Genomic DNA, 144179 nt, shown 5'->3' with positions numbered 1-144179 from the left:
AGAAAGCCTACAAGTTGACCATGTCAAGATTTTTTTTTAACCTTCTCTACCGAGAAATTGAAAAGGTCCGACTTTTTCCCCACAATGTCAATCGGGTTACCTAAATGTGTTCCCATAACCTAGACACTAGGAATTCTAAAAATGTTTTTGTATTCCGTAACAAGGTTTTGCGGGACAGAGGGATTGAACTTGATGTATGATTTTTGAAAATTTATTTTTTGTCCCGAAACCGTCCCAAATCTTGTTAAATTGTCACGAATGTGTGCACAAGATGAGTGATCAATTTTAAAGAAAAACATGGCATCATCCGCAAAGAACAGATGTGAAATTTTAAAATTTTTAGTGGCATTAAAATTTTTCTATTTTCAACACACATTTTTTATCATGGTATATATATATATATGTGTATACACACACATATATATATATCATGGCATAATTATTTACAAGTTAATAAAACGGGAAATGTTATATATAACCCTTAGAACGGGAAATGTTATATATAACTCTCAGAGCTACATATAAGCATTAAATACACTTTTGAAAATTGTATAAAATTAGAAATTCATGACAAAACACGCGTAAATCAGTGTATTTAGTGTTTATATTTTTATGATTTCCTAAATTTATACGATTTTTTAGTGTATATCTAATGTTTATATGTAGTCCTAAGGGCTAAATATAGCATTTTCCCGATATTTGATATTTTAATAACATATCCCAAATCCAATTGAATAACAACATCTTATATGATATGATTTGAGAATTGAATTCCTACAATTTTATTATTAAATGCATCATTTGTTTACACGGAGTTTTCATAGAGTTTATTTGTTTCAAAATAATATTGTGCACGCGGGTAAGTGGATATTTAATACTCCTCCATCCTTTAATTTTTGAGTTATTAGTTTTTAGCTGGAGAAATTGATGTAGGGAAAAGAAGTGGGGGTTATTTTTTTTTTTTTTTTTTTTTTATTTTGACAAAGGGTATAAACAGATTACAAACTAATTACTAAAGCAAATAAAATCAACCGCCGCTTCCCCCACAATTTGATGAGCTCGATGAACACGCTGACGATCCGCCTTGTGTGTACAACAGTATTGAAAGGTTGAGCCAACTTGTTGAATCTTGCGGATGAGCCAAAGGTAAGCCACGTTACCTTGCCCATCCCCCCGAAGAAGGGTAACAAGATTATATGAATCAGTAAAAATCGTGATAGAATGAAACCGTCGATAGAAAGCCCATTGTAGCCCATACAAGCAAGCCAAAGCCTCCGCATGTAAAGGTGAAGTACAAACCCCAAAGTTACTTCCTCCAGTGATTTGATCATCCACCGGGTCATCATTATCGAAGTGATAGGCCGTCGTTGAGCCTACCTAAGAATAAGTCCTATCTTGGTCTCACTAGCTAATAGCAAGGGTAAGAAAGGGTCGAACCCAAGAGAGGTGTTGAATCAACCACCGAAATACTACCGCATAAATAAGCTAAGTGAAGTCAAAGTTGGTTTGGTTTGGTGTAACAAGTACTAGTTCCAGTTAACTAAAGCTAGGGGAAATTAACAATAATTAGAGGATTCTAGGGCTCGGGTTATACCATTCAACTTCATCACAAATCACGATTAGCATGCATAAACAAGATAAATAAGGGGTATAATAGGGGAAATCATCTAAAGCACCCAACTACTCTCTCAAGCTAGAGGGATTACTTGAATCATGAATACAACCTACTCTCGTGGTTACAAAGCATAAAACAAGTGTTAAAGCATAATCACGATGACATAAACATTCCCTTGACTAGAAATTCCTATTCTCATGGAATTTCAAGTCAATCAAGCATAAGGGAGCTAACTCAAGTTCATCTCTCGATCCTTCATTGAGAAAGCTTGGATAATAATTCTAGCAATGGCCATATACAAGAACTAAGCAATTAAACCACTTAAGCTCAACTAATTAACACCCAACAAGTACCAAATTAGCACATGCAACAAGTAATTAGTGACTACATTGAGGGTTTTACCCAAACCCTAGAAAATTAGACTACTCACAATCCATGGAGATTAAAGCAATTAAGGATTTCAAAGAACTCATGAGCATAATCAAACTAAGAATTAAGCTAATTAACAATCTAAACATACAAGAATCAAGCAAATAATTAACAACAAGCAAGAAGAAATAGGGGAAAAGAGTAAGAAAAATATTACTAGAAGCTTGAACTTGAATAACAATGGAGGAGCTTGTCTTCTACAATGATTGAGATTGAAAATTCCAAGCTAATAATTTAAATCTAACTAATGATTTGAGAGTATTTGTGTTTCTACAATTACAAACTAAGAGGAAGCACTAAAAACTTGGATGTCGTACAATTGAGCCCAAGGGGTATTTATCAAATAAAAAGGACGGAGAAAACAAGAGTCGGGAATTTCTGCAGGTGCGCACGGACGTGCCAGAGGTGGCACGGACGTGCAGCCTAAGTGGAACGGACGTGCCACCCTAAGCACGGCCGTGAAGATTTGGGCAGTAGCTCAAACTTGGGCCAGGCTAACTGCACGGGCGTGCAGCTTATGGCACGGACGTGCTGGCTGAGCTGCACGGACGTGCTGAAGCCTTGCACGTCCGTGCCAAATCGGGCAGTAGCTTGGTTTGGCTGGGACTGTCCTGCACGGCCGTGCAGGGTCTTCTAGGCCCTTCTCTTCACATTTTCTTCGGCTTTGCTCCATTGTCACGGCTTCTATCCTTGGTTTATCATCCATATGCCTCAAATGATCGTTTTTGGACCTAAAATCTCAACAAAAACACTAACAACCCGTGAAGTAAGGGATACACAAAAATAGAACAAAAATAGGATAGAAGTGAACCAAAATGCCAATATATCGAGTAAACAAGGCTCAAAATCACCCTAAAATCATATCAAATAATAAGTTATCACCAAGCACTAACCCATCCCAGCATGTTGATAGTCTTTGAACCAAGAGCCATCAATTTGTAGTGAAACTAAGGAACCCCAATACCAAGCGGAATAGAGGCTCCTGCGTCACCTCCCGCAACATTAGGGGAAGATGCGGCAATAGTTGAGGATACAAAGACTGAATGAGTATCCATGACCTCCGCAAACTAAGAATTGAAGGGTCTGGAAGCAGAAGAATCCCTAAAGATCCTGGTATTCCGGCATAACCACAAACTCCAAAGTATACCGACGAAGGTACCTAGGTGAACACTGGAAGGCCCATCCTGACTAATAAAAAGTGGGGCTTAATGGGGGTTGTGAGAGTAAAGGTATAGTCTCATATGTCCAAAAATAGATGGGACAAAATTAAAGAGACGACTAAAATGAAAATTGAGGGAAAAATTTAAGGAGCAAGTTAAGGGACTCATGGATTATTATTTCTAGTACAAAAACAGACACCATGAATTTCTTCGCATATTATAAAAAATTATTGTACATTGTATGTCATATCTTTTAATATGACAAATTTTTTTTTTTATCCCTTCAAATTATCAATATATTTTGAACAAGGTAATTTTGTCACATTATTTTAAAAAAATTATGAATCTATTTAATACTTAATAGATTTATACTACACAAATTATTATCATTATTATGTCAATTTTTTATTCCAAAATTTTCCATTGAAAAATATGAATATGTTATTCTTATCAGGAATCTTCTTGCTATTCTAATTTTTTTTTTTTAAAAAAAAAATCTAGCTACATATTATGTATTATTTATTGTTTTTCACTATAAAACAATGCTTATAAAATGAAACTTTTGGGTTTTTTTTTAATGTTTTAATTGGTTTATTGCCTAAATGTTGATTAATAAAAAGAAAAATGATTCCAATTTATCATTGAATTTTTTTTAATACTCGTATGGTTTAAGATGTAGTTTTATACTCCTTGTCCTAATCGACTCTTTTATTTTATTTCATGTATCATTTCATTATATATGCAAAATAAGAAAAAAAAATAAATACATTATAGTTGTATTTTGTCCTTTCTAATTTAAAATAGTGATATCCGTTTAAAAAAATTTAAAAATAGTGATATTACTGTGCATGGCACTAGACTTAACCTAGTTCGGATTATGAAAGAGGTAAAATGTTAGAAAATAATGTCAAAAATAATAAACATAAATATGGGGCAGTAGTAGTATTTATTGTAAATCAAATAAATAATTAAGTAGTAGTATTTATTATATTAAAATGCTTATAATTAACAAACAAGTAGCGCAAAGGTAAAGCCGCCCCTTTTTTCTTTTCCTCTCTCCTCTCTCTTCTATATAGGGTTTTAGTTTTCTTAACCGTTTAGGCCGGAAATTAAATAGTCTAATTTCTTCGGAAATTAGACTGTCTCCGACCCTTTTTTAATTTAATTTAGTTTTTTTGTTTTGTTTTACGTTTTGGTTTGTTTGTTTTGTTTTGTTCTATCCATCTGTGAGAATCTGTCCCAATTTTCTGGAATTTTGATTCTCATCTATGGATGAAAATTATTATTAGGGTTGTTATAATAATTGGGAAGGTGATTTGGATTCCTTTGGGTCTGGGATTTGTCATCAACTGGTCGATCAAAATACCGCCTCTGATTGCAAAGGTCTCAACTTGAAAAGATGCAAAGACATCGAAAATCATTGCTCGCGTCAAGCTTGAAGCGGTGGAGTATGAGCTATGCCAAATATGCAAATTAGTTATGATTTTGATTGTAAAAGATATTTTCTCTAAATATTTGGTTTACAGATTTTTATTATTGTAGATTGTATGGCTATTATTTAATGATATTATTTCTTTATAGAACAAAAATCGCTTTGGAAAAACCTCTTTTTGCAACTCATTCATAACGCCACTACTCCAATCCTACTAAGAAGAACATGTCCTAAATTCAAGAGCATGAACTCCTTAATGTGCAAGACCATGATATGGAAAAGATCATGGGGAGTAGGCCGCAAGTTTTGGAAAACTAAAGTCAGATTTTATTTGTAAAAAGATATTTCGAAAATAAAATAAAATAAATTCCTTTTTATAAAATAAAAATATAAGACTTTAAAATCAACTATTTTCCTAAAAACAAGCATGCACAATTCTATCTTCTTAGACCAATTCCACACAGCTAATTCAAGTGTATATTATTTTTATACTTCCATAAAATCCTAAAATATAAAAATATATTAGTCTTCATGTTTCTTTGATGAAGCTTCTACTCCGAGGCTTATGTTCCTTGAGGGGGAACTTCTCTTCTCTGGTGAAGCTTCTACTCTGAAAATTCTATTCCCTGAGGGGAACCTTCCCTTGGATCTCAAGTCTTCGTTTTAGAAGTACCATGAAGTCTTCTTTTTTTGGATTGCTTTGTTCCTAGCTCTCTTGTTCCTCATGGAATCTTCGCAAGATAGTCAATTCTCCTAGTCATTGCAACTGATCACACACTCAAACAGTCAAGTTCAAGTTAAGTTGTGTCATCATCGAAATCTTAAGGTAAATTAGAAGCCTTGAAGTCATAAAGACGCTAAGAAGTAAGAAAGAAAGAGCACGCAGCGCCGCGGCGGGCTGCACCATGGCACGGAAGCCCTTGCCGTGGTGGGGCAGGCCACGATGTGTTACGGCAGCCCGCGCCGTGGCGCGGTAAACCTCCCTTTGCGCGGCAGATCAATTTTATCACCCGCGGGCGCAACCCTGCACGTTTCCAGCTTTGGCCAGCACCTGTAGAAGGCTCGGAGAAGCTACTGCCGCGAGCGCGGCTGTGGCCGCCGCGGACGCGGGTTTCCGGGTGTTTTTAGATCCTAATTTTCAGATTCCCTTATTTCTCTTCTTGTATTATAAATAGGACGATACCTTATACTTCCTTAACCAAAATAAAGTTTTTACATTTTCTTTCTCCTCTATTTAGGATTAGGGTTAGATTAAGATTTTCTCTCTAGTTTAGGAGTAGTTTCAGAGAGAGAAAGCTTTGGATTCCAATGGAGATTTGATAGCTTGAAGAAGTAATTTTGTGGATTCTCTTCTGAATTATTCAATGAGTTTTTCCAACTTTCTCTCATCTTTATTGCTTTATTCTTGTTTTTGCTTATTTCTTTGTTGATTTGAGTAGTTAACTAGTTTACTTGTTTGATTCTTTCTTTAATTCTTGTTTTACCTTGTTTTTCATGTTCTTATTCATTATGATTGCTTAGATTTTGTTCTTGAAAAATGGATGAAGGTTATTTTGATGAATTGAATGGTTAATTGTGATTAGTATGCAATTTATTCTTGATTATTGTGTATGGATGATGCTTACATTGATTAGTATCTTTTTAGCTAATTGATTCTAGGTTTTTAATTGTGCTTCCAATCAATTGTGCGAAAGTGAGTTGTTTGAGAGTCTAGATTCTTCCATGCCTTTGCTAGGCTAGTTGTGAAGGAGTTAATTAGCTTAGTAGGATAATTAGCATGCTTAATTGTGCAAGAGAGAGTTGAGTGTGTTGATTGTTCCTAATTGAGAGCATGATCATCTAATTTGCAATTTGTTGTTGAATGCATTAATGTAATTGGATTTCTCTTTCCCTAGCATTTTGTTGATTGTTTTAAGTAGTGTTTTAGTTCTTCCTCTCTCTCAGTCTCACAACCATCCTACTAGTTTAATTAGCTCAAATTGACACACTTTTTCCTCGTGGTTTGACTCCGAACTTGCCTCTATACTTGCTTAGTGGTTAGTTAGAATTTATGAATATTGTTTGATACTAGGAGGTTAGTCAACGACCTAACTCTCACCTACTTATCATTGGCATATCATGCAATTTATGGTGATACAAAAGATAAAGAGGAGGCTTCTTCTTCGAGTCCTACTGCAACCTGGAAACACGTCTGGCATGCTAACACTCTCCCACGAATCAAATTGTTCTTTTGGAGAGCTTGTGGATCTCTACCTACTTTTCAGGGATTAAGTAAGCACTTGCCAGATAAGGAACCAACCTGTACTTTGTGTGGTTCCAAGAGTGAGTGTTTCAGCTCGTGTGCGACAAAAATCCCCTAAGAAATCTGTCCTGAAGCTCTTGATTGGGGAGTATTGAAGGGTCTGGGATCTTCAGTGGGAGATGTTGTGAGGAATTCAAATGGGATTTCTTTATAAGTGAGGGTGTGGAGTCTAAAAGCAGATGGCAGCTGCACATTGCTAAAGCTATGGCCTTGTTTATTGGGCTTCAAAATGCTCTAGAGTATGGTTTTCAGCGTGTAGTAGTAGAAAGTGATTGTCTTAATTTGATCAATGATGTTAAATCACATGAGAGGGGGGGGGGGGGGGGGAGGAAGTAACTTTCACTTAATTCTAGATGATACTTATCATGTTAGTAGTAATCTTGAGTGGGTGTCATGGAGTTTTGTCCGTAGAGAGGGTAATAAAATTGTCTACGAGCTTGCTCATTGTTTGCCATGGGTGATAGGTAGGCGTGTTTGGATGTCGAATTTTCCGGCTTGTATTGTTCCTCTCTTGGATTATTGATATGTCTATTTTATATAGTGATTTATCCCCGTCCCTTGGTCATAATTAGTAGTGTTTTTGGCTGTAATATCCCGTATTTTTAATGTATTTTATAAATTATTTACTTATTTATTAAATATATTTTGGGTAAAACTATTTTAATTATCAGATTTAAATTAAGTAATAAAATTTAATCTTTGGGTCAATACCTAGCTTACTCCAATATAGCCAATTTCATAACAAGCCCATCTATCCTATTTTCATAATTGGGCTAATAATTCTTTCATCACATTACAATTTCATGGGGCCCAAAACTTACCCTAACCTACTCTACTCTATAAATACTCTTTCAATCCCCAAAATTTCCCACACAAAAAGTCAATTGGTCAAGGTAATTATTTCTCGTCTTATTTCTCTTTTCTTATTCTTTTTCCTTTTTCCTTTTCTCTTCTTTCTTTTCTTATTTTTCCCCTTTCTTTTGCTTGTTCTTTCACGTGGGATTTCATGGACTCCAAGTTGCTACTACTTCCAACCACCGGCTGCCACCGCTGCCGCCACCTGCCACGCCGCCGCCGGCCAGCCGCCGCCCAGCTGGCCGGCCACCACCCACGGTGGTTCTCCCCTTCTCTCTCTCCTCTTGTTTTAATTTATTTTTAAGTAGTATATTTTGGGATTTTGATTTTAATTATTAGTATATGATTAATATGTTTTATAATTGTGTTTTAATGATTAAAGAGGTTTAATTTCAGATTTTACAAGGTATTATGAGTTAGGGTTTTTAAATTATTAAAGACTTGATTTTTAGGGTTTTCATGAACAATTGATTTAGGGCTTTTATAGTAATGATGTTTTGAAATTTTGGTGATTATAGCTACTAATTAGTTTAACTTAATTCTAGATTATTTTGAACACATAAATTCGTGTTTTAATTTATAGATTCTCGTTCGTTAATATTAATCCCATTTTAATCCCGATCAGGTTCTAAACTCATCCGATTTTGACAAAAAAGTAGTGTTTTCCATGTGGAAACAACGTTTTAAGAAAGAGTCACTACCTTTGGTAGTGAGTACCACCCTCTCGTGGCCAAATTCAGCCTCTAAGTATGATTTTCGGGCAGTTTTTGATTTTTAACGAAGTTTTTTTTAATTTTTATCCTTGAGTTTAAAGGGTAAGAGATAATTTAATTTTTCTATGGATAATTTAAGTATGAAGATGTATTTTGATGAGGTTTTGAAGTGGTTTTTGATTAGTTTAAAATGCTGGAATTTTATTTAAAGTAGTATAATTGTGATTTTAATAAAAGGGTGTGATAACCTATTAAAAAGGAGTTTAATTAGGGGTTTTTAAATAATTTTCAGATTATTCTAAATAGTTTAAAGTGAATTTAAGTTGCTGGAAATTGTGTATACAAGGGTAATTAATTTAGTATTATTGTCCCTTTATGTAGGAGACTTGATTCGGAAATTGTTGTAGTATTTTCGGCCACTTTATGGGCTTAATTGAGGTACGTTCGCGTACTTAGCTTATTTGATGATGTAGATCATGCTAGGTTTGGTTTCAATCAATTACAAGTAGTATCATGCTAAGGTTCATGTATTAAATTGTGAATTATTAGTATTGGTGATTGAATTATGAAGCATGAATTTATTTGTGATGATCTATGGATTGGAAATTATATTTTTGGCATGAGTATATGGACTACATATTTATTTATGACATGTTAGAGAGCATGTTTAATTAAACTAAATGTTTAATCGTGTTTAGAATATTGAAAAGGAATTTTATTATAGTCCATATAATTCTTATTGATGCATTAAGCATGAGGAAGGAGCTATATAAGTGTCTATGTACACAAGGAATAAATAGTATGTTGGTGCCTTTGTACACTTAAGGTGTTTTTAACACCTAGGGATAGGATTGTTGGTGCTTTATGCGTTTAAGGTGTCTTTGACACTAAGGTAGATTTAAAAAGGGTTCAACATTAAATTATATGTGGTCACTAATTATTCAAGAATTAAATTGGTATGTTTGTTTGATTGAATAATTATTGTTGATTGAATTATCATGCTTTGGGAGTCATCACCAAGTTTAATAATCTGTAAATAACGTAAAGTGAAAGAGATTACGCACCAAAACTCTTGGAACGTATATACCTTGAGTATGAACATATGGGGGGAGTTATGTGACTTTATATTTGATCATAACTTCTAATGGAGTACAGGACGCTGTATATTCCTTTTTATTATTATTATGCGCTGGAATTCCGCCACCAATGTGTGACATAGGTGATGCTGGCACGGTTAGCTCCCGTGTCAGTGGGCCTCAATTTATTGAGGTAGGTTTAGTTGGAAACCCGTTCGATGCGTAATCAACGCTAAATGAATTATTTAGTGTCCAGTTAAAGAGTCTTGTTGTTTGTTGTGTGTGCTTGTAAACAGGTGCAATGAGGTAAGTATGTGTGATGCTAGGAGTTGCATGTTAGTGTGTTTAAATACGCTTATATACTCAGCTTTGCTGATTGTGTGTGTTGTTTGTGTCTGGCTATGTCTTTATCTTGGCCCTACGATGATCCATTTTAATGGAGAGTAGTGGGGGAAAGTGGAGATAACCTTTTCAGGTGTTGAAACATATTCATGACGGGGCATGAGTGAAGAGCGAATCATGCTAGTTTCTATTAGTTGAGATGTGGTTTATTGCTTTCAAATATTATATTATGTTATGCTTAGGAGACTAACGCAAAGGTTTTCGTAATTTAATTGGTTTTGATAAGGGCCTTCAATGGTTCCAAGTTGTAGGTTGATTTTATTTGATTTCGTTTGACTTTGGTTTTAATCTTTACTTTCGTTTGGTTGACTTTTAAGTTGACTCGTTTTGAATGGTTTTGAGTTAAGTCTTCCGCTGTGTGTCTTTGATAATTGCCTTCGCCGTTTTCACGGTGGCGGTAATGTCTTAGATATTCCTAAATCGTATTTTTTTAAAAGAGTAAAGTGTGTATTTAAAGGAAAGGAATTTCTAGGGTGTTACATTGGCTCTTTTGAGCCACTTTTATTACTAATTGGTGTTTTCTTGTGTTTTCGTAGTTTTGGTTGAGTTTTGTAGGAAATTGCGCTTTTGGAGCATTTTCCCGGATTTTTGAGGAGCGACTACGAGCATTGGAGGAACACGACCACTCATTGAAGCCCAAGGACGGTTAGAAGAAGCAAATCGGTGATTAAGGGCTCGGTATTGAACCCAAGGAGGGAAATTAGAGGCCCAATCGAAGTCCAAGCATATAGCCCAAGAGAGCCTCGCCCGGGCCATGAGGCCTCGCCCGAGTTCGCGCCCGGCCGGGCTGAGCGAGAAGAACTTCGCGCCCGGAGCACGCGCCCGACCGAGCGCGAGAGATGGTTCCAGCAACGAAATGGCGGGCCCGGCCGGGCGGTGTGGCGCCCGACCGGGCGCGTGTTTGTAAGGGGATTATTTAGTTCCGGATTAGTTTCCTTAAGCGTAGAATTCCTTGCTTAGTATTTATGTAATTTAATTAAGCAAGTTTAGGATCTTTTACATACTCTTACTACTTTTCTCTCTCTACTTAGATTTTCTCTCTCTAAACTTTTACTCTTTCTCTTGTTCTTAAACTCTGTTTGTAATTCCGTCGATTCGGTACAATTTCTATTTTATTAATTTCAGTATTTTTATTCCTTCAATTCCTTGTGACTTGTTTAATTGCTTTGTTTAGTTTATTTTTAATCATGTCTGAGTAGTTTTCTTTCTAGGGTTTATGGGGATCTAATAAATAGTATGAAGGGGTAATTTATGGTTGTTGATTGTCAATACTTAATTAATTTCCTATTGATTAATTTAATGCTATGCATTTAGATTAGGCCTGGTTTAATTGTATGAGTTTGACAATATTGATTCGAGAGATGAGAATTGATGTTTAGGCTTAGTTTCAATAGGCAGACTAATTTATAAATGGTTAGGTCGAGATTCGAGAGATGAGAATTAATACCGGTAAATTAACTCTGTGATTGTAATACGTAGCGAAAGCCCTTTATGATCTTATTAATTGATGCATTGATGATTGATTATTATGTTTTACCCTGGAATATTGTTTATTAGTGAACCTATACCCTAGGATTTTATTATTATTCGATCTCTCCCTAATTTATTCCCTTACTCATATTCTTCGTAGTATAGACTTTAATCACAACAATATTGGTTACATTGATAATTTAGATTATAATAATTAATTAAGAGTAGATTGACTAGTTTCCCTGTGGATTCGACCCTACTTCCCTATCTACATTAGTTAGAGAACTTAGGTAATTACTTTTGATTAGGGGATACGACTTTACCCTGTCAATTCTGATATTGTGATGCTATGAATGAGAACTAGTCACCCAGGTTGGGTAGAAAAAACGAAGATAGTAGTTTTTGACAATCAATTTTTGTAAAATAATTTTAAAAATTGATCATAAAAGTCAAAATGTAATAAATAAAAACAAACACGGGGAGTAGGATATGTCTCAATCTCAACTAGTATAGGTATACTTTGAAAGTACGTAGATACTTTATATTTCCTTATTTATTTTTTCTATACATCCTCAATTGTGAGTGAACTTTTAAATTTCGACTACAAATTATCATTATCTATGAAAATTAATACGAATAATATGATCTTGTTTATCTACTTTAGAAATGTAACATTTTTATAAACAATTTTGGGATATTTACATTTTAGGGCGTCTTGTAGATCGTAAAAAGATTAAATAGAGAAAATAAACAGGAATAGAAGGAGCACTTGCTCATCCTATCCTCCACTTTCAAGAGGGCCTTATTGTTAACTCGAATAATAAAGTTAACCTATGCGAGGTACTAGCTAGGTCATTATGGTCGGTTGTCTTCTAGTATGCTCGCATAATCACAGAAGTATAAAATAGAGAAGGTACTCCTAGTAGTGTAAACTATAAAGAGATAGGTTTTAAGTAACATGTTTTTGGTTTTGTTGACAAGTTCGATTCATCTTATTTTAAGTTTCATAAATCTAGATAAATTCAAATAAGTTAAGGAAAAATAAGTTCCGATAAAAGTTATCCAAGTTCGAATTACAACAAATTGGTAATTATTACCAGGTTAAAATTTTAAAATATCAATCAATAATTATAACTAAAGTAATCATCGATGACACCATTACTATCCATATGTCAATCTCTCATACAAAAATTTTCCCGCCAAAACTATTAACAACATCATTATTTTTGGGCATGGATACACCTACCCACTATGTAGTTTACCCGGATGAGGTGGCAATGACGTGGCATTGAAGTTTTTTTTTAATATAAAAATATCTGTTTATTTGACCCACTTAACACCATAAATCATTATTGCAATCCAAATTTTCGTTAAGAATAATACGAAGTACTAGACAACATAATTAATGTATTCCAATTTTCTAAATCTAAATCATTAAAACTAAGGTTTTAATTTATTGTACAATACAAATTTATTTTAATTTTTTATTTTTGTAAAAAAAAAGGGCCATTTGCATTCTTCATGGGTACAACAAGAAGGTGCTAACCTATGTTGCACGGAAACGGGAAACGGAAACGGAAACAGGGAAACGGGGAATCGGGGAAACGGAAATTTTAAAATCATGGGAAACGGGGACACGGAAAATAATTAAAAAGACATTTAATTAGAATAAAATAACTAATTGCAAGAAATAAAAACAAACTAATACTTAGTCTTTTAAGTCTGAAAAAAGCTTATGAGAAAGATAAAAGTACTAAAATCTAATTAGTCTAATTAGTGTCGTTCGAACAAAACTCAGATTCCAATTCTGGTTCATCAAGAGAAAGCTCGGCAAACTCAAGAAATCCCCCTTCTTCCATGTTATCAAATTGATCACCACCTATATCCCACATCCGTGTTTTCTCATCTTTGTATTCATTTGTGTTTCTTGATGGAAGACGAAGATTGTTATGAATATAAACCAAAGCCTCAGCTCGTTGTGGAGTTAACTTATTTCTTCTTAGTGAATGAATAAAATTGTATGTGCTCCAATTGCGTTCACAACATGATGATGAAGTAGGTTGTCCAAGAAATCTTAAAGCCAATGCATGTATAATAGGAGTAGATGAACCAAAACTTGCCCACCAGAGTATAGGATCCATGGTGCTTCTACAATATAAGTTCTCTCCACCCGTATATGGTCCTGACTTGAAAGAAAACATCCAAAATTCTTCCATAGCCTGTTTAAAATCTTGAGGATCTGGAAAAAGCTTTCTGAAACACTTAATTCTCCCTTCAGATATTTCTGCATCTCTATGAGGTGATACTCTATTAGGATCCTCATGAAGCCACGCATCACTATAAAACCTTGAAAATAAAATCGATTTCATAGTGTTATGAATGCAATACAAAATATTTAAAGATGAAAAAATAATTAAAGTAATAAATGGAGTAAAAATACCTAGGGTTTAATGAGTGAGCTAAACAATGAAGAGGGGTGTTGCTTTTTGCCCAATGTGATACCAAAATTTTAAGAACTACTTCATAGAAGGCAGATTGTTGATCATGTTGCAAGCCTTCATAAGTATAAATTTCAAGCTTCACCTTTTCAATCATAGTATCCCACATCTCATACACTAAATGCAAAGTTGGTTTGTCAGTATCACAAATCCTAATCATGTCATATATATATAGGTCCAGTGAAGGCAACAATGTAATCTACTTTCTCCCACCATGCATCACTTGTTACCTTTTCTTTCACAAACCTAGCCTTACCTTGATCATCTTCTCTATAACTCGTCCATTCCTCACTTACTACCATTGTTTCAAGAGCACGACGAATAAGCTTAAATCTCTTAAGCATAACAACCACTGAAGCAAAACGAGTATCAGCCACAGCAAGTAACTTCAAAGAACAATATTTGTTAAATATGGCCAATCTCATACTATGAGTCATAATGAAGTTTTTCACCTGAATAGCGTCCTCATGAACTTCAGTAATCCAGTGACTCTCATCATATGTTTCTTGATTAGAATCTAAATTTTTTGGAGCACAAATGTTTTTCAAAGCAAGGTTTAAAGTATGGACAACACAAGGTGTCCAATAGATCCATGGATATCTGCTCTCAATGATTTCTCCAGCACCTTTGCAGTTTGGAGCATTATCAGTAATTATTTGAACAACATTCATAGCTCCAACCTCATCAATTACTTATTTCATAAGATCGGCAATAAAATGTTTGTCTTTAACCTCACCAAAACAATTAACAGATTTAATAAATATTGGACCACATCCAGAAGTAGCCATAAAATTAATTAAGGGTCTTCTTTGTGGGTCACTCCAACCATCAGAAACAATAGTGACTCCTTTCTCCCTCCATGTATTTTTAATGGGTTGCATAAGTGTCTCTATATTCTCCTTCTCTTGTTGAATTTGTACAGTTCTCAACTTATTGTAGCCTAGTGGGATATAACCAGTCAAATTATGATTAGCAGCATAGGTAAAGGCACTCATGTAATACGGATTTCTTGCTAAATTAAAAGGCAAACCAGCAGTAAAGAACATTCTAGCAATCAGAGAATCTAAAGTATTTCTTGCAGGAACGTCATATAATTTGGAGATTGGGTTTTCCTTTCTTTTTTTTGATGTAGTAGGAACAATAGAATCTGAGCCTCCTGGTGGTAAAGGAACATTATTAGGTGCTTGACTATCTTTTTTTCTTTGAACTTCTTCCTCCAACTTTTCCATCTCACGCAATCGATTGTAATTAACATTAGGACATTTTGCAATTCCTTTTCCCTTAATACCAAGCAAATGACTCCTAACTCTAGTGTATGTTCCTTGATAATTACCACCACATAAATCACAAATCCACAAAGTATTTCCACCTTTCCCCCCAACCTTCTCAACCTTAGTTACATATTTCCAAAGGGGACTATTTTCATCAATGATTTTTTCAGAGGGATTATTTGTTGTTTGACTTGTTTCAGACTCAAGATTAGCCATAATAATCAACGACAATAAGCTTAAATAAACTTCTCCTGCTTGACATAAAAAAAATATATATAATTGCTCAATTAATTATATTCTCAATAATCAATAAAGCACATAAAATTGCAAAACACATGTAATACTACTCCACTACTCTAGTATATACAATTATATAAAATTGAATTGCTTGAAAAGATACATTAAAAATTTAAATAAAAAAGTAGTACTAAGCATTCTATAAAACACGTGTAATACTACTCCTGTAATCCACTACTCCATTATATAAAATCAATGTACTCAGACTACTCACTACCAAACAAAAAAGCATACTATTTTTATCAAGGCAATCATGGAGCAGTGGAGAGCACCGATCAAGATCAAAGATTGAAAACCAAAACCAGAAATATAAAAATCGAACGGATCACAATCAAAATTGACACTAAAATACAGAAATCGGCCGGTGGTAATTGGTAATTACCTCGATGTTGTTCCGGCATGACGGTGACGGCGGCAAACAAGGGTCGGCAACTATGGAAACGGCAAGTCGGCAAAGGAGAACTATGAAATTGCTGCTTTACTGCTCGTAATAGGTAAAATCAAGGGTCTAATTGGTTTTTTTTAAAGGGAATCACTTATTTATAGTGAGAATTGAGTTTCCTAAGGGTTTCCAAACTTCCAAATTATGAGACGTGTATCCAAAATTTAGGAAACTCAGTAAACCGTTTCGAAACGCGTTTCGAAACGTGATACGTTTCCGAAACGTTTCGGAGACGGTACGTCAGTTAAATTAGCCGTTTCCGTGCATCACAGGTGCTAACTATTCTTCGTTATTGACAAAGTCTTTTCCTTACCAAAAAAGTATACTCCACAATTATTCAAGCTTCAATCAAAACAATTATTCTACAATTTGGCTTCAAGTGATGATGTCCTTCCGATAACAATTTTAAATGAGTTTATCTCAGGTTAGTGAAGTGCATGCAAATTATTTTTTATGTCATATTCTATCAAAATGTTGTGTTATGAAATATTTTTTTTGAAAGCACGTATAGTTTATATTAAATCATATACTTATGTGATAACTTAAAATAATATTAAGAACGATTTTTTATAGTTAACATTTAGTAATAATCAAAATAATACTAATTTAAAAAATTGATTGTTGGATAATTATTCTAAAACGCTTTTTTTATTATTACTATTTTTGAAGGCATTCTAAATCGATTTTTTTATGTCAAATAATTTTTTTTAAAAATACATCTAACGTTCAAAAAAGATTTACAAAATTAGCTTTTTTAAAAAAAAAATAAAATATGTAGCTACAATAATGAACAAGATAATGGAAAACAATTTCTTAAAATATCTACATGATAAAAGCAAATAATAGGAGAAAAGCATTATCATAAAAACTAAATATTATAAGAATAACGTTTCGCTTAAAAGATAATATTAAGAGAATAATATTTCTTCAAAAAAAAGGGAAAAAAAAGTAGAAGAATAGCCTTACACTATACGTTAATTATGTAAACAAAGTAAAAAGTAGAAGAATAAAGTTATGCTACAATATTATTGTTAGGCAAAGATATATTTATTTGCTATATTGTTAATCTCATTTTAGGATGGATAATTGGATAGTATGATAGCTTTCCTAATAAGATCTCTGCCTTGTAGTACAAGGAGCAACAGAGGACTAGTATAAATATTTGACTACTATGAAATCAGTGATAGAATCAAGCATTTATGCGTGTATTTTAGATTTTTTTACCAAAATGAAAAGCCTTTGATCGTTGAAATATTATTCAAGTAAATAGATTTATTATTTCAAAAAAAAAAGATTTATCAATTCTCCCTTTAACAATGATTGACTAATTATAATATATATTATATGCAGAAATTTGAAAATGGATGAGAGTCGTATTGCTAAAATAGTACTAACGAATAATATTAAGAGAGTCGTGACGAAGTGAATGAAAATGTGGATTTGTTGAGAGATGATGATGATACTAATGGAACTAATGAAAGTCATCCTATCCTAGAGAAACTTGCTCCTCCAAGTGTAGGGATGACTTTTGCGTCTTATGAAGATGTCATTGGGTATTATCATGAATTTGGAAAACAAAATGGGTTCCAAATAAAAATTAGAAGTAAAGAAAATGTTAAAGGTGCTGAATGTGGTAATAAGTATGATTTTTTCTTTAAAGAGATGTATGTACGTCTTTGTAGGGTCGACAATTATGCATACTTAAATAAAATAATCAAGATTGATATTTGTACATCTTTGTAGTTTTTCTTCATATAAAATAATCAAGATTTTAAAAAACAAAAATTTTGATTTAAAAACTCAAGATATAAAATCAAGTTTGAACAAATCGAACAAAAAAAATTGTAATTCAACTTATAAATTTTAATCCCTAAACAACAATCAATTCAACATGTAAATTTAATTCAACTCAAGATTAAAAAAATACCTTATTTAGATAACACATTTTACAATTCTATTGCAATTCACTAATTATCATATATCTTGTATTTTTGTTATCTTGTTTTATTAATATTTTTTATATAACTTCATGGAATAAACTCAGTAAAATAATACTCAGTAAATTCTTCATTATAGGACAAGTGGAACGATTTTGCATATAAGTGGACAAGTTGTGTGAAAAATATATAATATTTTATTAAATCTTTTAGCTTTTAGGGAACAAAATACGAAAAACATGTCAATATGAAAATATAGGGGCAAAGCTAGCATAATAGAATTCTTGACCTACCCCACGACAATGATGAAAAGAAAACAGAAGAATAAAAGCATAAATAGAAACAAAAACCATTTTAATTAAATAAGAGCATAATTCTCCATTAATCTCAAAACAGATGAAAATAGATAGTAAAAGACTTAGTATGACATGACATTGAAATAAAACATATAAGTAAAAACATAAAAAGAAATAAAAACCATCTTAAAGAAGAACATAATTCTCTACAGTCATCTTAAACAAGCTAAATACCAAATCAGTCTAGATAGACAATCTCATGAATTTTGGTGGGTTGTGTAACTTCCTCAGTAGTCATTGTAGTCTTCCCTCCCGACAACACTATCACACCGGTAACAAATTCTCCAATTTGTTTAGTTTTTTTGGCAAAAGGAGGGGTCTTTGAAAATAGCTTCTTCCTTAGGGGAAAATACAAGTTAATCTGCCAGATAAACGAATTCTTGTTAATCTGATGGCATTTTTGTAAATATATTGAAAAAGCAGGGTCATTTATTAAGTACTGTTCAAGCTAAGTACTGTTCAACTACTGTTTGCTTTTTGCTTTTAGTGTTTGGTGAGGAAATTACACATGTACCCCTCAACTAGTACATGGAAAGACGCATACACCCCTCCACTGCTACTTAAAAAGACAATTATACCCCCAGATAAACAAATTTTGTTTATCCAGGGAATTGACGTGGTATCCCTCCTTTTATAGTTTGGTAGGAGTTTTAGAATCATTTTTTATACCACACTTAGGAGAAAAACAATCTTTTTCCACAAAAATTTCAAGTAGCATACCAAGTGGTTCATCCTCCGATCCATGTATAACATATCTTCTAGAAATTGAGGACCCATGACCTTAGTCATGCGCTTGAAAAGATTTTTTACCTCATTTGTTTGTTGGGTAAGGCTAGCAGTGGATCCATCGTACAAAGACTTCAAAGCAATTGGTGAAAGGGAATCAGATTTTGAGTTCTCCATACCTCACCAAGGCCTTTAGAGTAAAAGAATGATTTTGTATGTAAAGTTAGTATTGGTATGAAACTTATTGGAAGGTAGTGTAATTTATACGAAATTATCAAAGACTGGATTCAATGTAGGAGTGGAATATGAAGTGTTTCCTCTTGTTTCAATATTTGATTTCATCTGGGAATTGTATAGAGGTGGATACCAAAGAGTTATTTCATGTGTTCCACAAAACTCCAATATTGCTTAGGCCTTGGGAAGGGGTACACCCGTTTGTATGTTTTTAGATTTTTAGATGAAATGACTATAACCGTTTTACTCTTAAAAAAAAATACTCCGTAGTGTAATTTTTTTTATAAGGGAAGGAGTATACAGTTTTGACATAATTAAATTAAATGATTTTGTTTTTTAATCTTTTCTTTTTAGGAAATGAAACTAAATACAAAATATTAGCATATACAGGTCGTTAAAAAAAATCTAATATATATATATATATATATATATATATATATATATATATATATATATATATATATATATATATATATAAAGGGGAGTTTTTTCCCTAGTTTATATAGAGCCACGTAGGATTTAATTTTTTCAGCGCGCCATGTAGGATAATAAATTTTAGTGGTATCCAATTAAATACGAGATTATTAATTTCTTTCAGAATGACACGTAAGCAAAATTGACGAATGAGATTTCCACGTTTAATTAATTAAATATAAAATACTATCTTTTGATATTAGGAAATTTATCTATATATATAACAAATTTTAGCACATAAATATATATATAAAAAACTATTTTATAAAATTTAAACAAACCATGCATCGCACGGGGTTCATCTAGTAGCATATGAAATGGGAAGCTAAAATTTTATCGTTATATATTTGTAAAGTGGTTATTTTATAAATAATGAAAGAGAGTGCGTTTAAATTTGTTCAAACTGGAAGATGAAACTAACAAAAATGGGAAAAAAAAAATAATTTAGCATATGAAGTGGGGAAAAAGAAAAATTAAGGGTGTGTTCTATTCACCAGATTTTCACTGATCTGAACTTATCTTAACTAATCTTAACTTATCTGAACTTACCTGAACTAATCTGAACTTATTAGACCTTATTAAAACTTATTTTAGTTGTAATTTGTACTTTGGTAACCCTTATCAGAACTTATTAAACCTTATCTGAACTTATTCCACCGGAAATAAGTGAAAATAAGGTGAACATAATAGACCCTAACATTATACGTAGTATAATTTTCTTTTTTGTTAACATTATATAGATTAAGTGATTATTAATTGCTTTAAAAAATGATTATTTTTTAAATAATGAAAAAAAATGCGTGTAGACTTGTTCTAACTTTTTTTTTTTGACTCGTAGATTTGTTCTAACTGAAAAATGAAATAAAATAAAATTTAGCATATGCACTGGGAATTTAAAAGTTTATCGACAAGTGTGTAAGATAAAGTGATTATTTTAAAAAAGCGTAACATTAGAATATATAATCTAGACAACAGTACGAGATATATCATGCGTTGGTTTGATCTGAAATCGTTCAGTTTTTATTTAGACCAATTCCAATTTTACTATTAATTCGATTTGGAAAAGTCGAGTCCAATCAGATCCTAATTTTGAAAACATTTCATCTGACTGACTTCGAATTATAATTCGATATGGATCTACTAATCTACATTACTAATTAGATTCGTATTTGGTTTAGATTTGTATCATACTTTTGAAATTTGGTCTTTAATTACCAATTCAATCATATAATTGCATCCCATCACATAATTTAGATTGACATCTAGCCAAGCACAGGTTAAGTTCTTTGACCTAGGTTTGATTAAGATTATTCGAGCTCAAGTCAAACTTAACTGAAGCTTCAATTTTTGCATCATCTAAAATGTTGATGCTATTGAAAGTCAGATCATATATAGGTGTCATGGATTCATAAGAACCTTCGATAGAAATGGATTGTAAGAATATTCAAATTTGGATTCTAACAAGCATGATAAATTCGGATCATATATAGCCGAACTGAACTGTTTGGAGCTGAACTAAACTGAATAGAGCTGAAATGAGTAATTTATGAGAGAATGAAATTAGGAGCTGAAATGAACTGAACTAAATTGAAATGAACTGATTGGAACTGAACTGAACTGAACTGAAATTAAGCTGAAGTAACAGGCCCTAAGTTCAAAAAGGTTCGCATGAAATAATTCAGTTCAAATAAGTTCACTAAAGTTCAAATAAAATCAGATAAGTGAAGTTAAGGTAAATAAAACACACCCTAAATCTTGGTTAAGTTAATTGCTTGTTATATTGTACTCCATTTGTTAAACTTCATCATCACGACCCCTTTTAATTCAATTTTGTTAGATTGTACTCCCTCTGTTAAACCTAAATGTTGGTATATTAAATGTACCTAATAAAATTATGTTTTAATAATTATGCATGAAACAACTTTATGTATGATGAAGTATAAACCATTTTTCATATTGATAACATAAGCAACGATGGAATAAAGCTTTCTACATTTGCCATTTTGCTAAAGGTTCACCCTTTTTTTCTTAAATAAAGTACGGAGTAGTAGTATACTCCGTATTTTATAATCGTACGTTATTGGATGTTATGCCTAAAGGATTTATGTCTTCGTCGTGTGCAATTACTAGATATATAAATGGATCAAATTATGGAGATAATTAAATTCGTACATTTGGGTCGTCGTTTTATCATAGTTAGAGTTACTAACGATATTTGGGCTAGTAAAATAGCCTAAAGCCCAATTGAACGGATCCTATAAGGTCACACAAAGGGTCTAGATCGGGCATGAGAGGACAAGGCCCATGATGGGCCTCATCCTCTAGTATGGCCAGCCATATGGAGTAGGATAAGAGAGTTTTGGGCTTCCGAACCCTAGTATAATTATAATGTGATTATAAATAGACTAGGTGCCTAGGGTTTGATGTATGCAATTAACTGATCAGTGAGATCAAACACTAATTAGCAAAAACAAGACCAACCCCTCTCAAACTCTCCTCTCTCTCACGGCTCTCTCCTTTCCGGCGCCTCTCTGTGGTGGTTCGTGGTGGTCGATTAGTCCATTAAAGGTGGTGATTGCGGTTATCCTCAATCACTCGACCAATCTAGTATTGGTGGATGACTCGTTCGAATCTCGTGTACTAAGTAGAGGAGAAACACTTGGGGCTCTATTCTCTCCCTGATTTGCCTCTCGAATAGCTACGTGGAATTCACGCTTCAAAGGTATGATTATGTGTCTTGTATGTTTTGCATGCGATCTAATGATTGGGTGCTTGATTGAATATGATTCATGTTTTCTGCAATATAGTACCTATAAACTCCTACAATACCTTATCTATAATGCTTGGTTATTTCGCGCAGTATGCATTCGTACAATCATACCCTTATGAGTATTAAGTACTTAGTAAATTTTTAACATTTTTTTACTATTACATTTCATGAAAATTTTATTGAAAATTTCATCAAATATAATTTTAAAAATTCATACTATATACTAAAGTAATCACCAGCATTATCACCAAAGCACACATGTCGCGTTCACAATAAAAATATTCCCGCCAAAAACCCTTTTTCTTAAAAATAATAAGGTAGCCAACAACAACCTATAAAATAGAACAATAATAACAACTTAAATAAATAAAATATTTTCTTAATCGTTAATCTATAAAATGTATATTCCCTTGAATCTTTAAATTAATCGTTAGTATATAGAATGTATTGTTTGTTTTCTACTACAAAAAAGAGGATTTTAACTCAATTTTAAATTAATAAATAACATGTCTACATTCTAAAATTAGTCGATAAGTACTCTACATTACCGTATCTAATCAATGATAATTTGATAACATAAATGAATACTTCGTTCAAACTTATAGTAATTTATAAAAATAATTTTTTTTCCTTATGAATATATGAGCGTTGCTCGTATAAAAAACTAGTATATTATACGTTGTACACGTATCATGTATTTTAAAATCACAGGAGATACTCTATTCAAATCTTTTGAAGATGTGAAGAAATTAAGATAGTTCAATATGATTTGTGCTTAAGATTGCATTATTGTTTTACTTTTGAGTTTTGACTGTAGTTTAGTGCTTTATTAGTTGGCTACATTTTGTCAGCTACTCTAGTATCAAAAAAAAAATTTGAACATCGATTGTATGCTGCATCCTTTTTACACAAGTTTATATCCTTCACTATCCCAAAGGAAAAATAAAAATCTATACTCTACTACATATCATAAGATTTTATAATACAATTACTTTTTTTTATTGGAGGAAAATTAATACAAGTACTTCAAACCAAGAAAGTGGAAGTAAACATTCCATCTCTAACCAAAAATTTAATTAAAAGATTCTCCTCTTTCCTCCAACAAAGCATTATTTGTGTTTTAATTCCTTTCAATGACATGTACATGCCACATATTACAAGCAATGCCACATTGTTCGCCAACTCACATGGGTAGACTACTTACTGGGTGAATTAAGTTTTCTCCTTTTGGGATAAATTGAAGTTGAAAATGGTAAATTAATTATACATTTTCTAAAAGATTTTTTTTATATTTAAATTGACTAATTACACGATTTTTAATGGAGTAAAAGAAAGGTGGTTGAACTATTTTATTTTCCTATAAACATTATCTTTCATCCTACTTCATATATTATATATAGATTGTATGATGTTGGAGTGTTCACAATTTTATTAATTCATCAATTTATTATGTTTTACTTAAATTATTTATACTAACATTACGTATTACATACAATAAATAAGCCAAACAATTATTGTTAAAATCCGTGCATCGCACGAGCCTAATTTGGTTGAGATGAATGTAACAAGACCACATGACTACATCATTCAATAATGTTCTATTAATTCTCTTTATTTCAATTTCATTTTCTTAGTATAAGGAAAAGCATATGATAAAAATAAACTTTTTTCCCTCAATTTTATTATTAATAACCCATGTCTCACACAATTACATGCTCCAAAAAAAAAGAAAAAAAAATACAAACGTTTGTAACTCGAACATCTATATCTATATACGAAGTATATGCTAAAATAGAGGGCACTCAAATTCCACTCTAACTATACTTTGACACGTGTCGAGCTATTGTTAAAAATTTTCCCGCTTCAATTTTCACTCCTAAATATAGCAACTAAATCAAAGATTATATGTTATAAAATCCCTACCTTATAAAAAGTGGGAAGTTGTTCTTATGAACAGTGGTCGGACCATTATACCCTCAAAATTGTTTATTTACATTTTCACCCCCACAATAATTAACACCTTCTGCCTTCAGCTTTCTCTCTCCTCTCCATGAGTCTTTCTCTCCTCTCCATGTGTCTTTCATCTCTGTCCGAATTACCGAAGAGAAGTGAATTCAGAATTGAAAAATTCATCACTTCAATGGAGAAAGTTCTAAATTTACAACAAAATTCTAAATTTACAATTCTCCATTGAAGTGCTGAATTTTTAAATTCTGATACATTTCCAATTGAGAAAAAATGATACATGAGATGACATCAAAGGAGCATTTTGTGGTCCATCTGCTGGTGACGACCACGGTGAGGAAGGGAGTACGACAGCACAGCTGCCTGTCGAGGGGGCAGCGGCGGAAGATGACGGCCGGACTTTATGGGAGGTGGGTCACCGGTGCCTCAGAGTATTGATTTTTGCTCCTGAATTTGCCACCAATCAGGTCTGGGCTATTGTTCATTTCCAACTGTTGAAATTTGTGACTATAAATTTGAAGGTTCTGAATAAAATTTGGATAGGGAAAAATGGTTTTTGATTGTTGTTTATTTGATGGCTATATTTGTAATAGTATAAATACATTGATTAAATTATTGATTTTTCTAGCTGGGAAATTCATAAAGTGAAATTAATTTGTAGTTCATATTCGTGTAAATCAATGGCATGTTTGTGAATTAGTGTGAGTCTTTTGTTCAATTTTTATGTGTAAAAGTACACCATTTGGTATATGATTTCAAACTTTCAATACATCTACTGTATTTTGCTCTTTTTTTACATAAGGGGATTTCACATTATCTCTTACAATTATAAAACTTATCTTGGATATTAATAGCTTGTTTATGCTACTTGTTGGTACTTATTGCTTTAGTTTATGAAGCAAACAATTCTACAGTCAATTGCCCTGCTCTATTGTTTTTTATTTGTCATGAAATTGTCCTTTATTATTGAATTAGTTATACGTTTTTAGCCAACATTGTTTTATTGGTGTGATATCCCTTTATAAGCTTTAATCAAGTATTGTGTTCTAGATTAAGAAGACAGTATGTTGGAATATTGATTGACATTTATTTGTGAATCTTCTTGTCTCTTAATACTAAGTTAATGCTATTTTTGCTTGTTTTTTCAGTTTTGTCTAATTAGATATCTTCACAGTATATATATTATGTATTTTGTGCAATATTGTAGTTTCCTGTGGGCTATGTTTCCTTAAGTGATCTGCTGAAAGGTCTTCCTTGGTATTTGAATCTTTTTTGGATTGTCTTGATATCAGTTCTTCATCCTGCTGTCAGTTTTTTCAACCAAATTGCCTCTGATGCTGAGATTCCTGTTAAATATATGAATTATTTCTGGAGGACATCACACTTTGCACCTTTTGATCTTTTAATGTTGTATTCAAAATTTGCATGGCTGTCAAATGATGGTACTACATTGGACATCTACTCCATGCAATTCAATTGAAAAATAGATATTTCCTAATTCTGAAATTTGAGCATGCACATACTTAAATCATCCCTTCATCAAGCTTCTGTCATGATGTGACGAAAATGTGTGATTCAAAGTTATATATTGTCATGGCTTTATTGCCTCTGTGATGCAGATTGGACTCCGCAAAGGATGTAACTCTTTAGCTGAGGCACGCGCTACTGGGTTCAGTGAAGAGAATAAAACTTTTGGTGAGATGTGGGAGACCATTTCCAAAAGTGATTTTGTGATGCTGCTGATTTCTGACTCTGCTCAGGTTGCAATCTTGCTCCTCTAGCGTGGAAGTTTTATTTTCTCACATTTCTAAATTGCATATTTGAATTAGTTCTCAATTGCATATTTGAATTAGCGTGGAAGTCTTTAGCATCCTTGGGTTGTCTTATGGATTTGTTTTGGGGCATCTGCGGTCTTTGGGAAAGTAGTTTCCCAAGAATTTCAGTGTGATTGTTGTATGCCCAAAGGGAATGGTGCCTTCTGTAAGGAGGTTGTATGTCCAGGGTAGAGACGTCAATGGTGCTGGAATCAACTCTAGCCTTGCCGTTTATCAGGTTTGGTTCTTTTCATTGATTCTTGCTAATGCATTGTACTATTCTTTTCTATGAAAGAAGATAAATTATATCTACAATTTCTCAGTTACTATTAATTTAAATTTCTATCTCTAATTGGTGACTCAGTTAAATGGATGAATTTGAAAGGTCTACTCAATTAATAAGTAATTAAATGAGAAATAGAATAAGTCCATGACAACATTAGTTACTGCCTACTGAAGAACCAAAAGGTGGAAGGTGGAAGAAAGCAAGTAGGCATTCAAGGGAATAATCAAAGGTTAAAATAAAGCAAGAAAGCAGCTGTACAAATCAGAGCTATTTACAAGCAGCAGGTTCTCGAATTTACTTGTCCAACAACTGAAATTTTCACTTCTATATGTGATGGGTAAGCACAATGTTTCTTTTACCCCATGAATTCCCATTTTTAAAAAACCGAGAAACTTCACATTATTTAATTAAGGGTGTTTCATATTGTAGCAGATTTCCCAGAATATCCTACAACATCAAAGACAAGAATGAGTGCTCGACAACGGACGATTTTAGGGATTCCAAAACCTAAACGCCAAAAGCAATCAAAGACAGGTGAATGTCTCTAAATAATAAGCTATGCATTTCTCTGAGTTTTTAAAGAGTTGTCTCAACTGAATGTTTATTTAAAACTGCTTATAGTTGGTGCTGCAATAAATATCGGCCAATCGCTGCCTACTAAGCCTATGGAGTTGCCTGCCCCTCATTTTTGCGATAAGTGTCGTGCAAAAAAACTAGCCTTTGAGTCATTGCATTTTTGTTGCTGTGATGGTGAAGTTGAAATTGCTTCTAATGCTTTACCCCTGAATTAGATAAACTTTATACTTCTAATGACGATGATTCGGATCATTTTCAGACATATTCTCGCCTTTACAATAACCTCTTTGCTTTTAGCTCAATTGGTGGATCAATGGATGGGGATATGCATAAAGGAATATATGCTTTGAAGGTTCATGGCCAAATTTATCATAATATTCCTGACCTCTTGCCTAATAATGAACCACCACAATATTTACAGCTTTACTTCTACGATGCTATGTTTGAGGCAGAAAATAGACATCGTCTTTTTCCAAACTTACGTCCGAGTATAATTTCCTTGATCATGGCTATTATTCTTTTGAATCCATATGCCAGGTTTTTCAAGTCTCTTCGGGAGATTGAAGTCACTGAAGAGACTGAAATCAGGCTCAATAAACACCCCGTTCTTGATCAACGTGTTTACAATGCTCCGACATCCGAAGAAGTAGCTGTGATATGGAGTGAAGGTACTTCATCTAGCCAAAGCAACAACCCACACATCATTGTTCATGGGAAATCAAACAAGAGCCATAGGATATATCATTATTATGGCTGTTACGATCCTCTACAATACCCGCTTCTATTTCCTCGAGGTGACTGTGGGTGGCATCACGGTTTACTAAAAATGTCTCACGGAGGACGGTCCCAGGTGGAAGACCTTTCAAATATTGTCAATGCAGACAATGTTCAAGAGGCAGCTGATTTGGTAACTGAAGAAGGTTCTGGTAAGACAACTAATTGTGACTACTTACACAAAAAACATGTTATTTCATTTATGTCATTCCTGTATTAATCATGTAACTGTAACTACTTTTATAAAAACAAATGGAATTGCAGCTGCTGCTCGGGGGAAGAAGGGCAAGCTTATTTCTTGCATGGAGTACTATGCATACAAGTTTCAAATGCGTGCTGGAAATTTCATCCTACGGGCTGGGCGGCTGTTCTTGCAATATATTGTAGACATGTATGTGAAGATAGAGAATACTCGGCTGGATTTCTTTAGACAAAATCAGGCACAAATTAGAGCTGAGCTATATTAGGGTTTAGTAGATACACTTGAAGGCGGTGAAGCAAATGCATCGAATGTAGGTCAGTGTGTTATCCTCCCTCCTTCCTTTTTAGGGGGGCCTCGTGATATGCAACGACGTTATCTCAATGCTATCGCTCTTGTACAGCGTTTTGGGAAACCGGACTTATTCATAACGATGACCTGCAACCCAAATTGGCCAGAAATCAAAGCAGAGCTGGCACACGGGGAAAAAGCACAAAACCGACCCGATCTTGTAGCTCGTGTTTTCAGAGCAAAGCTTATAGCACTGAAAAAAAAATAAAAGAAGAACAAGTGTTTGGAGAGGTGGCTGCGTTCATTTATGTAGTTGAGTTCCAAAAACGTGGCTTGCCACATGTTCATATGCTCATTATTTTAAAGCCGGAATTTAAGATAAAGCATCCAGACTCATTTGAAAAGTACGTGTCTGCTGAAATTCCTTCTCGTGAAAACCCACACTTACGAAAAGTGGTCTTAAACCATATGATACATGGCCCATGTGGGAAGGATAACCCTAAATGCCCATGCATGAAGCATAGAGGAATGGAAGGGAAGTGCAAATACGACTACCCTAAGTCTTTTTCAGATATTACAACAAGCCATGAAAGTGGGTATCCTGAATACAGACGTCGGGACACAGGGGAGTCTATTGTGATTCGAAGGAAAAGGTTGGACAACTAGGGATGTCAATGGGGCGGGGCGGGGCGGATGTTGGCCTTCCCATCCCCATCCCCACCTATTATTTTCATCCCCATCCCCATCCCCATCCCCGCAGCGGGTCCAATTTTCATCCCCATCCCCGCTCCACCGGGTACAACTCCAAAACCATCCCCGCCCCACCCCCCACTTGGATATCCATCCCCACCTAATCCCCACCAAAGACCAGCCTAATCCCCACCCAAGATCCACCTAATCTCCGTATCTCAAATACACAATCCTACACAATTAATACGAATTATAAAATAAACGTTCTACGCACATTTTTGTGTTATAATATAAGTGTCGTACAAAGTATTATAATTAATATTGTATTTTACGTAATTATTTTATAAATACTACAAAAGTATGTAATTTTACTTTAAAAGATATATAGATGTGGGTATGAGGTGGGGATGGGGCGGGTACGAAGTGGGGCGGGTGGGGCGGGTATAACTTAAAATCCACCCCCGCCCCATCACCCATGGCGGGTATGGTTTTTATCCCCATCCCCGCCCCACCACCCACCAAACCGAGACCCATCCCCGCCCCACTGGGGCGGGGATGGGGCGGGTCTCCTACTTGACCCGCCCCACTGACATCCCTATGGACAACCGTTGGGTCGTTCCATATAACCCTTATCTATCTGCCTTATTCGACTGTCACTTGAATGTGGAGGTATGTTCAACAATTCAAGCAGTTAAGTACCTTTACAAATACGTTTATAAAGGACATGATCGGGTATCATATAACATACAAGCTTCATCAGGCCCTGTAAATGAGATTGAACAATTCCAAGCAGGCCGTTGGGTATCCCCTTGTGAAGCCGCATGGAGAATCTTTGGGTTTGACCTGTTTGAGATGAGCCCACCAGTAGTAACATTGCAAATTCACCTGCCTAATCAGCACAGTGTGAGGTTCTCTCCCAATGAACAACTAGCCTCTGTTGTTTCAGATAGGCGCCGAGCCCGTACTTCATTAACCGAGTTCTTCAGAATGAACAACACTGTCCCAAACATACCAAAATACACATGTGCAGACTTTTGTGAGCATTATGTGTGGAATTATGGTACAAAAACATGGTCTAAGCGGGCTAATGTGCGAACTGCAATAGGGCGTCTGACTTTTGTGGCTCCATCCGAAGGGGAAAGATATTTTCTCAGGCTGCTACTAATCAATGTAAGGGGACCAAAATCATTTGAAGATTTACGAACAGTCAACGGCCACCTTTGTGCAACATTTCAGGAAGGAGCCTTGAAACTTGGCCTCCTGGCAGAAGATGACGCCGTTGATAAATGTATGGCAGAGGCTGTTACTGCACATATGCTAACAGCTTTGCGTAAATTATTTGCTACAATATTAATTTTCGGAATGCCAAGAGATCCCCTAGCCCTTTGGCAAAAGTACTACATTCATTTGTCCGAAGATATCAGACACCAAAATCCAGGAATGGAAGACAAAGTGAAGGCCCTTACTGTGCAAGGGGTTGAGCGTTTCTTAGAAGAAATGGGGAAAACTTTGGAAGAATTTGGCCTAGGGGTGTTGATAAGCAATGCAGACTCCGGACTACGACAAACAAAGGATATTGCTGATGCACTCAATGCCACAATACCAGTTGAATACATTGAAGCCATTGACAAGCTCAACCTTGCCCAACGCGATGCCTTTGATTGCATCATTAAACATGTGCAGCTTAACAAACCCGGTTCATTTTTCGTTGACGGTCCGGGAGGCACTGGCAAGACATACCTTTATTGTGCATTGTATGCTGCTGTTAGAAAAATGGGCAAAATAGTTCTTCCAACAGCTACGTCCGGAATTGCTGCCTCAAACATAGTGACTGGGAGGACAGCCCATTCACGTTTTAAAATCCCCCTTGATCATACAGCTTCCATGTCTTGCAATGTATCTAAACAAAGCAGCTTAGCTGGTCTTCTACGAGAAAGCTCCTTGATTATTTGGGATGAAGCATCAATGGCAATCAAGGAAAACGTAGAGTCATTAGACTTGCTGCTTAGGGATTTATGTGATAGCCGTACAGCTTTTGGTGGCAAGGCTGTCGTCTTCGATGGGGACTTTCGGCAAGTATTGCCTGTGGTACCAAAAAAATCACAAAAAGAAGCCGTACAAGCGAGCTTAGTCTCTTCTTATCTATGACATAGTTTCAAACGAATACGACTTAGTCAAAACATGCGAGCACGGACAGATCCTGCATTCTCTGATTTCTTGCTTGCTTTAGGGGACGGCCGTATGCAAACAGAAGAGATAGCTGACATTCATCTACCAAGACAACTGGTTGTGCCATTTGAGGATGAAAACTACTCTCTGGACCAGCTTCTCAGCCAAATATTCCCGGAACTGACCGCAGGTAGTTTCAATTCCAGCATCTTCGCTGAACGTGCAATCTTGACTCCCCTCAACGATGATGTTGATGAGATAAATACTCTGCTAATTGCAAAACACCCAGGTCAGGCTGTAACCTACAAGAGTTTTGATGTGTTAATTGATGAAAATTGCAAAATTTACACAACTGAATTCCTAAACACTTTATGCCCCGGAGGAATGAGTCCACATGAATTGGTTCTAAAGGAAAATTGCCCCGTTATTCTGCTGAGGAACCTTGCTCCAGCCTCTGGCTTATGCAATGGGACACGACTCATATGTAAAAGTAACTACCCTAACATGATTGAGTGTGTAATTGCAACTGGCCATCATACTGGTGAATATGTATTTCTGCCACGCATTGACTTGCGGCCCTCTGCCTCAACTAATTACCCGTTCCAGCGAAAACAATTCCCAATCAAGCTTTGTTTTGCTATGACAATCAACAAAGCCCAGGGACAAACACTCACTCAAGTAGGGATATACCTTAGACGACCTTGCTTCTCTCATGGACAACTGTATGTTGCCCTTTCTCGGGCCCGGAATTTTAAACATGTAAGGGTACTGACCAAGCCTACAACTGAAGATCAGCATGTATACAGTGCAAAAAATGTTATTTTGTTTGAGATCTTACTACGATCAGGTGTTACACAGCAATCTCCTTCAAGGTCAGTATAATTACAACCTCTTGATTTATTTTTAATAATGTATGCCGCTCACCTAATGTGTAGCTGCTAAAGTCAAAACCATTCTTTTATGACAGGAACACTTGAAACAAGAACTTCGGTCTGCTTATCTTCACGATGTCCCATAACCAAAATTTCAGCCAATTTAAAATTCCAAATGAAGGAGAATATTTCAATAACTTAGTTCATCTTTAAATTTAACAAAATGTTGTTGTTTCTTGAAACAATCTATTACTTCTTCTTCTGAAATTTTGTACATGCGCTTACTTTTTTTTTTTGTCTTTGGTTTAGATTCCATAATTTGTGCCAGCCCAATAAAGGTTCATCCATTGACAGATGCATTTATATGCATAATAAGAATATCTTGAGGTTTACTCTTATCTCTCCAGATCAGAGAAGAACCTACCAAACTCTGTTAAACTTGACAGAATCTTTTATGCCGCGCTACCCCAATTATAATTTCACCTCAATTTCTCTCTCCTCTTATTTTTAAGCACACTCTCTCTCTCTCTCTCTTTCTGCAACTGCAAGTGCAAGTGATCCAGGTCTCTTTCTCCTCTTATTTCTCTCTCTTTATGATGTGCCAGTCTATAGCGGTGACAATAGCTTTTTCAAGTTCTAAGTCATTTTGTGGATTTGTTATTGTATAGGTGTTGATGTTAAGTCGAAGGTGCCTAGCAAGGTGGAACTCGAATTTGGCAATGTCATCCATCTATCTCAGGTACTTGAATTGGTACCTAGAATTTCTTGACTTGATTAAATGCTGGTGTTTATAGTAGGCTTACTATGATTTTTTTTGTTCTGTCAGGCTACTTTAAGTGACGTAAAGAAGGATAACGAGCCTGTAGTACTTCGTGTCAAGGTAGAAGGCAAGGATCATGTGCTTGGAATTCTAAGCCAGTCCACACCTCAACTGTCCTTCGACTTGGTGTTTGACTCTGAGTTTGAGATCTCGCACAACTTCAAGAATGGAAGCGTTCACTTTTTGGGGTATGAGATGCCAATGAGATATCCTTTTTATTTGTTTTGTTTTATAACTTTTTTTTAGCTTTAATTTGTTTTAATGATCTTAAATTAATCATTGCAATTGAAAGTGATTGATGCTCTAAAATTTTCAATTATGGTTAGATGCACATAAATAGTTTCTGTGGGTTGTGCAAATAATGTTAGTAGTTCATACTTGACCTGTTGAATGTGTAGTTCAGGTTTTTTGTTTAGTTACCAATTGCTTATAAGAATTTATTTCTATTTTGACTTGTATTATCTAGCTTCCTTGCCTTTGTTTCTTCTTGTGCCACTGATGATGAAATGATGTCTGATGATGATGATGAATCAGATGAAGAGGTTCCAATTTTGCAGCAACAAAATGGTAGATATTTTTAGGACAAAGTATTTGAGTTTTGTGTTTATTTGATGCATGGCCTGATGTTATTATCTCTTAGGAGTAGCCGCTGCTGCAGCTCCTAAGCCAAAGGCTGCTGCAAAGCCTGTCAAAAATGCTCCTGTTGAAGAAGAAAGCGATGAAGATGATAGTGAAGATGATGACTCTATTGATGAGGTACCAACTCATAGTCTTACATAGTATTAGGATGTGTTAACTGTTGCACACAAGTTAAATCTTTTTTTTTTTTGTCATTATTGTGGTATATATGTTGACCTGGAGTATTGCTATTGCAGGACATGGGAACACCTTTCAGCAGTGAACTTGGTAGTGACAGCGACGATGATGAAGAGGATGATGACGATGATGATGAGTCAGATGAGGATGACACACCAGCTAAGGCACCTGCAAAGGTGTGCATTCGTTTTACTACCTATATAATATAGTTCTATCAAGTTACACTGTTGATCTTATATTCTTATGTATTTGTGTTTTACGCTGCATCTGGCAGGAAAAGGCCCAATGCTGATGCTAAGACACCCGAGTCTAAGAAGGCTAAGCATCAATAATTAGTGGGTCTAAATTCCTCCTTTTTCCCTTTTTGGAAAATTCACTAATTTGGTATTTTTACTGTTGTTTTTTTTTTCCCTCTTGAATTTTTTTGCTATCAATTTCAGTATATGCAATATAATTCCAACTTTTTATGCCTTGAGTTTAATTGGGTTTTTTTTAGATAAACTTGTTCTTTTTTTGGTTTCACGAATCAATACTTGTCACTTCCAACCCAAATCTGTTTGCTTGGCATATTGGTTATATTTGGGTTTTTTTTAGATAAACTTGTTCCTGTTTTGCTTTGATTAACTATTATTTTCTGCAATTTTGATTTTTTGAGTTGCTGATAAATTCTTTTTAACTTACTAATGGCAGATTATGACAGAAAATATATTGGGTCTTTAATAATTTGGTTCATTCATTTTGACATTTCTACTCTATAGACTACCATTTCTTCAGCCAGAACAAACTTCACTTCCATATGATTATTTGGTTGGCATTCCACATAATATTCATTACGCTGTTAAATTGAGAGGTTATAGTACATTTATTGCGCAGCATCTTCTGTTAACAAACAGTCACAGGAAGCTTCAAATACTACTTAGATCTTATTATCAATACAATTAAACTCTAATTAAAACCAAGCACAGGAAATGCAAAAGTTTGAAACTGAAATATTGGTCTTAAACAACAATATATATCTATATATATGTGGTTTATTCTCTGTCATTTCCACCAACGCCATCCAAAGTATCCTTCACTTTTAAAAAAGGTCAGTATTGTTCAGTAAACAAGTATTATATCACATTGGTCATATCCATATCGTTTCTTAACTTACCCTTTCTGTTTTGCATTGTACATATATATTGCTGCAGAGTTTAACCATGAAGCCAGAACAAACTTCACTCGGTAAACTAACTCCAAGCACCAAAGCTTACAAAGTTAGAGCCAAAGTGATAGAAAAATCTCAGCCACAACAATCACCAAACAAGAAGCGCTACCAACGCCTTGTATTTGAGGATACCGAGGTATGTTCACTTTCTTACTAGGCACTTAAAACAGTAATATAAAATTTACAACCGCTTGTAATTCTACTATCGGCCATAAAACCAAAAAACATGAGGAAAATACAGATCTCATTCACAGATTTAATCAACAACCAAATTACCAAAAAAAAAAAGGAAACTCACAACTTCAACACCTAAAAATCACTAACATATTCAACATGACATTTATTAAATTAGTTTATACAAAATGTCATGATTGCCGAGCAAACAAATCTATGAGTTCAACACTATACCATGCAGTAAAGAGACTTAAAGAAGCAGGGTCACTTTAGATATGATCAGGTCGATTGGATTTTTATAGCACATATATTCACTTGAACTGTGCTATGCAGGGTAACCATCTTGGAGGTACTCTTTTTGGTGATGAAATAGACACTTTCAAGGACGTCCTGCAACTAGGGAAAGAATATGAGATCGCAAATGCTCCACTGAAACCAATAGATCCAAAGTACCAAAAAAGAGAAGATGAGTGCCAGATGACATTCGGCGGACAAACGATCATCGAACCACTAGACCCAACTACAGGTCCAGTTCTGCCAAATTATGTCTCCATCAACTCAATTCCAAAAACAAGCTTCAAAAATGAACGCTTTGGTAAGTACAGTGCTAACCAACATCAACTATATTGCTAACAGCACTTTATATAGCAGACACTAACCGTATGTAATGTGTCACACAGATTTGCTTGTTGTTGTCCTTTACATAGAAGAGGTTAGGAAAGTACCAACATCAGGAGGAAACATGATGGATGTACGTGAAATCATAGTCACTGACCAAAGGTACGTAAACAATGACGATAATACCCTATTATAACAATGTAATCCACCATTTATACAAAACTACAAAAGTATACATGACTCTATATGCCATGATAAACAACACTGAACAGCCGCTCACCATCTCAATGTGGGGAGGCCTTGCTGTTATTGACACTGAGAAGCTTGCAGGTTGGGTGCTAAGCCCAATAGTTGCAGCCTTCACTCACTTACGGCCAACCACATATAAAGGTAGCCTATCATATCTTCTTAAATTGTTAAAATACCTTAACACACTGCCTAATTCAAAACCTTAAAACATGTAGGGTTCTCCCTTGTAAGCTCAATGTCAACTACTATCATCTCAGATCCTACGGGGGAGGAAGCACATGCTCTTCGAACATGGTAAGCAATGAAAAACATGATATACTTACAATATCTAATGCTAATCAACTGTACTAAATTCGTTCAAAACATCCTAGGATGAAAGAAAAACAAGAAATGCTTCTTGACCAGGCAACAAAAATACTCCACATCAGAACACCATCAAGAACTACACCAGCGAAAACTATCAATGAAATTGAGCAAAAAAATGTAAGGACAACAACCCACACCCCGCTACATAACAAATACCTACCTATTAACAGAGGACTGATGCATTTTCATAAATCGCAGGCTGCAAACACAATGCAAGAAGAACGCCATTGGATACAAGCCACTATCCCTGATGCTCAGTTAGAAAATCTGCTTGCTTACCTAGGATGTAACAACTGTGGAAAGCGCTGCCAAGAAGCAAAGGACGCAACTTTCAAATGCCTACACTGCTAAAAAAAAAACAGTACTGCCGCAGTCAGGTAAGAATCAATTCAAATCAACAAATGCAACAACTACAATAACCAAAATACTAATGTCCCTTTACACACAGGGTAAATTTCACAATCGATGTGAGTTACGCCACTGGGACACTAAAACTCACTGCTTTTGTTGAAGACTGTGAAAAGCTCATTGGTCTCCCTACTTCAGAGATATATGAGAAAAAAATGGCGGTAAGAACGGAAAAAAAAGGGGGAAAGGCCATATAATTCAAATAAAAACTCAACAAAAACAGCCCTTCAAATCCCGCTTTCTAATTTTATTTTGTGCATTATTGGGCAGGGTAATTGGCCAGAATTTGAAGATATAGCTAACAACCTAAAGGTGAGGACCATCAAATTCCAAATAGCACCAACAACTTCTCTAACTAGAATCGGGGTACTCAAATGGGCTATCAAAGACGTTGAGATTTGACGACACATGAAAGTGCTGCAACAAAAAACAAGAAGTAGTCGTTTGTCCTAAAACGACACCTTATACTTAGCTACATATTTACAATAATTTAGTACTACCATATAAGAACACTTTCTGCATATCATTATATCTATCTATGTAACACCCTAATAATTCTCTCTTAAAAACCTGTGAGAAACCTGTATATAACCTGAACAAATTCAAGAGAATTACTGGTGTGCTACCGCCACGTGTTCAAACGTTAAGGCTATCTCAGAAATTAGCAGCGGAAAACCAAAATAGTTTTAAATAAACCTCAAAACAAAGTATTTAAATCAAAATAAGTATTACAAGTTGGAACCATTAAGGCCCTTATTCAAACCCAAAAGAAATAGTAAGTGATTAAATTCAGTGTTTAAACAAACTTAACCAAAAGAAATAGTGTCAAATAAAATCGAGTTAAAATAAAATCAAACTTGCAAGGCAAATGAAATGTAAGCAACCAACTCTCTACTCAAGATCCCACAACCCTGATGAATGCTGCATGTGAGAGAACCTGCGGTTATTCTGCTCCCCAATATTACAAGTGTAAAAATTGGATCGTCACAGGGTCATTTAAAGGCGAAGGCCATGACCAAAGAAGGACACACACACAAAAGCACGCAATCAGCAAAGCTGAGTACATACAAGCTGCAAAGTAAAATAAGGAAATACTTAACATGCTACTAATAATCAATCATACGCATCATTAATAACAAACTCGACGCACGACTCGATTATCCAACTTATTAAGACTTCACTAGTTAATAGTAGCTAACTCATTTCAATTTATTCATTGGATTTAGCAATAGACAAGGTTGTCCAACCCATGTCCCATTTGGAACATCAATAAAGAAAAACCCCATGCCTCCTTTCGGAAACATCAATAAACATCCAACGACAACGGGCGCGACTCCGTGACCGTAGTTAGTATGAGATCTCACCTAACTCCTAGTTTTGAAAAATATTTGAGATAAGAGACTCGTAGATCAGACGGCCTCGAGAAAAGTACACGGCTAATACCCCATGTACCCCAACCCCTGATTGTCATTACTCTAGAAGTGCACCAATCCAGAGTTTTATTGCTCATCCATCTTGCACTTTACGTGATTTACCGGTTTAGGCTTGGTGATGACTCATATGCATAACAATTCAATCAATCCAATATCAATTCAATCAATCCAATATCAATTCAATCAATCCAATATCAATTCAATCAAGTAAAACAACTTTTCAATTTCAATTCTTGATTTATTAGTGGCAAGCAACATTTATTATTTATTCCTTTACTACCTCGGTGTATAAACACCTTGAGTACATAAGGCACCCCAAACTCTTAACCTTGTCTTATAAGACATGAACCATTCCTTTACTCATCCTACTTCATTAAATCATGAATGAGTAATAATTAAATCATTTCACCAACCACATACCTTAGCCTCTAAGCGCACCTTGCATAATTAGTACATAACCAATAATTGCAATAAGGAATAGTGCACATCAAATGAAATTCACAATGTATAACCAAACAATTTAACCCAGTCATCCCTAGACATGATACTAAGTTCTCGATCCATCCTTAAACATGCACCTAAAAGCAAGGTTTTGTAACTTGTACGTACCTTGAGTAAACAATTCCATTGGCCACTTTAGAGACTAGAAATCACCTTCTACAAAGTCCTCTCCTAAACCAAATAATAAGGAATAAATCAATACCAAAGCAATTAAAATTACAGCAATACTAAAGCATTTAAAAACCTCTCAAACCATTAAAATAAAGCCCTTAAATTAATCCCATTAGCCAAAACTAGTAGTACAACATCCCAACTACAAGTTTATGTGTTAAAATCATGAAAATATAATGTTTTATAACAAATTACAGCAACTTGAAAATGGTTAATTAAATCTGAAAATTTGGTTTAAGCATATAAAATAATCCCATAAGCATAATTATTTGAAATAGTCATTATATAGCAAATTAGTGTGTTAAAAGCCCAAAAATACATCAATTCAATGCAATTAGAGGCTTCAAAATAAAAGATACAAAATCTGAAAATTATTATTAAGATTAGAATATAAAGTTCAAAGCTTTTTCAATCACAAAATACCCACAATAAATATTTTATAGGTTTAGAAGCATAAAAATATGAAATCAACACTACTAAACCATAAAAATTGAAACTTTATTAAATCTGAAAATTTATATACAACCAAAATAATCATATTTTGACATACTTTGAACATAGAATAATTAAGTAACTAGTTTAGTACATAATTAAGCCTTTAAACATGAAAAATCAACACTTTAATACCCTAAATTCATACATAATCAAATCTGAAAATTAATATACTAATTTAAACATACAAAACCCATAAATTTATAATCTTTTGTAATTTACACATAATATCAAAGCCTAATAATAATAATTTCATAATTGAAAACCAATAAAAATTGAAACTTTAATTAAAAAATAACAAGAATAAGAGAAGGAGAAATAAGGGATAGGAGAAAGGGAGGAGTCGAACTGCTGGGCTGGGCTGCTGGCGGCAGGGCGGTGGTGGCTGCTGGCGGCAGCACTGTAGCAGCAGCAGGTTCGTGAGTTTTTTTTTTTTTTTTTGTCGTGAGAATTAAGGGAGGAGAAGGAGTATAAGGGTTTTTTTTTCTTCTGTTTCACGTGAAAGAGAGAAGGAGAATGGGTGAATGAAATTTTTTTTTTTTTTTTTACGTAAGAGGAGAAGGGTTTGAGGGTTTTGGGGTTTTTATTTGGGCTTTAGTTTCCTAATTAGATTAGGAGTAGTATTTCTAATTAGATTAGAATTATTTGTAAATTAATAAAAAATACACTAGTTTATTTTAAATCCTTTCATAAAAATAATTTATAATAATTTATTTAATGAAATTACCATAAATATAATTGTAAGAATAATATATAAATAAATTATAATTAAATTAAAATATGGGGGATTACAATCTAAGTACTCCGTACTACTAGGATTAATCTTAAATTATGTGCCATGTAAGAACTCTTTTATTGAAATCAAATAATATATGGCAAGTTTAAAGATCATTGAACCACTCCAATTGATAGTCACAACACCAACTCATTGCAATTACAAATTTCAATTACTGTACATTTCAACCTAATAGCACCACTCCAATATGATAGCCACGTAAATCACAATTCCCTTTACAAAACAACAGCCCACAAACAACTCAAATAAAAAATAATACCATAACCTCATAAACAAAACACAATCAAACAAAAAAGGCAAACCGCTCCGCGCGCATCGCGCGCGTTGGCTCCCCTAGTAATATAAAAATTTTATACTCATTTACCTATTACCATAATATACCTACTTCTTATGATAATGCATGCAAAATCAGGATATAGTCTCTGATTATTCTTCCTTATAATATTATACATCTAAACATTTATTATCTTGATCTTAATTTTTGATATTAAGATTTTTTTTTTTTTTTTGAATAGCAGTATTTGATCTTAAGATTCATGATCTTAAGTCGTAAAAAATTCTTAATTGCACTACGAGCATGTATATTTTAACAATGGGTCATGGGTTTGCACTTCATCATTATTGATGATGTATTTTTAAAATATAGGAACATTGCCCCCATTAATCCCAACTTTGCCTCGTCCGTCAATAATAATCCCTATTTTCAATTATTCACCATCACTTCCAACTTTAGGAGGGATTAATTTCTTTGCACCCAAATGACTTGCAACCAGTCAATTAGGTAAACATTTGTGAATTAGATTTTTTTTTGCACACGTGTCAATATGTAATTGGCTGAAAAAATAGAGAAAATAAAAAAAAATGTAAAAAAAAATTCCTAAAACTAACCTAACACTTGCCCCACCTCCACCACCACACCACCACCACCGACGCACACTCTTCCCACACGCAGCCCAGCAGCCAGCCACCACACGAACTCCCTTCGCCTACCACAACTGGAATACCCATCACAACCCCCTCCCCAAATCGACCACCACAAATGCCCGAAAATGTCTGGCCACCACACCCACTACACGGCTATTTCCCCACTAAAAAAAACCCCCTCCCCAATATCATCCACCAAAATTGGCCACAAATGGCCGAAATCGGTCGATGTTGGGGCTGAATGGTTGATTTCAACCCTTATCGGCCAATTTCGGCCGTTAATAGCTGATTTTGTCGCCGATTTGCCTAGTGCTTCGATTGTCAAGGTTAGGGGCTAGGATTTGGGGGATTTTGGTTGGTTTGCGGGGTGATCGAAGAGGAAAGGGGAGGTGATCGGGGAAGCACCGGCGCTCGGTGGGGAAGAGGTTGGGCTGGTCGTGGTGGCAGCGACTGTTGTAGGTGGAGTTGCAGGGAAGGGGAAGAGGGGAGGTTGGTGGAGTGCGTGAAGTGCGTAGGGAAGGGGAAGCGGGGAGGTGGGTAGGGAGGCGGCGATATGGAGGTGGGGAAGCGGAGGTGGGCAGGGAGTCTGTCGACGTCTGGTTGCTGGTGGTCGTGGTGGCCTAGTTGAGACTAGAGAGCCATAGAAGGCAGAGAGGGAAGGGGGATGAGGGAGGAGAGAGAATGTGTTTTTTTAATTTTATTTATTTAATTTAATATAATTTTTTTAACTTTATTTATTTATTTTAATTGTAATTTTAATTTTTTAAGCGAATCATACGCTGACACATGTCTAGGTAACCTGCTACATCAAGTTAGATGACCGGTTAGGTGCAATAGAAATTAATAGTGTATAAAGTTAGGAGTAATAGTGAATAATCAAAAGTAGGGATTATTATTGGCAGACGAATCAAAGTTCAGATTAATGGGGGCAATTTTTCCTAAAATATATATAGTATAAGAATTTTTAAAACAGTGCAATTTATTTTTCTAAAACCATGAAAATTTTATTAGATATATTAGAAATGAAAGGATAGAGCACTTGCTACAAAATCATAAACTTTCATATGTTAGGTGCTACAAAAAGATCAGTTAAGCCACATTTTAAAAAAAAAAAAAAAAGGTCAGGGGTTACTCACTCGGCCAGGGATTACTCGATCAGTCAAGGGTTACTCGGCAGATCAGGGTTTACTCATCGGTTAGTCGTGAGTTACTCGGCAGATTAGGGGTTACTCATCGGTTAGTCATGGATTACTCAGTCGAGGGTTACTCAATGATCGGGGGTTACGCATCGATTGGTCATGGATTACTCAGTTAGGGGTTCCTCGATCAGTCAGAGTTTACTTGGTTAGGGGTTACTCGGTCGTGGTCAGGGGTTACTTGTGTCATTGTGTGTTAACTGGTCACTTACAAAAGTTGCTGAAAGGTAATATATCATATATATAAATGAGTATGAGTCATCCGTATTTAAAAGGTAAAATATGTAAAGACCATAAACCTTTTTATATCTCCAAATTTTTTTTTTATTTTTTTATGCAACATTCAATTAAAATTTTGATACACATTACCATGATAAAATGGGTACATATCAATGTGAATTTGCACGGTACTAATATGATAAAAACCATAACTAATATTAAGCTAATTTTAGTTTCAAATTTTGACATATATAATATATCAAGTCTCAAAATCGTGCAATTTACATGGGTACCATACTAGTTATTGTACCTATATCTTGTTTGGTTATATTATAACACTGAAACAAAAACAATACAAGGGATTTTAAAACACATGACTTTTTTTGGCTGAAAAAATAAGTCAATTACCGAACTCCAATCAAAGGTCCCTATTAACAAAATGGAATTAAAAGACCTCTTTTACTATTTTTATAAAAAAGAAAATATATAAGGACCTTTTATCATAAATTCGATCGTTTAAAAGGGCATTTCTATCAAATTTTCCTAAATTTTTTTTTTTTTTTTTTTGAAACATCCTAAAATAATTAAGTAAAGTTTGTTACTCTTATCTTTTGGCTATAGTTGACCATGTCATCTCGTACTGTCGTACATATCCTCTTAACTTTTTTTCAAATCTTGTAAAAATCAAATTAAATTAAATTAAAAAATATATAAAAAAAAAAAACAAAAACAAAATTATAATCCAACCACCGTCTTCCCCGCCGGCACGTCATTGTCTGTAAATCGCCGCATCTCACCACCTTTCCTCCCTTTCTCTCTCCTCCTTTCACATCTCCCTTTCTCTCTCCTCCATTTTTCAAACAATTCTATCCTAAAATTATCACCAATTTCTATTCATATTTAAAAACATACCATTTTAGTCCTAATTCAATCTGATCTTAATCACAGATCTCTTAATTTATTGAATCAAATTTCTGGGATTTGTTTGATTTGATTGTTTTCTGGGTTAACAAGAAATGGGTAATGCAAATGGAAGAGAAGAAGAAGGTGGAGGTAATATTAATATTGGCAATGTACATGATTATCTTACCACAAACACGAATCCAATTACAGTTGGTCGAACTACTTCTTCAGATTCAATGGGTGCTAATACACCCCCTGAAAGTCCTCGTCGTTCTGTTTCTCCTCTTTTGTTTACTCCTCAGGTTTCATCCCTTTTACCATTCATTTTATTTTGTTTTTCGTGTTTGATTTTATCTGTTTTTTGATTGAACTGGTTCCGGATTTAGTTGTCACGTTACTAGTTCAAATTACGATATTGGTATATGGAAATATGGATGAGAGTTAATGGTTGATATCGGACGGTGATGGGTTTTACTTTTGGTTTTATATTGTTTTTCTTGTTGTTAATGTTTATTTATTGAAGTCGGGATTTAGTTGTCACGTTACTAGTTCAAATTAAGGTATCGACTTATGAGAATTGATTCTTGTTGGAAGGAGGGAATATGTGTTTTGAATATGATGATGACTTTAAAAATAAGGTTGTTATTATTGGCTCCATAGGAAGCTACAAAGGACGATGATGTAGACGGAGTTTTTGAATGGAGGTTTTGAGTAGGAGGATTTTAGTAAAATGATCTACTGATCTAGTTGACATCCTTCCTGAAACCTGTTATTATTAGTGCAGTGTTTTTTGCTAGTATCAATTCACTAAATTAATGTTGTCGTTTTAGCAGTTTACCTCAATGTTTGTGTATAACTCTACGTGATGAAGGCGCTTAAATCATGCTTAAATGGCCAAAGGTGAGATGAATTCTAAGAGTTGGAATCCTCCTTAATAAAGTATGTGTGTCACGAGTGCTCTGTCTTCGAAAAAGCAGATTGCTTTTACTATTCTTTGGCATTTAGATTACGATGGCCTTAGATTAATGTGAATTTATTCTCAACCAACAAATGATCTAACTAGTGCTATTGTATCTCTCAAGCATTATTGGAAGTAAATCTGAATGTAGACCAACCAAGTATGTGGTTCTTTTTAGGTAACCAAGATTTATTCTTTAACCTTCCGATGATCAACACAAAGGTTCCTAGTGTATCCAAACAAATTACCATTTAAAGATTGCTTCTTGTTTATTGCAAAGTAGCCAATGATTGTTGTTTTCAGATTTAGTCTAAATTAGACTACCTCATTGTTGTATACATCCCATTTTCCGTATACAATTTCCCTAGGTGGGAGCCTTTAAATCTTTTAACCCCAATGTCTGCAGAACATGAAGTTCTTGTCATTTGTGCTCGAAGAAGGAGAAAAAATAGAGGTGGTCTTTTTTCTTTATTTGTGAGGGAATCAAAGGCAATTATTTTAGTGCATGTTTGCTATGGATTAGGATGTAAAATGTAATTGATACAAATAAGAAGGGGAAAGGGTGGTGTTGATTGTTACCATAAATAGCTGTTTGTTATATTTAAGGAAATTAACCCCTTGTATTCGTTACCATGGGGTTGAGCAAGGTAATAAGTGAGTGGAAATGTTTATCCTTAGGAAATGGAGTCTATTACCCCACCTCTCATACGAGTCATACCCAAGCAATAGGTAATTATATGGTTGATTGATTATGTTCCAGCTCTTAAATACGCTATACCAAACATGCTCTTAGCGCATTGGCTCGTGCTCAATTTTATGTGAATAGCATTTATGTAACTTATTGGATTTGTTGTATTTTTTGAGTTTGTAATGTAAGTTATAAAATTTAAACCATCGTATGATAAGGCATAATTTATTTTGATTACGGCACTATATAATTTAGGGTCAGAGACTAGAATTTAAAAGTAAAGAATAGTGAGATTTTTCATTTTTAGTTTATTAGCTAGTTGGGTAGAAAAAAACCTGTGAGCATTGAAGAGCACGTCTAAGCTGGTGCGTTTAAGCTTCAGAAGAAACTTTTGTCTTTAACTATCACCTATCATGCTCACAGAGTTAGTTAAGGTTTGCAATTACAGTTAATTATTGTGTAAGTGGCACTGCACGGATATGTCATAACACGGTTTGCTGCAATTTCTATGTTCATTAACAAAGTTTTCTGCTGCGTCTTTGAAATTGAAATGTTTGTGAAAACACTGTTTATATTATACTTAAAATTATCCTGTCTAGTACCTTGTTTGTGAATTTATGCTTTCTTATAAAGTGAATTTTAGTAGTATCAAAATGCTTTGCGGCTTTAGTAACAGACTATGCCAGCCAATGTAGTTACATACTTACATAGAAGTTTTTGATAAATTTTGATAGCCATTTTATATGTCTATCTGTGGGATAATTGACTGAAAGTCCTTTACTTGGAAATGATGCATCCTAAGTAGCATCTAATCCCTTGGAAGTTGAGAGTTTATGCAGAAGAGGTAGCAGGACTAGCAAAACTAAGCATATTACTACTCCAATCTGCATTGGATTAATAACAATTCGCTTAGCTTATTCTAACAAGCTAAGGGTCTGTTTGGCCTAGCTTCTAGAAAACAACAGTTTCTGTTTCTTAGAAATAGTTTTCTAGAAACTATTTTTAGAGAAACACTTTTGAGAAATAAAATTGTTTGGCCACATAAATCAAGAAGTGATTCTGAGTAAGAGAAACCATGTTTGGCCCATTTTTTTTTATAAGAGTTTTTACTTTTTAGCCTATTGTTTATTCTTTTGTTAATGCTCATTCACCAATCCCCAAAAAAAAAAAAAAAAAAAAAAAAAAAAAGCGCATTCACCATTGAAGGAACCCATAACAGTATAACACCATTACCCTTTCAGTCTCTCTCCTCTTTACCCTTTTCTCAACCAAAACTACCATAACCTCCAACAATTTTCTGCCACCGACAATCTTAATCTATTACAGCACTTGATACATGCATGACCACCAAAAGGAATTTAATCAAATATCTGGCTTGTATATCAATTGCTTGTGGCTTTATCAAAGAGTGGTTTCTTAATTTCGGTGAACGACAAAGACCGTAGATCTCTTATTCCTTCTCTTATTCCTTTGTGAATTTAGGTGAGTTTCTCTTATCACTAAAAGAAGTAATTGGGAATTTGGGAGTGTTTACAGTTAAGAAGATGAGAGAGGACATGGGTGATTGTTATATGGGCAATTGAGGATTTCATGAATTGTTTGAGGGTAATATTGACCCAATAAAAGTTTCATTAAATGAGCAAAACTGCTCCCCGAGAATTTGTTTTGAGAAGCTCCAATTTGGTGCTTCTACTTCTAAGCCTCCTAGAAACTATTTTTAGTTTCTGAAGAAGTAGAAACTACCTTCCAAAAACATGGTGTTTGGCCTAGTTTTAGCTTTTGGATCCTAGAAACTCCCTTAGAAGCTTGGCCAAACACCCTCTAAGCTTATCAGCAGAATTAAATTTAATCTGCATTTAGATAATTCAAGCATTTAGATAAAGCTACCAAGTCAGAGGCGGACAAGGTGGGGCTGGATTTTATCTACTTTGATTAAATCAATCAATCAAAAGCCTTTATCCCATGACATGAGCTTACCTACTTTGATTAAAATCTTAAAATTTTAATGAAGTCAGAGGTACAACTATTACCAATTACACCCCTATTTCCCAAGAACTGTGATTTAATACGTTTGTTCATGAACCGCCCTTTATCTCAATTCTCAAGTGGTTGAATTGAGATGGAAAATTTTAGAAAATAATTGATCTACAATATGTTCTATCATGAAAACATAAACATTGTAGAAACCTATTACACGCAACACACTTTAGAGTTGAGGAGCTACTGCTTTTATAGAAATCCCACCATATGGTGGTAAATATTGGACCACGAACACCCCCCCCCCCCCCAACCAGTCCACCACCACCATAGTCCAAGAATAGCACACTTATAGAATTGCTGTGTATATGATCCTTTCTTTGAATGTTGATGGGCTTGATCTGTCCATTTAAATGAGCTGCATTGCATTCATTGTCAGCTCACCTGAGCACAGCCCACTAATGTAGTGCAATAAAAAGCAGCAACAGTGCCATGTTTCATGCAAAGCATATAGTAAACTTTATTCTTATTATGAATGTTAAATTTGTATTCTGGTTGTGGATGACTTTAGACGTACAACTGTACAAGAAATTCTCTTCTCACGAATTTCTGCTTTTGGTGGTCTCTTTCAATTATTATGCTATCATAGAGTAGTAATTTGAATAAAGTAAATGACTTCTGTTATTAATGTTAAAATGATATGCTATATCTTCAAAGTATTTCACATCGGAGGACCATTGTTTCGGATGATATATGGAGTTATTTACACAATTGATGCCTTGTGATGACCTGCTACAGTGATAATCCACAATTGATAGCGATTGTCTGATCTTCAGTGTGGTTATTAATATTTGCATTTATCAGATTATGCTGCTTATCAAATGATTGCTTGAACATATGTTGTGTCTTAACTACAAATCCTAATGTCACAATAATGTTTTGCAGCTTCCTGTGGCTCCTTTGCAAAGGGATGATGGGGCTATATTTCAAAATGATATGAGGACAGATAGGCTTGGAGCTGTTGATCAGCCTCCTGAGAAAGGAATTCCTACTGTGATCACATGGAGTCTTGGTGGCAATAATGTTGCCGTGGAAGGATCGTGGGACAACTGGACATCAAGGTAATCATTACAGTGGCTATTCTTAAAGATGGTTTAATATATGATTTAATTATGCTTTCTGCAGGAAGATTCTGCGAAGATCAGGCAAGGATCATGCTGTTCTTTTAGTTCTACCATCCGGCATTTATCATTACAAATTCATTGTCGATGGTGAGGCACAATATTCACCAGATCTGCCCCATGTTTCTACTGAGATGGGTCATGTTTGTAATGTCCTTAATGTTCATGTAAGTATAGCTTCGAAATTGGAAATTTCCTCTGAATGGCACTGATGTAAATATTGATCTTAACACGCCAATAATTGGATGGTGGAGGCGTATGCACAGTGCCCATTGTGCATCTGATGAACATCAAGCATAATTCCAAAGAACATGAAGGCTAAAACAAAAGAACATATACTCCAATGAACATAACTCCAACATAATCATCTTAATTATAGCTCGTATGTTCATTGAAGTTAGTCCTCATGCTCTTTGTTTTTAGGCTTCATGTTTAACGGATGCATAGTGAGTACTACGCATAACGCCTCCACCATCATGTTTATTTGGTTCTATTAAACAAGTAGAATAGTGAAGGAATTTTTCTGAACAAAGAGCTTATGGCCCTATAGATTCTGGATGCATTTTTGTTTTGGAGGAAATATGTTTTCCCAGATGCTTCTGTGCCCAGGAACGTTGAGGATGTGTAAAGTTGATGACAGTTGTGCCGAAACTTTTTTTTTTTAATAACTAGTCATCAGCTGCTTCTGTCTGAGCAGTTAGGATTTCATATAGTGCTCCTTTTGTCCATCAATATACTCAAATTTCTCAGTGCCATGTTGTAAGATTGGCTTGAATTCAGTCAACATGCAAAGAGATCTTTTAGGATTCTCATCAGAAATTGGAGTTCATTTAATGAAACCTCGAGCACTCTACCCTTAGCTGCTGCTGGCAATATAATGAATTCACATCTTCCCTCCCCCCCCCCCCCCCCCCAAAATCTCCCACACCTTTCTCTCTTTTCCCAATCCACATCCCCTTAATTTCCCATACCATTTCCTCTCTTCTCTGTAGTCTTTATGGTCCTTTCTTCCTCCTCTGACCTAGACGTGCAACTTATTCTAGGCGCCTCATTATTTTTCATCTTTGTCACCTAAAACTTTGCACTCAGGTTTAGAGATTCTAGGTACCTCGTACTCAACTACTTATTCATCTTCATTACCAAAAGCTGATTAGAAACAAGCATGTGGTTGAATTCTGTCTGAAGTTACTCCAAAGCATCTTTTGCTGGGATAATCTTATTGCAGCTTTATGGAAATTAATATCCAGTTAAGTTGTGTGCTATAGGCATGTTCTTGTCTCTCTACTCCTCCTTTCTATAGATCTTTCAAGATCGTCAGCCAAGCCAAGTTATTCTGACCTGAGGGATTTTGGTCATTACCACATATTGCCCCTTTTCTCCATTTTTTCCCCCTTTTTCTTTTTCTTTTAGAGGAGATAGGGAGGGCAGGGAGGGGGGTGGGGGTTAGCTGTTGGCTTTGCTTTCTTCATCTTATATCAAGAACTTGTTCAGTTATTTTTACTTAAAGTGCACCAGACCTAACCAGATCGTATTTCTATTTGCTTATTGCAAATATATCTTTGCTGTATATTTGTAATATTATGAGAATTAGTTATTTGAAAATTATGCATTAAGAAGAATCTAACAAGACTCCAATTGATAATGTAGCTGTTGGCTTTGCTTTCTTCATCTTATTTCAAGAACTTCTTCAGTTATTCTTACTTAAAGTGCACCAGACCTAACTAGATCATATTTCTATTTGCTTGTTGCAAATATATCTTCACTTTATATTTGAAAAAATTAATTAGATATTTGAAAATTATGCATTAAGAAAAATGTAACAAGACTCTAATTGATAATATTTTTCTTATATATCAATTTATAGATAAGGTCAAGGTTCAATCAAATCAGACTAATGATCAAACCAGACCTGACCAGACTTTAGAAAATTTAGATTAGAGAAACTCAGATGAAGAGAATAAAGTCTAAGACTTTACTCTGTTTGGAAGACAAGTGCTTTCAGTATTGTATATGTACATCTTTATGTGAAGGGGAGAGGGGGGATGGGGAAAATTAGAGATAGCAATCCTGTTTTAATTTTTTCTTTCTCCCTAATCATAAATATGTTTGATACATTCTTATGGTGAACCATTGTTAATTACAAGTTTACAACACATGAAAATATTGGATGTAATATTTTGTTTGGGTATATATAGTCTCTCCTTTGGCCCGTTTGGTAGTCTCTTTTATGGGTAAGTAGTGTCGTTTACTAATGGCCGTTTAGTGCTCAGTAAACTGATGGTTAGTCATGAATTTTGGCATCATTTCTTGGCTAGATCTCATGCCAAAGACTTTTGAAATACAATTCCATCTCCAAGTGTTTATCTACACAATTTATCATTATTCTAAATGGGTAAGGCTATACCTTATATTTTTGGAGAAAAACACATTCACAAAGTAGAATTTCCTTTATATTACCTTCAGTATTCATAAAGTAATTTCAATGCTAACATTACATTAAGAATTCCCCTCATGAGGAGGGCTTCTTAATGTCTATTTTTCTTACCTTCTCAAAAACAAAAACAAAAAACAAAAAAAAAAAAGCTAGCATGGAAATATTATTGTGGATTGTTCAGATTTTTAATGGTGTTAGTTTTTATGTTGATATTCATTTGCAGGATTATGTACCGGAAAATTTAGACAGTGTAGCTGAGTTTGAGGCACCGGCATCACCAGAGTCAAGTTACAATCGTGAATTTCCAGGAGAAGATGATTTTGCAAAGGAGCCGATGATAGTACCACCGCAACTACAGCTAACAGTCCTTGGTGTGGAAAGTTCAGATGAAGTTCCCTTTTTGAGGCCCCAACATGTTGTGTTGAACCACCTTTTTATAGAAAAAGGTTGGGCTGCTTCTCAGTCTATGGTTGCGCTTGGTCTGACCCATAGGTTTCAGTCAAAATACGTCACTGTTCTCCTATATAAGCCAGTAAGAAGGTAAAGATGGCCAATTATTTCCTGTTTTTTTTAAATTCTGTTTGTTGGATCCCTATCATATCAGTTTCTTGTTTTTTTTGGCTTTCCCTCTCCCCTTTGTTTTCTCTTTTGGATGGTTGTAGTCAATATACCATCACCATGTAAGTAAATGAACATGTGAAAGTTAAAGCTGTTAATAGTTGAAACCATACAAATCTCAACCTCAAGTCTTTTAGCAAGAAACCAGTGTTTTATGCAACTGAGTCGATAAGATTCTTCGGTTTCTCGAGTAAATCGATTCTCCTGCTTTTTATAAATGAAAGTAGATCGTCAAAATTTTAACCCCCTTCCTCCTCTTTACCTTGGAACCATTCATTGTGATGTCAATTACTAATATTCTATCTGTTCAATTGTTCATGTCATCTAGTTTTGGTTAAATGAGCTCAGCTCAATGGATAAGTCACCTGAGGACATATTTAGGCGCTGTTCTATTCGTTTATTTTCTACTGTCTGAGCCTATATTATCTGAACGTATTTTGTCTATTTCACTAACAAAAATAAAACGGAACTTAATTTGTCTGAAATATGTCAAAATGAGTTAAATTTGAAGAGGACATATGCCTTATCTGCTCTTACATGCTTTAGGTTATATTTAGCCCGATTTTGTTGATTTTTGCAATCCTTGTAGGAGTTAGTTGCTGTTATGAAATCAAATTTTAGTTTACAATGAAGATTAAAGTTCGACGCCCCAATGAAATAAAAATAAAACTAATCGATTGAATAAGATTTAGCTATTTAGTACAGTACAGCAACACCAGAAGTGCAGATTCAGTAATCAGTGTTGAACTGTTGATCTTGCTGCTAAGTTCTAGCAGGAGGAAATGTGCTATTGCTAGCTTTTGGTCGCTAATTGCTGCAGCAGCTGTTCTTCAAGTTGAATCTGTACTCCGAGTCTTCTAACTTGTTCTTAGACCTCTTATCTGTAGGTGACAACTGATTTGTGAGAAACGCCCTCTACTTTGTCGAAACTTGAATTATGCGTACAAAATACGAGCTATTTTATATTGGATAATCGCTTCGTTCACTTTATTGTTAAAAATAAGTTCTGATTGAGAGGGAAAAAAAATTCAAACGAGAAAGAGAAAAAAAAAATACAGAATTTGTTGCCTTATTATCAAAATTAATGTGTAATTGTAACTAATGAAGCTATGTACCTTCAATTCATATGATTCACCTTAACTAATGAACTTCCTTTGCTTTGATAGATTACACAGTATGAATTGTTTTGATACAAAAATCTTTTCCTTTTTGTTTTTTCGCAAATTAAATTTGATAAGTCAACTTTGTGAAAAGCTTGGGAAAATATAATTAAAACAAAAGTGACCTATTCTTTAAAGACGATAGCAGTGAAAGCGTCGACAATGCAAGATAAAAACTAGAATGAGAGATGGAAACGCACATATTTTTGGAACAACACCATGATTTACAACGATTCCTCCAGCTACGCGATTTCCTTGGTGGCTTTGGTGGCGGTTGAGCTCTCATCTTTCTTTTCCTGTATTAATTAAGCAAGAGTGCATGCCATGAATCAGATCAAGCTTCAATTGTATCATAATCTATCTACTAGGGTAGCCACTAGTAGAATAAATTCCCCCTTCTCACTTGTGTACGACGTTTTCCACAAGATTGATTCATATTCACGATGATAGAGGATTGAGAAATGTGACAATTTTTTCTAATGGGGTTATCATGGATATAGAGAAGAGGTCAAGAGGAAAGTAACAAAAGTTTCCCTTCTCTTCTGATCTTCTAAAGGTTTTCTTAACTAAGTTAATTGACATCTGCAAAAATTGACTGAAGGGACAGGTGGGTAGACATATAAAGAGGAGATAATAGGATCGAAGAAGAGAGGAAGGTAAAGGGTAAAAATTAGCTGAAAGAGGGAGAAGGGAGGAGAAAGAGAGAGAGATGTGACATTGTGCTATCACTTGTTCACACTACCACCATATTGTTGTGAGGAAAAATTTGAGGAATTTTTAAAAATCATATCATATTAAAGAACTAAAAAGGGAGATACTTCAAAAAATCATTATATTCCTAGTTCTTAAAAGCTCAGGCCATAAATAAAAGAAAACATAGAAATAAAATCAAAGCCTCAAAGGAGGAATATATCAACAACTATCAATCATTGATGGCATCATCGCACAAGTTGATGTTTTTTTAAATAGTTGGTGAAGAATATAGCATATCCAAAGAAACTTTAAGAAAACCATTAATTGATGATATAGTTTATTTGATGATTAACATAACCAAAGGCAAGATGTAGGTTGTTTGATAATTAAATTTGAAACCTTTATTGTCATTGTCAAATATTGCAAGGGTAAAAAATAAAAAATAAAAAATAAAAAATAAAATTTAAAAAAAAAAATAATAACAATTAATCTTTACCAAAGAAAAAAGTGTAAACCCTCTAACAATTCAACGAAAGAAGCCTTGACCTAGTGGCTAAGATTAACAGTCATTGAACACGTGTTCATCAAATCCCAATTCGGACCAATTTGTAAATACATTAGCTACCTAGAGAGTGTAATAACCAACTAAGCTAACCATTTTTATGAAGCGCAAAGCCGCAAGCTTTACTCTGTTAGAATTTAGAAGAAAGGAATCGACCTTTACATTAGATGTTTGATAAACATATCCTAAAATTGATGCCATTTGGTCTAATGTTACAAGTTTAAAAGGCTATAATTATTTAATAGTGATTTTTATGAACCTAATGATATGCACAAAGATCTAGCATCTGACCAAGGCAGACTTTTCTGCAAGCACACATGTGCCCCATATGCAATTAGTATTAAAATTGGTTAGATTATGCTTAATTAAATTGAATGACAGCTTTAATCACATAATTTGCACATCAAAAACCCAAATAATTGGTCTCTTTGTCGAGAGCTGTTGGGAAACCAAAATCAAACACTTTGTAAGTTAAAAATATAAACAATTAAAATAAAAAATCTTGATTTTGAAATTATAAACAAAATTTAGTCAACCAAAAGCCAATAAATTTGAATCCAATTGTTCTAGGTTCATAGTACCAAAGATGAAAAAAAAAACTTAAATAATAAGAAAAGAAAAACACTATTAACCCCAAAACTTGTAGAACCCAGGACAGGGCAAATAAGCATATATAGCAAAGAAGATTTACCTACACAATAAAAGCAAGAAAAAAGTGATGAAACACCAAAAAAAAGACTATTAAAAATAATTATAATAATAATAGTGCCATATTATGAGTTTGACCTAGAGGGGATAGAATTTTGGAAATCTCATCAAACTTATCTGCCCTGTCCTGTAAATTAATTCAAGGGGGGTTTTTAAAGTAAGACGCGGTGGATTCTCACTTGGCCATCATAACCTTGACGAACTCCTCATAGTTGATCTGACCATCACCATCTACATCAGCCTCACGGATCATTTCATCAACTTCTTCATCAGTAAGCTTCTCACCGAGGTTTGTCATCACATGGCGAAGCTCAGCTGCAGAAATGAAACCGTTTTGATCCTTGTCAAAAACTCGGAAAGCTTCTTTCAGCTCCTCCTCTGAGTCAGTGTCCTTCATCTTCTTGGCCATCAGGTTGAGGAACTCTGGGAAGTCAATTGTTCCATTTCCATCAGCATCTACTTCATTAATCATGTCCTGTAGCTCGGCTTCAGTTGGGTTTTGTCCAAGTGAACGCATCACAGTTCCGAGTTCCTTGGTGGTAATACAACCTGGAGGAAAACACACATTAATTACATCAATGGAATGAAATCATCACAAATTTAGGCATAAGCAATAATCAAAGAACAAAAGTCAAGGATAATAATATATAGCAAGAAACCTCATCATCTGTAAAAGCAAGGAATTCAATCATTGAGCAAAATGGGGAATAAAAAAAACCAACCATCAAAGAAAATAAATCTAAGCAAACCAGATCATAGGAGCTGTCTACATAATGATGAAAGAGGATATGAGATGTATAGTAGGTGGTCAAAAAGAGCATGGAAATAATTCAGATGTAGATGATAACAGTTCAGCGCCTTTATTCAAATCACGTAAGTCAGGTTCTTGTACAGCCATAAGTTGCAATCACAACACACTACAGGACCAAATACTATATGTATCATTTACTAAAGGTGCAAAGAATTAATCAAATGAATGCCTAAACATCTTATACCGTTGAGAATTGAGACATTCTGAAACATAAAACAGCGACAGATAATCACACTTGAATGGGTGAACTACAGCTATCGACATTGTGACCTTTACTTATGGTAACAGTTGACGCATATAGTTGACCGGTTGACCCATATTATCCCCCTTAATTCATCATCGTTATCTTTATCCCCCTTAATTTATCACCGTTATCTATAAACGCACGTGTTAATGTAACACTAAACGAATTCCCACATAGACTTTAGACATTGTCATCAAGGTACATTTGATCAACTCCAACAATCATCCAGTGCCAATTCGAAAACCAATCTAACAATATCATCAGTCGGAACCACAAGCAAACATAGAAATAATGACCTGCGAATATTCACTTTCTCCCCTTCCCTTCCCCAACCCAAGGCCGAACATCCAATTCCTCCCATCCTTCTCCCCAACGGTGACCGAACATCCAATTCCTCCCCTCCCGCTCCCCAATAGAAAGGCCGAACATCCGTAATTTCCTCACCCCCTCACCAATAAAACGAGAGAAACGAAATATTATAAGCAATCAAACCCAAACAACCATTATTGACTACCTCATCTACAGGTATAAATCTTACCAGAGGAGCTCAGCTCCTCGAAACATATATCGATATGCCAGCTATTGAAAGAATTTTGGCAAACTTAGGGTTCATAATTCGAATCAAAACGCACCCTAAAATTTTTTACTCATTTTCAAAAACATCCCACCATTTTTAAAGCATTGCGAATAATAAATAGCTTCAACAAATCACAAAAAATGGCAAAAAAATCATTCAATTAAAGGATTCCATTCTCATCCAATCAACCCTGTTGCATTTGCCATACATATAACATCAAACACAACCACAAGATCAAACAAAACAATTCCATACAAAATTCAATCAAATCCCACAAATTCTCCAAACTTATCAAACAAATTCAAATCAAGTATAAGATCTAAATCAAACAAACAATCAACCAGATCGAAAACACAATCAATCACATTATCAATTCTTAAAAAAAAACAGGGTTAGAAATCAAAATCAAAATCAAAACAACCCAGAACAAGATCTGCAGAAAACAACAACATTTCAAAAACCAATCACAAATCAAATCATCAAACAAGTCAAAACGATCAGAAAACCAAAATCATAACAAAACCAAAAAAAATGAAGAAAAAAAAGAAGAAGAATTCAAACCATCGCCATCCTTGTCGAATAGGCTGAAGGCTTCCTTGAATTCAGAGATCTGATCGTCGCTGAGTTGATCAACCATTTTTGATGTAAAGCGAGAGGAAGAAGAAAGAGATCGTGAAGAAGAGAAGAGAAGAGAGAGAAAATGGGAGTATATGAGATGGAATGAAATGAAAAAGAGGAGAAAGGGTGTTTATATAATGTAAGGAAATGAAAGGTAACAAAATTAGGGGCCCAAAATAATATGTGTATTGTTAATGGAGTTTCGAATTAGATTCTTCAGCCCATTTTGTTAGTTTTCCTTTTCTCTTACTTTCTTCATTTTTTAGATGCTATTCTTTGCTATGGAATATTGATGCAATATGGATTTTTTTAAATGTTTTTTTTATTTTAAAAAAAAATAATGGAAATGATTATGAAGGTGATGAAGAGTGAGAGGAAAATATGCTGACTCGGAATGTAAATTTGTATGTTTGATTTACGGTTAGGATTTTGATACTGATGGCGGGAGTTTTAAAAAAGGCATGTACGTAGTTGTAAATCCATGGAAAATAAGGTATTCCTTGATTCGATATGGCAGCTAGCAGATACACCCTTGATAAGAAGTTTTTTGGAACCCTACTTTTGAAGTAAGTAGATTCAATTGTGATGGGTAAGGGTTTTGGTTATAAATGAAGAAGTGATTTTTTAGGGGAAGTGGTAGATTGGATTAACCAAAATCATTATTTGAAGTTTGAACATATAGGTTACTAATAGGTGTCAATTGCTGACATACATGGCGACATTGAATACACAATGATGTCATCAGGTAATAGCTATAATACAAAAAAATTAAAAAGTTAAAGCTTTCAAGTATTTGGTGAGGTAATCATTTTACAATGTCTCACAATACTTGTAGTAACTTGCTAATAATTCTAGTGAATTCTTCTTGAATTTCTCTCATTCCAAATCAAGTATACAAAATTTAGGATTGCCAATCGAGTAAAGTATAAATGCGGGTAATAAATTTTGCCATTTGTTGCAGATAGGGTGCTCAACTTTCAATTGTTGCAGATTAGGTACTAAACTTTGTAAACTTGTTTCACCTGCAGTAGCCGACTATGCAAATATATTATAACTATTTTTTTCAAATACCTTGAAGTCTGAATGAAGTACAATTAATAGCAGCCAATGTTTAAAAAAGCAAAAATCATTCAAATTTTCTGAAGTGGCTATTAGACCTGTGGATCCAAGGCTTCTAAAAATCTTAAAAATCTATTGTGGTCGGATTCCACAAGCCACAATAGAAATCAAAGTCCCCCCCCCCCCCCCCGCGTTCTTTATTAAACAATTGAATGTCAAAGCAAATAATGCCGTTTGCGCTACCTCTACAATAATTGTTCACTTTTATATTTGGATCAACATTGAAAGCAGATTTTCTATTGCGTTCTAAATTTGATATAAAAATTAAAAAACGTCATCCCCTATGTGTTTAGAAAAAAGATAGTATAGCATCGATCTGGATGTATTAACATATGAAACCAAAGAAGGAGGGGCACATTGTCATCTTCTTTGGAACTTAGAAAGTAGCATATTGAGCATGGTGGTGCATCGAAATGAAGCTAAAGTCATCAATAAGGGCACACCATGACTTGCAGACGTATCTTCGCAACAAGTCTTTCACTGGCAGCCTCGAAAAGATGCTCCCTTATAAATCATCAAGTTGAAGGATGTCGTTTGTTTCCTAGCCTTCATTTGACTAAAAGTTTTAAAATTAGGTGTTTTTTCAGCCAAAAATACAATTTTAACCTCCCTTAAAAAACCTAATTAACTAAAACTAAAATAGGCTTCTAAAATCAAACTATGTACATATGAGATTTTTTTTGCCTCAAATTTGGATTGATGAACAAATTTATCATAATCAATTGAGTTTATCATCACAGCTTATTCAATAATAAAAGATGAATAAAACATTTATTCACCTAACAAAACGAAAATTTTCCAATAGCAAACAACAATTACTCAATTTGATGCAAAAATTACAACAATTCCCCAGCAATTACAAACATCAAATTCATGCATTAACAAGATATAAAATCGATCATTTACATTGAGTAATGACAAATTTGATACTCCCTCCGTCTCCGAAAGAACGATTCTTTTGGGTTGATTTTGCGGGTATTAAGAAAGTTATATAAAAAGAAATAAAAGTATAATGGAAAGATAAATTTACAAGGGGTTTGTAAAAAAGTAGGGAGAGAAAGTAATAAAAGTACATTGAAAAATAAAATTCTATATGGGGAAGCCAATTTTGCACAAATATTGTTGCAAATTGGTGGGGTGTTTTAATGCAATGGGTCGATCATTGTGGGACTAAAATAAGGCCAAAAGGGTCGAATTTTTGGAAATGGAAGTAGTATCATAAAAATCCCAAACATGCGACATTCTTCAACATTCACAGAAAATATTGTTAGGATTACTACATGTCTACCAAATACGACTATATAATTAACATATATACGCACAAACAAATCGATCTTAAATTGGGGCAAATTGAAAACAGATAAAATTACATGAAATTGTTTTTTAAAATAACAATAGAAAAAGAACAAAAACAAAAGTACCTGCAACAATGAAACCAAACAAAAAAGGTTAAAATCGGTTACTCCAGGTTACTTGGTCGGAATATTTACTCATACAAGTAATATCTCATAGTTTAGCACCCAATTTGCAACAAATGGTAAAGTTCTATATATACATACCCCACATTTATACTTTACTCATTGTCAATCTATAAATAATGTATGCTCATCTTGAATTTCAATCATATGTTTACTACATCTCCAAATGTCACTAGTGGAATGTTCAAATAATGTGGTGAAAATTGGCTTTCATGCATTATTTTTGGACCACAACAAAAGCCAAAACATTTCGACGTACACTTTGTAAATGATATACGAAGTAGTAAACTTAAGCTATAGCATTTAATGACTTAAATGTTATGTTCATTCATAATATTTAGTTCGTTATTGCCGTTTTCCATATGATTCTTATTGCCTTTAAAAAAAAAAAAAAATTATACATACGGTTTAATTTTACTCAATAACTATACAATAATAAAGAATTTTGGAAAAAAATTATACCAAAAAATAAGTGTTTTCAACAAGAATGTAACTTGTACAAAACCGTCTTACTAGTAATGAAATTTTTAGAAAAATTTTAACAAGAAATTTTTAGAAAATTTTCAACAAAAATTTATATTAATAAGGAACATAACACTTCATCTTTACCATATAAACAATCAGTTAACGAGTCATATATCTATTGTTTTAATTATTAGAAATGATTAGTTAGCGAGTCTATGATATGATATAATTCTGCTCAATATCTTCCGTGTACTTTATACAATGTTTAAACCTTTTGTCGCAATAGTCATTTAATTTGCATTATATATATGCAAATGAAACAGTAGAGCTAAAGAAAATGAGTTGGTAAGTAAGAGATAATCCAACTTACAAGAAAAAAAAAGGTAAAAAAAATAGCTATTAGGTATTTTCTGGGTTTTTCAAGGTATAAGGAAAAAAGTTTAGAGAAATTTAAGGGATTTGAGAACAGGAAGAAGGATATTTTGCTTTTTACGGGATTAATTTGCTCATTAGCTTACGCATTACATTTTGTTTATAAATATATGTGATGTAATTATGTAATTGTATTAATAAAAATTAAGAAATAATTAATATAGTATTGAAAACAAACATCAACCAATACAATAAAATGTTACTCTCTCCGTTCCAAAATATTTGAAACGTTTGATATGTTTTTTTAAACCTCGTTTTTTTTAGTATAACAGATAAAATCATAAATCAATCAATCAATCAATAACATAATACTAAAACAGACACCACTACACCAGGAATGACACGTGTCATATTATGGTGTTGTTTTCCCTCCAAAATCATTTTCTCCCCCCCCCCCCAACAATATCAACTATTTAATGTAAAACTAGTGAGTAGCCCGGGCGTTGCCCCGGTGCTACTGTTGTTGACGTGCAATCAATAAATTTTTTAAAAGGCTTTTAAAACTTGTAATTATCATTGTCAAACTAAAATCGAGTTTTTTTTTTTTAAGTATATTTTATTTTATTTAAAACTTGTAATTATCATTGTCAAACTAAAATTGAGTTTTTTTTTTTAGTATATTGTATTTTAATTAAATGTTGTGGTTTGCACTTATATAAATTTTTGGAAAATTTCACATTTGCTACCAGGGAAAGGACCCTAATTCACATTTACTACCCCTTTAATTTTTTATTTTATTTTACTACCACACAAACAGACTAATTATTAAAATCACTACCACTTAACGGAATCTGTTAGGATTTCCGTTAAGTTTATTAAAAAAAATAAAATAAATTAAAAAAATAAATTAAAAAAATAAATTAAAAAAAATAAAATTAAAATTAAAATTAAAAAATTAAAAACCACCCACCCAAAAAACCCTAGCCCTCCCCGTCAACCACCCTCCCCCCTCCCCCTACCGGCGGCCAGCGCCCAAGCTGCAGCCGCCGCCGGCGATATTGGTCGGAATTGAAACCCTTCCCCTCCCCACCCAAAACTAACAACCCCTAACCCTAAACAACCTGCCCAAAACCACCCTAAACAAGTTTTAGGGTTTCGTTTAGGGTGGTTTTGGTGGCAGGGAATTGCAATTGACGCGGCTAGAAAAAGGAACGGGGGACGAGGAAGGGGAGGGGGGTCGATTCGGTGGAGGGAACGGGGTTGGGGGCTGATTCCGGGGGTAGTTTTGGTTTCGGTTTGGGGTGGTTGGTCGGGGCAGCGAGAACGGGAAAAGGGGAGGGGGGTTCGCCGTTGGCTGCGTAGGGGTGGGGGAAGGGGGGGTGGGTACGCGCCGGCGCCGGCTGAAGTTCTGGGCGTCGGACGCCGGCAATGGGGGAGGGCAGGGGGTGGCAGGGGGGAGGGCAGGGGAGGGGGAGGGTGGTTTTTTTTTCAATTATTTTTTAATTTTTAATTTTTTTTTTTTATTTTTTTTAATAAACTTAACGGAAATCGTAACGGATCCGTTAAGTGGTAGTGATTTTTAAAAAACTCTGATTTAGGTGGTAGTAAAATAAAATAAAAAATTAAAGGGGTAGCAAATGTGAATTAGGGTCCTTTCCCTGGTAGCAAATGTGAAATTTTCCTAAATTTTTTTACATGTTGATAACATACTTGAAAATTGGCTTAGATGGTGATGTGGTTACTCTTGTTGTAAGAGGTTGAGGGTTCGATCCTCCTTATCCTTACGTTTTTATATTCAACAATGTTGGTTGCTTGGGTGATGTGGCATCATTAGACATTAGGAAGATGACGTGGCGCAACAAAAAAAAGAGAGCTACGTGGCACATCGACGTTCTTAGGAACGCCTTTTAATATATAGTATAGATTTACCATATATATTCCCAAATCATATAATTGTGATTCACATTTTTGAAAAATATATATTTGTGATTCACATATTTTCCATATCCTTTGTTTGTTGCATAAAATATTATTTTATATCTATATTATTCCATCTCAATATACTAAAACAAGCACTAGGAACAAACCAACACTAGAAGTGATACATGTCTTTATAGTGCTTCATTTTCCCTCTAATGTGAAGGAACTTTTTTAATTCTTATACCTATAGGGTCGGGGAAAGATGGTTTAGGGGAAGGGTGATAGGCGTGTCGTGTACCTAACAAAAATAACCGAACTAACTCTACTATGTAGTTGAGCAAGTAGGGGTCGAATCCTAAGAGACTAAGGACTAACTAATCAGACGGAATCAAATTAATACTAAGCAAGTAACCAATCAATATCGAGAAATCTATACTAAAACAAATATTAAATATTAATCAACGAAAATAGTACGTAATTAATTCAAGAATTAAAGACATCTAAGATTAAGTATCCCCACTAATATGAATCAATGCAATAGAACAATCCCTTTCCCTCAATTAAATCAATAAATATTCCACAGGACAGATGCTCCCTAAAACAATACTAAGAGTTTCTTTCGATTAACTAATAGCTTCCGATCCCTAACATGCAACCATATCTATTTTCATAGAATCATACATATTAAAGACATTGAGAACGACATCCTATGAGTCCTAGCAAGATCAATTAGTTATTTTATTTCATGCATAAAGGCTCTTACTTTTAATTTGGGTTCTAAAATCAATTAAGAATCAACTTTCGTTGTAAACTTAATCACATTCAAAAATTCTATTTCTAGTCAATTATTGATAATAAAATCAACCCTAACAAAGAGGAATTATAAATTAATTAAATTGGGAATTGGGAATCAAATAACACATTAATCCATATTAGGGTTCAACCTAACCCTAGATTATAAAACTACTCAAACATGATAATTAAATAAATAAAATAAACCATAAGAGAAAACATAATAACAATAATAATCTAATATATATATATATATATATAAAGGGGAGTTTTTTCCCGAGTTTTTAGAGAGCCGCGTAGGATCTAATTTTCTTAGTGTGCCACGTAGGATTATAAATGTTAGTATTAGCCGATTAAATAATAGATTATTATAATCTTTTATAATTAAATAATTCAAATGCCACGCAAGCAAAATTGGCAAATGAGATTTTTAAATTTAAATTAATTAAATATAAAATATTATCTTTAGATATTAGGAATTTTATCTATATATATAACCAATTTTAGCACATAAATTTTAAAAAAAAATTCAAACAAACTGTGCATTACACGGGCTTCATCTAATAAATTAATAATATATTATTATTATCTTTAGGATTTTGTATATACAGAGTCGTAAAGTAGTTTACAAGCTAATAAAATATTCTACAAGATCCCAAAGATAAATTTCTTTTTTTTTTTTTTTTTTTTTTTTTTGATAGGATTTAGAAGTTAGAATTATCCAAAAACCCAACATGTAAAGTAAATAAGAAATCCTATGAAAACAAAAAATCCTAACGTTTATCAAAGTTTATGAGTAGCTGTACAATACAATTAGGACTATAAATTACAAAAAAAAAAATATATAAATACGAAGTATATAGGATCTCAACACCATAAATTCTCAACACCGTAAAGACTTAGAATCTGACATTAAACATTATATACATTGAAAAGCTTTGAATGCGATCTCTTCTGTTATTCATATTTGAGGTTTGTTGAAGATGAGTTCTCAAGAGATGGGTTCTTAGGAAGAGAGATCGACCGGTATGCCCTCTTTCTAGTTTCTACCACTCACTTTTATGACATTTTCTTAATCTTTTAATGGATTTCTTTTTAACTTTTTCGTGGGTTTTTTTTTTTTTTCAATTTTTAGTTTTATTAGAAGGCATCCTTGCCAAAAAAGTGACATGGATGAAGAATGTACTTGGAATTTATTTTATTTTTCAGGTATTAATATTAATCCCTCTTAATCTTGAATTTTACTCCAAAAAATTAAATATTATTATTATTATTATTATTATTATTATTATTATTATTATTATTATTATCAACAACATCGTCACATACCTCCGTATTATTGTGAACACTAGTTATTTGTTTTTATTTTACTAGAATGTTATTTATTTCTATGTGAACTATGGTCTTCCCTTTATTTAGGTTGTTTCCTAACATGAATCTCAACGTGGTCTTGCAGATAATCTTTCAACTATGCACAAGTTTTGATTATTTCATACGATATGGTTATGGTTTTGATGTTTTTTTTACCCACTATTCTCACTTTTCTTGCTATTTGGGTTGGAGAATTAGGTTAGTATGCTTATCTCTAATTTTAAATATTTATAATCTTGATCTTGTGACATGTTTCTATATATATGCTTTATATCCAATGGTTTATTTTGAAGGTCGTAGACAAAGCCGAACAAAGTTGTTGAGATTATACGTGGTGTTGTCATATATAGCAATTATCCTTCTTTTTTTAACGAAGATAGACAGCGTCTTGGTGGTAAGAGTAATTTCCTTTAGTATTGTAGATAAAAAATCGAAAATGTAGACTAATTATTTTAATATAATAAATAAGATTATCACACAATTAAAAAGATCTTAGATATATTCTCTAAGAGACATCTAAAGAAAACACGTAAAAGTTTTAATTTTATTTGTTGGTTTGAAATCAGATTATTTGATCTCAAAGCTAATAATCCTATATTTCTGTTGTTGTTGATGAACTCATAAATTTGTTGAAACAATTTTGCATCTTCGGGATTTTGAATATGAGGATGACCCATGTTTGAATTATCTAAGAAGACTTAACAAAACTTTTGCGATGATACTTGGTATGTATATCTCTCCCTACATACCCTTGTCAATATAATATAATTGTCACTACTTTTACCAAATTTCTATTTATTGATTATCCTTTAATTTATACGAGTACTTGTTTATTTTAATGATACAGAAATAGCGGTGCCAGTTACTGCTACAATGATCACTTTACCTCTGATTTGCATCTTGTCGTCTTTGTCTTCTAGCCGATCTTCTAAAATGAAATCAAGGAAGCCATCGAAGGCTTTCCACAAATTGAGATTTGGCCGTAGAAGGATCAAACACAATTGTATCCGTAATTAATTCTACTGTTATTATTGTGTGTTCGTTGGAAGATAATAGGATTCCAAAGATATTGTGTTGGAAGATTAGCTCTTGTTATTCTACTAGTATTGATTGTATTAAACCTAGTAAGAGAATAAAGGGAAGAAAATACTTGAATTGAATTAATGGAAGCTTGAAAGTAAATCTTCAATGAACAAAACTCGGAAGAACAAAAGAGAAAATTAAAATAATGTAGAAAATAAAATAACGTAATGTAAAACTTGTTTATTTATCTTCGTATTAACCTATTTATATTCTAGCATAAAACTAGGTATTTCTATCTTAGGCCTTGTTCTCTTCACCTTACAAAATTAATATTAAGTAAAAATAATTTCAGTTTAGTAAAAATAAGTTCAGTTCAGTAAAATTCAGTTTTCTTAAAGAATAATTATAACAGAAAATCAGTAAAAATAATTTCAGTTCAGCAAAAATAATTTCAATTCAATAAAGTTAATTTAAGTTCAGTAAAGATAATTTAAGTTCAGCAAAAATAATTCCAGTTCAGTAAAAATAATTTCAATTCAGCAAAATTAAGGGGGCCTTAATAGGACTCTTATACGTTGCCAAAACGAGCTGCCACGTACAGGTAGGTTGTGGCATGTAAGAAATCGCCACAGTCAGGTTGTGGAGCGGGCTGCCTTCGCCTCTCCTTTGCTCCAATAATTGACACCCACAACCAAGTTATGGCCAAAAGGTTGCACGCCACAACCAAGTTGTGGAGCAGGCTGCTACAATGCTTTAGGATACTAGAAACGCTCCATATAAAGAAGTATTTCGCGATCAAAACGAATTTCAAGCAAACTTAGCCTTATTCCTACAAGAACAAAAACAAACAAACCAAGAAGAGCTATATCGAAATAGGAAGAATAAAAGCTCTAAAAGATTAGGAGAATGAAGAAAACACAATAAAATATGACCAAATATAACATATAAATCGTGTATAATATCGTGTTACCAAAGGAGGGGCTACGTGGTCGAGGACTGAGTCAAGATAGGTGCAACCAACGCTGAGTAGGGGTTCTAGCCACCGTCTGCTGGTGGAGAGGAGAATAGCAGGTGGTGGTCAAGTACTCGAGTGGCTGTCGGCAAGGGGGAAGGGGTTTTCTTTCTTTTTCTTTTGATGATTTTTTTTTTAGTATTAAGGTTTTTATTTAATTTTAATGTTTTTAAAATAAAACAAAATTGTTAAAAAAACTGACCGATGACATTGTGACATGTGTCATAGGTAACTTATTAAACAGGTTACCGACAAGTCACATGCTATTTTATGCAAATGTGTGTCAAAGGTTGTTCCATTTTGAAATAATTAAAAGGTCTTTTTATTTATGGAAGACCGGTGAAATGTGGTATTAATCCCGGCAAATTTTCCTTTTATTTAGTCTAAGGTCAAAGTAGTGCATTGGTGTGTGTGTGTGTCAAGTTTAAATGTATCAATTATTCAAAAACGAAGGTTTTATACAATGATTATGATTTTTCAAACTAATGAAAAAAAAATGGTCAAAAGTTTAGAGTTATATATTGACAAAATCCTTGTCAAAAAAAGAAAAAAAAAATAGTGTCAAAATCAAACTATTGCGATAAATAATGGAGTCTAAACCAAGTTGTTACAAGTATTTATAAACACTGTGTAAAAAAAAAGTATTCATAAATAAAGGGAGTAAGAAATTAAAGTTAGAGGTGTCTGACTAAGGCCATGTTCTCTTCACCTTACAAAAATAATATTGAGTAAAAATAATTCCAATTCTGTAAAAATAAGTTCAGTTCAGTAAAATTAATTTCGGTTCAATAAAAGTAATTTTAGTTCAGTAAAAATAAGTTCAGTTCAGTAAAATTCAGTTTTCTTAAAGAATAATTGTAATAGAAAATTAATAAAAATAATTTTAGTTCAGCAAAAATAATTTAAGTTCAGTAATATAAATTTAAGTTCAGTAATAATAATTTAAGTTCAGTAAAAATTATTTCAGTTTTGAAAAAATTATTTCAGTAAAAATTATTTCAGTTCAGTAAAAAATTATTTCAATTCAGCAAAATTAAAGTGAAGAGAACGGGGCCTAATAGGCAGATCCATTTTTAAGTCTGTACCCACCCCTGTAGTAACCGGGTCAAACCCAATTAGTATTATGTGCACCATGGTGCACCTAGAAATAGGTGCACCTGACCCGAATGAGCCCAACACAGGAAGTCCAAATGAAAGAAGCCCTCAAAGTTCAGTTTTATTTTATTTATTTATTTTTTTCCAAAAAAAAAACTGTCATATTTATTTTTTATTTCATTTAAAAAATTTTCTCTCTCCTCTCATAAATTAAAAACCTTCCTTAATTAATTCTTTTATATTTTCTCTCTCCTCTCACCATTTTTCTCTCTTTAAAAACTGCAATCTATCATGACAAAAGACAAAAAACACATGAAAACACTTTCAAAAAGATAAACATCACTTAAACTTCTTTGATTTTCCTACATTTATGTTAAATTTGCTAATATAATTCAACAAATTGTAAAATTGAAACTATATTCAATTATATAATTGTCTTTTTGACTTTTTAAAATTAATTTTTTTATTATTTTTTTTTTTTATAGAAAATCAAAATTATCTACTCCTATTGAAGAGGATGAAGATACACAAGTAATTTATTTTTAAATTCGCAATTTGATTTTAAATTGTTAATTTTTAGAATTGAATACAAACTTGAACCCTAAATTTTTTGAATAGTATAATTAGTCAAATGTTCAACATCTAAACACCAAAAAAAAAAAGAAATTAGATGATGTATCTAAGAAAAAATCAATTGTTAAAAACTTTTAAACCCCAATTACAGACCACTGAACACCCTACAAAAACCTCTGAACCTCCTACAAAACATTTGAACCCCAACCACAAACCACTGAACACCCTTCAAAAGCTTCTAAACCCCTACAAAAATCTCTAAACCTCAACCGTAAATCACTGAACACCCTACAAAAACTTCTGAACCCCGACAAAAAATTCTGAACCATAACCACAAACCACTAAACACCTACAAAAACCTCTAAACCCCCTACAAAAACTTCTGAACCACAACTACAAACCACAACTACAAACCACTTAACACCCTACAAAAACCTCTGAACCCCCTACAAAAATTTATTTACCACAACCACAAACCACTAAACACCCTACAAAAAACTCTGAACCCCTCTACAAAAACTTCTGAACCACAACCACAAACCACTGAACACCTTAAAAAAACCTCTGAACCCCTCTACAAAAACTTCTGAACCACAACCACAACCCTGAACACCCTACAAAAACCTCTGAACCCCCTACAAAAACTTTTGAACCCCAACCACAAACCTCTGAACCCTAAAAACTTTTAAACCCCAACCACAAACCACTGAACACCTTACAAAAACCTCTAAACCCCCTACAAAACTTCTGAACCCCAACCACAAATCACTGAACACCCTTCAAAAACTTTTGAACCCTTACAAAAACCTCTAAACCCCAATCATAAACCACTGAACACTCTACAAAAACCTCTGAACCCCGTACAAAAACTTCTGAACCACAACCACAAACCACTATTCATCCTACAAAAAACTCTGAACCCCTCTACAAAAACTTCTGAACCACAACACAAACCACTAAACACCCTATAAAAAATTCTGAACCCCTAAAAATTTCTAAACCCCAACCACAAACCACTAAACACCAACAAAAACCTCTGAACCCCCTACAAAACTTCTAAACCCCAACTACAAACCACTGAACACCTTTCAAAAACTTTTGAACCTTTACAAAAACCTCTAAACCCCAATAAAAAACCAGTGAACACTCTACAAAAACCTCTGAACCCCCTACAAAGCTTCTGAACCCCAATTACAAACCACTAAACACCCTTCAAAAACCTTTGAACCCCCTACAAAAACTTCTGAACGCCAACCACAAACCACTGAACACCCTTTAAAAAACTTCTGCACTTGAAGACACTGCTCAAAATGATAAATGTTCAGATTAATAAACTATAAAGTAGATAATACCAAATTTTTTAATAAAATTAAAATACATAGATCTAAAACAAAAATAAGTTCATAAGTATTGTATTGCATGTTCAGAAATATAATAAAGATGTTCGTAATTCCAAAAATACATGTTATGTATTTAAAGAAAATGCATCATACGTTCATATTTTTAACTTAAAGTGTTCAAAATACTAAAATATAATCAAATACAGGACTGTTCATAACAAAACACACAATTATCACTAAAAAAAATCAAAAGAATATGAAAGCTACATATTCCAAAACTCAAACCTAGCCATGGTGATTTAGATAATGAAATCTCATTGGTAAATAATCACACCATCGTCTTAACCACCTTCTCCTCGACGTCGCTGCCATTTTTAGCTTCACTACCTCATTGTACGAAATCCATTAAAAAAGCTTCAAATCAAAGGTTGAAGAAAACAAAATTTGAATTTAATCTATTGTAATAAAGGAATTCACTCTATGGTGATCAACAATATGAAGGAATTCAATTTAAAAGATGAATAACGAATTCAAGAAAATGAAAAATAAAATAGAAAGAAAAATAGAGGAGAGAGAAAATAAAAGAGGGGGAAAAAAAAATCAGAAATTAGGAAAGTAGAGGAGGAAAGAGAAGAGATAGTATATTTTAATTGGTGGTTCACATAGAACTATATGCACCATGGTGCATCTTATAATTTGCCGGTCAAACCCGAAACAAATTGTAAAAGGGTTGGGCTTTTAACGGGGCGAGCCGGTACGGGCAATTGACGAGTCGGGTCGGGTTATGAAATGGTCACTTCTTTTATGTTCAGAAATTCTCTTTCGTTATTGAAACGAACTCTCCATTGAAGCAACTTGTGAGCTTTCTTTCCTCCATTGAAGCAGCAACTGAGGTAAGATGTTTTTCTTCATCATCTAATCTCAGTTTCACAATCTAGTGTTAATTTCTAATTAATTTTATTTAAGTTAAATTGATTTTTGTTTTTTTTGGGGGAATTTAAGTTGGATTGATTATTGAACTATTTACTTGTTATAATTTTTATTCTTCCGAGGTTAGAAATTTGCTATAAGAAAGAAGGATTTAATTTGATGATTGATTCAAATTTGGTAGCTAGTGTATTGCAAAACCCTTGAATGTTAGGAGGGAACTATGAAAATTGAAATTTTCAATCTAATGATGTAATGATTCTGCTTAATCTGATCACGCAATTAATTCAATTGTTACTGCACTTTCCATTAATTGCAATTAGCTGAATTTAATTTACTGATTTTGCTGAATTTGGTTTAATCACGCGTTTATAATTGATACTGCTATTTCCATTAAGTTCAATTATACTTGTGTAGAACTTTGATTTGATCACGCGTTTATTTGTTTTATCTAACTTTTTCATTAAAATTATAATGCGAAATCTGAAATTATGTGCTCAATATACAAGTTTCTTTGAATTGCTTTGTTTGGGGTTTAAGAGTTGTGCTCATTTGGAAGTACCCCTTTAAATTCTTTGAAATCCGAAGATACTCGAATTCAATGCTGTCTTGGTCTTGTCCTTGAGCGTGTGTTTTGATGGTCGCTATTGCTTCTGTTGTTGCTTGAATAAGTGCTTTGGGCCTGTTCTCATTGACTGAACTGAACTAAACTGAATATTTTATAAGAGAAGGAAATAAGGAGCAGAACTGAACTGAACTGAAAATAATTGTATGAGAACAGGCCCTTTGTGCTTGGACTTAATTTCCTTGCCTTGATCACACCTATAATGTAAAGTCTGAAATTATGTGCTCAATATCCAAGTTTCTTTGTAATGCTGTGTTTGGGGTTTAAGAAGTTCAGCTCCATTTGAAGTACCCCTTTAAATCTTTGAAATCTGAAGATAGTCGAATACAGTGCTGCTATGGTCTCGTCCTTAGGCTGTGTGTTGATGGTCGCTATCACTTCTGTTGCTGCTGGATCACACCTATTTGGTCCTCTCATACCCAGACTAGCTTCTATAAATCTGATCAGCATAAATAAGTGTTGTTCTAATTTAACTGTAGGCTTACTGCATCTAAACTTTTATAATTTTTCTTTTTGTTGATGCTAGAGTTTTGTTGTTAATAGCTCCTTTTACATCTTAATTTCTAGGTAACCATTTCATATTCAAATCAAATAAAAATTTTAACAGGCATGATTTGCCTTAATTGCTCAATGTGTTATATTCCTCAAGGATAAGATAGATATAGAACATATCGGGGACATAGCTGTTGTAGAACATAATCAGCATGTTTCATTGTTTCCTTACTATTGCAGTAAGATAGCTATTCTGAGTTGAATTGCTCAGAAAGATCATACGTTTTGTGTAGCCATTTGGTAAAGGTATAAGATATGCTCTCACTGATAGCTTTCACGCGTACACTTGGACATGTACACCTTTTTCTTTGCAAACTGATTTCATCTCTGGGATTTCTTTTGTGGTAGTGCACAATGACTACCTTGTTATTGTTTCATTCATTGCAAATTAAAAGACGCAAAACTTGTTTCTTTTTATACTATTTCTACGGTGAGAATAATTCTTCACAAGGACTGAATAATGGGTTTTGTTTGTTCCCAGTGGAATAATTTATTATGTTTTCCAATAAGTAGGATGTTGGTAATCTGTACTCCCTCCGTCCCTAAATTACATTCCTCTTTCTAGCATTTATTCCTCACATATTAGAGAGAAAGAGGAATGTAATTTAGGGACGGAGGGAGTACTGTGTATTTTGACAATTGATGCATAACATGCATTTACTTTGCTTAGTTTTAATGCGCAAGTGTAGGGGTGACCAATTTTGTCCAATTTTTCAAAAAAACAAATATTTGCTCCAGTGACAAAAAAATTCTGGTAGAAGTAATGTAGTGAAGCATCAAATACCAGAATTACATGTACAAGTTAATGAGTTATTCTGCCAAACAAAGTAAACCAATTTTCGTTCTTGATTTCTTTGCTAGAAGACACTGATATAGATGTTGAAAGAGTTTGTACTACCTCTGAATGTCAAATCATACGAGCAGGCTTTGTCATACTGTTGTGTCTACGTAGGGAAGAAATAATACACTACATTACTTATTTACTTTTCATTGTTAGTAGTGATTGCTAGAGTTCCCCTCAAGTGCAGGTTTGAATTATTTAACTTAGAAATACTAGTATAATTTATAATTTTTTTGACGTATATGTTGTAGAATGGAAGAATCAGAAATTTAGGAACGAGGATGAAGAGACTTTGGGAAATTTGATAAATGTATATAACAGCCGTGCATTTATATCATCACTAAGGGAAACTTCAAACCCAGGCCTTCAAGTGGCTGGACACTTCCATTCACAGGCTTAAGTAAAAATAAAATTCACTCAAAAATATTCTGCTTTCTTCATCCCCCCCCCCCCCCTCCCCAATCCTCTCTGATATCCTCTATATTTACCTGCTAACTTCCGTTCCCTCTAACAAACTATATGCCTCTTCATCCAGCTAACTTTAATAGGATATTGTGCATCATCAGAAGTGGTCCTTTCCCTTAGGGTCCATTATAATCCACTCTGTAGTCATTATTGAACAACAAATGGTGTACTTCCTTTTTTTTTTTGCCTTTGTTGGTTACTTATATGTGCAACTTGTTTTTGAGATGGAGGTTCATGTTGATGTGAGATAATGTCTTCTTGTTTTTGGTACTGTAGGAATTTTGTAACATTTATCAGACAATGGGGAGATCAACTGGAGATGATATGATTCTTAGCTACAATGATGTGGTGCTTCAACGCTCTGACTTGGATATCCTTAGTGGACCTCATTTTCTCAATGACCGTATAATTGAGTTCTACTTCAGTTATCTATCATCATGCTATCCCTCTGATAACATCTTACTAGTTCCACCCTCAATTGCATTCTGGCTGCAGAACTGTTCAGATGAAGATAGCTATAAAGCTTTCGTTGAACCTCTAAATCTACCTGCTAAACACCTGGTTATATTTCCAGTCAACAACAACGATGATGTAACCATAGCTGAGGCAGGAAGTCATTGGAGTTTGCTTGTATTTTATAGGACTGCTAATGTGTTCGTTCATCATGACAGCTGTAGAGGATTGAACCATGCGTGTTCGAAAAAGCTTTACACTTCTGTAGCTAAATTCATGGGCAACATAGACTGCGATGTCAAGTATCAGGAGGATCAGTCCTCACCACAGCAGCAAAATGGTTATGATTGTGGATTGTTTGTGACTGCCATTGCAAGAGTCATATGCAGTTGGTACACAAGCAGTGAACATGTAGACCGGGAATATATTTGGTTTTCTGATGTGAAGGAGCAGGTGACACCAATTACTGTTTCAAAGATGAGGAACGAGATTCTGAGTTTAATTAAAGAACTCATGTCTGTGTCATGAGTGATAGAAAAGTTTGATCAATGTCCATTTTATTGACTATTGTAATTCCATCTCAACTGTAGCTAGTCTGTAGTATATACTAATACGGAGTACTCTTTACTGCCATGCTTTCCTTGATGCAGTTTAAAAACTTGTATTTGTGTTCTGCATTATGCAAAGCTGCTAAATCAATGAAGTATATGTATATGCCCTTTTGGCTCACTACTCTCATTGACATCCTCATCTCGGACTTCCCTCATCCTCATCAGTCGTCATAACAACCTTGTCCTTTCCCTCCCGTCTTCACAAAGTAGATCTAAGAGACTAAGGTCGACGTTTTGTTCAAACACTTGCACACACATACTAGCTACCAATGCATGCAATTATACTATATATTGAGATGAGTTAGATTAGTTATCGTAGATCAAATCAAATGAGAGAACATATACTAAATCACAAAAACTTAATCAATTTCATGGATTTATTTAGTGAATCAATAAATATGCTACTACTCCGTAGTAGTTATAAGCTAAGAGATCCGTCAAAAAAAAAAGTTATAAGCTAAGAGAGTAGAGAAAATGAAGAAAAACAGCCTACATAATCTTTACTTGGTGAAAAAATAAAAATATAATAAAAAGTGTCATAAAGATCACAAGAAATTATAATACGAAGTATGTTTGATAAGAAAACTGTGCTGCTTAAATCTAGTGTACTTTATTTCGAAACATTGAACATGTGATTTTGTTGGTCTTGTATAATTGTTGACAATCCAGCCCACTAAAATGAAAAGTGGCATAATGTTTATAACAAAAAACAACTCACATAATGATCCATGCAAATTGCTTATTTAATGTTATTATATTAATGAAAAGAAAAATTGTCAAGAATAATACGACTTTTTATTCATCTTTCAAAAATAAAACGACCTTTTAATTATTCAGAAATAAAATGATTTTTGACACACATCTTTTATAAATAGAACAAAACCTGGCGAAAGGGTTTTATTATCTTCCAAATATCACGCGTTTTCAAGGGTTCCCTAAATCTAAGCTCCTGATTGGGTTCAAGTTCAGGTTGGGTTAAGTTCTTCATGGTTATGTCAGATCGTTTACCCTTTTGGGAGTAACTAGGTTAGGTTTGATTCGAATCAAATTCTGATCGGGATAGTCGATACCAAGTTTGAATATGGAGTTGGGTTTAGGGAAAATATGGCTTGTAAACTCGGGTTTAGGTTACATTTGGGTCAGATAATTATAGGTCCGGATAATCTTTAACTTGTCCATTCTTTGTATTGGATCCGGTTCAAGTCATTTTAATATCTATCATTTCAAGTTGAACCTATATTATTAGGCGTACCACAATTTGATCAATCATTATGGGTATGCTAATGAAACTATACAATTGCGAACAAGAGGTATATGATATGAACAAAATTTATCAATATGTTGTTAAGCTAAATTAAAACCTTTTACCAAAAAAAAAATAAATAATAAAAACTAATATTAAGAAATAATATCAAAATTAGTTATGGTTGATTTTCTTTTGGGTAGGTTAAAAAATAGGTTGAGTTGACATCCGTATTCATATTTATTACATATCTAGTGAACAGCAAGTGAAGTTACCAATGATGAGTGGAATAAGATTGAGTCAATGTCACAATGGGTACGGTGTCCATGATAGGTTGCGTGTGGTTATAATCAGTTTCGAGTGCTAGTTGGGCAGGGTGCCTATTCTTGCAGATCGTTTGTGAGTCGGGGGTACAAGTCGATTGATATCAAGTCGGGTTCATGTTCAAGTTCAAGGTTGAGTTCGGATCATAAAATATTAGGTCAAATTGATCGTTGAATATTGACTTGAGCTTTGTAAGTCACTAATTTCACCCTATTGTTTGAATACAGACTGAGTTTATTTCATTGTCTGTAGTCTTTGTATATTTTGACTTCTCAAATAGAGTAATTTTTTGACAGCTTTTCACTCACCCCATACAACTAACAAGTAGTCAACCCCTATAATCAACACCAATTATCAAAACAAAAGCATAACTATTTTCTTAACGCGACCTTACAAATCATTAAAATATACTCATAAATACGTAACACTTATCACAGTGTGGAACCGAGGAAATCATATTGCAATAGCATATATTTTTTTTTTGAATAGATATTGCAATATCATATCAAATCAAAGATAATAATCTCAAAAATTATGAAACTTTATTCATAAAAAACAAAAAAAAATTGTAGTCGTTTGAAAAACACGCAAGCAAGTTGCAAGTGAATACTAGTTGGTAGGGCTAACGCGGTTATAGTGCGACGGCCAAACCGTTACACGCCGGCTCCAAAAGTCCAAAACCGTGTTATAATTTATAATTTTCTGTATTTAAATACTTGCTCCATTTTTTCATACACGGATTTTTAGAAAAAATTAGAGAAAGTAATAAAATATAAAGGCAGTATAAAATTGTAAAAACTTTTCAAATAACTAAATGGAGTAAGTATTTAAAAACGGCCAAAAATGAAAATAAAGCAAGTATTTTAAAACGGAGAGATTATAAATAAATAAATAAATACTTTTTTTTTTAGCAGGATGTAAATACTCGTATAATCTATCCTTAATTAAAATATAATCAGACCAAATTCCATACCATAATTGTTTATTTATTACCGTATTTATATATTCATTACCGTTGTTAAATCTTAATCCGCGTATAAAACCAAAAAACGACATTAACATAATTAGCTGTCACTCAATATTAAGTTTACTCGTTCTTCTTATTTTTTCTTACATATTTATATAAATAAATTCCACCACTTTACTTATTCTTTGTTTTACACTTGCTCACGTCTTACATACATTTTCTCTCTCCTGCCGAATCAAATTGCAAGATTATTGTAAGAAATTTCCAAGATTATTTAGGTTCAAATTCATTTTTATCATTATCATTTTCCTTCAAAAAGCTCAATTTCAATTCGACATTTGAAGTTTCGTTTGAATCGCAGCAGATTTTTCAGGTTCGTCGTCGCATTTGGTTTAATTTTGATTATTGATTGCATTTTCGTGATTATTTTCTGAATTTTTTTGTCTTTTAATTTGGTTTGAATTTGAATTTTAATGTGATTATTGCTGATTTTTTAGTGTTTATTAAATTGTTAGTGGTTTTGAAGCTGATAAATTAATTCAAATTTATTCATAATTTTTTTTTTCATGAATTTTTTGAAAGATTTTGTTTGATTTTGCACTAAATTTAATTTAATGTGTAATATTTGATCAACATTCTCATAATTTAAGAGATGAGTGGAAATTTGATTGTAATTCTGGAACTAGTGTACGATTTGCCGCTAATTATCATAATTAATTACAATTCAAATTTGTTGATGAAATTTGGATAATAAAAAAAAATATTACGAAAAAAGTTATTTATGTTTAATTTGGGGAAAATTAATTGGTAAAGTATTCAAAAGTGATTAATTTAGTAAGTGCCGAAAAACAGAGGATAAAAGCAGAGCAAGTGAGTCTATTGACTATTATACGTAGTAAGAAGGAATGCAGGTTTTAATTGTAATATTGTCCGGAATTAGTTATTGTTATTATGTTTTAAATGTAAATTATCAACACGACGATTGATTATTTTACGACGGGGGGAATAATTTGTCTCCATTGTAATAGCACATACGATTATTTTGGAACGGAAGGAATAATTTGTTTCTGTTATAATTTAGGTCCGGTATTGTAAAATTATTTGTTCGATGATCAACAAAGTAATGAATGTATAAATCTTGTTTGAAGTAATTGTTAATTCATTCACAAAATACAAATTGTCTATTTGATGAATCAAATTAAACTTGCTCACTATAATGTTGTTTTTTCCACAATGTCGAGATAGAATTAAAGAACAAAATTTATTAAATTTGATGAAAACATGCATTAGTATTTAGTACAAGTAAATTTAAGGCTAGATTGGTTTCGTATGATTCCATCAACAAAAACGAATACGATTTCCAAATAATTAAACTTGACAAAGACACCAATTAAACCACCATTACGACTAATTGCGAATCAAGTAGCGTAGTACAACCTTCCTCGACCTGCTCCGTAAATTAAGATGATGTCAAAAGGGACTGAGTCTTAATAAGTAGACATCATCCAACTGTGATCTTCTTGCACAATTAGTCAAATAATTAGATAAATCTCCATATAAATTTTTCTTCGTTTCTTGTGTTTTGGACTTCATCCCCACTTGTGTAACACTCCTAACAAAGAACAACCGCATAAAATTGTTTACTAATCTCTGTTTTTGACCATTTCACTACATTAGCATCATAATACTAAATAATTTATTGACTTGCACGCTTGATTTTCGTCGTTAAATAATGTATGGATCTTCCAGGAAATGAAGGAAGATTGAAGCTAATTAATTAGCTTTTGTTGTGTGATAAGCATACATGATTTGATGCATAATTAACTTTTAGGGTTTTGAAAAGGCATTTCCAGCTCTTTGAACATGTATGATGTACAATAATTACAGTAGCTGATGATCAAATTATTTACTTTTCAGATACAAAATCCTCTCTGGCGACACTGGCGAGTGATAAAGAAATGACTGATCAACGAGTCTACCCGAGAGAATCACCACCGGATTCTGGTGAACACTCGAATGCTAAGCTGATGGGAAATTCTAATGAACCTTCACCACCAGTGTCAGGTGAGCATCAGAGGCATGGGCGGAACATGAGTCAAGACTCATTCGCCTCCTCTAAGATGAGTTATGGCTACGGTTATGGTCCTAACCCTGGAACTTACGTCGTGCAAATACCCAAGGATCAAGTATACCGCGTCCCACCACCAGAAAATGCACACAAATTCAAGCTCTACACCAAAAAGAAGGCTGGCCGAAGGGGGTGCAGACGTTGTTGTTGCTGCATGTTCGCTGGAATACTCATCCTTGCTGCTCTGCTCGCTGTCACCGGTGCAGTTTTATACCTTGTCTACAGACCTAAGGCTCCTAGCTACTCCATTGAGAGTGTGCACGTTAAAGGAGTCAACCTCTCAACAATCGCGACATCCTCAACCATGACTCCTGTGTTTAATGTAACGTTGAAGTCCACGAATAACAATGGTAAAATTGGAATTTACTACGAGCAAGGGAGCTTGATTAAGATTTATCATGATGGGTTAAACCTATGTAATGGTAAACTGCCAGCCTTCTACCAGCCCCCTAAAAGCTCAACGGTTTTTTCAACAAAGTTAACGGGGGCTGGGATCGTGTTGTCCAAGTCAGCACGCGACAAACTGCTCACACAACAAAAGGATGGTAAGGTACCATTAGACATTAACGTTAAGGTCCCTGTTAAGATCAAGATTGGATCCATTAAGACATGGACTATCAACATCGAGGTTTCATGTGGTGTAACAGTTAACGCGTTAGCCACAAACGCCAAGGTTGTATCAAAGAAGTGTAAGGTTAACGCCAAGCCATGGTAATGTGGGTGAGATTGTACCCTAATTGACAAGAGCTATTTCAGGCATAATTGATGGTTTTGGTGGGACCTAATTAATCAAAATTGATTGACAAGAAGAGGATGACAAATTATGGAATGATCTTCCTTAATCCTAGCTTGTGTTATTTTATTCTTTGTAAAACATTTTTTGGGTAAACTTTGTTGTTAAATATTTGATGTTTATACTAATGAATTTATGCGTTACAAAAATTGAGGGGGGTGTTTTCTCAAGTTAAGATGGAAAACAAGAAAGGCAAAGTAGTAGAGTTATACAAAATTTGAGGGCATATATGTATAATTTATGCAATAAATGATAATGTTTGTCATGAATTATGAAGATTTGATTCCCTTTGTTGTTTACATTTCTCATTCCACCTAGCACTTCATATATAAAAATAGAAAAAGAATTATCAGTTACAACTTTTATTGAAGCTTCCTTCAATTCCTCGGAAAAAACTTAACATAAAATACATTTTTTTACAAGCTTTTAAATAAAATAGATTTAAAGCAAAAAATTAGTCCTACTTTTTTTTTTTTTAAGGAAAATAGGCTGTATAATACGACTTCAATCAACTATTAATAATCTCTGTAAAATAGTACGACCTCAACTACTTTTTGTATAATATGTACAAAATGGTACACTAGCCTCCAGAGAAGGTCCCTCGAGGAATATTCCGTCAATATTCATTATAATATAATTTTTTATATTAAATATTACAACCTTAATATTCCATCCATATTCATTATAATATAATTTTTTATATTAAATATTACAACCTTTTTTGAAACAATGAATTTCAGCAATGAATGAAATTTAATAGCCTCTGGGCTTTTCTTCAAAAAAAATAAAAATAAATAAATAAATAAATAAATAAAAGAGCTAATTTGAGTAATAATGCTACTACCAATTTTTTCCCTACATTTCAAAAAGTATAAGATACTCCGTAACTCTTTATTACCCTCTAAAATGTTTATTTACTTAATTACCCCTATTTAATTAACTATTTTTTAAAACACTAGGGCAGCAAAAGTGCACGATGCGCGCGTCATATCTAGCCATGTCTGGAAGCTTTTTTAGTTTGGCCTTAAAATCTTAGATTTAGTTGTTGGCAAAACTAATGAGAGAAAATATATAAATAACTATTTTTAAGAAAATAAATATCCAAGACAATTAATATTAATGAGAGCAAATAAGTACATAAATATATTAAAGGGTGTAATTGTCCAATACTATTCATTATATAAACTTGTACATATTAATGAGGGTATATAGGTAAATACACATTTTGAAGGGTATAATTGCCATCACACTATTCATAAGAGTAATCTTCTACTTTTTATAAGGTAGGGATTTAAGAATAGTGTGTGGACACTTGTAACCCTAAAATATTTGCTTACATATTTTTCCTCATCAACTAACAACTAAAGTTGCAGTGTGTTTTCAAATTCAAATTTTTTTAAAAAAAAAAAAAATCCAAGTTGTAGTGTAAGATCAAACCGAAAAAGCTTCCTGAATATTGCTAAATATGGCACATGCATCGCGCACGTTAACCACCCTAGTTTGTTTTAAGGAAAAAAAATCTACTAGCAAAAGCTACTACCATTTATATTGTTTGATAAATAGTTTGCTTAATTACCTGAAAATCGTGTAATTGCAGGTTAATCATTCTTAGGTAGTTAACATTGCTAAATTACAAGTGAAGATCTACACCATGTCAACATCTGGAATTTAGAGCAATACAAGGGCATTGCACTTAATTTTCAGCCACCAAGCAGCCAAAATTAAATAACCCAAAAATTCGTAGTAAAGATGAATCCAATGACAGATCTGTACTGACCATTTTGCTAATACTAAACCTACTATAACTTTTGCATTTCATGTATAAAATTTAACCAAATACATCATTCTGCTATTTTTCTTACAACAACAATTGAATAGCTTAGACTACATGACTGTAGGGAAGATATAATCAAATTAACTCCTTTTATTAAACTCAGAAAGAGTTACGAACCTTCGAGACAGGAGTATATCTTTATTCTTCATCCCTGTACATATGCCAAAACCAATAAAATTTCACCCCAGTTCCATTGAAGAAAGTTTAATATATATACCTGTATCTGTATACCATATGGCCCCCTGTCAAACAGCTTTAATTACGGTTGAGACATCTTGTGCTCATAGAGTCTCTTAGCTTCTTCGATTTTAGTCTGTAGCTCCGTATACATATTCAGAGAATGATCTGAAAATTTACAAAGCTCGTTGAGAAAATGGACAAAACTTAGTTGGAATCGATCATAGCCTGTATTCCACTCCTCAAAGCCTTCATGAGTACGCATTTCAACCACAGGTTGTGCTTCTTTGAAGGTCCTCTTCCCGTGGACTTTCTCTTGGTGAGGAATGAAGTGTGATATCTCGGTTGCTAAGCCCTTGATTTTATCTGCCACTTCCGTCACTTGCAAATCTTTGAGTGAGTCATGCCAAGCACCACAGATGGTGTATATTGGAGGGCCTGCAGACCTCAATCTCCGCTCTGGTGGAGGCCCCCACCTTCGCTTCTTTGAAGATGCCTCCTGAACAATGACACATTTGTTTAACCATTCATTAATTGCCTGGATGTAGGACTTCAGAGCATTGATCCATTTGGTGAAATTCAATGACAGTTTGTCCAATTCGTCTTCAAGTTGGAGAGTGATGTAACGACGTGATTCTGATTGTAAGGATAGTTTCACGTTGCCATTTATGAATGCAATAGTAACTATATGCACCTGTAGCTTGTGGCATTCAAACATAACTGCCCACATTCTTCGTAATCTGTAATGAAATGAACCTCGTGAGAGAAGCATTCAAACCAAGTAAAAACAGTTGAGACCACAATGATCACAAGGCCGTCTAAATCGCTTCAAACAATGCAATGAGTTGGTGAGCTCAGCAACTAGTAGATTATAAGATTTCAGCCACACAAGGAGCAAGACATTATCATAATGAGAAACAAGGAAAACACAATGGTAGATCTGTCATGTACCGACATGGCTAAGTATTAAACAGTAACTAATGGCAGAAAATTGCAGATTAAAGGAGGAATAATAAAAGCTAAATGTGAAACATTATAATTGACGAGATGAAATTACACACACTAACACACTAAACAAACTACTCGTAAGATAGATTATCAAGCTTTCGAGAGGCTTGATTCTCTCCCAATCAGTAACTTTAGGTTACCACTCTCCAAGTGACTTGAGGTCACAACTCTCAACAAGTTTCATCTAATTTTTGCCTACCTATTACCTTTCCTTCCCTCTCTATTTATACTAAGGACTATTAACCTAGTGAACTAATATTACTAGAATACCTATACTACCCTTCCTTAGGTTGATCTATTACAAGATCTCCCATCCAACAAACATAAGTCAAGGTCCGAATCACATCTCCTCCAACCTTATGATTGAAGTAACGCTTATACGGATGGGACTACAGGCCCTTTGCTTACTTGAGACCAGTTTTAAACACTGCTAGATAGTGTGATATTGGGCCTTCGGCATGTAAAAATGCAGTGGACTTTACTAGTCAGTAGAGACTACTTGCAGTTTTGCGTGTTTAGTATTTTGTAAATAGAAAATAAATAAATAAATAAAATAAAATAAAACAATAAAATGAGATAATTTTCCTCTATCATTAATCCCACCTCATACAAAAACCCACCATGAAATCTTTGACCATTCTTTACCACCACCCTAAAGACCATCCTAACCCCAAGTCCACCACAAACATCACCAACGCCAAAACCAAAAAAACCCCACAACTAAACCTCACCTGCCCAACTACAACACCAAACATACCGAAATTGGGAAGTTAAGAGTTTCTATGTAATCCATTATTTTAGGTCATGATCCAGAATCAAGTGGCTTTTGTAATGTCCGTATGGAGCCTGAACTACAGGCTACAGCAGATAGCCTGAAGATAGCTTTTGCAAAAAAATTGTTATAGAATTTTACCTATAATTCCTAGTAGTAGTAGTAGTAGTAGTAGTCCATTTCAGCTTCTTTTTTTTTTCTTTTTTTTTTTTCCACTTTTAATAAGAAATTGGGCTGTACAAAAAGTTTTTTTTTTTTAATTTTTAGGTTTTTTTTTTATTGTTGAACTAAGAAATCTGGGAGAACATACCCTTCAATTAATTCCTCAAGTTGTGGCTGCAGCTCTTTGTCCCGCAATTCTTCGATTCTTCTTGATATTGAATCGATTCTGTGGATTGCAACTCGAATCCTAGAATGCAAATCCTTGACAACAGCACGAGTCTTATCAATCTTCTGATGACTTTCACTCGTAGATTCTTGTTCTCTCAAAATCTTGCACTTAATGTCATACTCCCTTCTGACAAGCTGACTAGCCTGTAATCAAAGCAAGTTTTTACAGATAAAACAATATAAATATGAGGATGGTACACAAACCATCATTAAGGTCATGTAAATATCACAAGCATTAGTAGATTGCCATCAAAATTAAATCATATTTTCCACACATCATATGTAAAGTAGCATTCAAACAATAACTTTCTCGATGAAACATTTTTTACTCCAACAGCAGAAAGATCCCACCCTTTACCTGGGAGTCTTTGCCTATTCAACAAATTATACATGCCCATTGTAAGAAAATCGTGCACAACAGAACCACATCTAATTACAGAAACTATTACTATTGAACAACCCAACAACTAGTCAGCTATACAGCAAGGAGTATCTACGCATAAAACATGGTAAAACCTATCTAGTAACTACCATGCCAAGACGGCAAGACCACGTCTCCCAGATTCTCAAATATCATGAAAGACAGGCTACAAGTCCATGTTCAAGCACTTGACCTTTATGACATGAAAGTAGACATAGAAAAGGTAGCCATGTACAGAAAATTTGTCGCATTAAAAAATAACCTAATGATTTGGACAATAGTAACAAACCTAAAGCCCAATACTATTGACCTTGAAGAAAGGAAAATTTTGGAGTTAAGATGAGCAGAAAAACACACCAAAGTTAAGACTATATAATTTCTAGAAAAAACCATTAATAATCAGAAACATGATAACAAAGCACAAACATTGCAACTTTTATCTGTCTGAATGGAACCAGGGAAATTTGCCTTCAAATTAACATCCTAAAAGGTCTGTTTCATCTTTTATCTGTCTCAATATGATTGTGACTTGACTAACAAATAATTGGCGAATACTGTTAGTTTGTTATATTAAATATCACCTATGACCTATTGCTAAAAGATGGGTAAACAGCAAGGTTTGACACATTGATTGACCAAATGCCAAAAGTTACGAGGAAGGATCTAGCATTTTCCTATTGCAGCAACAGTCTACCCAAGTTATTTCCCAGATCCAGGCTGGTTTAATATGCTTACTCAAAACTGCTGCGTGTTTAATTCCAAGCCACAAAATAATTTGGAACCAATGTTTGTCCAAATTCAAACAATTGTACAAAGCACATAACTAATAGAACATTATACACTAATTTTGAAAACTGCAACAAATCTTCAACTAATGGCATACCAGTAAATGGATAGCTGAATCGATCCAAAACTATAAGGATGTCAGCAGATATGAAAGTAAAGTTGAGAAAGGTCCAGAAAAAACAGTTAAGGGAAGATTAAGTACCTTAACTTCATCATATAGCTTTCTCTCCCAGGCAAAAAGTCTATCTAAAGTAGAAGCATGACTACCAGAATTCATGTAGATATTATCAAATAGATCACTTGTAAAGTCCTCAACATCTTCTCTTGCATGTGAATCATGAAAGTTCCTGGATGATGATGAGCGGAGCGATGTAGTTCGATGCCACGTCAAGTATTTCATTGAGGACTGAGTAGGCTCTGAAGAAGGACCAAAAAAAATTATATCAATAGCTAATAACTCTTAAAAGTCATCATACAAAATGAAAGCCAGACTGGTCAGAAAAGAACAAATGCTGCAAGCTCTTCCAACTATGAATAAGCAAGCTTTGGCAATTGACATCAACATCAGACTAGCAAAATGCAAATCTATAAACATTTGAGTTCATGATATCCCAAAATCATAATATCAAAGTTGTGGTATACAGTCTATACACTTACTTCTCTAGCTGTTCTGATTATATATTGTCAAAAACATGCTATTCAAATTAATAGATGGGAGTACATAAATTGTCAGGAAAAAGTAACTACTGCCATTCCTGATACGTGCAACATATTCCTTTAGGGATGTTTTACTAAACATGCATCATTTCCTTTCAATGGAAAGTTTTTTTTTGGGGGTGAATTCACTTCACTGCACTTATGAGTTGTGCACAGTTGCTTCTTCAAATTGAAGAATCAGTAATGGGTATTCAGCAGGTACCCTGGATGATATGGGTACTCCATGAATATATCTCTGTTATGTTTCCAAATAATGGATACGGTCAATGATTTTGGGTACAGTCAATACTTGATTGGGGCTATTCAAAGATGTTTTTGGCAAAATTCATCGGTATCCATTCTATATCAACTAAAAAGGGGTACTCATTTTTATTTTTATTTTTACCTTCATTCTTTCCATAAATTTCTTGAAGTGGGGTCATATGGATGTTATGTTTTCTTCAATCATTTATATTCTGCCTTTTGTAAATCTATTTTCTTAATAATTTGTTAATTGATTTGTAAGTTGTGAGTCTTGTGACTGACCTAACTATTAATTATTTAATCTTTGAGTTACTTCTTTGTATTTTTTTTTAAGCACAATTTATTTTTTTCCTTATTTTTTTTGGTTGTATTCTTGCCGTACACATTTCTTGAAATTATGATTTTACTATTTTTCAGTCCCCATACTCTTCCAGTTTTTATCCTGTAACAGTTTTCGTGCTACCTAGTATATAAGTAGGGACTAATCCACTTTTAAAACTTTGTAGTACACACTCTCTCTTCCAAAAGGTTGTCAAAGTTCATCCCTTTCTTCACACAATTGATTTGCAAGCAAATAGAAATTATGCATGTATTGAGAAACAAGGGTAGTAAAAACTCTAAAAAGGTTTCAACACACAAAACTAAGGCTATGGTCTCTTTATCTTATTTTCAAGAACTTATTCTAAATAAATTAAGACTAACCGCAAATTTTCAACTGAACTGAAATTATTTTTACTAAACTAAAATTATATTTGCTGAACTGAAATTAATTTTACTGATTTGAAATTACTTGAACTGATAATCTATTATATTTCTACTTTAAACTTATTGAACTAAACTTAACTTATTTTTACTAAACAAAAATTTATTTTTACTGAATTGGAATTATCTTTATTATTTTTACCCAATATAATTTTTTTTAAGGTGAAGAGAACAAGGCCTTACTTTTTAATACTTATTGTTTAAAATATTGTATAAGTAAACATTGTAAAAATTATAAATTTGGAAAGTATGAATAAAGACAAATTAAACACTTTCCCTCCAAAAAAAAAAAAAAAAAAAAAAACAAGACTCCACTTGATAATGATTTTTCTTTTATACTTCCTCCGTTTTCTTTTACTTGCAACACTTCCCTATAAAGGAAATGTCACAATACTTGCAACACACTATAAAAGGAAAGTTACTTTAGGGTAAAACTATACTATTTCCCTTATTTAAAGCATATGGCCCATTAAATTACACTCCTATCAACCACTTATCCTATTTTAAAGTTTATTATATCATGTAAACCCCACCTTTCTTAATTACCGCGCTAAAGGGTGTGTTGCATCTAAAAGAAAACGAAGGAAGTATTAGTGAACAAATATGTTTAAAGCTTGATTACACCAACACAAACTACAAACCAGACTACATAAATTCAGACCACACCAAACCACCTTATTTCAATCAAAGAGAGCATATCCTAAAAGTCCTTCAGAAACACTAACAACAAACATTACATACAGTCATATGACACATGCTTATTATGCCCCTTTTCCTAGCCTTTTGCAAGGTACCCCCCTAAATGGCAATGAAGTTCATTCACATATACAATCACCCAAATATTTGAATAATTTCTTCACTCATGCCATTTATTGTTTTTACTCTCTATTTAAGCCCTTTTTCATTGTGAGTACTCCCTCCATCACAAATTAGTCACGCCTATTCATCACAGCAGGTGACTTTATACTTTTATAGTGTTTAGTTGATAGATTTCTTTTTTTGTTTTTTTCTTTTTCTTTTTCCTGTTAGTGGAAAGTAGGTCATATTTTTAGGAATTAGTGAGTTGTTTCAATGGTCATAATATATGCATAAGGTCATTTCCATCTATAGAAGTGTTGCCAGTAATGTGGGACGACTTTATAAAGAAAGTAGTGCAAAGAGTATTGATAAATTCACGAGGATGCTGGTTTAATTTATAAAAAAGAAAGAGTAATATTTCAATTCAATCGTTTACTATTTTATTGTAATGTGTACCTATGCAGATATAATGAGATATAGGGAACGTATATTTAAGATATAGCCTACCCAATTCCAATGGCACCAAAGAGACTTGAGAAAATATCATCAAGCCCTTGTCCTTTTCCCTTTTCTTTTCTTTTTGTCCCCTATCATATCTATATAAGCTTTAGAAGTTTTCATGTCTTCTTCATCACATTCAGTGCTAACACAACACTCCAAATTCACTTAACTTCAAGACTTTAAGGCTAAGAAAAATATTTCATGTTCTTGCACACATCCATTAGGCAAGGCTTTGTTTGGTTAAACAAGAAATGACTTCCATGGAGAGCTCTCGTATAGCACATTCTAACAATTAGATAAGAATAATTTCAATGAACTTCATATTGTTTAAGACTAAACTACAAATTTATCACTATCTTCACCAATTACCTTAATGCCTGAGTAGTGGTGGAACCACCATGGTATCTATGTTTCCCTTATCTTTCCCCTTTAATACTATTCCCTTGCTTTTGTTTCCCTCTCTCATTTCAAACCAACAAAACAAAAACTCTTACTACCCTTTAAATTCTTAACCCAAATCCTTCCTTTAACACAACATAAGAAATAAAATCCTTAACCCAAAACCCTTCCTCCTTAAACATGAAGTACAAAATGACATCCAAAGAATTAAATCCATTAGTAGATCGGAGTTTTTTAATTTTTTTTGAAAAAAAAAAAAAATTTAAGCACACCTATACATTGTCTGTAATTTAAAACCAAGATATTTTCATTGTATGTTTGAAGCTTCCAAACCCTCACCCTAAACTTTCTGGATCTGCTACTGTGCTTGAGTACTTAACTGCCAAAAGTTATATGCTTAGTTCTGCCTAGACATATTTGTGACCATCATTTCCATTAATAGCTTAATAATTTCAGTGTTTAGACTTGTTTAGACTAAAAATCAAGCACTGTGTCCATCAAAAAATGTATTCCACTTCATCCCCAACCCAAAATCAGCCTCAAATCATCAGTCAACTTGATCCAGCAAACTTCTTGGGTTAGTGAAGCGTGGTTTTATCCGAATTTGCTTGAAAAGTTAGAACAAGATCGTGTGAATTATTTTGGGACTTTAGGAAGGCGAATTAGAGAGAAAAGAATCATAACCCTGGATAGCAAAAGAATCAAATCTCTCTCTCAATCAGTCTATTGAAGATATGTGTGGCCTTAAATAGGCATTACAAACTAAAAAAATAAGAAAACCAATAAGATTCCTAAAAGATAAGAAACAACAAAGGTACCTACAAAATAAGAAACCAACTAAGCTTCCTAAAATAAATAGAATTTAGGAATTTTTGACTTTTACCACCTTTAAACAGCCCGCTTTTATATTTAACTACCTTAAAAGTAGCAGAGTATCCTTTTTTATGAATGCAATAGAGTGTGGGCCCGCACTTTATAGTATTGGGAAAGAGAGATATATTGAAATGATAATAATGGGGCATTAATTTAATTAGATGTTAAAACTAATAAGAGACCAAGAATTTTATGTTATGCCTTAATCAACCTGATTCTTAATTTTAGAATTAAAGAAGTAAGATAAGGAAAGAAGGGAGAAGGGTAAATAGAGGCATATCTTGGAGACCAGAAAGTCATATGAAATGAAATAATCTTTAATGGAAGGAGGGAGCATGAACTATGTGGTGACCTAGTGGTATAGCAAGAGTTATGTAAACATGAAATTGTGGTCTTATATACAATATAATCTCTTCCCTACTTTTTCTCAGTCCAACCAATTGTTATTAAAACAATGGAAAATGCACCCTTTTTTTCTCCCAACATCCTCCATATTCTTCTTAAATGAGTCAAATCTCGATCGTCTTATGTTTACCTCTTCTCCTTTTGTGATTTATAAGACGACAAAATTGTATCAACTTATAGAAGCACCAAAATGCTTCCTCATCACATGAACCACATCATACTATCTATGAAGGTCACATCTGTAAGCTCACCTCATCTTCTATCACTCATTCTACATATTTCACCTTATGAGGCCACATGTAAAACGTAGCAATCCCATCTTTAGCTCTTCGATTTTCTTAATTGAATAAGTCTCTCTGTGTGCGCACTATGAGTTTTAGGTTTCTTTCTCACCAGGCTCTTCAATAGGGATGCCATTCACTCACCCAAAAGGCTAAGAGTGTTTCTCTACTCAAGGGAATAACAATTCAATTTCTTCAATCCAAGCATGGAAGAACTACTATGCAAACAACCCAAACGACCATCCCTATCATTATAACCACAAAGGTGTCCCTTTAGCATAACATGGGCAGAATATAAATCACATAGTGATGAATTTTTATCACACCTTGGCACTACTTGTATAATTCAACACGATTTGAAACAAAATGACTAAAACATTTCCCTACATATCGACCTAAGAATTCATTCCTTGTTGTTTACCATTCAATTATGTTAACCGTACAACAGTGTCGATACAAACCAACGCTGATTTGAGAATGAATTGCGGGTCATATATGACAATTTGCACACGATCACAGATGCAATGCAAACTAGAAATCAGAGAGAGATAAGAAGGTCTAGTCAATAATTTGTAATTTGTTTTATTAGTTTTCTAGACTTCAATTAATACATAGAAAGTTTAAGGTTTTTAGGGTATTAAAGAAAAATCCATCGATTTGTCAGCTCATGAAGAAATTCACTATAAAAGCAAGTGAGACACCAGGCCTTTGTAAAATGAGGATTGGCAAGTGCATTGTGATGACCAGCACTCCGGCCGTCTTGTCCAAAGTTTTGCTCTCATCACCTTTGTGACAATGGCTCAAAGCCTCAAATGCTTGCCTCTCTCCTCTCCTTCGCCTGGTAGCTAAATTTCTATTCTCCTTTTTTCACTGTAAACACTTGCTAAGGCTTGAATTTTTTTCTTTTTTTTGGTTCCAGATTAGTCACATTAGAGTATGAGCAATGGTCACAATATCTAGTACTCCATTTAAGCATTTCCACATAGCAGGTTGTGCTAGAATGACACCTCCATTCTCAGCTGCAATATGTCACAATAGCTAGCACTCTGTTAAGCCATTTCGGCTCAGCAGGTAGTGCAAGAATGACACCTCTATTTCACAACAGCTATGTATTGAGAAGAAAGATAATAGATGTATACAGAGGCATAGTAAGGGAAAACACAAGGCAAGTCCAATAATACGTTCATAAAGACATCAGAGTCAAGGCATACACAACTGTAGGTTTACAATAATGAAAGTCACCTTCTTGAACGTGGCTTGGATCTTCTCCGCAGGAAAAACAAGCCTTGAGTAGAGTAGCCGTTGTTGACGCACCAGCTGCAATAGAGAAGTTGCATGTTTTAGAGAAAATTTAACAAAAGTTGCCTTACAGAAAAATAGCATAGAAAGATTACACCGTTATCCTTTCACAAAATACCTTAACTAGCAAATCTCTTTAGATAGTTCCCCTTCCCAGCACAGAAGTAAAAGTTCACCTCGTATAATCCCAAAATTATTCCCAACCAGCAAGTTACAGGAATATTGAACATAGATGCACATTAAAAAGTTAGCATATGAAGCTACTTAGGGATCTAATAGCAGCAGTAAATATATGGGACGCGGCCAGTCTCCTGCATCGGGACAATGTAAGTATGCACAGCCCCTATGGAAGGTCATAAATGGATTTGCTTCAAAAATTTGGTCTATGCAGCTACTTATGACCAAGTAACAACATACAATCCACAAGGCCAGGAAATTTCCCAGGCTCTGGAGTCTGGACAAGGTAAGCGTGCATAGACTAGTGAATTTGTAATGAAATGTCTTAAGGGAAGGGTATTACGGGTAGTTTAGTTTGTTAATATTGATCAAATGTAGTACATAAGAAGGGTAAAAAGGCAATGCACTAAGAGATGCCACCTGTGCACATGAAACAAAAGAATCAGTCTAGAATCATCCTAGGGAGGGAGAATGTAAGTATAAAAAGGGAAGAGAGATATTGAGAAAGAGGCAGAATTCTGTATTGAGGGAAACCTTAGAGAGTCATGGCCTAAAGCCATTGTTGGAGAGTTGTGAGCTAAACTCACTATAGAGCTTGATAGGCTAAACCTATCGATTGTGTAAACCGTTGTTTTTGTTAATCAAAGCCTCAATCTTTCTTCTCTATTTTACTGTTATTAGCATGTGTAATATCAGTCCATTACAGAATTTAGACAATGAGGACACTATATAGGGACAAAAGACTGTTAACTCCCTGATGAAAAGAGAAGGGTGAGAGAAAAAATATTTTCAAATGGGTTTTAAACTCAAACTACAGTAAAGGTGAGATAAGTTCCATCATTCGTTAGCATCTCAACTGCGATTTTGGGTGGACCATGAATGGTAATGTAATTCCCATGTCTAAGCAATATTTATGAAGCGGCATCTATACAAAATCAATGGAACATTTCTAACTCTTTACTTCCCAACAAGAATTACATGCTGAAATCACATCCCACATTTGAAAGTGAGCCTCATAATCTACACAAAGCACTTTATGTCAACCCCACAGACCATATGGGCATATGAAGATTGCATACCAAGCAGTAATCTATAATTATACAAGTCTTAAGATTGAAGAACAAAAAAAAAAAAAAAATAGATGCATGCTAATTTGATATAAAGACTACCAGTGAGCCATTATCATAAAAGCCACAAAACGAGATAAACATCCAAAATAATTGAACTGAAGCTCAAGTCTTTACAGAAACTTCAAATTTTTAATGACACAAGAAAAGAAATATCGAGTAATAAAGAAGAAGGAAGAATTGGATTCTTTTTTTTCTCTAGATAATATGAAAAGAAGAAATGAGAAAGGTTCTTACACTCTTGCCCAGGCAATAAGGGACGAAAATGTATTCTGGTTGCTTCTAACATTCTTGGTACTTCTTTCCCAGATTCAGAAGCCCTAGCAAAAAGACTTTCAACTTCTCTCATACTAGAGAGAAAGTCTTTAGGGGCAATCTTATGCTCAATATCGCCATCTTTCTCTGATGTTACCTTAGTTGCAGGAGTAACTGTAGCTTCTGAAGCTTTTGTTTTCAAGGGTGACAACATAGGAGAGCTGACTTTCTCTTCATCAAACATTTCATTCTCTGATTCAGCACTATGCGCTGTAGGAGAGGTACTTGTTCCACCATTACTTTCTTCCCGGTTTAGATTTTTAAACCTTCGAACTAGTGTATCAGAAGAGGGATCATCAAATTCATCGGAATCAGATTCTTCACTTCCACTAGAAAAGATTTTCTCCTTACCATCTTCCAGTTCAGGAACTTCCTCATCTTGTTTAATGTGTTTATGCTTATCATTGTTTCCAAAATCATGGTCTAGATCTCTTTGCTCACCGGGTGACAAGTGATTGTCAATTGGATGGAAAAGCCCAAAATAATCCCAAGGTGAATTTTCAGGTAGATGGGACGGAGTTCCAGGCTGGTGAATTGGAGTTTCTGATGGAGAGTGTTCGGTTCTATCAATCGACCGAGGAGTGGAATTTTGTGGTGTGCTCAATGAAGTTACAGTCCCAGTGACAACTACTGGAGGCTTTTCTTCAACTTTTCTTATGAAGCTTCCTCTGAAATTCATACGGTGCACCTGATACCGACCCGCAGTTGGAGGTGAAGGAGATGTAGCCAGACGTTCATTAGTCTCCACACGTGACACTGATGGTGAAGGATATGAAAAACGAGAATATGACCTCTCTGTCAAAGCAAGTGGTTCTGGAGTGGCACTGGTGGAAGTATACAGGGAAGACTCTACTGGACCATCTGGTTGCACAAATTTTCTTACTGCCGTTCCAGTAGCCTTCAAAGAATGGATGTAAGCATAATGAGCAGCAGCTAGGGCACACCTCCCATCAAGAGCTACTCGAATTAATTTCTTCCTTTCACGGCATAATTTCAAGGATTTATCATCTTCTATTTTAGAGCTCGCTGCCCCCATATCCCCAGACCTCTACTTTAGACAATCCACTCATAAAAAGAAACCAAGACAGAGATTTCTCCCTATAAGTTCAGCAATCCACAAAACCAGGAAATCAGTTATCCTTGTCAATCACAAGAATCCAACAAATCATTCGATGTGACATACAATGGGGAAAGAAATACTCGTTCTCGAACAGTAAACTATTGAATCATCTTCGTGTCAAGACTAGGTTATAAGCTAAGCAAACACATCAAAAAACAACACAAAACTAAACTTACTGCCAAAGTGCAAAATTGAAGGATAAAATCAAGCACAACCCATTCAATACAACTACATTAAATTTCGAACACTTCAAAGTTGAAAGCTTTCTAAATTTAAACCCAACAGACAGATTTGAAATTATGATGACACACATTCACAACTTTCAAATACATAAATTTATCTCAAATTTCAAACACAATACAAAAAGGCAAATTATTCAAAAACATAGCCAAGAACATTGAGATCCCAAAAAAGCTGCAAAATTTTAAAGCGAACCCTTAAAAGAGGGAAACCCCCCTACAAAAAAGAAGCACATATCTTGTTGAATATTCATTTATACACATATCGAGGCAATAATAATAAATTAAGCTCACATCCAATTTAATACAAACTCATAACAACCGACATAAAACAAATCTCTGAATAATCTTCCAATTCCTATTATGATTATTATGGTTAATATTTAACCCCTTGTTATCAAAAATGTATTTCTATATGATAATATGAATCTCACACATCAAATTCCATCCAAATAACATCATTCTTTTCTCATATAACAAAACCAGAGCAAATAACAAATAAGAAAATTCAATTTACATAATCACAAAATTGGGGATAACCCCACAAAAATTAATCAAAATTTACCTCAAAAGGACCAAAATTGAGATACCCAGATCAAAATTCAGTTGAATTCCAACAAACCAAGAACAAAACCAAACTGGGTAATTGAAAAGAACAATCAGAAATTCTGAAACAGGAGTAAATCTCAGAATCAGAGTGATGTGAAGCAATGAAGTGTACTGTAGAAATAGTTGAAAATGGAGAGATTAAATTAAAGAAGTAGAAGCATCAACATGGAAATCAGAGAAGAAGAATCTTACAAAGTGAAGGGGATTAAATTAAATTAGTATTGGTAATCCTAGAAAGTGCGAGGGTAAGAAGGAATCTGGACAGAGAAGTTAGCATGCAAAAAGAAGTAAGCACATTTGGAAAGGTGTATGAGCTTGTGGGGCTCTAGCAAACTTGCTTAGTCACGCCGCACTTTGTCAAGAAAAAGGTGTATAATTCTAAAGGGTAATTGTACTCTTGTTCATCATAGATCTAGTAATGTAATTGGCCTCTATTAGGTGTACAAATAATGGATTTTTTCCGAGTTTTTTCAATAGCATTATCGGTCTATTTTTTAGTGCATCTCAATTTATGGGTGCTTATTTAATGGAAAAGGTGTAAATAAAAAGGTATGGATTGGTAATACTACGTATATTCGTTTTATAATACTGTCTTTGTTTTAAGATAAATGTCTAGGGTTTAACTAGTTAATGAGGAAATTTGACCAAAAGTATCTTAATAATCAATCAATCATCAATAACTTAATATCAAGAGATCAAAAATCAATCAATTAATCAAAAACATAATACTAGAGCGATTTCCGTAAATAATGTTGAAAGATAAAAAAATTCCCTAAATACGCTACAATTTATTAAAATTCCGGACGTACCGTCCACGTCATCAACTTGATAAATTGAATAATTTTTTTTTGCCTATTAATAAGGAAACCGCTAAGTGAATTAGCGGTTTCTAATAATATTAAACCGCTAATTCAATTAGTGGTTTATACTGTAATAAATCGCTAAGTGAATTAGCGGTTTCTAATAACATTAGAAACCGCTAATTCACTTAGCGGTTACCTTATTGTTAGGAAGTCGTAGCTTCGTTTAAATCAAACTTTGTACTCTCAATATTTCCAACCTGCATTATACCTGTTATACATGTAAAAGCAATACCAAAACAATTTCATGCATTTCACAGACACAATCCAAAAACATAATTTAATTCATATGTACATTACTCGTCCATGTTATGCAATTTTTTGCAATTGTTTTACAAAAAACTACACATTCCCAAAATCTAAGGATTCCTCCTCTTCGGAAACTGGTGTGGGATAGCGGGAAGAAGAGCAATCCTTTCGTCTCTTGTACATGCGGCTGATCAAGGGAGGAGATGCAAATGTTGCAGTAGTTGGAGCAGTGAATGAAGACATAGTAGAGTGAGGACAAGGAGATAAAATGGTAACAGTGCTAGTAGTACTAGTAGAAGATGGAGATGTAGTGCTAGGAGTAGTAGTAGATGGAGTAGTAGTAGATGAAGTAGTAACAGTAGGACGAGAAATGCTAGAAGATGGAGTAGTGGTGGTAGGAGGAGGAAGCCTAGGGGAACAATGTATACGTGGTGATTGAAAAGCACTAGTTTGTGGGGCATGGTGAGTGGGTGGTCTCATTGGTCGAGGGGACATGCCTGTAGACTAAGACGTAAATAAATCATATTGTTGCAGGATGTGTGCTTGCCCAACTCTGGATAAGGTTTCAATGCAAGATGAACTCAAATTACGTAACATATCCATAGTAAAGGAAATCGCCAACTCCGGCGACAACTCACGAGAAGACTCCATAGTTCGATTGCATCTTCTTACAACATCAGCTAATGCATGTGACTAAAAAAACCAAAAACAAAATAAAATTAGGCATAATAATATTAAAGTCAACTATTCATTAATTAAATTTATTATATGTAAAACCAAAAGTGGTAAAATGATGAGGCTATATTATTACCAACAAAATGTCAGAGGACGATGGCTGGTAATGGGTGGAGGGGCGTGGGTGTGTAGGAGGAGTAATGAGGAGTCTCGTGATTCGATAATACCACGCCATGTAATCCTCTATGATCTCACGACGACCTGTGAAGGGGGTGCCCATGACAATCGTGCTCTCACGACGACCCCACTCCTCCACATATGTACGATGCAAGGCCTCATAGTTCTTGTTTTTACCCCGTCGATCCACACGATGAAGAGCAACTCTCGTGTCACAAGCATTAGGAATTGTCTGTTCCATTCCAAATTGATGTAGAACTCGATCTGGGTGGTGGTACTCGACAATGTCAAAGCAAATCAATGGAGTAACTGAGCGCCATACATGTGTGTCAGATCAACATACTTCGGGTAATAACTCAAGTATCGTCTCGGTATATGGCTGCCAAGTCATCTACATTGAAAGAAAATAAAACCACCACAAACTATAATGATCAATTGGACTGCCATATATATATATATATATAAACAACCACAAGTAATAATGTACCACTAAATGAATATCAATTGGACTGTCACCCTATATATACATCTATCTAACATAACAAACTCTTATACTTTCATCTTGAAATATACTAGTATTTGTAAGAGTTGGAGAGTAAAAATAGTATTAGTACATCTTTGACAAAAAAAAAAAGAAAAAAAAAAAAAAAAAAAACTTATAATCAGCTTATTACAACTACTATGAAACTTCTTGTCCATATTTGCAAATGTAAAACTTGTTGTTGTTTAGACCTTAAAGAAAGTCTTGACATTTTTTTATCTGATGTTTAGCTTCTTTGATTACACATGTAGCTGCATGATTGTCCTAGTCTGTATGTTCTAATTCTTGGTATAAGCGGATGTGAGATGACTTAGTAAAATGAATAAAATATTCAATATACAACTAATAATCTAGGGGAATTCACTAAGCACAACAACCAACCAACTAATTAACAAGCAATATGCGTTTAGATCATTAAGCTTAAAAAATAAATTAATACCTGAGTATCTTTTTGATGGTCAAGTGCGTCCCGGTAGTAAGAGAGTCCACTAGCTTTATGCCCACAAGAAAGGTGAACACGAAGCCAACTAACAATGATCAAGCAATAAAACTATTACTAAAAGTCCATAGTATTAATGTTAAATATTATTAGGAAATATTAAAATGTAGAAATTGTACATGCATGCTAAAGGATCAACTCCACGCCGATGCTGAGAGCCAATAATACATGAATCATCCTGATCAGGATGCTCGGGGTCCTCTTGAGGAGGATCTCGAACCCTAGAAATTTGCGGGCAACCTATGTGAATGTGCTACCACGAACATAATTGCAAAAGTATTAGAGCACCCCCTACCTCACGGGCCCCTTTATGAGATGCTCGACATAGTTGTCGATACAAATAAGCAAGTGTGGCACTACCCCAACTGTACCTATCAACATGATCCAAGTCACGTAGTAAATAAGTTGTACTGCATCGCCACTCTTGTCGGCAAAAAGAATAGAGCCCATCAGTGCTAGAATGTAGGCTCTACTATATTTGCGGATAGTTACATCATCGGCATCAGCAGGGGGGCCATGAGAGAAGTGTGTCCTCAACCAAGTTAACCTTAGAGAAGAACCCTGAAGTGCTGGTTTATCAGTCTGGTCTTCAACCCCTAACAACTCCTCCACTAACTCTGCTCACTTCCCAATACCAGTGCCAGTAACAGGAGCTCCATTAACTCTCAACCCAAACAAAACAGCAACATCTTGTAATGTAACATTCGCCTCACCAACGACCAAATGTAAAGTGTGTGTCTCTTGCCTCCATCTCTCAATCAACGCCGTAAGTAAAGGTCTATCTAACTCTAATCCACCACCTACCAACCTATGTACACCATAGAACCCAGCTAACTTAACATAATGCTCAACGCGATCATCTACCACCCACTCTCCTAAACTAAACACGTGCTCCCTACATGATATAATCTTATCCTGACCTCCCCTCCAAATGTCCTCACTCATATGCTCCTCTTGCAACGTTAGAACTGAACGATTAAGAGGGTCGGGACTGATCACTGGTTCCATGGGACCTGCAACATAAGATCATACAAAAAATTAATTAAGTGTTGCAACATGAAAGACAAGGTCTATATATAAATGAAAGACATAAAAGATAAGTTCTAAATAAAAATATTAAGTATTACCCCGATGATCCGACACTACCCTTAGATGAACAAGTTGCCTTATTATGGCCTGTTTTTCGACAAATGCTGCATGCTTTCACAATTTTACGAACTTTGGAATCCATTTCATTATGGTATCGTGTAGACTTAGGATGTCTTACCCCTCGTTGTCTAGAAGCATCAACGACAATTCTGACTCCTGTGTAAGGAGACCAGTAGGCAACATCAAGAATGGGATGAAAACTATTCAAATATGTCTGCCTATACTCATATGTGGTAAAGAAAGGATCTACAAAATCGGCATAAGATAAGTTGCGATAACGACACACCGCAAGTACATGGGAACAAGGCAACTTGTAGATTTTTAATTTGTCACAGGTGCAAGTTTTAGCTCGAAGATTAACAGTGTGTACATTGCCACCTTTACCCTCAACTCGACCACCACATCCTGTTGTAACATCAAATAAGCCCCTTTCATAGTCAAAAGGGCGAACAGTATGAGCACCTAATTTCACCATGTTCTTCTCAATTATCTTTGTGGCCTTCTCAACATAGTCATGACCTTCTTCAAATCTTCTTTTACCCCAACCTCGCCGGGTAACAAAGTAAGAGTTCACTCCATAAAAGGTCATTTGAACAAGGGCAGTTATTGGCAAGCAACGAGCACCTTTCATGACTCCATTAAAAGCTTCTGACATATTAGTGGTTTTCACACCATATCTATACCCACCATCATGGTGAATTGACCACCGAGTAATTGATATATCCATCAAGTATTGGCGTGCTTCAACGTTCAATTCACCAATTTTGTTCAAGTAATAGTCAAACTTCTTTTTTTGTCGAGCATCTGCAGCTTTACCAAAAAGTTTCTTCACATAAGCATTCTTGAACTTAGTGTTGACATTAGAGGCAAGGTGGCGAATACAATATCTATGGTGGGTTAGTGGCTCCTCCCAACCACTGCCAACTTCATTCATTGTAGCCAATATACCCTTATGTCTATCAGATATGACACAAAACCCTTCTCTCTGAGTGACAGCATGTCGAATGCACTTCATAAACCACCCCCAACTATCACTGTTTTCTTCTTTGACAATAGTAAATGCTAGAGGGAACAACTGAAAATTAGCATCTGTACCCATGGCTATGAGTAATGTACCCTTATACTTCCCATATAAATGAGTACCATCTATAGTGATAAGGGGGCGACAATGTTTAAAACCATCAATCGAAGGCTTAAATGCCCAAAACACTCGAAAAAAGATATGAACCATGGGATCTTTGTTAGAAGGTATTGTACACCATTCCACCACGGTTCTTGGGTTAGACTCTTTCAATGCTTGCATGAACTTGGGCAAATCTTCATAGGATTTCTCCCAATCACCAAAAATGATTGCAATTGCCTTTTGTTTTGCTAACCATGCTCTCTTGTAGGTGATGGTATAATGAAACCTATCCTTCACAACTTGCACAATCAATCGAATTTTTAAAGAAGGATCGGCACGAATAAGATCTCTTATGATATTGCACAAATAATCAGAGGTGATGAGACGATGATCTATCGAATTGATGTCACCAACACAGTTGCTTGCATGGGGGCCATTATATCTAACAATTTTGGAAGTAGCAAGACAAGGATCCTTGATTGCACGCATCCTCCAAGCACATTTACATTGAATCTTTCTTTTACACTCAACAACATATTTGGTGGGCTCACTCTCCAACACTTTAAATGAATGATTCTTAGCAATGGAATAAGCTTTCAGTTCATCTTTCAATTGCTCCAAAGAATCAAATTGTTGGCCAATGGCAAACTCCCCATCGAAAGCATTATTATTGGACCAAGTCCTCCAAGAATCTTGCAAAATCGGATCTAATTCTTCCACAATGTTAAAATCTTGTGATGGAGCACTCTCTCTTATAGCCTTGTCATGAGCATCTTGCGTATCTTCATCTTCATCAACATCAGTATCCATCGCAATGTCAACATCACCAAATAAATCAATAGAATTTTGGTTCAAAAAATCAAAGACAACCATGGATGGATCACCATTTGAAGCATCTACATGTGGTGAATGAGTTGGAGAAGATAGCTCCAACATGTGCTCACTAGCATAGTGTTCATCGGTAAGCATTCTAGTGAATGAACCCATTGCCACAGTTTCATTAGTCAATGGCATGTTTGGAAATTCACTCGTTCTAAGATCCAATTGATCATGATATGATTCCAAGTGAGTTTCCATTTCAGTTTCCTTTGGAAATTGATCGATGAACAATTGCATTAAGGTGGATTGTGTTCGAGACACTACTTCCCACATCGCTTTTAAAGCATTGTCACTATCCAATGGAATGCTCACATACGACCCAGGCATTATTGGATACTTCATTGACACCTTCAATTCCACATCCATTAATAGACATCCCATAACTTCATATATCTTAGTCAACACCTCATCGAAATTCATCTGAGAATTTACAAATGCAAATTTCTGCTCTCCTCCTTTGTATGTAATATCACCATTATTATGTATTATTTCTCCTCCCCAATAACAATACAGAGGAAAGTTTGAGAACTCCATGTTCTAAATAACAAATTAAATGTTTAATCAACCCATTAATTTATCTAATACAATCAAAAACAATGCAACCATACATAGTAATTTCATAAAAAAAAAAAAAATAAAATAAAAAACAAACAAAAAAAAAGGCACTGTCAAATTTATAAGCTATTAGAAACATATTGTAGGCTTTCAATTTTCTATTTCGATTCAACTACTTTGGTTGTTTCAATTAAAAAACTATGTTAAACAACTAACTTTGCCTTTTCAATTAAATAAATACTAATAAACAACTAACTTCGTTATTTCAATTAGCGGTTTGAAGTAAACAAGTAAACAAAAGAAAAAGCGAATCAATATTAATCAAGAAGTTTAACAATGTCATACAGACCTAAACTACTATCAATTTTGAATCCGATTAGCATTTACAACATCAATTATACATTTATTTTAAAAAAAATCAAATTAGGGCAAACTCACCTCTTTAATTGCAGAAACTAATTGTCGCTGTTGTGGATGTCACGGTTGGGAGCCCACGTGAACTGATGGTGGTCGGTGGTAGGGGTGTTCAAAAATATCCGATCCGAAATATCTGATCCGGAAATCCGATGATCCGATCCGAAATTTCGGATATCTGATCCGGTTTTTAAGGTTTCGGATATTTCGGATCGGATATCCGAAAAAATTTCAGATTTTCGGATCGGATTTTTTCCGAAAATTTTAACTACCCGATCCAAAAACCCGACCGTCCGAACCGAAAATCCGACTATCCGATCCGAAAACCCGGATATCCGATCCGAAAATTCGGATATCCGAAAATTTCGGATCGGATTCGGATCGCAATTTCTCCGATCCGAAAATTTCGGATATCCGAATTTTCAGATCGGATCGGATCGGATATCCAAAATTGAACAGCCCTAGTCGGTGGTTGCAAACAGCAGTGGTGGTGGGCGGTGGTTGCAAACGGCAGTGGTGGCGTGATGGGGAATGCGCACCACCATGAGATAGCAGCAGAGAGTGTTTTTTTTTCCCTTCTTTTTAACAGCTCTGTTTTTATTTTGTCAGTAATATTCAATTCTAACTTTGCTCGTGTAATTTTGTTAAGGGGTAAAAATTAAACCGCTAATTGAGTTAGCGGTTTAGTTTAATGAACCGCTAATTCAATTAGCGGTTTCTACCTAATTATAAAAAAAAAACTGATTTACAATTGATGACGACATGGACGGTACGTCCGGAATTTTAATAAATTATAGCGTATTTAGGGAATTTTGTTATCTTTTAACATTATTTACGGAAATCGCTCTTAATACTAAAATAAACACTGACACATGTCATTTCCAGGCATTGTTTTTTCTCTCCGAATTTTTCTATTGTCTTTTAAATAAAATGTCAATTAAAATATAAAGATATTATTACACAAGATTCACATTGTATTTTGATGAAGGGATATTCACTTCTCTATGTATATGGAACACCCAACAATCAAACAATATATATAACACTCAACAAACTTAATACAAGTGTCAAAAAAGTAGAGGGATCGACCCACATAGAACGTCTAAACACCACATATTGTTACCAACTACTAAGCTAACCCGGGATAAATATATGTGAAAACTAACATTAATTAATGCTAATGACTGGAAATTGGGGGTAAAATCTATATATCAAGGAAAACACTAAGACCATCATCACTCATGGTATAAAAATTTATACCATCCCTCTCTCTCTACCACTTTCTCACTCATCCACATCATCTATACCACAATACAATATACTTTCTCCAAAAATCACCCCATCCATAGTATAAAAAAAGTTCACCACCACACTTTCTCTCTCCTATATGTATTAATTATACAATTAATTTAATTATAATTATAATTTATTTAATTATTGAAAATAATTAATTAATGTTTGTAAAGTTAATTAAATAAAATAAGCAATTTAGGTAGTAAAAAGCGAATTTGAAAAAAAAAACTATATCAATATGGGTGTCTATGTGTAGGTCTTGAAAAATTATGAACAATGGTAATTTTTTCATAATTATTTACTTTATAATTATTTCTTAAAATGCAATTGAAAAAAATAAAATAAAAGGTACATGATAACCCGGCCACATGGCGTGACCTGGTTGGTTCATGTTACACAGAGACCAATGCAATTTTTTACCATGGGATGGTATATACCATCATATGGTATAGTTTTATACCACCATTGTAGTAAAAATTTGTAGGTTTTTGATGAATTTTTACACCGTGGTATAAAATTATACCACGAGTGTTGATGCTCTAAAGGAAATGATTCAAGGGTAGTCGAACACTTAGGCAGCATAGGAATGGGTTCGGGAGCAGTGGCTGACCCACATAGGGGCCCGGGGTAGCACGTGCCCCCCTCCAAATAAAAAAAATAAAATAAAAAAGGTTAAAAACTTGCTATGGCATGCAACAATATTAGTATAAAAGTTTAATTTGTGTATTTGTTATCAATGAATGGCGCTGCTTTGATGGTGAGGGATGCAAGTAGGAAATTGATTATTTTGTATGGGTGGTTCGAAGCTGCTAGCATACGAATTTTGGTTTTTTAAGTTTTTAATCTTTGAAGGCTTTAAGAGAGCCTCTTAGCTCTTTAATTTAATTTATTTTTACACTTTTTAAGAAAGCCTTTTAGCTCTCACATTTAATTCAATTTCATACACTCTCCACTCATAGAAATTCTTCCCATTTTCATAACAGTGTTTCCAATGTTCGTGTTTAGCCATTAATATATATTTCATTCCTACGTTTCTTTAAAGTTGTAACACACACTTTATAGAATAAGACTATAATCAAGTGGGCCATGTGCTTTCGATAGAGGTAATAGTACATTTTTTACCACAAACACCTTCCTTTTATAATGTGTTGCAACTATTGTTTCACATAACTATATACTCAATGTTTGATTGTATGGATTGAACATCTACATTAGTCAAAATTGTATATTTTTACACTACTTTTTTGTAAAACAAGTTACAGTGGTTATGTAAATTTGTGATAGTAAATACTTAAAATGGGACACTAAAAAAAATACCGAGGGAGTATACAACAAGAAAACCTATTATATAAAACTTTAACTCAGTTTGTTCAATTGTTTGCTGTATATATGTGACGGTACCCTAATAGTGTGTAACGAGTATGAGTTAACACGTTATAGTTATGTAGGTTTTTTTTTCATATGTAACGCGCAGTGCTACCCCTACTTACAAATCCTGGATTCGCCATTGTTCGGGAGCAAACTAAAGTAGCATGATCATTGATTCTAAGGCACAATCCACTAACCTATTGGTAGGTTTGTACACCGGTCCAAAACCAAACCGGGCCGGAACCCCAGAACGCCTATTTTTGAGGACCGGGACCGGACCATATTCAACCTGTCCGGGTTCTGGTCTAGGCTTGTTTATTCCGGTTCGGTTCGGTTTTGTACCAGGATGGACCGCTTACATGCTTTTCTTTTATTATTTTTTTGCATTTTAATATCTTTATGTATACATTATTTTTTTAACGTCTTGTTTTTGTTTGCGTGCTTGTAACACCCCAATAATTCTCTCTTAAAAACCTGTGAGAAACCTGTATATAACATGAACAATTTCAAGAGAATTACTGGCGTGCTACCGCCACGTGTTCAAACATTAAGGCTATCTCAGAAATTAGCAGCGGAAGATTAAAACAGTTATAAATAAACTTCAAAACCAAAGGATTAAATCAAAATAAGTGATACAAGTTGGAACCATTAAGGCCCTTATTCGAAACTCAACAAAAGTAGTAAGTGATTAAATCCAGTGTTCAAATAAATTCAAACCAAAAGAAATAATGTCGAATAAAATCGAATTAAAATGAATTCAAACTTGCAAAAGAAATAAACTACAGACAACCAACTCTCTACTCAAAATCCCACAACCCTGATGAATGCCGCATGTGTAAGAACCTGTGGTTATTCTGCTCCCCAATATTACAAGTGTAAAAATTGGATTGTCACAGGGCCATTGAAGGGCAAAGGCCATGACCAAAGAAAGACACACACAAAAGCACGCAATCAGCAAAACTGAGTACATACAAGCTGCGAAAATAAATTAAGAAAAACCTAACATGCTATTAAAAATCAAACATAAGCATCATTAATTAATAGACTCAACACATGACTCAACTATCTAATTTATTAAGACTTCACTAGATAATAATAGCTAATTCATTTCAATTTATTCATTGGATTTAGCAATAGACAAGGTTGTCCAACCCATGCTCCATTTGGAACATTAATAAAAGAAAAACCCCATGCCTCCTTTCGGAAACATCAATAAACATCCAACAACCATGGGCGCGACTCCGTGACCGTAGTTAGTATGAGATCTCACCTAACTCCTAGTTTTAAGAAAAATATTTGAAATAAGAGACTCGTAGATTAGACGGCCTCGAGAAAAGTACACAGCTAATACCCCATGTACCCCAACCCCTGAGTGTCATTACTCCAGATGTGCACCAATCCAGAGTTTTATTGCTCATCCATCTTGCACTTTACGTGATTTACAGGTTTAGACTTGGTGATGACTCATATGCAAACAACACAATCAATTCGTAATCAATTCAATCAAGTAAAACAACTTTCCAATTCAAATTCTTGATTTATTAGTGGCAAGCAACATTTATGATTATTTATTCCTTTACTACCTCGGTGTATAGACACCTTGAGTGCATAAGGCACCCCAAATCCTTAACCTTGTCTTATAAGACTTGAATCTTTCCTTTACTCATCTTATTTCATTAATCATGAATGAGGAATAAATAAATCATTTCACCAATCACATACCTTTGCCTCTAAGCGCACCTTGCATAATTAGAGCATAAATAATACTTGCAATAAAGAATAGTGCACATCAAATGAAATTCACAATGTATAACCAAGCAATTTAACCCAGTCATCCCTACTAGGGGTGAAACAAACTCGGTTTAAAACCGAACCAAACCGAAAACCAAACCGAATAAGAAATTTGGTTTGGTTTTTTTCGGAAGTGGTTCGGTTTCGGTTTTAAAAAAAAAAAAATTTCGGTGTGTGGTTCGGTTTCGGTTTGCAAAAATGAAAAACCGAACAAAACCGAACCACACCGAAATATAGGCCCATACTAAAAAAAACCCTAGCCCAACATATTTTTACCCTTAGTATATATAGGAAAAAACCCTAATCCCCCCTCTCATTTCTCTGAGTTCCCCCTCTCTCTCCTCTTCTCTGCCCTCTCTACTTCTCCGCCCTCTCTCTCCTCTTGTTTGTCTCACTCTCTCTCCTCTTCTCAGTCTCACTCTCTCTTCTTTCTTACGCCCTTTCTCCACTTTTACTCCCATGTCCTCTTTTCCCCACCAACCCGCATCACCATCAACTAAGGTTTCGAGGTTTTTCGAACTCCATAAGTGCATAAACTATGGTTTTTCATTTCGTACAACATCAATTAAAGGGTTTTCATGTCAAATTCGACCATGAAAACTCTAGATCTAGAGTTTTCATGGTCGAATTTGACCTTTAAAACCCAAAATCGACGTTTTTTGGTGGAATGTGAGGACGTGAGGTAGTTCTCTTTTTCTTTCGTTTAATTTAATTTGGTTTAAGTTTTGTTTTTCTACATTATTTTTGTGGTGGTTTGTGATTGAATTGTGATTTGTGGTGGGTGCGTAATTGCGGATCTAGGTGATTTTGTTTGGTTCGGTTTTGATTGGTGTGGTTTGGTTCGGTTTTTTTTGCTAAATTTGATGTTTATTTTCCTTGATAGGAAAATTCGGTGTGGTTTGGTTTTTTTTTTAGAAAACCGAAATTTAGGTGGTTTGGTTTGGTTCGGTTTTAAAATTAAAGTGGTGCGGTGTGGTTTCCAAAATCTAGAAACCGAAATATGGTGGTTCGGTTTCGGTTTGGGCAAAAAACCAAACCGAAAACCGAACTTTCACCCCTAATCCCTACACATGATACTAAGTTCTCGATCCGTCCTTAAACATGCACCTAAAAGCAAGGTTTCGTAACTTGTATGTACCTTGTGTAAACAATTCGGTTAGCCACTTTAGAAACTAAAAATCGCCTTCTACAAAGTCCTCTCCTAAAGCAAACAATGAGAAATAAATCAATACTCAAGCAATTAAATTTACAGCAATACTAAAGTACTTTAAAACCTCTCAAACCATCAAAATAAAGCTTTTAAATTGTTCCCATTAGTCAAAGTTAGTAATATAGCATCCCAATTACAAGTTTATGTGTTAAATTCATGAAAATATAGCGTATAATATAAAACTACAGCAAGTTTAACTTACTAATACATGCTGAAAATTTGTTTACTTAATTGTTTTTGCAATTCAAATAATTTATACTTAGCATATTGCATAAATAGTTGTTTAAATCATATAGAAGCATTCTAAAACTTTATTTTTGGCTCAAAACTAATAAAAATCAGATTATATAAAATCTGAAAAATAATTTAAATAATAGATTCCGAACTTTTGAAGAGTTACATTCATAATTCAATAATTAGAATAGTGTATTACACATTAAACCTTAAAACCCTTCAAATAAACAACATAAACTCAAATTTCACAATATATAAAATCTGAGAATTAATATATACCCCAAAATAATCATACTTTGATGTAGTTTAAACATAGAATAATTTGATAACTTGATTAGTATGTTATCAAGCCCTAAAACATGAAAAATTAAGGTTTAAACCCTAAATTATGCAGCATATATAATCTGAAATTTTATATAATAAATTAGACATACTAAAACCCATAAAATTATAATCTTTTATAACTTAAACATACTATCAAACCATAATAATATAATTTAGTACAAAATTTTAAATAAAGGTTGAAACTAATGGTATGGGTTTAGAATGAGGAATGAAACCTGGGTGGTATGGGGTTGCAACTTGATACTTGATTTCATGTGTTTGGTTTTTATGTATGAATGATAGTTATTCTTTTAATTTTAAACCTAAAGGTAGGGGTATGAGCCATACCCACCTTCCCCCTTGGGTTTCAAAAACCCATACCTTGGGGGTTTGAGGTATGACTTTGAAAAATGAAATTTCTAAAAACAAACACAAGGTATGGGTTTTGGTCATTCTAAACCCATACCTTATACCTATTATGCTTGAACTAAACACCCCCTTAAGGTGTTGGTATTAAGAATTAAGTTTCAACATAACTCAAATCCAAATCAGGCCCATCCTAGCCTAACTAGACCTAACCGAGGTTGAACCAATCACTCGAATTGACACTTGAAGCGGTGGGTGAATGGTAATCCCTTATTTTAATCTTAACTAGCAATCCAACCTTTTTGCATCTATATAAAGTTGAAGCTAAAGAAAACCCTTCTTCTCTCTTTCATTTCTCATCTCGACTATTCATTCTCTTCTGCCGTTCTCTCTCTCTTTCTCTCTCCTCCCACACCACAACACTCTCAAACACAGTATAACAATGGCGTCAGTAGATCCCGAGCACAGAGACGACGAGCACGCTCCCGCCGAAGAAGAAGACACCGGTGCCCAAATTGCCCCCATCGTTAAGCTTGAAGAGGTTGCCATCACCACTGGTGAAGAAGACGAAGATGCCCTCCTCGATCTGTAATTTTCTCAATTCTTTGTGATTTTTGTTGATTTCATAGTTGAATTTTGCCACAATCCCAGGTTTTTTTTGCCCTGATTTTTAGGGTTTTGTGTTTTTTTTAATTGGGTATTCTTGAATTGTTGTTTTCAATGCATTTATTGATCCAATCTTTGAAATTTGCCACTAATTTAGGGATATGTTCGGCTTTCTAGGTTTTATTTGGTGTTTTATTATTTCTAATTGTTTGTGTTTTGGAATTGTTATTAGAAAAGCGAAGCTTTACAGATTTGATAAAGAAGGAAATCAATGGAAAGAAAGGGGTACTGGAACAGTGAAGTTTTTAAAGCATAAGGTTTCTGGGAAAGTTCGATTGATTATGCGTCAATCTAAAACTCTTAAGATCTGTGCTAATCATCTGAGTATGTTACTTTATTTCAATCATTTGTTAATTGTTCTGGGTTTTGTTTTCCTTGTGTAATTATTGTGTTGAATTAATGAGTTTTCTTCTATGAATGATCAATTTGTATTTGTAGTTATTGCGGGTATGACGGTTCAGGAGCATGCCGGGAATGAAAAATCTTGTGTGTGGGTTGCTAGTGATTATGCTGATGGAGAGTTGAAGGAGGAGATGTTCTGTATCCGATTCGCATCGATTGAGAGTGAGTCAATTTGGTTTGATTTTGTTTATTACTCCGTATTTACAGGCCTGTTTATTACTCCGTGCCACTGGTCCAATATTGTTTTTGTGATTCTTCGGTTGTATTAAATGATGTTGTGTGTGTTCTTGTGGGAGTGTTTCCGGGTATTATTGATACTAAGCTCTATTAGGAGAAGCTTTTTCATGCTGTTTTGTGGGTATCTTGAATTTTTTATTTGTATATGTTTATCACATTTATTGCAAGTTCTCAACTTTGAACTTGTATCCTAGAATATAGGAATTTAGAATGATGAATCATGGCTTTTATATTTGATCAAGCTCAAGGATTTTGAGTTTTCTATCGTCAAGCTCTTATGTCAAAAACTCAAAATTACAAAATCATTGTTTAGGTAATTTAATGAACCTATAAAAAAAAAAACTAGCATAAATTGTGAGTAGTTATGGGTTTTAACTTAGTGAGTTCCAAATTAGAAATAACTTAGTGAGATACAATTAAGAAATAATCGGACTCTATAACAGAAGAATGGATACATGTGTTATTTTCTTGTTGGTAAAATTCCTTTTTGCTGTTGGATCACATATGTAACTGACGGAAAGTGGTTATCAGATTTTGTTAGAGATATCTTGAGATGTATTTACAGTGGTTGGCAATGAATAAGCTACACTTTAACATGCTTAAATATTTGCTGTAAAGTGGATTTGTGCTTGCAGCGTTATTATGTGATGCTTGATCTATTTTGTTTTAGTTGCAACCTTTGCTTTTGAGGGGCTTAAACTTAACTACCTTTGATAGTTTGATTGCACTAAATTTCTGATGTATAATTAAAGTTATCAATTGAAATTTGTTCCATTTGTCTCCATGTGTATCTTTGAATCCTCAGCTTTTTACGGTTTTTATTGTAATTAGCGATATTAAAGGTCCTGTTGCATTGATGTCTATAAATTATTAAACATTGCAATTAATCTAGAAACAGATGAAGTATGAATTTATCATATTCTATCTCTGTTATCTTTCATATGTTTTAGCCTCATTGGTTCTGATTTGTTGTTGATAGGCTGCATCTTTTTTTACATTTTCTTAAGCCATGTATATGATTCTTCATCAATCAATATTTATCAGCAGTATATAGAGACCAAGTGAAAGTGCTTCTTTTCTGGGTTTCCTAATATTTTGTACTTGTATAAAGAATAGTTATGACCTCTATAGCATACTTAGGACATATACTTACATCCTCTTGGATGTGGTGTTTTTCTTTGTATAATAATGTTTTGAGGAGCCAACTTTGTTATACCCTAACATAGTTAAGCAGAAAGTTTTCATTTGTTTCATTTCAGAATGGTAATTACTTTTGCTTTGCTACTTGTTCTAGCTTGAGCTTTTGGATATATGCATATTTGTGCACTGTGTAATTTGTTTTTTGTTTTGAGCAACAATCACAGTTTGCCATGTCTGAATTTGTTTTTCTTTCCATTTCTCTATTTTTCTTGGTAAGGTTATGTTATTGGGTTAAAATTTGGGTTGTTTTACAGTTCTCATAGACTTTATGCATTTGAATGTCATTAAATATATTGTACTCTGTAATTTTTCTTGTTTTGGCTGGTTATAAAATGAAATACTGGCTGTGTTTTAAAGTAGTCTGGACTTTATATATTTAGGATTTTCCTTGTACATAATGATTTAAAATGTTACTGTTTTATGATCAGATAACAAATCCTTCATGGAGATGTTCCAAGAGGTTGCTGAATCACAAAAGAAGCAGGAGGAGAGCACAGACGCTTCTGAGACTGCTGAAGCTCTTGAGAAGCTGAGTGTTGGAGAAGAGAAAAGCAAGGACAAAGCCTCAGAGGAAGAAGCTGCTCCTGCCAAGGAAGAAGCTGCTCCTGCCAAAGAAGCAGCTTCTCCAGCTAAAGAAGCAGCTGCCCCAGCAGAGGTTACAGAAACCGAGGCTAAGAAGGATGATGTGGAGAAGAAGGGTGAGGATTCCAGCGCTTGATTTTAGTGTCTACCAATTTTCATCGGTACCACCACATCAATCATTGCATAGTATTTCAAGCTCCTTGTCTGTGCTTTATTAGGCGCAAATATTTTGGTAGTAATTATTTTGGTCAGCATCTATTCTTGGGACCAAATGGGTCGTCTTTCAGTAGAGTCTGTTGGTGTTTGGTCTTTGTCTATTTGGGTGTCGAGGAATCTTTATTGATTTTAATCTGGGTTTTATGTTGAGGCGCTTAGAAAGTGTTTTTTTTTTTCTTATATACTTAAATTTGTACTGGGTGTGTTGGCGTGTTTTTGGCTATCCATGTATGAAAATGCTCTACAAAAAAAGTTTTTTTGTTCAAGGTCACTCTCAATCTGCGTATGCGAGGTTTAGCTTGTCTCTATGTCTACATCTTTATATTGATATATTTCGAATGAAACTCTACACTGCAGTATAAAAGTGTGAAATACAGTATAAATCTAAATAGTGTACTGCAAGTCCTCTATATATGACCCTGAACTGGGGTTTAAATGATTTGGTTTAATGGCTGATAATCTCGGCATTTTTATCTCATAGTACAGTTGAGCTCAACTGGTCATTTTTGGTTCAGGAACCATATTCTCTTAAAGAATTTTGTTTTTGGGCAGTTGATCTTTATGATCAGCAGAATTTGTCAATCGCGTGGCATTCTTGTAAATAGAGTGAACAGTGATCATTACCATGTCATCTATTAGCTTATTCACCTGATTGATTAGTCACCTGCTTGGTCACTTAAGTAAGCGTAGACTGTGACTTGCCGTAGTTAGTCCCTCCGTTTGCAAACAATTTGGAACCGTTACTAGCGTCAGCTAAGTGTACAGTACCGGTTATATACTTGGACTGAATGTATTAGGGGTGGTTGGGCTTAAACAAATTTTTAGCAACTCGGCTTCAATCCCCTATTGCCTTGCACAAATGGATACATGACTGGTAAAACATTAACTCCCGATTGCACTTAAACTCAGTTGATCTGATGTGTATGTCACTTTGAAGAATGATTGGTGCAGCATGTGTATGTGGGAATACTTACCTTGCAACATGGTAGCTGTTGATAAAAGTACTTGTTTATCTGGGTATGGCGGTGGTTGCAATCCAAAGGAACACGATATTGAGTGATTTGAGTTTGGGCTCTAATTCAGGATATGGCGCAAAGGAACACAAAAGTAGGGTTCTATTGTTAGTTGGTAAACAATGAACCATATCTCCCCAACTACTTAGCATTGAACGGCTGAAGAATTCAACGAGCTAGTATGTCATTTTGAAGAATGATTGGTGCAATGTGTGTATTGCAATATGGTAGATGTTGATAAAATACTTGTTGATCTAGGTATGACAATGGTTGCGATCCAACGAAACACAATATTGAGTGATTTGAGTCCGGTTTCAATCCAGGATACGCCGCAAAGGAACATAGGTAGGGTTCTCTTGTAAGTTGGTAAACAAGTAACCCTATCTCCTCAACTACTTAGCGTTGAACGTCTAACGAATTCAATGAGTATGTTGACGAAGTAACTAGACGGAAAACTGGGCCGTTAAAATTGACATAATGTTTGTTTTAAACATAGTCTCACTAGAAATGCACTGCTAGCATTATGAACACATCATTGAGCAGCGAATGACATTACTATCCTTGAATGACATTACTATCCCTAACTAAATGAATGAAAAGACAACACCACCCCATGATTGACAATATACAAGTTGATCAAATTGTATTTACACAATTTTCTTTTTAGGAATATTCTCTAAGAATACATTATTCACATTGTAAGATCTCTCCAAGACGGTATGAAGTATAATGGATACATAAATAAAAAAAATAAAAAAAAAAAGGTCAAGTGTATCTGTGCTGCTTATTTGAGGATCTGAGTGCAAACGGAATACTTGCGATCAGCTTGGCATGGTCATTTTATGGTTAAGGAATAATATTGTCTAAGAATGTTCATTATTGAATACACACACAAAAAAGGGTCAAGTGTATCTATATTGCTTATTTGATGAACTAGGTTATTAGATCTCGTGCCATGCACGGTGATCTATAGTTATATATAATTATAGATTATTGATTGAGAAGTATTATAGTCATAAATTAGTCAAGGAATAATAAAAGTATGTGATATGTTGATTTGGTATTGGCAATTTATAATGTCATAATCTTTATTAATAGGCAAAGTAACAAATTATCTAAAAAATAGATTTTTTAGTCTGTCTGAACTCGAGAATTTTTCAGGCGGGGCTTGATCAGGTCCAGTGGCCATATTAGTGAATACTTATTTATGAATGCATTTTTAATAAACATAAAAATCAATCGAACAACAAACTAATATTTCCAAAAATAATTATTAGTAAATGTGCAAACATACACAAAATTACAAATAATATATCACCTTTATATCTAAAAAATATTTGTTAAACACAACATTTATGTTATAGCTATACTATACTCTATAAATCAATTTGTGATAATATGTACGTCTAGTAGTAAAATTTCATAAACAAAATTGTAATTGACTTGAATATATAATTATTTTTGAATTGAAATTGAAATCAAATATTAGCTAGAGGTATTTGAAAAGGAAAAAAAAAAGTTTAAGCGATGTTTTAAAGTAATTTCTTTAACATCTATTAAATGAATCAATTTATTATAACTTTTTTTTTGGCAAAATCTAATAATACTCCATTTAAAAGATAGTTAAAAAGTAGTTGAAATAATATATTTTTATTTGAAAGAAGTTGAAATAATTATTTAGGTAAATGTATATAGAATAATTATGAACAAAAAATAAAAAAGAATATATATTTGTCATAAACATAATATAAAAGATTTGAAATAATATTATTATAGAATCAAATATTAACAAAAAAAAAGGTTAAAAGGGGAAGGGGAGTTTGTGGAGGGAAAAAACAACACTCAGATGTGATATGTGTCACTCCCGGTGTCTGTTTTAGTATTAAGTTATTATTATTATTATTATTATTATTATTGATTGATTGATTGATTATTGATGATTATTGATTAAAAGCAATTTGAATCTTTGTGGTCGATCTGGCTTAGTGGTCATTACTCATTAGCATTAATTGCACTGATTTACGTATGTTTGTCGTGATTTTTTGAGCTTATGTTATTTTATCATTATAATTTAGCAAAGTGGATCTCTATTTGCATATCTCAAAATTTTGTTAATGTTGATGATTTTTTTTTTAATTTTAATTTTTGACTAATAATCGCCAAAAAATTAAGAGTTTTTTTTTCCAGATTGGTTATATCGTTTTTTGCAAGCAAGCAAAATGCTATTTTTTCCCCTCAAAACAAGCAAAATGATGCATTAATAGAATGAAAATGCTTTAATTTAATTACCCCAAAACAAGTCGTATTTGTCTACAGACAACTAAGAGAATTTATGGTTTTCCCACCATTATATTGTGAGTTTTGTGACCCACTTTCTTTATTTTCCCACCAAATTGACACTTGGGCATTTTTTGCCATGATTGTTAATTTGTCATTGCACTCATAAGGTTAATTTCTTAATTTTATGGTGCTTTGGGTTTGCATGGGCTGTAATTGTCATGGTAAAAGTGATATGGTTGATCTAATAATTGTGCTACGAGTTAGGGTTTTTTTTTTCGATTATAGACAATTGCGCTACCAGATAATTTTTTTTTATTCTTTAAATTTGTATGAGATGCCTTATGCAAGTCTTTATTCTTTTGTTTTTGCACTTAAACTTACTCTTTGAGTTCATAAACTATCCTTATTAATAGCTTTAAAAACCTAAAAAGACTAAAGATAAGCAAAATAAATCAAAAGGAAACCCAAAAAAATGATTAAAAAAAAATCCAAGTGTACTAAGGCAAAAAAAATGGACAATATAACATTGTTTGATAAGTAAAATAGTAAAGGAAAATAGGCATAATTAATATAAAGAAATTCTAGTGTAATGAATGTAATGGCTAGGTTAATGTTTTGGAGCTTTGAATGGTAACGAAGGTGGATTTGTAATGCTATTATATTGCTCGGAGAAATTGTAATAATAAAAAAGGCAATAATTCACAGGGGAAGATGATCCATCTATAGAGGTGGCTGCTAGCCTGCTATTGTGGTTGGTGATCATGGGCCAATGCAAGTTGGACCTAGAGTAAATAATTAATGTGGCCCATTTTCGATTGAAGCTTAGGCCAAAAAAGTTGTACCTTAGTTTGGGCCATAAATAGTGGACATTTCTTTATATTTTCAGGCCAACTGAAATTTTAGTTTAAAAAGTAATTCTTAAGCTGACCTAATCCTAAACAAAATTGAAGTGTTGACTTTAAATAAATTATATTTGAGGTGTTGCTACATGAGGCACAATCAATTATTGTTGAGGGATTATTTTTCAAATTAAGAGGAAGAGAGTGAGAGTTCTTTTTTACATAATACTTCGTAATTTTTATGACTTGTCATAATTTTTAAAGCTTGTTAAGCTGTTAAAATGTGTAGTTTTGCTCACTTCTTATAAAAGACTTTTAATCCATTAATTTTTTAAAGCTTTTAATCCGGAAACTTTGTAATCATTCATTGCTTAGCTACCCATTTTTTTTAATGACTTTTCAAAAGATTTTCTTGTGAAGTTATGTGGGAAATTATAGATCTTGGACAGAATTTTCAATAAACTTCACTTAACCCAATATATTAGGAGGGAAATTGTGTTTACAGTTTAGGAGGGAAATTTAGCTAACTATGGTTATTGATTTTAATTTGGTCAGATTTACGTAAATATAGTTATAATAGAGAAAAATTTGAATACTAATGCTATTTAGGAGATTATTGAAAAATTTTGGCTACCATTGAGAATCCACAATTGTATATGGCTACCATTGAGAATTTTCCTTATTTTTAAGATCTTGAAATTCGACCAAAATTAGTTATGAAAGTATATTATATTATTGGGCATGCATCATTGGGGATGTCAATGGGGCGGGGTGGATATTGGTCTTCCCATCCCCGCAGCGGATCTAAAATTCATCCCCATCCCCCCCTCGCAGGTTAAATTCCAAAACCATCCCCATCCCACCCCACACTTGGATATCCATCCCCATTGAATCCCCAGCCAAGACTCGCCTAAACCCCACCTCCCGACACACAATCTGACATAATAAAAATAGATTACACACAAAAAATATATTTTTAATATTAGACGCTTTTTTAGTTTTTTAATATTAGTGTACTAAAATGATTATATCTACTATTTTATTTTATATATAATTTTTTTTTTAAAAAAAATAGTATAGAAGTATTTAATTTTGTTTTAAAAATATATAGATGTGGGTATGAGGTGGGGATGAGGCGGGTATGAAATGGGGCGAGTGGAGTGGGGTGGGGATGGGATACCCGCCCCATCATCCATGACGGGTATGATTTTTATCCCCATCCCTTCCCACCACCCACCAAACCAAGACCTATCCCCGCCCCACTGGGGCGGGGATGGGGTGGGTCTCCTACTTGACCCGTCCCACTAACATCCCTATGCATCATCCAACATTATATCATATGATGCCCTATGCACTCAATTTAATTAGTGCTGCTGCATACACTTTAATTATAGTCGAGGTTTAATGCTGCTTTCGTTTTTAAGCCAAAATTAAAGTTCATTCTATCTTGATGGTGATTGTCTTACAAATAAAGTTACAAAGATGAATGAAACTATTTTTTTTCTCAAGATATGGGAAGAATTCCTCATTTTAACGAATGTTTCTGACCCCCTCGTGTTCACCCTTATTGGGGTTTGTAAGTCGCTGTTTTTCCGCATTCTTTTTTAACTCCTGTTGTTTGCACTTATTGTTTTGTTAGAGTTGGTCTTTCTGTTGTAAATGAGGGAGTTTGGACAACCAACAATCAGGCGTTGTACATAAACTGAACCCAGGATAGACTTAATTAGAAAATAATTAGTTTTAATTTTTCCTCAAATGCCCTTGATGAGTTTTCTAAATATGCATGAAATACTCTTAATGTTTTTAAAGTTCACCAAATACCATTCATTATACATAAAATTCATCAGATGTCCATAATGACTAAAAGAGTTAACTTTGTTAGTCATTAATCCCTAACTAACTCATTAAACCATAATTTAACCATAGTTAACTCATTAAGCATCTTATTCAGGTGGGTAAGGAGGTTTTTTTTTTTTTTTTTTTTTTTTTTGGGGGGGGGGGGTTGGGAAGGTTTTTTTGTACCCACTAGAAAACCTAGTAACTCACTCAAAAACCCAAGCACACCAGAAAACAATTCTTAATGGTTTATTATTTATGGTTCATTCAATTAAGATTTAACAATTAATTAGGCATTAACGACTAACGGAGCTAGCATTCGTTAGTCAGTATGGGCATTATTTGTGAATTTGTATTATGCATAAATCTTTGATGAATTTCAAATTACTGAAGTTATTTCATGAATAAACTGAAATCCAAGGGCAAACAAATTTATCACAATATAATTTGAGATGTATGTTCCCTTGAAAATCCATAATAGTTAGTGGAGATACCTCTCAACTCCCAGACATTAACAAAAGAGTGGAATTGGGAACAAATGTGGGTTAATTTGGACCATACTTTTGCAAAGACAAAATTTTATGCTTTTATTTCTCAAAGAAGTATTGCTCATCAACTTCTATAACGTCTTCTTCCCTTGTTTTTTGTTGCTTTCTTTGATAAATTTCTAGAGGAATATATAAAAGTATGTTAGAATCTCATCAAAATAACCTTTATTAGCCAATAAATAGATGTGGTAATACGACAGAGATGCCAAAAGTTGCTTTAAATGCCTTTTTTCAATCGTGGTAATGCCTTAAGGACCTTAAATAAACACCTGTTTACTAGACAAGTAACCATTATCCATTTTTAAAATCCTTCACTCCTAATTTTGAAAGTCAAGATCTTTCATTATCATTTTTATAAGACACCATGGAAAACAGTTCATTTCGAAGAGATGTACAGGATCATCTAACTTCAGTTATGATTGCAGACCAAATCAGGCTAACTTAATCCGGGTTGATATTACCTTATGTCCAAATGTCCCTATCCATCACCATAAGAAATAATCCAAATAATTTTATTTTATTTTTTATATAAAAAAAAAAAAAAGGAAGGAAATGACAAAGAAAGAAAGAACAAACAATGAATACGATGCCCAAGTCCATAGGGGACACATCATTTGCAACCCTTGGTTTTGTACTCCCTTCCCTTCATACACTCCACATTCCCTCCTTTCTTTCTATCATCTCTCTCCTCTCATCCCACCATCCTTTTTACCTTCTAAAATTATACTAATATATTAATCAACTATTTTTTCTAATAAAAAAACTGTCTTTTTTTTTTTAATTATTTGATTAATTACAATCTCATATCTGTCTAATTAAGCTGATTAATGTTTATGGTTGAAAAATTAGAGGAATGAATGCGGTAATTGATCATGATGATGATTCTGAAGATTCATCTGAGTATGTTGAGCGTGATCCCACTGGAAGATATGGAAGAGTATGTCCCCCTAATCTGATCAATTTTTTCATATTTTTGATTAATTAATGCCATTTTGATTAATTAATTAATTAATTAATTGAGCTTTTCTGGATTTTTTTTCCTGCAGTATGATGAAATTCTGGGCAAAGGGTCTTCAAAAATAGTGTAAGCAATCACCTTTTTTTTTTTTTTTTTTTTTTTCTGGGTTTGTTTTATTTTAATCTTAATTATTCCAAAACAATCAAAAATCAAAATTTTCAAGAATTTGAGCTTGATTTGCATATGCTCTAATCTGGGTCTTTTTCAATTATAAAAAATTGAAGCTTAATTTGCCAATTTTTGTAAAAAAAACTCAATTTTGGAATTTGGGTAATTTTAATTGCCCAGATATTGAGCTTAATTTGTATTTTATTTCATTGGGTATTTCTCATTTGTTAAGAATTGAGCTTAATCAGAAAAAAATTAATCATTCTGGAAATTGGGTATTTTTTTGCAATAACTTGAGCTCATCTGCAATTTAAAGTAATTGGGTAAGTTTTTTGGTCAAGATTTTGTATTTAATTTGCAAAAACAATTAAAATAAATCCAATTCAAGATATTAAATAATTATTCTCTGCATTTTCCTAAAAAGAATGTTTCCTTTTGCGTTGATTTTTTGCAGGTACAAAGGGTTTGATGAATATAATGGAACTGAAGTGGCATGGAATCAAGTTAAGCTTACAGATTTTCTGCAAAGACCTGAAGATCTTGAAAGGCTTTACAGTGAAATCCATTTACTCAAAACCTTAAAACATAAAAATATTATGAAGTTTTATACTTCTTGGGTTGACATTAACAACAGGAACATCAATTTTGTCACTGAAATGTTCACCTCTGGTACTCTCAGACAGTAAGTATCATACTTTTACGGATTCGATTTTATTTAGTCAATTATATCATATTCCAATGCTTATTTACTAGTCTTTTCATTTGGATGGATGTCGTCATGAATTCAAATTACACTATCAGCGTGACTATTGATTCCAGTCTTTCGAGTTTTTGCTTCATATGTGCTGTTTTTACCTATGTGGGGAAATTTTTTTAATTATTGTTGTTTACTTGGTGGATATGTTTGATGATAGGTATAGGGTGAAGCATAAAAAGGTTAATATAAGAGCAGTAAAACATTGGTGTAGGCAGATCCTAGAAGGGTTATTGTATCTTCATAGTCATAACCCGCCGGTGATACATAGAGATCTCAAATGCGATAACATTTTCATTAATGGGAATCAGGGCGAAGTCAAGATTGGAGATCTTGGCCTAGCTGCCATACTCAGGAAATCCCATGCGGCCCGTTGTGTTGGTAAGTTTGAGCTGTACTCTTAATTATTGAAATTGTTTTCAGATGGTAATTATAATTTTTTATATATGGTATATAGTATTGTCAAAGCAATGATTGCCCTTTTTGTCTAATAATAGTTACATTATTTCTCAAATAATAACAACTGCTATTATTCGTACATTTGTTTATAGCAGATTTCACATACTACCTTATTCAAATAGTGCTGATTATTGTTCTTGCTATTGGGTGATTCCGGAGTCTCAATTAATTATTCTCATAATAATTGATGGAAGGCCATTAGTTGTCTCTTTACTAATGCTATCAAATTATGCAAATGCTACATCTATTATTTCAGGTACGCCAGAATTCATGGCCCCAGAGGTTTATGCCGAGGAATACAATGAATTAGTTGACATCTACTCCTTTGGGATGTGTGTACTCGAAATGGTTACCTTTGATTATCCTTATAGTGAATGCACACACCCCGCTCAAATCTACAAGAAAGTAGTTTCTGTAAGAACCCAGGAACACCCTCATATGTTTACTTTCAGACTAGTTTGTATGTTATATCAACTTAATTAATTAGTGAAAATTTTTGTAATAGGGTAAAAAGCCAGATGCTCTTTACAAAGTGAAGAACCTGGAAGTGCGGCTCTTTGTTGATAAATGTTTGGCAACTGTTTCAACTAGATTATCTGCAAAGGAGCTTCTAGAAGACCCATTTTTGCGAAGTGATGATGACGGATATGATTTTAGGCCAATTGATTTTGACAAAATAAGTCCAGTTATTCAATTACCTTACCAAAATGACAGGAATAGTAGTAGTGGCTGTGATTATGCTGGCTACGAACCTGACCATGAACATGAGTACCAAACACTAGAGTTGGCAGCCAATGAAATTGAGCTATTTACTTTTCTTGAAGATGATGATCTGAAAGATATGGACATCAGCATCAAGGGGAAGAAAAGAGCAAATGGTGATATTTTCTTGAGACTCAGAATCACTGATAAAGAAGGTATAAGTTTTGACTTTTATTTAATTTCTGTTTTTTGTCAAATAGCTGCTTTAGGAAGCTTATATGATTACTTATTTTCCTACAGGGCGAGTGCGAAATATATACTTCCCTTTCGACGTTGAGACGGATACTGCTATGAGTGTAACGACGGAAATGGTTTCTGAACTGAGTATAAAGGAAGACGACATGAAGAGAATAGCAGATATGATAGATTGCGAGATTGCTTCCTTAGTCCCTGACTGGAAGAAGAGTTCATATGTAGAAGAAGCTGCTGAGTGTGAAAGTGTAAATGAGGCCGCTGAGTGTGAAAGTGTAAACGAGGCTGAGTGTGAAAGCGTGAACGAGGAAAACGATCGTGTGACTGAGCATTTTTCTTTGGCAGATTATCTTTCCTTTGGCAGCCCCAGGCCCCGCAATCTCCAACTCCTTCGTTGCGCTAGTCATGGATCAACATCTATGCGTGGACGTTTTGAGGAGATAACTTATCCATCCGAAGCTGATGGAACAGATTCTGGTGTAAAACTGAACACAGATACAGTGCCTCATCATCATCGACGACCCAGCTTAAACTTCCATTTTGGTGAAACCTTTGAATCACAAGATCAATCTAGTTTAGAGATTGATAAGAGGGCCACAATTACTTATATTCAAACTCAAACGCCTTATAACTCCCCTACAAGCTCCATTTTAGATGAGAGGGAGTATGAGAATGAGGCAATGAAGGAGCTTAGATGGCTGAAAACCAAGTATGAGATACAGCTGAGAGAACTGAATGATGAAAATTCCGGTGCAGATATGAAGACACGTTACTTAGCTGCAGAAAAGGACTACAATTTGAAAAGGAGCATGAAGATATCCTTTCATCCATTGGAAAGAGGATTAGATGTGAAAGATCTGAAAAAAGCATTGGAACAGCATTTTACGCCTCAATTTCCTTCAAGCTATGGTAAGAGGAAGATCCCCAATTTGCGCACTCGAATGCTTCAGAGTGAGTGTTGCAGCCCTGATAATATGGGGACTGCTAACAACTATTATTCGGGAGCAGCCATGCTTCCACATTCTCTTCAAAGAACAACTTCACTTCCCGTTGATGCTTTAGACTTTTAAACCACCCATTATAAGTTACCTCTTTTTCCTTGTGATTTTACTGTTAGTCTTGTACAATATTGTCTTCAGTAAACTCTACAAAGTACATGCATTTTTTCCTCCCATGGATGGAGAGATTCAATGATATATTCGAATTGTGAATATGTGATAATCTGATATGAACCTTATCTTTGGAACTCTGTAACTTTTTAATGTTTAGATAGATAAAAAAAAGTGTAATGTTGTCAATTACAGTAATATAACCTATTCTTTCATACTAAGCAAGCTGAGATATTACAAGGAATTCTGTGTGTGTTATCATCCAAGTACCTTCACATTTAGTACCACATCAGTATTGTTTGAGGGTTTTTATTCCACCCCCTACATTTTCCATATCTGTGATCTACATGTATGTTAGAATAACGGAAATAGTCTGTAGCCTCAATGACTTTCTAGGTTTCGCACATTTGAATGTCTTTGCAAGCTTGAAGTTAATCCATGTCTTCCATAAAATTGTGCTGATTTCATTTTTCATTAGCTCTCTTAGGACTACACGAAAACACAAGTGTCATTAATTATTTAGGAACGAAGGGAGTGCTTGTTTAAGTCCTAACTATTACTAGAGAGATGGCATAAGGGGCAGAAGGTGGACGATTATGTTTTGCAATCCGATTCCCATTTAGCAGTAAGGATGGTGGGAACTGGAATGATAAAAGTTGACAGCAGCACTGTGGATGTATCCTTTGTTTACATCTAACCACACTACTACAATTATGATCTAAGGCTAGCTTATTGGCTGCACTATGCACTGATCTTTCCTGAGACAGTGGAGCTTTTCGATCAAATTTTCATCCAAGCCTGTATATCATCATTTTAAAGTTTATGTGCTGAAAATATTGTCTACTTTGTTAATAATATGGAAAGTCTTAGCTTTTCTTTGCAGAATTAGTTGTGCATCTTTGTACATACAATCATACATATATACAATAGTGTGTAATTTTGTATTGGAGCTTCAGTTATACTTCTATTTGATTTGAATATATATTATAGTATGTTTGTCAGAACATGAGTTTCAGGGTTTACTGCAGTGTAGTATGTTTTCAGAACAGAAATATCAGGTTTAATGCTGCTTTTTCTCTGCTTCATAGGTCAAATATCACTAGGCTTGATTACAGTGGCTATTACTAATTTACACTAGAGAATGTTGCTTGGAGTGTTAACACATAACTAATAAGCTGGGTGGAGGGCTGAGACAATCATATCGATATCAACATCCATCACCATCTCCTGCATTGATATGTGCTGTATGGATCGAAGTAACGAAGTGTACGTGCATGATCCAAGGTACTTTATTTAGTATTAGCATACTAGGCTACTATCTTTTAGGGTGATTTAGCTAATTGAGCTTAAATGTTCCAAGTTGTACAGAATCAAATCACTGCTTCTTCTACTAAGTCAAGGTATGCTCGATTAATGTAGGTTTGCAGGCATAGCCCGGTCTGTTATCATCCCTAATTATGAGTTACTATTCGTAAAGAGACGAGTCTGTTTTAATTAGTTTAGTTCTGTTTTCATTAGATATTTCTTTCTGGTTGATATCATATCTAGGATTTCACCATTCTTGATCTTTGATTATATGTGAGGGTGATAGTCCAACCACCTCCTATTTTAGTTAGCCCAAGCCCAACATATGGCCCCTTGTTCATTACTGTGATGGGATTTGTAGGATTGTAAGCAATGCCAGACAATTTGGTCACTATTTTTGATGTGATTAGATCAACTTGGAACTACATAGTGCTAGGAAAAATTGACTTGATTTGATAGGATCGAACACACTTAAATCCGAATTGTACTTAAAGCAATGATTCAAAACTAATTCGATTTGAAATTATAATACTAAAATTGATCCTAATCTAATTATTAATCCAACTTGAACTAATACGATTTGATAGAAATCATAATTAATATGATTATATAAATGACTCGTTTGCTACCTCTATACGTGAATTAGTTACGAAGTATGTGAGTGAATGGATTTGATAAGTGAGATATATGCACAGCCGCCACTGCACAGTTACAAGTAAGAAAAAGAAGAGTATGAACTTGATTGGTTGTACTTGAAAGCATCACAGCTGTTTTGTGTGTACTTGGACTCGTTAAAAAGGTTCACACGAACAACTGGTGTTGAATTGACAGCTTGTTCAACTTCCTATGTCAATTTACTACTGCGTTGCGTTGAATGTCAAGTACTGATTACTAAATAATTCTAAACTAATTACAGTACTCCTGATGTTTATCCGTACTAACTAATACTGTGAAAGTGATATACTCTATATGATCAAATTATTTTGGCATACCGTTAATTAATTTTGGCATATCCCTACGCGAGAGAATATAGTGGTGTGCTAAAATCAATTCCTGACCATAGTCCAAGTATTTATTTAGACGTCAATATTTTTTTTTGTGCCGGAATAGGGCCAATATGCTCTACGAGTCATCAAGTAAGGTTTGATCTAGTGGTAAAGTTTGTACCTCACTACTTTAAGGTTGTGAGATCACAACTCACTAGGGGCACTTTGGGGTTCTCTTACCATTCTCTACGACTCTACCCACTCTCAAAAAAGTTTGTTTGCTAACTCGGGCCGGATTGACTTGTGAGAGGTTCTAATTCGGTATTCTCCTATTACCAGTCAAAAAAATAAAGCTAGAATATGTAAGTATGTGACTAAACAAATCATCAAAGAATTATGTATGTACTTTATTAGTTCCATAAAGATGTAATAGTTCTTTGATAACCACATAAATCAAAGAGCATTATTAAGCAAATTGAATGACCAATTTAATTGTTTAATGATCTTGAATTTTACTACGTTATATTAAACCTAAGACAACTTAACATTCTTTTTTAAGAGGATCATTTAATTTTAAAATTATCTAGAAAATTCTTAAAAAATGAAAAATGTGATCATAATTCAATAACATTACATTAAAAGTACTCCGCATGATGAAACATAAAAAATAGATAAATAACAACAAGATCATTCAAGTGATCGATTAGGACTACAGTCGACCTGATTAATTCGAGTTGGATCGAGTCGGGTCGGGTCGAGTACTACCCCACTTCACTCATAAGGCAAAATAAAAATTTGTTAAAAGAAATGACAAAGAAAGATATGACAAAGAGTGAAAGAAAGAGCATTGAATGCGTTGCCCAACTCCCTTAGAGACACATCATTTTGCAGCCCTTGTATTGTTGTTCACTACCCACTCTGCCTTATTCCTTCATACACTCCACATTCCCTCCTTTAATCCCCTTTTTCTCTCTCCTTTTTTCCCTTCTTTTTCTTTTTTTTTTTTTATTTCTCTATATATTTTCCTATCAAAATTATAAGTATTTATTATTTTTAATTAATTAATAAAAATTCTACCCCATTTACAATGAATCAGAGGTCTTCTGTAGAATCAGTTGAAGAGGGAGTATCACATCAGGTTTGTTTCCTTTTCTTTCTTGCCAATCTACATTGTATAATTTTCTTTTTTTAGAAACATTTTTATAGCCTTTTTTTGATTGTTTTCTTTAGTTTTTGCGTTTTTGCCTTTTGGGTCATTCTACAATGTAGTTTATATGCTCCCTTTGTCTGGAATTAATAATTGTAACAGCTTTTAAGTTACAATTTATAAGCGGGTATACTTTGAACTAGTAACGTGACAATTAAATTTGTACCGGTGAAAGTTTATTTGTGCTTTCTTGGCAACTATGATGAAAGAATTTGTATTTCTTTGTTGTTGTATCAATTGTAAATGGGTATATAATCATTTATAAAGTTTTTAAAAAGGTATATAATTTTTTTCCAAATTAAGTTTTTTTTTTTTTTTTTTTTTTTAGTACGTGGGTATAGTCTGAAATTTGGATTCATAATTAGGGAATGAACTAACATGGTACTGTTCATACAGTGGAATAGATTATAGAAAATGAAGAAAAATGTTTTGTTTTGGTCAAAATATGGTGAAAATTAAGAAGTTTGATGTAGTTTTAAACTCGCAAATGAGATTATGAACACATGTACACGATGATCATACCAATTTTACCATACTAGAAAATGATTTATGTCATAATGACTATTTTTATTCACCTGACTTTTAGTTGATTTCAAGTTAATTTTAGGTGATTGAAATTGAATTTGATGTTAAAGTTAATTTTTTGAAATTGAATTTTATGTTAAATTAGCAATTTTATTGTTTGGTGTTGTTTTAATTGAATTGTTAGTGTTATACTCCGTATTTCACTGTATACTCATAGGAAATCTTTGAAATATGGCACTAAATTAGTAATGATGGTTGGCTTTGTTGCCTTAACTTTCCTGATATGATGGTGTTTTGATTCAGAACTTTAAGCGTGTTTCGTGTTCAGCTGTGCTTACTTTGGCATATCAGAGTCTTGGAGTAGTTTATGGTGATCTTAGTACCTCGCCTTTGTATGTGTACAAAACCACATTCTCGGAGAAGTTAAGCCTTCGCGAAGATGATGAAGACATTTATGGGGTGCTTTCCTTCATATTCTGGACATTTACGCTGGTTGCCCTTTTCAAATATATTTTTGTTGTTATGTCAGCAAATGATAATGGCGAAGGTGAGCATTCATCAGATTACCTATGTCAATGGTCATTATCTTCAGATATCTTTTATGATCCTATATCTCTTTTTATAATTTATTTCGGTATTTATGAGAGGCCTTTATGAGATGGAGTTGATGAAGTACTGTCTGAAAATGGACCGTTGCAAACTTGCAAAGTTGATATTAAGTAGACCATGAAATGATTATAAATGTCAGTTTTGTTTACTTGTACCTAGGTGGCACTTTTGCATTGTACTCATTGCTATGTCGGCATGCAAACCTTGGTATTCAACCAAACGACGAGAAGTTATCTGCTTATGCCATTGAGAGTTCAGACCACACACCAAGGAGTTTGAAGCTACCAATTGAAAAGCATGAACGATTTCATAAAGCTTTGCTGATCTTTGTTCTTCTGGGAACATGTATGGCTATCGGGGATGGTGTACTCACACCTGCAATATCAGGTAACAGTCACTTTCTTTTCGCTGAAGCCAGTGTTACAGTGTAGCCTACCTAGTATTGGCAGCTTATCATGCTCTCTGATTAGCTTTCTTATGTTACATTCTAGCAAAATTTCACTATGAATATTGACAAGTGATTATGTATGTGAAACAAATAAAGTTTCTCGTTTGTATCTGACAACATATTCATTAGAGGTAACCACTAATCAACGGAGCAAAATTTAAAGTGCCACAGTTATCTAGTATCTTCTAATCTGACAACAGTGTGACCTGTTTACTCGTTCCTTTCTGTAATTATTGTACTTTATGTAAACTCGTTTACTAGTCATCTAAGAATATCATGTATTCTTTCAGTTCTTTCGGCAGTGTCAGGAGTTCGTCTGAAATTCACGGGACTTCATGAAAGTAAGTTCAACTTCTTCCAAATAGCAAAGGAAAAAACAGGGAAAAAAAACACATTACTAAAAAGTGTTTGAGAAAGATGCAATTCAACTCCATTGTGATTTACAATGCTTCAATTCTAACAATATTCTTCTTTTTGCAGATTATGTTGTTGTAATTTCATGCATCATTTTGATAGTCCTGTTTTCTCTCCAACACCATGGAACACACAGAGTGTCTTTCATGTTTGCACCAATTGTCACAGCGTGGCTTCTTTGTATCAGCAGCATCGGGGTTTATAATATAGTAAGGTGGAATCCAAGTGTCGTCAATGCACTGTCTCCAGTTTATATGTTCAAGCTACTTAAAAACACAGGCATGGCAGGATGGATGTCCCTAGGAGGAGTTGTTCTCTCTATTACAGGTATTATCACTTATATACTTGGCCGTGGTTTCATTTCTTCCTATTTAAGAACTACTGAAAGCATGATAATCTGGTAGTTTTCTCACAGGTGTGGAGACTATGTTTGCTGATTTGGGTCACTTTTCAGCTTGTTCAATTAAGGTATCTCTTGCATTCGCCTCTTCTCTTCATATCTTGTGCATTGATTATTTATACGTTGGTAACTCACTTTTTCCAGATAGCTTTTACTTTTTTGGTGTACCCTTGTTTGGTTTTGGCTTATATGGGTGAGGCTGCCTTCCTCTCTCGTCATCATGAAGATATTCAGAGGAGCTTCTACAAAGCCATTCCAGGTAAAATATAAAAATGCTTCTCTTTATATCTCACAATTTTGAATTTTGTTATCTTAACTATTTTTTTCCTCGTTTTGCTAGAACCCGTATTCTGGCCAGTTTTCATAGTGGCCACTTTTGCGGCAGTAGTAGGAAGCCAAGCTGTAATAACAGCAACTTTCTCTATCATAAGCCAGTGCTGTGCTTTAAACTGTTTTCCTCGTGTCAAAATTGTTCATACTTCAAGTGAAATATATGGGCAGATCTACATTCCAGAAGTAAATTGGATGCTAATGTGCCTATGTCTCGCTGTAACAATTGGGTTGAGAGATACGAATATGATAGGTCATGCTTACGGTAAGAGTTGGATTCTTCCTAAACTATGATATAGCTCCTATGAAAATTGGCATTTGCTTGATTATGACTGAATACTAGTGTCTGGTGCGCTGAAATACAGGTCTAGCAGTCACCACGGTGATGTTCGTGACTACATGCTTGATGGCATTGGTTATAGTTGTAGTGTGGAGAAAGAGGATAGTGATTGCAGTATCATTTTTACTGTTTTTTGGATCCATAGAACTCCTTTATTTCTCAGCTTGCCTTTTCAAGGTTCCCGAGAGTGGTTGGATTCCTCTAGCTTTATCTTCAATCCTGATGGTGGTAATGTACGTTTGGAACTATGGTACATCAAAGAAACACCAATTTGACATGGAGAACAAGGTTTCTGTAGACCGGATAGTTGCTTTAGGCCCTAGTTTGGGCATGGTTCGGGTACCAGGTATTGGTTTTCTATACACTAACCTTGGCACAGGAGTACCAGCTGTCTTTGGACATTTTGTGACAAATCTACCAGCGTTTCACCAAATCCTGGTTATCGTGTGTGTAAAGTCTGTCCATGCACCCTATGTTACAGAAGATGAGAGATTTATTGTCGGAAGAATTGGCTCAAAAGAATATGGCATGTTCCGTTGTGTTGTTCAGTATGGTTACAAGGATTTACTGCAGGAGAACTATGATTTTGAAAACAGAGTGGTTTCCGAGCTCATTAGGTTTGTAGAAACAGAAGAATGTGACCCTGGAATAGGTATAATGCAAGAACCTGATACATCTACTCATATGATAGAATACCAAAATCATGAAGCTGGTGCACTGGATTCGAAGTTAATGGATCTCAACCTGGGTAATTCGGACAATTTTATCCATAGAGATGAGTCGATCAAGATCTTGAAAGCAAGGGAATCAGGTGTTGCGTACATCTTCAGTCATTCTTATGCAAAAGCGAAGAAATCATCTTCGATCTTCAAGAAATTTGCTATCAATATCTTGTATGCTTTTCTAAGCAAGAACTGTAGGGGACCGGATGTTGCCCTAAACGTTCCTCATACTTCTCTGCTTGAAGTTGGCATGGTATACTATGTGTAGAGAAGTAGAAATGACAGGTTGACAAGTAAATTGTAAATATATGATAGGATTGATAGCAGCTTGAAGGACTACCCTATCAAAATTACCGTATACTACTACCTCTTTGGCATGCTATTCGAGACAGTGATTAGAAAAAATAAACGGGAAAATTAAGTTTTATCAACAATAAGAGGAAATACTTCAGTTACTGTGGTTTAAACTATTATTAGACTAATTTGTCTGTTAATCTTTTGTAATCAGTCCATGAGATAGCATGCCAAAGAGGTTGCAAGTATTTACAAAGTAAATATTTTTCTCTATTTATCTATACATGTATAAGTTGTTTAGAAATGGGTACAAGATGAGCATGGACATTGGACAATACAATAGCATTATAATTATAATCCTCCCCTTCTTTGTGAGTTGGTGTTGGACATATAATTTCCTCTAAGGGGTTGAAGGGGGTAAGATGATAGGGGTATGCTAAAAATTAAATATAAAGCAAAGTGGGTAGAACAAAAAAGAACGACCTAACATAAAAATTGGGTAAAACAAAAAAGAACAGAGGAACTAAATGACTGTAAATAACAAAAATAATAAAAAAATTATAAGGTAGTGAATACCCAACTAAAAGTCAAGTTAACAATAGATGGTAAACATCAAATATTTTTTTTTTTTTTTTGGTGAAATGAGTAATATAGTCATCTTCTCTTATCTCACTTCATCCATAGTATAATATTTGTATAAGCTATTTTTTTTCTTTCCTTAATCTAAAAGGCATGTTTCAAATATTGAATAATTGATTATTCTATCATGGTGTCAAATTTTCTTAGCCAAAAACTAAATATGAAAATATAACAACTTAAGACATCGTACGGGACATTTTTACTAGTTTGCTAACTGAATGAGCACATGAATTAGTACTCCGTAGTATATAACAAGTCCAAAACTATCAACTACTTCTATCCAAAAATAACCTGAACCGAATTTCAACTTATAATTTACATGACTCCAAATGAACCGAACTTAACTCGGTAATCCGAATTGACACCTCTCGCCTTCGTGCCTAAAATTTTCAACTACCCCAGCCGTCCAGCCCCACCCGTTAAGAGTTTTGATTAGAAGAAGAGAAGGCGTTTTGTTCAAATTTCAAAATCCCCCAAAAAAGCAAAGAAACCCGACGTCACTTTGCACTACTATACATACTTCATCTTCTCACACTCCATCTACTGTTTAGAGAGAGAAACACAAACATGGAAAACTCAGCAAAATCAATGGAAGTTCGAGGAATTCCTACTTATGGCGGAACTTACACCATGTACAATATCGTCGGTAGCCTTTTCGAGGTCTCTTCTAAGTATGCTCCTCCTATTCAACCCGTTGGTCGTGGTGCTTATGGCATTGTTTGGTACTTTCTCTCTCCTCTTTCGTTTTCATTTTGGGGGTTTGTTTCAGGAATTTGATTTGCTTTACTGGGATTTGTGTTTTTTATTAAGGTTTGATTGTTTGAATTTGGTTGCAAATTTTAAATGATTTGAGTTTGTTGTTGTTTGTTACGATGCTGGATTAATTTGAGTAATTAGGGTTTTATGTCATTGTTGATTGTTTTGATTTCGTGTTTTTGATGAGTTTTTGCTAGCTGATTGTATTGATGTGATGTAGTAGTTGTTTTGTTAGGTTGGTAAAGGTCTAATGATTGATGCATTTTGTTTTGCGTTATTGTATTGAAAATCATGTTCTGGGTTTTTATTCTCTTGTACGATACTAGAATTATCCGAGTTGATCAGTTGTTCTGATGATGAACTGATTTGATTCAGTGTTTTCGAAATTTTAAGAGCTGCAGAATTTGATTTTCTGAGTTATTGTCCTTTCTGTGATACGAGTACTTCATTATTCTGCATGATTAGTAATGCTTAACAATGAAGACGGTAAGAATTGTTACATACGTCGTAGTATTGATTATTGTAGCTGTTTTTGGGTAGATTTAAATGTGTTCGGCCTTATCCTATTTTATCGAGGTTAGAAGAGAGGTTCATGTATTTTCTGAGAAGAATTTTTATTATTGTTATTGATTTAGCTTTTTAATGTATAATAGATGATCCTTGTCTTCGCTGTTAGTTTTGTGAGCAGATCCATTTTAGGAAAATGTTTTACCACTAAGAGGATTCATATGAAATCATCTTTTGTTTCTCAGACATAGAACTAAGGGTACCTTTAGATTTGGCATTAAGTTTAATTTTTAAGAATTCTTGGGAATAATTTGGTGTTTGTAAAGTCACGTGAATGGTTGAATAGACAGGATATGATAATGAGTTATTTTATACATTAGCGGTAGAGTTAGATTAATAAATTAAACTTTGAATCCTACATCACCGGCTGGACATGTGCACACATTTCTGTTTTAGTTGTTTAAGGTATAAATTAATCTATATACAGTTGGTGTCCACCTGAAGGTTCTGTATTATGTGGCTTTGGAAAGACAGGTGACTGACAGGAAAATCTAGAACAAGAATATGACCTTATAATAGCAGGCTTAGTTGCAACCTTCTCTATATAGTTTAGTCAAGAATATGTTCTTATGTAATTGGAAGGGGGAAAAATTATATTTGAAGCAAGTCTTGTCATTTAAAGTAACTGGTTTTGAATACCGTTTGCTACGAAGCTCTTTGAGGCTTGAGCTGTAGAGCATGTGTAGAAGTATAGGAATGGTTTACTGATTGTGGTGCCAAACTAGGACTCTGCCATCAATTGATGAAATGGTTTCTCTTCTCATATTTCATAAAGAAGCTTATTTTCTGATCTCCGTGCTATCAAGTGGTTGCTAAATTTTGAGAGATTTTTAAGTTAAAACTGATACAAAAAACCATGTAGCTTTCGGCAAATTATCACATATATCTCTACTACTTAGGTCAATTATCAAAATCATCCACAGATTCTTCCCAAGGAAGACCTTGTTAAATTGGACAAAAATATCTAACAATGTTAATGGCAATAACTATTAATCTATTATGATGTTCTACCTTCCTTTCTCTATGTTATTTTTTTATCAACTTCCACTCATCTATTACCACCTAATCCTAACATTACTAATTTCCTTTCTCCCCTATCACTGCCACCTCCACAAGGACCACAACCATCTTGCTGCCTTTAAATCATTCCTGTCATCGCCACCTCCACAACCATCTTGCTGCTTCTAAACCATTTCAATCACTTTCAAACCACTTTAATCAACACCATCACTATCTGATCATCTTGGTTAATAAGATGACCCCATCGTCCTATTTATTTACCTACCATCTCCCTTTCCTAGCTGCCACCCTTGACCTTTCCTCCCTCACTGTCCAAACCCATTAATTTTCACTCTCTTTCCTCTTTTGTTCATACCCATGAAAGAGATCTCCAACCCAACACTTCTGTCTCATGTCTTATTTGCTCATCAACACCCTAAATACCACTGCCCCCTCTCTAAAACCCACTAGTGTAAGACACCTTTTCCTCCCCTTGTTTGTTCCACATTTTCCTCTAACTTAGCCATAACACCTATCTATTCTCATCCTAAGTTTCCCCTGTTCCTCTTACCCAAATTCCTTTTCCCTCGGCCCCTCATTAGTAGTTCATTATGTTGTTTTAAGGGTTGTTTTGGGGGGGGGGGGGGGTTCATAGAATTAAGTATGTATTGAGTTTGGCCAAATTGTAGGGTGGTGGGTGGTGGGTCTGTTGGCTTTGTACAATAAAGGTGCCAAAGAGAGAGGGGGATCATTGTACCGGTGAATTTCGTAATGGTGAAGGTGTTGAGGGGGGGGGGGGGTGGTGGTTAGGGAGTGAGTGAAAAGGACTATGGTGGTAATAGTGATGAAGAGGAGAAAGAAATGCAAGATGATTTTTTTTAAAAAAAAATTATTTTTTTTAGAAAAAAATTTATTATTATAATTTTTATTCTTTGTCCTCCCTGATTGTTTCATGAGTTTCTTGTCTTCTAGATTGTAGTGATACTAGGCTACTTATCCAGCATTGTTATGGGCCAATGTGGCTAGGGCATTTAAGAGTTACTCAGTTGGGGAGATTTTTTAAAAAAAAAAAGGATTAATATGTAATTTATTTATTTTTTTATTTTTTTTTTTAAAAAAATAAGATTAAAGGACCCCTTGGTTTTGTTGATTGTACTCTTTTCAGCTGCAAATATAATTCTCGTTTCTTACTTATATGTAAAAGGTATAATCTCCCTTAATTACCGGGTAAACTTCACAGATTTTATCTATACATGATCAGAAGAAAGCTAGGAGGGAATAGATAAAACTGTAGGGATGTCTCCTTTTATTGGAATAGATCAAATGGCAAATTACCTGGTACCCCTTTGTGTATTAGTCTTTTCAGATTTGTACACAAATAAATAGAGTTGACACTTTCTTGTATAATTTTATTGGTATGTGCCTCGTGGTTTCTTTCTTTTCCTTGTATTTTGTATGTGATTTTTTTCGTACTTTGTTTTAATTGAGGATTAGTGTTACCTTTGATGATATTCTATTTCCTTGTCCTTGTATGAAAAATCTGGAAAAAGTAAGATTTTATTGTATGTTGTGGTTCTGCATGATGCTTGTAGATTTCTACGTCAACAATAAATACTGTTCGGCTTCATTTTTTTTCTTGATGGCAGCTGTGCACGAAATTCAGAGACAAATGAAGATGTCGCTATCAAGAAAATTGCAGATGCATTTAACAATAGAATAGATGCTAAACGGACTCTGCGGGAAATCAAACTGCTATGTCACATGGACCATGATAATGTAATTCCAGTAATTGCTTATAAGTATTTGGGGTAGCATGTTTTAACTTTCTTTTGCTATTTCAGATTGATTCTTTTTTAGCACTGTCTCGTTCTGTAGTCCCTTTCCCTTCTTTTTCAGTCTTGTAGTTATGGTGAATATGGTGTCTATATTATGAACTTCAGAAATAATGGAATTCCTCAATATTCTTTGAGAAAACTTTATTACTAAATCTTTACTGTCTGAACGTATATTGATATGCTTATATGCTGCTAATGCAGGTTATCAAGATAAAGGACATTATACGACCACCTGTGAGAGAAAAGTTCAATGATGTCTATATTGTTTATGAATTACTGGATACTGATCTTCATCAAATTATCCGCTCCAACCAGGAACTCACAGAAGATCATTGCCAGGTGATCTTTGACTCATAAAATGTATTAATAATACATTGCTATTTGCAGCAAAGCTGGCCTGGAGGAACTCACAATTGTGTTCAATATATTATTCATTTTGAAATGGATGATGAGTTAATATAATCTCTGTATGATCTTTATGGTTCAAGAGGGAGATAAGTGAGTTGATACTCTTGACCATACTTGGTTATGCCTATGTTTTTATGAGTTAGATGAAAAACATGGTACCTGCCTACCCGGCATTGGCTGCATGAATTAGATGGTGCTGCATATTGTTTTAGTCTGATGCATTTACATGTATTCAATTGTTCAATACTAACAGTCTTGTAGCTTAGTCCAATTTCTATGGATTGGATTTCGTAAGTTTGCAGAAATTACACATTTTCTATTCATGTTAGTTTTGTTGAAATTACACATTTATTAAACTTCTAAGAGCCCAACCCAAATGGCCCGAGGGGTTGATATCTCCACTATGTCCGGTTGTTGATAATTTATATTCCTTAATTTATTATAAACTTAATTCCTACTGCTTTTGCACACATTGGAGATACTTTTGGTTAGAATGCCAAAGACAATATATGGTGTTACCTTTAATAAAAGTTATTTAGAAGCTACTTTGGAAAGAATCCCATTGTTGCGAGTTTTAGGAATCGGTGATGTTCTTCAGAGATTTTGTTGGGATTTTTAAGAGAGAGAATAAAGTTCTTGATTTGTGTTTGTCTGTAGGCCCAGTTCTGGTGATAAAAGGGACTAGTGTTTTCATGTTAAAAGCTCAAAGTGGATAATTATGGGGCTATATGAATTGTTGAGAAGATGGTTAAGTCCATTAGTGAATACAGTAATTATAACCAGGAGTTTGTAACCGCCCATTTGATGGCAAAGTGTGTCTTTGATAAGGGGTTACATTGCTCTTAAATTGTCAGATCATATGCTGTTTATGAGAAATGGTAGTTTTAGTTGCCATGTGATAATGCGATTATTGAGTTGTGGAAATTTATAAGGGGCCTTTATAAGGTATTCTTATTGGTGGATGGACATTTTGTTATATTTTTAGATAAACCTTGTCTTCCAAACAAATGAAAATAGTAAGAGAAAGAAGGAGATTACATTTATTTTTATTTTTTTATTTTTTTATTTTTTATTTTATTTTTATTGATTTTATTTTTTTGATAGAGGCTGCAAATTTGATTACTTGAAACAATAATTTGGATATGTGTTAATAATATGCTCATTCTATTTCGATATAACATTGGTTGGGATGTTCTAAGTGTAATGTGAAATTCTGTGAACTTTACTTCTTCATATCAAGTCCATGTACTTGAGTAAAGTGAAAATATTCTCCCTATATTCTTTAACTTTTGGGACATTGATTTTGGTGGTGAATCTTCACTAGCTTTGACCTTATTTTTTCGCTAATGTGTAATAAAATCTGTAATCATAGGTGATCTTTGATATGTTACAGTGTGTTTTCTTTTCTTTTTTTTTTTTAATTAGTACATGATTAAAGATAGTGTACACATTGGTGACCATAAAAAAGCTCATGTTGCAATACATACAAAAATTAAGAGAACACCCTTTTATGTTACAATCAATATTTAATGATACATGATTGAAGACAATGGTGATCGTAATAATATTTATCTTACAATAAAAATTTATAATTCTATTTCTGACTTGAGAAATGACCACATTTTGGGCTTAGTTATTTGTTTCTAAACCATTCTGTCTTACGGATACTTGTATACTTGCCACCTTTTGAATTTCTTTCACAAATTTGCCGCTAGTATTGTTATGTTTGTTACAGTCTCATGTCAGGTTATTAAAGTATTGTGATATTTCTTACCCCATGTATCAGATCTTCCAATGTGTAAAAATATTTGTATGTTTGCCTTGGCAGTACTTCTTATATCAAATATTACGTGGGCTAAAATATATACACTCAGCAAATGTTCTGCACCGGGATCTGAAACCAAGCAATTTGCTTCTAAATGCTAATTGTGATCTCAAAATATGTGACTTTGGGCTCGCAAGAACTACTGCAGAGACAGATTTTATGACAGAATATGTTGTGACTAGATGGTATCGAGCTCCCGAGTTGTTGCTTAATTGTTCAGAGTATACTGCAGCGATAGATATGTGGTCAGTTGGTTGCATCATGATGGAGATCATTAAGAAGGAACCTCTTTTTCCTGGAAAAGACTACTTGCAGCAGTTACAGCTCATAAATGAGGTTATTCTTTCTAGTCCCTATTTGTTGTGTTTAACTGTTGTATATTTTTAAAAAGGAAGCATGTTCGTAGAAATACTCAAGGTTGGTGTATGCATTTAAGACGTGTTAAAGGCATGAAAAGTTAAGAGTATCAATAGATACGTTGATTGATATGAGGAGTGTATAGTGAGAAAGCTTGTTTATTATAAATAGTGGAACTATACTATGACAAATATGAATTTTATGAGCTACAAGTACTTGGAAATGTAGCATGTATTTATTATTAATAATACTTAAATACTGGAGCCATCTTATGGGGTGTGTGTAGTCAATGTTGGTTAGTGGGAGGATAAATTTATTTCTGGAATGAACATCAACTGCTTATGTATGGAAATTTGAAGAAGTTTTGAAGACTAAATGTGTCATGAGTGTATTATTATTTCAGTTTGATTTGTGATTATTTCTTCGCCACATTTGTATGGTGTATGTACTTTTGTCTATGTCTCTCTGTGTTTGTACACATCTTTGGATATTATGCTTTTTCAAATGTAGATTTGTCAAGGTCAGTATATCTCTGGAATTATATTTAACTACTTGCATATATATATATATATATACACACACATATATATATATAAGTCTTGCAGATTGAATGTCTCATGAAGTGCGCCAATATTCCACTATATTATATCTGATTTATTTCTTTGCAACTTACTATGTCAGCTGCTAGGCTCTCCTGAAGATTCTGACCTTGGATTTTTGAGAAGTGAAAATGCTAAAAAGTACATTAAACAGCTTCCACAGGTTCCAAAACAGCCATTTTCACATAAGTTTCCTAGTGTGTCTCCTTTGGTGCTTGATCTTGCTGAAAAGATGCTTGTATTTGATCCCAGCAAACGAATAACAGGTATGCTGTTATCATCTCAATGCTTGCTAATTTTGATAACAGGTATGCTGTTATCATCTTGCTAATCATTGATGGTTTGTCCTCTGTATGCTAATGTTTTTTCAAATATGTGAACTAACAGTTGACGAAGCATTGAATCACCCATATTTATCGAGCCTTCATGAAATCAATGAGGAGCCTACCTGCCCAAAACCTTTTCAATTTGATTTTGAGCAATCAACATTGGATGAAGAAGATATAAAGGAGCTTGTATGGCGGGAGACCCTAAAGTTCAATCCTGATAAGATGATTGAGTAAGACTCCTGGTTTTTATACTTGTCTGCAACAAATTTAATCATCTAACTCAGATGTCTTGTGGAAGATGTTTGGCTGCTTCAGCCATGAGTAGATATATGTACTGTATTGGATCTAAAGCTTTGAGGTGACTTGGTAAGGGTTTGAGGAAATGAGCTTGCGCTTTTATTTATTCTTTTTCTCTCCTTCTCTTTGGAAGGTTGTCATAGAGGCAAGTAATAGTAATAAACATTATGGAATGTATCCTATCTCAAGGATTTGACAGTAAGGGAGTTGGAAGTGGTTCTAATTCCTTTAGCGGTTTTTGTAGCCTTAGATCACAATCTCGAAAGTGAACCATAACCGAGGTAAACTTATCGAACCAATAATAGGGATTAGAGAAGCGAATGGCAATTCGTTAAAAAGTGTTCCCGGCTCTTATATGATGTTATATGGTGTGTTTGAAGTTTGGTACAACCTGTATTATTCACCTTGAGTGTATAGAAGAAAGAAAGTGATATTGATTGTATTCTTTTGTTAGAATTCAACATTATAGATGAACCACAATTGCAAATTGATAGTTTGTTTGTTCTTAAAATCTATGTTTGTGAGTATGTAGGTCTTGTTCTGTTCAACTTATCTTTACTTATTTCCGAAAATATAAGTTCAAATCTTATCATATCATATCATAAAAAATAAGATCAGATCATCGTTTTATGTGTGATTTTGTCGTTAATTATCTATAAATTTGTTATGAAAAAGTTCATGAAAATTATATATTATTAAGTACACATAATTACAAATCTAACAAGATTTTACTTGATACGATTTTTCTTTATAGATTATTGTACAAAGTCTGGTTAACTTAGACAAACATATAATTAAACATCAAATTAGATCATACCAGAACTAATTAGATAAACAAAGATAAGGTGAACCAAACAATCCCTCCGACATGTTATTTATTTAATTATTTTTATCCCAAAATCCAAACCTAGTAATGAGTACTTTTCGCGTCATTAAGGTGAAACGTGGAAGAATCTTGTGAATTTCTCTTTTCTAAAAATGTTTTAAAATTATTCATTTCGTGTCCTTTTTATGAAAACGTTCAATCCATTTTATTTTAATCAAAATTTGGGTCCAATAATTGTGTAGATGGATGAGGCTCGAAAAGAGTTTTCTAACGATATATTATGAACCCAATTCCGAGTTATAATAAGGAAGTTATGGCTAAAATACTAAATTGGGCTTTAATTGAGCTTTATATGCGGAACCAATGATCATTTAGAGGGTCCATTATCTTTAATTATATTTCTAAATCCATTGGAATTTATCTTAATTTTTTAGAAATATCTAGAAGGCTATTTTAAAAACTAAAGGCATTAGGATTGATAATATCCTATTTTTGAAAAGATAAGGATTAAGAACTTTTATGTCGGATAAAACAAGTATTTTTAAAAGATTTAAATATGATTTAATAAAGATAAATACGGACTTCGGCTAACCCAATTTAATTGGAAATTGAATTCCGTACGAAATCTTATCTTACGGAGTTTATCGGGACGCGATAATCCATCGCATAGCGATGGGCATATCGCGATATGATAAACCTATTGCGCCCCGATGAAACCTGTTTTATTCCGGATCGAATTATAATCAATCCGGTCGTTTTTTCTCAAAAAACAGGGGACGATTTCCTCCATTTTCATTCAACAATAATCATCTAATCCTCTCTATAAGCTAAAAACTTTTTCAAACACTCAACTTTGAGCCCCACTGTGATCATGCACTTAAGCATGATGGCGTCCAAAAGGTAGGAAGCTAGAGCAAAAGCGCATCCAACAAGTTTTAGGAACTTGTAAACTGTTCACGGGTGTGAAGGTTACACCCCATTCACGATCACAGAGATCTCTAACTCCATAGTGGTCCGGAACCATGACTGAATATTCGGAGATGATGGTACGAATTCAATCTAAAAGAGATTGAACCCGCCTTATATAGGTCTCTACTTTATTCTTATCATATTCATGTGCGCTTTCTTATCAACATACAATCATTAAGTTAGCCCTAAGCCTGTTTAACTATGTTGGTTGATTATTAATGCACAAATAAATCTGTTATTGGCGATCACTTGAATACAAATCATATTAGCCTAAATCAAATAATTAATTATCTTATTAAGCGTGATGTAAAGTATACATTCTCTTTAAACCTGCAAGAGAGGGCATGATCAAGCAATAGCAATAAATCATGAATAATTAACTAACATAATATTGACATGATGGATAGGTGGCTTATAGGGTTTGTGCTGCCCTCGGCCAAGTTGGATCGGCTTAGCATTAAACTGATTCATCCGCAAGTTGAACTCTTCATTCTTTGTCTTGATGCGATAGAATCGGTTCTTCTAGTATCGCCATTTGGACGGCATGTCCATCACTACCAAATAATCCTTAGTGGTGCTAAAGATGAACCAACCATCCGTATCCAAATCCAGGCGAGTCATGGAGTGCATCTCGCAGAACACATGGAAGTCTGGCTTAAAGCCTTGCCGAATGCACGTCACTAGGTAAGCAAATATGTTCAACCAGTTGTTCGGCATCAATTGGAAGAGTGCGATATCTTACTCGTCCAGGATGGTTTGGATGAACATATGAAGAGTGAAGTGAAGTCCCACTTCCAGTGCAGCGCGATGTACACTAAAATTGATTTATTATTTACATTCTATATTACTTTTGGTAAATATAATTTTATTTTTTATTTAAGAGAGAGAAATTTAGTTTTTATAGAGAAAGAAGTGATGATAAATTTTGGATTTCGAAGTGATTTAATGTTATTACAGAGTAGATTTCATCATTCCCGTGAATCTTTTAGTTGAAAGGTGTAATTGCCGAATTCGTTGTTGAAAGAGTAGGTATTTTTCAATATTCTTTATCTATTTTTCTGTTTTGGTAGTATTTTCTAAGGTTGAATATGATGTTTTTCATGTTTTGATGAATGTTCTTTTATCATTTTTTTAATGGAATGAAATATGTTTTGGAGTCTAATCAATATGTTTTTTATGTCCTAACCATATGTTCTTTATATTACAAACAATGTTCTTTAAGGTATATAAATTAAACATGTTCTTTTTACTTGAATAATTAATGTTCTTAAATTTTGAATTTTGAAATTTTAAAATTAAAAAAAGAAACTTTGAATTATATTTGGGTGAAAATAATTTTAGATGGAGAACTTCTTGATTTCTGAATATTTTAAAATGAATTGACATTAAATATCTGGTAAAACTCAATTAGTAATTATCTTTTTAATCTATGATGATATTTCTAGGTTGGCTTCTTGTTTTAGTTCTTTTGCTCTATCTCATGTCAAGCATTTGGGCAATACCCTAGCGCATAATGTAGCTCGTTTGGATGCTAGAGGTTGTGACGAATTTGTAACTTTAGGTCCTTTCCCCCAAAGCTTGATTACTTTTGCGGAAATTGAACTCATTTAATGAAAATCGCAGCTTGGTTTCAAAAAAAAAAAAAAGTAATTATCTTTTACCTTTTTTAAATTAGATACCGTTTATCAAAACTATTGTGTTCTTTATATTTTAGTGATATGTTTTTTTACAAATTCATGATGTTCTCTATAACTATAAACGATGTTCATTCCGCTTTAATCCGCTCGGGTGTACGAACTTATTTTTTTGTAATCTATAACTATAACTAAAATAAAAACTGCTTACATCACCATTGTAAACATGTCAATTTCTCATAAAATAATTTCCCTCCAAAATTGCTTATGACATCATTATTTCCCTATTTTTTTTTAAAATTCTACATTTGAAAATTAATCCCCTTTTATTAATGAAAGTGTGAACATCAACCAAAAACATATAGTCTCTTTTAATATAACCCTCCATTTGTGAATTAATTATTTTATAGTCTTTACTAAATAAATTTGTTTTTTTTTTTTTTGTGTTCCATCCGCTCCACCCTTTGAGCTAATCCGGATTCGAGGATTAGTTATGTATAGTTTATTCCAGTCTTCTTCCAATTGTTATTACGAAAGATCGAACGAGGAATCGAACGCGCGAGCCTCCCTACCAAGTGTAGTCCCAATCACCACTACACCAACAACCAATTGGTTAAATTTGTTTTATTCCAAAACGTACATTGCACTAGTATTAGTCTACTTAGGGCCTGTTCTCTTACATTGAAATTCAGTTCAGTTCAGTTCAGTTCAGCTCAATTCAGTTCAGTTCAGTTCAGTTCAGCTCCTAATTTCCTTCTCTTATAAAATATTCATTTCAGTTCAGTTTAGTTTTGTTCAGTTCAGTTCAGTTCAGTTCAGCTGAGTTTAGTCAATGAGAACATACCCTTATTAAATATAGAAATGATATAATTAAAAAAACCATAAAATTAGGGGATGCAAAAAAAAAAGGGAGTAATTACGCTCTCGGATTCTTATACACCGTTGGATAAGATTTTCTATGACAAGAGTGCATTGGTTGATGGCTCCATGCTTCCCACCATTTGAGTTTTGACATCACCATTTATAATGATTACACGAGCTTAGCTTCCTTCGATCCTTCCGGATTTAAGTTCGTACTTTGTTGCTGATTTGATTAAACTTAACATAACATTTGGGACTTACTTCGTATATATTATGGATAGTTGGATACTCCATATTACTAGTATTTTATATTTTGACTTAGGTAGGACAAGATTCTGAAAATAGAGACAACATTGCATGACATCACTTATAATCCAAAGGGTAACCACAACATATTCAAAATACTTTAATATTTAGGTTACAACATCTTCTTATCTCACCAAATTATGCTAATAAAATCCTTCTTCTTCTTTACCAAAAAAAAAAAAAAAAAAAAAAAAGGTCTAATAAAGGATCAAAGTTTGTAAATATATATTAATAAATAAACTTCAGATATAGCAATAATAGATGAAGTAGCAAGCCTTTGTCCCATAATATAATCTGCGGTTTTGTCTATACATAAGAATAATATATTCCGTATAGTCTATTTAATTAAAGATGGACCTAACTTTAACCATGACAACTTAATATGTAAGATGTAACTATGTAATTAAGTTGAATTTTATAAATATACATGTATAAAGTAAACTGAAACTATATAACTAAAATAAAAAACGCTTACATCATCATTGTATACATGTTAATTTCTCATAAAAATTTTCCCTCCAAAATTACTTATGCATCATTTTTTTCCCAAATTTTTGTCATTTTAAATTCTATATTTGATTAATAATCCTCTTTTTTTTTAATGAAAGTGTGAACATCAACCAAAAACATATTAGTTTCTTTTAAAAAAAACCCTCCATTTGTGAATTATTGATTTTATAGTCTTTATTAAATTTGTTTTTTTTTGTCCTATCTAGTTCACCCTTTGAGCTAATCCAGATTCGGGGATCAGTTATGTGTGTTTTTATTCCATTCTCCTTCCAATTATTGTTGTGGGGGATCGAACGCGCGGTCATCCCTACCAAGTTTAATCCGAATCACCACTACACCAAGTTTAATCTAGTCTTGCAATATTAAAATATATAAGAGAATTTTTTTTTATACAATAAACAAATGTTTTATTTGGACCCACTAGTAGTGTAATACCCCGTATTTTTTATATGTATTTTATTTAAAATATGTATTTTATAAAGTATTTGAATAATTTTAATACCTTAATTATGGTATTTTAACTAATATTTTTATAAAAGGAAAGTTTATTTAATTTCTTTATTTATAAAAGTTGGGGTTTTATTTTAAGAAAGTT

General features: G+C 33.9%; 11 protein-coding genes, 1 long non-coding RNA gene and 2 pseudogenes across 15 annotated transcripts; 10 read left to right on the top strand and 4 right to left on the bottom strand.

The window, feature by feature from the left end:
* Window positions 1–13223: 13223 nt before the first annotated feature.
* Window positions 13224–14623, bottom strand: LOC145619619 (uncharacterized). Its single transcript, XM_081674329.1, has 3 exons — window positions 14209–14623; window positions 13895–14069; window positions 13224–13800 (listed from the first exon to the last, which is right to left on the bottom strand). The coding sequence occupies exons 1-3, from the start codon at window positions 14621–14623 to the stop codon at window positions 13224–13226; spliced, it is 1167 nt and encodes a 388-aa protein (XP_081530455.1).
* Window positions 14624–26857: 12234 nt separating this feature from the next.
* Window positions 26858–29030, top strand: LOC145619616 (uncharacterized). The gene is made up of 7 exons (XM_081674328.1): window positions 26858–26861; window positions 26957–27058; window positions 27146–27274; window positions 27316–28026; window positions 28139–28314; window positions 28477–28584; window positions 28731–29030. Exons 1-7 carry the CDS (start codon window positions 26858–26860, stop codon window positions 29028–29030), a joined length of 1530 nt encoding a protein of 509 aa, XP_081530454.1.
* A 621-nt stretch (window positions 29031–29651) lies between these two features.
* Window positions 29652–31202, top strand: LOC145619615 (uncharacterized). The gene has a single exon (XM_081674327.1). The coding sequence runs from the start codon at window positions 29652–29654 to the stop codon at window positions 31200–31202; it is 1551 nt and encodes a 516-aa protein (XP_081530453.1).
* A 33-nt stretch (window positions 31203–31235) lies between these two features.
* Window positions 31236–32105, top strand: LOC145619614 (uncharacterized). The gene has a single exon (XM_081674326.1). The coding sequence runs from the start codon at window positions 31236–31238 to the stop codon at window positions 32103–32105; it is 870 nt and encodes a 289-aa protein (XP_081530452.1).
* Window positions 32106–43152: 11047 nt separating this feature from the next.
* LOC145619283 (SNF1-related protein kinase regulatory subunit beta-1-like) lies at window positions 43153–51388 on the top strand. Of its 2 annotated transcripts, XM_081673950.1 has the most exons (5): window positions 43153–43538; window positions 43620–43690; window positions 47957–48132; window positions 48197–48359; window positions 50850–51388. In XM_081673950.1, the coding sequence occupies exons 1-5, from the start codon at window positions 43502–43504 to the stop codon at window positions 51168–51170; spliced, it is 768 nt and encodes a 255-aa protein (XP_081530076.1). In that variant the 5' UTR covers window positions 43153–43501; the 3' UTR covers window positions 51171–51388. The 2 variants fall into 2 exon arrangements, with proteins under 2 accessions (XP_081530076.1, XP_081530075.1); XM_081673949.1 differs by having other exon boundaries at window positions 43153–43690.
* A 511-nt stretch (window positions 51389–51899) lies between these two features.
* On the bottom strand, window positions 51900–52997 carry LOC145619285 (uncharacterized). Its single transcript, XR_014108113.1, has 2 exons — window positions 52605–52997; window positions 51900–52125 (listed from the first exon to the last, which is right to left on the bottom strand). It is a non-coding gene; the product is annotated as an uncharacterized LOC145619285 (long non-coding RNA).
* A 1144-nt stretch (window positions 52998–54141) lies between these two features.
* LOC145619284 (calmodulin-7-like) lies at window positions 54142–56725 on the bottom strand. The gene is made up of 2 exons (XM_081673951.1): window positions 56561–56725; window positions 54142–54916 (listed from the first exon to the last, which is right to left on the bottom strand). The coding sequence occupies exons 1-2, from the start codon at window positions 56634–56636 to the stop codon at window positions 54543–54545; spliced, it is 450 nt and encodes a 149-aa protein (XP_081530077.1). The 5' UTR covers window positions 56637–56725; the 3' UTR covers window positions 54142–54542.
* A 13223-nt stretch (window positions 56726–69948) lies between these two features.
* On the top strand, window positions 69949–73772 carry LOC145620981 (NEDD8-specific protease 1 pseudogene; annotated as a pseudogene). The gene is made up of 2 exons (XR_014108328.1): window positions 69949–70070; window positions 72864–73772. The product of XR_014108328.1 is annotated as an NEDD8-specific protease 1 pseudogene (transcript).
* Window positions 73773–76350: 2578 nt separating this feature from the next.
* On the top strand, window positions 76351–79386 carry LOC145621100 (NDR1/HIN1-like protein 13 pseudogene; annotated as a pseudogene). Its single transcript, XR_014108351.1, has 2 exons — window positions 76351–76558; window positions 78103–79386. The product of XR_014108351.1 is annotated as an NDR1/HIN1-like protein 13 pseudogene (transcript).
* A 1397-nt stretch (window positions 79387–80783) lies between these two features.
* LOC145620662 (uncharacterized) lies at window positions 80784–94700 on the bottom strand. Its single transcript, XM_081675367.1, has 6 exons — window positions 94316–94700; window positions 92314–93489; window positions 90716–90790; window positions 84697–84911; window positions 83208–83431; window positions 80784–81857 (listed from the first exon to the last, which is right to left on the bottom strand). The coding sequence occupies exons 2-6, from the start codon at window positions 93425–93427 to the stop codon at window positions 81200–81202; spliced, it is 2286 nt and encodes a 761-aa protein (XP_081531493.1). The 5' UTR covers window positions 93428–93489; window positions 94316–94700; the 3' UTR covers window positions 80784–81199.
* Window positions 94701–108403: 13703 nt separating this feature from the next.
* LOC145620272 (ran-binding protein 1 homolog b-like) lies at window positions 108404–111635 on the top strand. The gene is made up of 4 exons (XM_081674917.1): window positions 108404–108654; window positions 108905–109056; window positions 109171–109296; window positions 111000–111635. Exons 1-4 carry the CDS (start codon window positions 108509–108511, stop codon window positions 111287–111289), a joined length of 714 nt encoding a protein of 237 aa, XP_081531043.1. The 5' UTR covers window positions 108404–108508; the 3' UTR covers window positions 111290–111635.
* Window positions 111636–118538: 6903 nt separating this feature from the next.
* Window positions 118539–122391, top strand: LOC145621627 (putative serine/threonine-protein kinase WNK9). Its single transcript, XM_081676348.1, has 7 exons — window positions 118539–118822; window positions 118932–118969; window positions 119466–119693; window positions 119926–120146; window positions 120481–120638; window positions 120730–121141; window positions 121227–122391. The coding sequence occupies exons 1-7, from the start codon at window positions 118739–118741 to the stop codon at window positions 122246–122248; spliced, it is 2163 nt and encodes a 720-aa protein (XP_081532474.1). The 5' UTR covers window positions 118539–118738; the 3' UTR covers window positions 122249–122391.
* Window positions 122392–125356: 2965 nt separating this feature from the next.
* On the top strand, window positions 125357–130208 carry LOC145619147 (potassium transporter 1-like). Its single transcript, XM_081673756.1, has 9 exons — window positions 125357–125716; window positions 126614–126857; window positions 127079–127306; window positions 127658–127708; window positions 127848–128108; window positions 128197–128249; window positions 128326–128440; window positions 128522–128776; window positions 128877–130208. Exons 1-9 carry the CDS (start codon window positions 125666–125668, stop codon window positions 129839–129841), a joined length of 2223 nt encoding a protein of 740 aa, XP_081529882.1. The 5' UTR covers window positions 125357–125665; the 3' UTR covers window positions 129842–130208.
* Window positions 130209–131043: 835 nt separating this feature from the next.
* Window positions 131044–138584, top strand: LOC145621503 (mitogen-activated protein kinase homolog NTF6-like). Its single transcript, XM_081676233.1, has 6 exons — window positions 131044–131228; window positions 134475–134604; window positions 134865–135002; window positions 136900–137232; window positions 137935–138118; window positions 138240–138584. Exons 1-6 carry the CDS (start codon window positions 131074–131076, stop codon window positions 138413–138415), a joined length of 1116 nt encoding a protein of 371 aa, XP_081532359.1. The 5' UTR covers window positions 131044–131073; the 3' UTR covers window positions 138416–138584.
* Window positions 138585–144179: the final 5595 nt, after the last annotated feature.

Source organism: Chenopodium album, chromosome 27 (assembly GCF_948465745.1).
Source record: "Chenopodium album chromosome 27, dcCheAlbu1.1, whole genome shotgun sequence".
NCBI classification, from domain to species: Eukaryota; Viridiplantae; Streptophyta; class Magnoliopsida; order Caryophyllales; family Amaranthaceae; genus Chenopodium; species Chenopodium album.
Note: the sequence above shows the minus strand (reverse complement) of the source record. Positions and strands in the feature narration are given on the sequence as shown.

What these genes read in the sequence shown, in the direction of transcription:
- LOC145619616 (XM_081674328.1), top strand. An exon ending in CCAAAAGCAATCAAAGACAG is followed by an intron (nt 27,059 to 27,145) that starts GTGAATGTCTCT and finishes AACTGCTTATAG; the next exon opens with TTGGTGCTGCAATAAATATC. An exon ending in GCATTTTTGTTGCTGTGATG is followed by an intron (nt 27,275 to 27,315) that starts GTGAAGTTGAAA and finishes CCCCTGAATTAG; the next exon opens with ATAAACTTTATACTTCTAAT.
- LOC145620662 (XM_081675367.1), bottom strand. Translation starts at nt 93,427, where the DNA reads ATGGGGGCAGCGAGCTCTAAAATAGAAGATGATAAATCCTTGAAATTA. An exon ending in TCCAAGCCACGTTCAAGAAG is followed by an intron (nt 84,912 to 90,715) that starts GTGACTTTCATT and finishes GTCCTTCTTCAG; the next exon opens with AGCCTACTCAGTCCTCAATG. An exon ending in AGCTATATGATGAAGTTAAG is followed by an intron (nt 83,432 to 84,696) that starts GTACTTAATCTT and finishes CTTTGATTACAG; the next exon opens with GCTAGTCAGCTTGTCAGAAG.
- LOC145620272 (XM_081674917.1), top strand. Translation starts at nt 108,509, where the DNA reads ATGGCGTCAGTAGATCCCGAGCACAGAGACGACGAGCACGCTCCCGCC. An exon ending in GAAGATGCCCTCCTCGATCT is followed by an intron (nt 108,655 to 108,904) that starts GTAATTTTCTCA and finishes AATTGTTATTAG; the next exon opens with AAAAGCGAAGCTTTACAGAT. An exon ending in GATCTGTGCTAATCATCTGA is followed by an intron (nt 109,057 to 109,170) that starts GTATGTTACTTT and finishes TTGTATTTGTAG; the next exon opens with TTATTGCGGGTATGACGGTT.
- LOC145619615 (XM_081674327.1), top strand. Translation starts at nt 29,652, where the DNA reads ATGGACAACCGTTGGGTCGTTCCATATAACCCTTATCTATCTGCCTTA.
- LOC145619614 (XM_081674326.1), top strand. Translation starts at nt 31,236, where the DNA reads ATGCGAGCACGGACAGATCCTGCATTCTCTGATTTCTTGCTTGCTTTA.
- LOC145619619 (XM_081674329.1), bottom strand. Translation starts at nt 14,623, where the DNA reads ATGAATGTTGTTCAAATAATTACTGATAATGCTCCAAACTGCAAAGGT. An exon ending in TTATAGAGAAGATGATCAAG is followed by an intron (nt 14,070 to 14,208) that starts GTAAGGCTAGGT and finishes CTTTGCATTTAG; the next exon opens with TGTATGAGATGTGGGATACT. An exon ending in GCTCACTCATTAAACCCTAG is followed by an intron (nt 13,801 to 13,894) that starts GTATTTTTACTC and finishes TTTATTTTCAAG; the next exon opens with GTTTTATAGTGATGCGTGGC.
- LOC145619284 (XM_081673951.1), bottom strand. Translation starts at nt 56,636, where the DNA reads ATGGTTGATCAACTCAGCGACGATCAGATCTCTGAATTCAAGGAAGCC. An exon ending in ATTCGACAAGGATGGCGATG is followed by an intron (nt 54,917 to 56,560) that starts GTTTGAATTCTT and finishes GTTTTCCTCCAG; the next exon opens with GTTGTATTACCACCAAGGAA.
- LOC145619147 (XM_081673756.1), top strand. Translation starts at nt 125,666, where the DNA reads ATGAATCAGAGGTCTTCTGTAGAATCAGTTGAAGAGGGAGTATCACAT. An exon ending in ACTCACACCTGCAATATCAG is followed by an intron (nt 127,307 to 127,657) that starts GTAACAGTCACT and finishes GTATTCTTTCAG; the next exon opens with TTCTTTCGGCAGTGTCAGGA. An exon ending in TATGATAGGTCATGCTTACG is followed by an intron (nt 128,777 to 128,876) that starts GTAAGAGTTGGA and finishes GCTGAAATACAG; the next exon opens with GTCTAGCAGTCACCACGGTG.
- LOC145621627 (XM_081676348.1), top strand. Translation starts at nt 118,739, where the DNA reads ATGAATGCGGTAATTGATCATGATGATGATTCTGAAGATTCATCTGAG. An exon ending in ACCTCTGGTACTCTCAGACA is followed by an intron (nt 119,694 to 119,925) that starts GTAAGTATCATA and finishes GTTTGATGATAG; the next exon opens with GTATAGGGTGAAGCATAAAA. An exon ending in CAGAATCACTGATAAAGAAG is followed by an intron (nt 121,142 to 121,226) that starts GTATAAGTTTTG and finishes ATTTTCCTACAG; the next exon opens with GGCGAGTGCGAAATATATAC.
- LOC145619283 (XM_081673949.1), top strand. Translation starts at nt 43,502, where the DNA reads ATGGGTAATGCAAATGGAAGAGAAGAAGAAGGTGGAGGTAATATTAAT. An exon ending in CTCTTTTGTTTACTCCTCAG is followed by an intron (nt 43,691 to 47,956) that starts GTTTCATCCCTT and finishes AATGTTTTGCAG; the next exon opens with CTTCCTGTGGCTCCTTTGCA. An exon ending in GTAATGTCCTTAATGTTCAT is followed by an intron (nt 48,360 to 50,849) that starts GTAAGTATAGCT and finishes ATTCATTTGCAG; the next exon opens with GATTATGTACCGGAAAATTT.
- LOC145621503 (XM_081676233.1), top strand. Translation starts at nt 131,074, where the DNA reads ATGGAAAACTCAGCAAAATCAATGGAAGTTCGAGGAATTCCTACTTAT. An exon ending in GGTGCTTATGGCATTGTTTG is followed by an intron (nt 131,229 to 134,474) that starts GTACTTTCTCTC and finishes TCTTGATGGCAG; the next exon opens with CTGTGCACGAAATTCAGAGA. An exon ending in TCCCAGCAAACGAATAACAG is followed by an intron (nt 138,119 to 138,239) that starts GTATGCTGTTAT and finishes GTGAACTAACAG; the next exon opens with TTGACGAAGCATTGAATCAC.